At 37.2% G+C, this 144,179-nt stretch overlaps 1 protein-coding gene and 1 long non-coding RNA gene across 3 annotated transcripts in view; one reads left to right on the top strand and one right to left on the bottom strand.

Moving 5' to 3' along the window:
* LOC148130161 (uncharacterized) overlaps positions 1 to 1,439 on the top strand; it is a 20,556-nt gene extending 19,117 nt beyond the window's left edge. The window contains exon 2 of the long non-coding RNA XR_015750045.1: positions 1,112 to 1,439. This is a non-coding gene — a long non-coding RNA (uncharacterized LOC148130161). The remainder of the gene's footprint in view (positions 1 to 1,111) is intronic.
* A 59,838-nt stretch (positions 1,440 to 61,277) lies between these two features.
* Positions 61,278 to 143,456, bottom strand: ANO6 (anoctamin 6). 2 transcript variants are annotated; one of them, XM_087967922.1, is made up of 20 exons: positions 143,202 to 143,456; positions 126,062 to 126,159; positions 119,750 to 119,875; positions 114,986 to 115,051; positions 111,334 to 111,612; positions 108,456 to 108,569; positions 105,932 to 106,047; positions 98,294 to 98,428; positions 94,843 to 94,948; positions 91,186 to 91,246; positions 90,344 to 90,489; positions 88,504 to 88,581; positions 85,877 to 86,102; positions 84,115 to 84,284; positions 79,919 to 80,016; positions 71,770 to 71,900; positions 70,408 to 70,613; positions 66,287 to 66,489; positions 65,454 to 65,559; positions 61,278 to 64,225 (listed from the first exon to the last, which is right to left on the bottom strand). In XM_087967922.1, the coding sequence occupies exons 1-20, from the start codon at positions 143,230 to 143,232 to the stop codon at positions 64,019 to 64,021; spliced, it is 2,703 nt and encodes a 900-aa protein (XP_087824048.1). In that variant the 5' UTR covers positions 143,233 to 143,456; the 3' UTR covers positions 61,278 to 64,018. The 2 variants fall into 2 exon arrangements, 1 of the variants encoding a protein (XP_087824048.1); XR_015750044.1 differs by lacking the exon at positions 66,287 to 66,489 and having other exon boundaries at positions 64,125 to 64,225; positions 143,202 to 143,455.
* Between the last annotated feature and the right edge of the window lie 723 nt (positions 143,457 to 144,179).

Below are 144,179 nucleotides of genomic sequence, written 5' to 3'. Positions count from 1 at the left end.
GGAAGCTGCGCACAGCAAAGTTGTTGGGAGTAAATCGTGAATTATCTGGTATCGTCGAGGCTTATCTGGTTTCCTGGCTTCTTCCCAACTGTGTGTATTTTGCTGGCTTTTCAAGTATGAAATTCCTTCTCCTGCCCACCTATCTTTGTCTTCCAGTTTTAACTTTGTTTTACTGTAACAGTGCACTTGTATGTCAGACTTACTTATTCTGTAATGCAAATGTAAAAACTCAAGTGAGTAGCTTTAATTCCTCTTCTGCATTTGATTCTTCATTAGAGATAATACCAAATTCAATCTCAGGTATGTTTTGCATATGTGTAAGGTACATATGTGTTTCATTTCTGAGATGGAATGCAAAGCTTGTAAAATAACTGCAAAATGCTTCTAAATAGCTAGAAAAAGCAAGATAGAGTAAGTGCATCTGTGTATAAGTACAGTATTTTATGATGCTACATGACATGAGAAAAACAATGATTGCTTGGTACAGTCACATTATGAATAGTGTATAAAACAGCTGTTTATGATCTTACCCTCTAAAAATTTACATAATCCATATATAAAGTAAAAAAGTATATAGTAAAAAAATTGCATGTAAAACTATACTTTCCTCATGAGCAGAAATATATCACGTTTGAAATATATTCTTGAAGTCTTAACTGATTCCCTATTTTACAGATTTCAGTAGTTCCATGATCAGGGTGAAAAAACTGGCTACAAGCTAAAGCCTACAAAATGTATACTGTAAAATTCCATATTAAGATTTGCAATCACCTTTTTCATGGCTCCATAGCAAGTTCCTCCTCACAACATTTGCCACACCTAAAAAGTAACCTGTTCATTTGATGTGAAGCTAAAGCAATTGTTAAATTACTGGAAGTCCTGCATGTCAGACTTCTCTTTCCAAAGAATGAGAATGTAGAAACTTGAAACAATTAACAGGGATAAAGGATTAGAAGATAAATAAGCTGTCATGCAGACCACCCACTGGCTAGATTAAACATTAAATGAGCAGTAGTCGATGAAAGAAATGATTGATAAAACTGTATTTTGACTATACTGGCCATATATGTTGCCTGACTGTATAAATCTATCTTCTCTTCTTCTATTGCAGAGACCACCAATTTCATGGACATAATCAAAGGCATGGAGCAAAACAATGGGAAAAATCATTTCTAGCTTGCATATGCGAGATAACTAGAAAGAGAACTTACTAAAAATTGCTGTTAGGGCTGTATTGTCATTCTGTGCACCAGTAGCATTACTGTATATTAATTATTTTTTCTTTTATTATAATGTAAATCATATTATATTGTATTGTTTCAATGCAATGGAGATTCAATGCAGTAAAGTTTATATAATTAAAATTATTAACATATTTAAAAAGCTTAAAAGTATTGAAATATTAAAAATTTCTTATTATATGATTATGATGATTCAGTTGTGCCTGACTCTTGGTGATTTTATGAACCAGGTCTCTCCACATCTTCCAATCTTGTACTACTACTTTGAGTTTTTCCATGCTCTAGCTGATGTCAGCTTTGACAACATAATCTTCAGTGAATTCCCCCACAACACATGGCCAAAGTAACTGAGAAGTAATTTTGTGACTTTTCGTTCTAGTGACATGCCTGGAGTTATGTGCTCTAGTAGTTTGTGAGGGAGGCAGAGAGTGAGTACAAAGGAGGAAGGTGGTTTGAATTGCCTCCGTTGCATTTCAACTTCCCAGAGTTTGGTGGGAGGACTGCTGGCTGTTTGTGAGAGAGGCAGAGAGTGAGTACAAAGGAGAAAGGTAGTGGCCTGCGCGTCTAACAGCGCGCGAATCATATAACTATAAACCAAAAATAGCAATGACAATTCAGTGTTGGTGCACTTGAGAATGTGATTTCATTTTATTTCAAAATGACCAGCGTAGTTCAGTGTAATACTTGTTTCGCACTGTCTTTCGCAGCACTCTTTTCAAATTTGGATGCTGTCCTCTTTGTAAACAAATTACATGGACAGATTACCTATCTAGAATCTCTAATCTGTGCTCTCCAAGCAGAAATTAGAGCCCTAATCCAGCCATACCAGTCTATTGAGCTGCCAGCCCCAACTACCACAAAGACCCTAAAGGAAAAGAGCAGTATGGACAACCATAAGATCTGGCAGGGTGAGAGCTGTGGACCATAAACACAAAGCTTTTGCTGTGTCCCAGCATAACAGATACAGTGCTCTTGCACTGTCTAGGGACACTAAAGTGACAGGTCAAGGTAGTTGTGATAATGATAACTCAAGCCGGGGATCATGGTCCGAGAAGAAGAACTTACTCTTGAAAGGGGAAAGTGTGAATCAGGTATTACGCATCAGTTACGCAAGAAGAGCAAGGTATCCAAAAAGAGAAGCCACCTTCTGGTTGGGGACTCAATTGTAAGTGATGTAAATTTAGGAAAAGATACTGAGGTTTTGAGAGGTCAGGTGTCTGCCAGGTGCTACTGCCAGCAGAGACAAGAAGCGTAGTCTTAAGATAGTCAAGAATGCCAATAAGAACTGTGATATTGATGCTATTATACATCTTGGTACAAATGATCTGTCCCAGAAGGATGTACTTTCTGTGCAGAAAGACTTCCAGAGCTTGGGGTATGAACTTAGTAGTATGGGATGAAGGCTTATCTTTTCAGAGGATCTACCAGAATACAAGGAAGAAAAAGGGAAAGGCCAGCGTGTAGCGGAGTTTAATGTGTGGCTAAAGGAGTGGTGTAAAAGGGAAGGCTTTGGTTTTAATAGTCATGATGTCTGCAGCTGGTCCAATGAAAACTACAAAAGAGATGGTTTGCATCCATCAAATAAAGGGACTGAGTTACTTGGCATTAAATTCACAGATTTTCTGGATAAACATTTAAACTGAACAGCAGGGACAGAGAATTAATGGATACAGAACATTTCTGTCCCCAGCAATCTAAAATTAATAAGGATGCTAGTGCATGTAACATAGATGTTTGTGCAGGTAAGATTATCAATCTTGCTGTCAAGCAAAACCAAGCATTTAATAGTGAGGGCCATACCATGTGCATTAATCAAACAGGTGGCAAGAAAGTAGGGGCAGTCAGGTACAACAGAGGTTATGTAGACAGTAAACACAGCATCAGACATAAAGATCTCAAGTGCCTATATACAAATGCATGAAGTCTGGGGAACTGGGTGAACTCGAACTACAAATATATAAAGGTAGGTATGATATAGTTGAAATAACAGAAACTTGGTGGGATGAAACCCATGATTGGAACATTCTGGTAAAAGGATACAAACTGTTCAAAAAAATCAGATCCCATAAAAGAGGAGGTGGAGTTGCACTGTATGTAAAGGACCACTTGCTACAGAAATGCATGAAACCAAAGATGAAAACCACCTAGAATGCATATGGGTCAATATAAAAGAAAAAAAAAGAATGATATGGCCATAGGTGTATATTATAGGCCACCCAAAGAAGCAGAAACCTTTTTGCCAACCTACTAATAAACACATGCAGGAAACACACAACAATAGTGATGGACTTCAATTATCCTGATATCAATTGGAAAACTAATTCTGCACCAAGTGAGAAATCAAATAAGTTCCTAACCAACCTAGCTGACAACTTTGTTGTCCAAAAGGTAGAGGATGGAACTAGAGGGGCAACCATACTGGACTTAATTCTTATAAACAGAAGAAGTGATAGAGGGAGTTGAAACTGTAGGAACCTTGGGTGAGAGTGACCATGTCATACTAGAATTTAACATAACACAAACACAAGCAATAGAACATAATGACACCAGAGTCTTGGATTTTAAAAGAGCTGATTTTAATAAACTCAGAGAGAACTTGGGAAAGATTCCATGGATGAAAATCCTAAAGAGGAAAACAACTCAAGAATATTGGGGAACTCTGAAAAGTACAATCATAGAAGCCCAGACCAGCACAATAGCACTGAAAAGGAAAAACAAGAAATCCAAGAAGAAACCAGCATGGCTACACAAAGATCTCTGGCAAATTGCAAGAAAAAATGGACAAGTACAAAAATTGGAAAGAGCAGGGGTGAGATTAAACCGGTGTTACTACCGGTTCAGTGATTACGTATTGGATGCTAGTAAAGCAGTTATGAGGGGCTACTTTATGCAGTAAAATCACTTAGAGAATAAAAAAATCCCAGGAAAAGATGCAAAGGATATTGGATGAAATTAGACAAAGAAATTCAACTGCAAAAGACACTTATGGATCCTAAAATTTTACACTACGTTAAATTGTTATAGCAATAATGATCTATGTTAACTATACAGGAAATGGAAACAAAATTGAACTATGCAAAACAAAACATTTTGAATTTTTAAATAAACCAGGCAGATGGTTGGCTTATCAATTAAGAAAAGAAAGCGAAAAGACGATTGGAAAAAAAAAATTGAAGTTAATAATGTAATAACAGGCAATGAACTTATTAAAAAGTCCTTTCATAATTTCTACTCAAATTTGTATAAAAGACAGGAGATAGATATGTCAAAAAAGATGAATATCTTTTAAGACAGCAGTTATCTATCACAAACCCAGACACAACTTATGAATGATCCAATAACTGCCTTTGAGATATCAGAAGCCATTAAAAAAAATGAGGCCAGGCAAAGCTCCAGGTCCAGATAGTCTCACAAGCCAATATAAGTACTTCGAGGATGAACTTCTTCAACCAGTAAAGGACATAATAAATGATATACTACAGATGTGGAAAAAAGCCAATATTATGTTGCTCCCAAAGGAGGATCAAGATGTTAGAAAGAATGAGACCAATTTCATTATTAAACAAAGATTACAAAGTCTTGCTGCCATTCTGGCAGAAAGACTAAAGATTTTTCAGGTATATATACATGAAGACCAAGCAGTCTTTCTACCAAAAAGACAGCTAGGAGATCATTTGAGGACTGTCTTAAATATTATTGAATACTTACAATATCATAATGAGAAACAGGCTGCCTTAATATTTTTAGATGTAGAGAAGGCCTTTGACAACCTAAGTAGGACCTTTATGTTTAAGGTGTTGGAAGAAATGGACTTTTGAATGAATTTTATCCAAGGAATTAAAGTGATCTACAAGTCACAGAATGAAAAAATTGTTATAAATGGTGATCTAACTCGTGAAATTCAAAAGATTACAAGACACGGATGTCCTTTGTCCCCTCCTTTGTCCCCTGTTGTTTATTTTTGTATTGGAAGTTTTGAATAGAGGTATTAGACAAGATGATAAAAGAAGGGGTACATTATTATTACCTTTATTGTCAGAACACAACATGTGTACAATGAGATTGGCTGAGCCTCCCTTCATGCATCCCCACCCACCCAACACAATTCACAGTGAGGACAGAAATATAAATATTAAGAAAGAAGTGTATAAATTGAGGGCCTTCACTGATGATCTGGTATATTTTTACAGGTCCCAAGCATATATATATATAGAATATTTGATGAGGAAATTGAACAAGTTTGGGGCTTTGGCAGGTTTTAAAATAAATAAACAGAAAACAGCAATGCTGATCAAGAATATGCATTCTCGGGATAATGATATATTGAACAAAAAGTTGGTGAAATACTTAGGGGTTATGTTGACAAATACAAATATATAACTGTTTCAAAACAACTATGACCCTCTTTGGACGGATATTAAGCAGGATTTACAAAGATGGGATAAATTGCACTTATTACTATTGGGTTGAATCTCTATAATAAAGATGAATATTTTACCAAAGATGCTGTTTTTATTTCAGATGTTACCAATTGTCCTCTGGTGCTCCATTCAAAATCCAAGAAAGAAATACTTAGACTCCTTTAATCAGAGAAAAGATATCTTTTACTGGAAATCAAGTGGTAGCAACAAAAGAATTCTGAATCTGAGAAAATGGGTGCGTAAATCACCTATACAAAGTAATGGCAACGTTCCCACCCCCAATAGTTCAATTGGCTCATCCAATTAAAAGTTGTGTATATCATCATGTGGGCATCTCCAGGTGGTGATGAGGCTTCTGTCCGTTGACCTTGACATAGTTTGATAAAGGGTTGCAGCTGCGCATAGCATAGGATAGAAACCTAATCAAGAATGTACCCCCCCCAGTTTATACAGTTCTGGTTTGGAACACCTCCAGCTCACTTCCCATAACCATTCCCCTCCTCCCCCCGTTACTTATGACAGCCGAAAGATGCAAAGCAAAGGGAGAAAATCTTGAAGGCTGACATCAATACTTACAGCTGACAATTCATTTAAACAATGGCAGAAGGATATTTCTAAGTTTCTAGAGAGAAAAAACCAAGAATTAGATATAAGCTACTGCAAGATGCTATAGAAAGAGGGGCTTTGGGTCTATCAGATATGAAATTGTATTTTGATCCATGTTGTTTGACCTGGTAGGAAACAAAGTGTCCTTCCATTTTAGTGCATACAATAGTCTTGCTGCTGTCAACATATATAATAACAAAGTTCCAAATTTTTTCCAGTTCTTTTTCCATTAGGCCCCAAAGGAAAAGTTCTGGTTTCATTTTTATCTCTCTATTAAAGTATGAATCATATTCCAATTTTTTTTTTTTTTTTGCTTTATCACATATCTACCACAGATGGTAAAAGTCCTTTTTTTACTTTTACACTTCCAAGATTTATTTGACATACCTTTATACGAGGGCTAGCCACAAAATAGATTACGTTTTCATCTGTAGCAAGAAGGGGCGGAGCTAGCGCGGCCATCTTTGGTCTGTGCGTGCGCCGCTCAGTCTGCATCTAGTCGTGCTAGTGGGAGGTTTGTATCGTTGCCCGTTATTTCACAGCAAACGTTTGAAATGTGTGCTGCAATTGAAAATCCCGCGAGTTGTGAGGTGCGATCAGTGATAAGGTTTTTGTTGGCAAAAAACCATAAACCTATTGAAATTTCCATCCTCGTAAGAAAAGCAATTCAGAACAAGCGTAGAGGAAAGTTAAGCTCAAAAATTTTGTTTTTGCATGACAATGCCCGACCACGCACAGCAAATCGCGCTCGAGAAGTCCTGAATGCTTTCAGGTGGGAGATTTTTCCTCAGCTGCCCTACAGCCCCGATCTTGCACCAGGAGGCTGAATTTTATGATAATGGAATTACAAAGCTTGTTCACCGCTATGATAAGTGCTTCAATTTGTTCGGTGAATATGTTGAAAAGTAGTATTTAAGTGTCACTTTCAACTGTATATAATAAAAAAAAATTCCTACACTTTGTTATTTTTCTATCGCAAAATGTAATCTATTTGGTGGATAGCCCTCGTACATCTTAGATAGCTTATCTGGTGTTAAATACCAACAGTACATCGTCTTACATAACTTTTCTTTTAGATTTTAATTTAATTTATATGATGTCTATTACATTAAGAATGTAATAACATATAAAATGTTCTTTTTTAAAAAAAAATTATTGGTTTTTAAAACAAACATAAACAAACAAAACATAAAAACATCAGGCCATCTTCCATATATGTACATACAGTGTGCCGGTTGGTTTACAAATTGTTTTGTGCTTCCATTACATTGTACATGATCTCGTATTTTCAATCCAATATTAAATACATTGGTATCATTATTAATCAATCATTTGACTATACTTTTATTCATTCATGCTTTAGGAAATAATCATACTTTACATAATTTGTTTTGTGACAATTCATATTATCATCCCAAATCTATCCTAAAATCATTTTGTAGATATAATAAGGAAAGAATACATCTTTATATATTTAGTAATTTCTAAAAGTCTACATATTTTGTTACTATACTTTATTGTCTAACCATTGATAGAATAGATCCCAAACTTTATAAAATTGTTTATCATCCTGTTCTCTAATTTCAAATGTCAATCTGCTCATTTCAGCACATTCCAATATTTTCTTAATGATTTCCTCCTGTGATGGTGTTTTCTCATTTTTCCAGTTTTTAGCAAATACAATCCTAGCCGCTGTTAATACATTTACAGTCAGGTATTTCAAGTCTTTACTGTATATTTCAGGTAAAATTCCCAATAAAAATATCTCTAATTTCAAGTCTATGTGATTTTTTGTCATTTTTTCCAACCACGTGTGGATTTTAGTCCAGTATTTTTTAGCATCTGCACAAGTCCACCACATATGGTAATATGAGCCAGGTGTCTGATGACATTTACAACATTTTTCGGATTTATTCTTGAACATTCTTGCTATTCTTGTCGGAGGGAAATGCCACTTGTAAAACATATACAAATTTTCTTTTTATATGCTGTTGACATTGTCATTTTATAATTTTGAGACCACAATTTTGCCATTTCTCTAGATCAATCCCATATCCAAAATTCTTCCCCAAGCAATCATAGTTTCTTTAACTTGTTCTTCTTCTAGTTTAATTTCTAATAAATATCCATACAATTTTTAATCACCTTTTCATCAGTACCTGTCAAAATCTTATCTAAATCATTCAGTTTATCATAGAAACCTTCTGTTTTAGAATCTTTATCATACCTTGAATGTATTTGTGCATATGAAAACCAATTCATCTTTATACCTTGTTCCTCTAGTTTTTGTATAGATTTAAGTTCACCCTTTTCATTCAATATTTCACCATATCTAGCTGTTTGTTCCTTTTTGTATATTATAGGATATGCTTCAATAGTCGATAGCCAGACTGGAATTTTCAAATAATATTGTCTTTTAATTTTCTCCCAGTTTAACTACAGAGACTCCCGTATATGATGTCTTCTAAAGTACCCCTGTGTTTTAGTTCCTTTATACCATAAAAAAGCATGCCAACCCAACAACAGATCATGTCCTTCTAATGTCAACAATCTAGTATTTCTTAATGTTATCCATTCCTTAACCCACATCAAATTTGTAGCTTGGTAATACAACTCCGAATTAGGCAAACCAAATCCTCCTCTTATTCTAGCATCTTGCAAAAGTTTTAACTTTATTCTCACTTTCTTACCTTGCCATATATATTTCAACACAATTTTATTTAAATCTTCAAAATAGTCTTTTCCAAGCCTGATTGGAATTGTTTGAAACAAATATAAAATTCTGGGTAATATATTCATCTTGATTGTTGATATTCTCCCTATTAATGACAGTTGTAAATTTTCCCATTTTGCCAAATCTAGCTCTATCTGCTGTTTAAGTTTGATATAATTATTCTCTTTTAGTGTACTGCATCTTGCTGTCAAGTATATCCTCAAGTACTTGATCTTATTCGTGACCTGAATTTTCAATAGGTCTGCCAGTTCTTCCTTTTGTCTTGATAGCATATTCTTTGTCAAGATCTTTGTCTTATCTTTATTTATTTTCAAACCAGCCACCTTTCCATATGTCTCTATCTTTTCCATCAATTTTGATGCTGTTTCTAGTGGGTCTTCTAAGATAAAAAACAGATAATCTGCAAATGCTTGCAACTTAAATTCTTCCTTTTTAATTTTCATCCCTTTTATATTCTTTTCATCTCTAATATTTCTATTTAGCACTTCCAAAGTTAACACAAACAACAGAGGTGATAGTGGGCACCCTTGTCTGGTTCCTTTTTTTTATATCAGTAGAGTCTCCCTCTATCATTACCTTTGCCGTTTGCTTATGATATATAGCTTCTATTGCTTGAATAAATTTTCTAGCAAAGCCCATCTGTTCCAGCAGTAATAACATGAATCACCAATTCACATTATCAAATGCCTTCTGTGCATCTAGAAATATCAAAGCCATTTGTTTTTCAGGATGTGCCTCACAGTATTCCAAAGTGTCCAAGATTATTCTCATATTGTCTTTGATTTGTCTCTTTGGCAGAAATCCATTTTGATCAGGATGGATAAAATTATTTAAGTATTTTTTAAGTCTTTCTGCCAATATTGAAGCAAAATTTTTATAATCTGCATTTAGTAGGGAAATTGGTCTATAGTTCTTGATTTGTAATGGATCAGCCTCCTCTTTTGGAACAAGTGTAATATAAGCTTCTGACCATGATTTAGGTATCCTCTTCTTTAACATAACTTCATTCATAACTTCTAGCAATGGAAGATTCAACGATTCTTGTAATGTTTTGTAAAATTCTGCCGGAAGTCCATCTGGGCCTGGTGCCTTTCCATTATTTTGCTTCTTGAGTGCTTCAGTTAACTCCATCATCGTTATATTGTTTTCTAACATTGTTTCAATCTCTTTAGTTATCTGGGGTAACTTAGCATTCTGTAAGTACTGTTTGACTCTTTCCTCATCAATATTCTCTTGTGTGTATAGTTTCCCATAATAGTCTCGAATGATTTCCTTCTTCTCTTTACTACCATAGCAAACTTGGCCTTGATCATCTATTAATTGCAATATTTTCCTTAATTCTTTCTCCTTTCTCAATTTATATGCTAACCATCTACCTGGTTTATTTGCATCTTCAAAGTAGTTCTGTTTAGCACCTCTAATTTTCTGTGCTAATTCTTCTTTTTCTATTAGACCCATTTTATGTTTGGTTATATCCATTTTTAACTTAATGTCCTTTTTCTGTGGCATTTTCTGTAGTTCTTTTTCAAGTCCTTTATACTCATCCTCGAATGCCTTAGAGGCTAATCTTTTCATGGTATTTCTTTTCCTTGTATAGTCTATTCTCAAGCCTCTGGCATATGCCTTCATTGTATCCCATACATTCTGGATTGATGTATCTTCTTTTTTGTTTTCTCTAAAGAAAAAAGCCAGTTCTTTCTCCATCCACTGTGTGAAGTCTTTTTCCTTTAAAATAGTATTATTTAATGTCCATCTAGATCTTCTTCTTTGTCCTTTCCATTTAATTGTCATTGGATTGTGATCTTCCCAAGTACTTGTTTCAATATTTATTTCTTGAATATTAGTTAACAATTCTGTTGACATCCATATCATATCTATTCTGGACCATGATAAGTGTCTATTTGAGTAGAAGGTGTATTGTTTAGTTTTAGCATTTCTTTCTCTCCATGTATCTTTTAAGTTTATTTCATCTACCATTTAAAAAAAGGATTTGGGGAGAGTCTTTCTGTTTTGCTTTATTGTTTTCTGTGCTGTATAGTCCAGTTTGTTGTCTACAATTCCATTAAAATCTCCCATCATAACTATATTAGCATAGTCCAGTTCAATTATTTTCATATGTAATTTTTTATAAAATTCTTCTTGTTTGTCATTCGGGGCATAAATTGCAATCAGGAGTGTTTTCGTATTATTATCCATTATTTCCACCATTAGTATTCTTCCGTCGTCATCAGTATAAATAAATTTCGCTGGAATGGTCTCTTTAATATATAAAACCACTCCTCTTTTCTTGCATTGTGTCAAGGAGGTAAATATTTTCCCTAGTTTTGGCTGTATCAACAATTGTTCATATTGCTTTTTAATATGTACTTCTTGTAGGCAGATTATATCAAATTTTAATTTCTCTAATTTATGGAAGGTTTTCCTTCTTTTAACGGCTGAATTAAGTCCATTTATATTAATTGTAATCAATTTTTTTCTCTTCCATGGTTATATTTTATAATTAGGTTTGGCAGCTCTTGTGGATCTTGGTTCACGTTGTACTTTGGCTTCCTCCTTTCCACCTACTGCACCTTCCTTTTTTCAGTTGTCATTTGGCAGTCCTCTTGGAATTCAATTAGTGAAATTTCTTTTTCTGCCTCTTCCTCTTTCCTTCTGAAAAATTCTATATAAAATGATTCAGCTTTCTCAATTGAATCAATTCTGTATCTCTGTTCTTGCCATGTGAACATTAAACCTTCTGGAATCAGCCATCTATAATTCACCTCTTTTTTAAGTAGCAATTTGGTCAAGAATCGGTATTCTTTTCTCATCTCTCTCACTCTTCTGGGTACTTGTTTCAAAACCACAATCTCCTTATCTTTATATTTCAATGTTTTCTCTCTTGCCACTTGCAATATTTGCGTTTTAATGGCTTTCTTTGTAAATCTGATGTGAACTTCTCTTGATAGGCTATTTCTCATTGCGTATCTTGTGAAGACTCGATAGACCTCATCTATTCCATCAATCACATTCTCTTCAGTTATTTCCAAAGCTTCAGCCAATATTTCTATCATTATCTCTGCTAGATATTGTCCTTTTTCTTCCTCTATGTTTTGGAATGTAAGATAAAATTCTGATCTGTCCATCTCCCATCTCAGCATACCCCTTTTATCTTGTTCAACCACAGTTAATCTGTTATCAATGTCTCCAATCTTCTTATCTCTTTGTTTATCGTCTTCTTCAATTTTTAGTAGTCTCTCATCATACTTCATCATCATTCTTGACTTTTTCATTGGTTTTCCCTGTTCTTTGTTCAATGTTCTCTGTTCTTTGTTCGATGTTCTCTATTCTCTTTTCAATATTCTCTGATCTTGTTTGAACATTTTGAATTCCTTGCATAATCATCTGCAGGGTCACTTTTTCTTTTTCTTGTTCTTTCTCTTGCCTTAACATTGTCTGTATTGAACGTTGTCTTCCAGATGGTGGAGAGGAGGAAGTAGAAGTTGAAGAACCAGGAGCTGTTAATTTCCTACTCATTTCAAACAATTCAAAATCTTCAGGTTCTTCTAGACCTTAATCCAATTATGAAGTAACCAATTGCGATTCCAAATAAAAATAGTAGGGAAAACAAAGCCAAATAGTAATAATAATAAAAAAAGAAAAAGAATTTCTTCAGGTTCTTGTATACCTTAATCCAATCGATTAGTTAGATAACAATGAAAATTCAAAAATGAAGGAAAAAACCATAAACATACACAAAAGAGAAAAAGTTGTAAAATCCTAAAAAAGATGGAAAAGTGAGGAATAAAAAGCTAAAAAAAAAAAGGAGAAATTCTTCAGGTTCTTCAACACCTTAATCCAATTAAGAGGTCTCAAATATAAAAGGCTGCATAAGAGAAAAAGAAGAAAAAAGCCAGGAAGATAAAAAGAAAGAAAAAACCAGTATTGGAGATAGATGGAAAAACAAAAGTACCAGAAAGGCAGAAAGAAAAAAAAGAAAAAAAAAGGCTACTCCCTTAAAAAGAAAAAGAAGGGAATCATTAATATTAAAACTTTTCTTTTAAAATAAGAAGCAAGCGTAAAAATGTAACTTCCAAAGACAAGCAAAAAAAAAAAGCAAAGACAAGTTCCAAAGAACTAAAAATCCAAATAGCTATTTCAAAAAGTAAACTGTTGAGGAGGGGTAGCACAGCTTAGGAAAAATCAAGAGAACACACTGCACTTTGTTTAGTTGTCCAAGGCTCTTGTTATAACACTCTTCTCCAGAAACTTATCACCTTTTCTTTTCCTATAAACTTCAACACCAGACTCCAGCTGTTGATAGAAACCCAGAAGAGCACCTGCAATAATACTCTCCCATGCTCTTCCCTCTATCTTATCAAATAGCAATGTCCTTGAAAAGAAGTCTCAGTTCTTTCTTTCTCAGCTTTGCCTGGTCACAGGAGAAATAGAATATTTCCAAGCCTCTAGTTGGCAGTGTTACAAAGTTTCTTTGCTTTCACTTTCCCCCTCCTTTTCCAAGCAAAATATAATAAGAATTAATAAAAAGAAAAAGCTATTTAAAAAAAAAAAGAATTAACTAAAAGGGAGTCTCTAGCCTAAAATGTTACAAAATCAAAAAGGAGAAAAAAAATAGATGGAAAAGAAAAAACCAGTCCAGTTTCAAAATATAAGATCATGTATAGAAAATCCAGCAATGAGAAAAAAACATTAGTTTGACATTCCTGTTTAAAATCGCCGCTTAATCACTTCTGTCAAAACTTTTACAGATTCTTTTTTTTTCCTTAGGGTGTCCTTTCAGATCTTAGAATAAAGAAAAAGTTCTCACCAAACCGGCACACTGTCTTTCTGTTCTGTTTCGTTTCGGAGCTGTCCCAACTTCAGCAGCTTTAATGGCTGCCTCTTTGCCGCTGGCAAGAAGAGCTTCTCCTGGATCTACCAGGGACTTTGCGGTATCCCTGGGATCGACAGGATGCGCTCTTCACTTTCACTATCTCTTCGGGACGGTTTAGATCCGACAGGACCGTCGAGGAGCAGAGATATCAGCAGCGATCTCAGACCTCCAAGATCGCATGCCGTATCGTCGCGACGCCAGCTCCGCCCTTCCCAACATATAAAATGTTCTGATAACGGAATTTTGGATTCAACTCTCTTTCCCTGGTTATATGCAACATCCTTGTGTGATGCTTTTCTCCAGCTCTAATGGCATAAAAATGTGGGCTAAAAATCTATTTTCACTAAAACTCTTGTATCTATTTGATACTTTATAACCTTCAATTGGGTGAAACAATGTGTTAAAGAGCAATAATTTTCAGCTCAGTGTACCTCAAATGGGCCAACAAAATACATCCAAAATCCAGGATCCATGACTCCTGTGGGATTGAAATTTGGCAAAGTTATGGCTGCTTCAGTGCCACCATGCCTTCCGGTTATACTTCCTACAAAACTACATTATATGATCCAAGGGAAGATGGGAAAGGCGTATCTCTGCCCTCTTTACTGCTTCCCTCTGGCCCTTGCAACAAACTGATTTGTGGCAAGGCCCAATAGGCAAGCAATCATAGGCTGCTTTGGAATCAAGACTGGAATTTGAAATTTCTTAATGTCAGTAGCTGGTGAGGGAAGAATGAAGGAGCAACTTGGCTGCCTGCTGGCAAAGTAGAACTGGCTGGAGGGGTGACAGCTCTCCACGAGTGACCCCCTCTTTCTTCCTGGAGGGAAAGGATTGTTGGGGACATGCTGGAATGGTGCAGTTTTAATTTTGGTCTGCAGGTTCCTTTGCCCCCTCTCTCTCAGCAAGATAGTTCCGCAGGTGATTTGAAGAGAAGGAAAAGGATGAGTTTTCATTGGGCATTTTTGAGGGTTGTGTGGGAAGGGGAAATGGCATAAACATCCATTATATGTTGAAAGAATGACTGAACCGATCACAAGTTGTTTAGTAGTATATTAACAGTCCAAACAGATCCGTTTCTTGCTGGTAATATTCCACGCTTTGAAATTGTTTGCTGAGAACAGAAATAATATAGTACTAATATAAGCTATTATATTACACTATTCGGTAATATAAGCAAAAGAAATATATTACAAATCACCTGATAGGAAAAGTTTTTTTCTGAATGTAAGGGGAAAATGTGAACTAGGAAAAAAAATAGAAAATAATGTTTGAAATATTTCTGATGGATTTCAAATGCAACTACTTCTACCTATATAATTGTTTCAGAAATCCATAAAGAAAATGCAGTGACTCATATATTTATTGTTTAGATTTGTGTTATTTAGAACTGCCTTTAACGGTGGTTTGGTTTTTAGTGTTATCTGTGGAATGCTGAAAAATATGTTTATATCATAATGTTTTACTGTCACCACTGACCTCATTTCATTACTTTATCATGCTACTTAAAGAAATAATTAAAAGATATAATTTAATTTAAAATGTTGAAGAAATGTACAGAAATGCAGTTAGACCCAGTATGAAGTACAATCAATATATTTGTCAGAATAATTTTATATTTTTAGTGTGGACTTGCGGTTTGGTGTCACTTTGCCTTCAACTGAACTTTTGAGGTCTTACTGTCAAATGAAGGTTGGCAATTCTTGGCCAGGTATAATCTTTCACACAATATAAGTTCCAAAAATGCAAATACAGTGGATGCTACTATTGTAATATTGTCTGATGTAAACTACTATGTTAGCAAGCACCAAAATATTACTTCAGAGAGTCAGATTTTCAATTTCAAAATCTGTACTAGTCACCTAGCTCCTTATTTTTTTTCTTTTGATAACATGGATATGATCCATCTAAAAAGTTAGACTGTAAGTCCCAGAAAATTCAGCTGAGCAAGCATACATAAAATTGTTCTGGTAGGGCAAATATTTGTCAGCAGTGGATTTTATTTTTTTTTTAGAAAAAACACTTTTAGGGAGTTGGGGGAATAAAATTCCCAGCAGGAAGTATCTTCTTGATTTTAAAACCTCTTTTCCTTATGGATATTCTGTCTGTAGTGATTATAATCACTAATTTATGGAACTCACCAGGATTCTATTGATACAGATATTGTTTGAATGCTTGTTTTGCTTATTTTATGACATCAACATGAATTCTCAAAAATATTTATGATATGGGGAGCAAGGTAAGCAATGATAACAGTATTGATATTCTAAGGAAGGAATATGAACTATTAAATGGCACATAATTTTCCAGGGAATAAAGAGTTTATTATCCTAGGAGTAGCTTGTGACCATGCTCAATTAAAGGAGAATAATCTCAAGAAAAGTCATATAATTGAACTGATAAATTAGATCACTTCTTTATTTCAGGCAATAGTACCTACAATTATTTCATGCCCAAATTGTTTTGTACACAGAGTATTTGCAAAATGATTTTGTTGTTGAATTAAACGGATGAAGTGGAATTATTGATGCTTTTATATTGAGGATTTAGTTTATTTGGGAGTACTTTATAGAAGACTGCAAAATCAATAGTGGTTGATGCCAGAAATAAAGGTGGAGGAGGCTGATTGTGCCTTTTTTTCTTTTCCCATAGATCAGGATAAGAAAATTGCTTTTACCAAGGACCTAAAACTACTATTCTAAAAAGGATTTTAAAAATTAGGCCAAGGCTATGAGGGGCTTTTAAAATTAGGTCATCAGTTGCCTCCCCTGTTTTATAGGAAGGAATCTCCTACAGGGATATTAATCCTTAGATATTCAATGGGCTCCTTTTCTGATTTTCTTTAAGTTACAACTTCACTTTTTGAAAATGAGAAAAACAGGTTAAAATATCTTATTTCAGGTTACCGCTATAGGCTAGTTACTTTGCCAGTAAGTATCTGACTTAACTTTATAGTGACAAGGTAAAACCAAGTATCAGTGCTCCATCCTGTCAGTTTAAAAGATTAGGGCAAACTTGAGTGCACAATTAATGAGTTTGCAGCCAAACTCTCCTAACAGATACATTTGAGATGTGTTTACAGACATGCTTGTTATTCACATTCACATTTTAAAGCAACCCAAAGGATAGAGATGTTGCATTATGTCACAGTTCCAATTCCCCAAAACCAAGAAACAGAAATAAAAGGTTTGATTAATGGCTTTTAATTCTGGCAGGCCTGGAAACATCAGCACATAGCAACCAAAATAAAGGCAGCAATAACTGTTGCTGCTTTCCTGACTATTTAACCCCCACCCTCTGTGTGCACCTCTCCAACTGATTGTTGGCTGGCTGCTTCTTCATTGTCCACCTCCCACGGCATGAGTACTGTTTTTCGTAATCCCTGTAAGCCTTTCCCCCCAAATGGGAACCCCCCCAAAATGGTCTGCTGGAGGGTTGGTCTGCCGTTTTGAGGGTTGACTGATGACTCCCCTCTACCACAGAGATGGCATCTGGAAGATAAGCAAAGACCACAATAGCTGCCTGCTGAGCGGGGTCCCACACAATCACTCCCACCCGGTTTTTGAGGGTTGACACATTATTATATTTATTATTTATTTACTATAACATTTATTGGTCACCCATCTTACCTCAGGGTAACTCTGGACAGCTTATTATATTACATTACATTAATGAAAGTGTGGTGGAATCTAATCTTATTTAATAATTTCTTGCCTTTTGTTTCATATAAGTCTGAAAACAGTTTCAGAATGTTTTGACTTGGAAGTACACGGTTGGGTTAGTTCAGTAGTCTCCATATTAGACCAGTATTTTAAAATTCAGTATAGCCTAGGGCAGGGCTGTCAAACTTGCAGCCCACGGCCCAGATGCGTCACATGCTGGCCATGGCCCTGCCCGGTTTAGTGAAGGGGAGAAAAGTCCTGATACATCATGTGATGCCACCATGATGACACGAGTTTGATACCCCTGGCCTAGGGCAATTGTAATTCCTTACAGTAGCATTGTGATTCTGAGTGCACATTTACTACTGTGCCCACTCAACATCCTATGTACTATACTACTTTCCACGTCCTATTTAAATTTCATTCCGGTTGCCTGAAAAAGAGATTGGATAACCATTTGTATGAAATGTTATAGAGTTCCTGCTTGAGTAGAGGGTTGGACTAGAAGATCTCCAAGGTCCCTTCAAACACCATTATTCTGTTATCTTCTGCTACAGAAATTGTGTGTTAAGCTTTGTGGTTGTGCATTAAACTTTTCTGCTGCATTAATAAAATTTGTTTAAAAAAACAACACTTTTCTGCTAAAGTTTTTCTCTGAATGCCTTTTTCAGAGGTGATACTAACCAGTGAGAAGGCTGATTTATTTTCTCTTGCAGGGGAACTGTTTTCTTTGGCAGATATGAAATGTTGCATTTTGTGCCAATCTGTTATTTAGTCTTGCTATTTCATATGCATTTAAAAAACAGGCTAGGCTACTTATTTATCTATATACTATTTTTATCTGCTATTTCTAGCTTTATATTCTATGTTGGTATTATAGTTGCACTGTGAACTGTCCTGGGATTAATTTTTAATGAGGATATGCTATGAATATTTTAAATAGTTCAACACTGCTCTTTTATTATACAAATAACCAGGCTGAATGTCTTGAAGCAAAAATAAACAGGATAATGATACTGAACAATGGTCAAACTCTAAATTAGAAGAACTGTTAGTCTCAAAGCCAGTAATGTACATAGCTTAACATAGTTAATGCCAAGCATTGGAAAGTATTGCTAGGCCTTTCATTTACAAATGCCTCTTTAGGAGAGAAAGTATTTTAAATAGATCTTGCATGTTAGCAAAACAGCACAATAAAGAATTGATATCAAAGTCCTAAATGCTAGAAATCAGTTGTAGATATTTCTACTGTATCCCCTTTGTGTGGTACCAAAATAATCTGGACTCTTTTTCTTCCCTTTGGAACATGGGTGTCAAACTTGCTGCGTCACATTGCCGTCACATGATGTTTCACAATGTTTTCATGAGCTGGGGTGGGCGTGGCCTGCGTATGACACATCTGGCCCATGGGCCACCAGTTTGACACCTCTGCTTTGGAAGGTTAAAAGCTGGTACTTAAACTATCACTACAACCATGAAAATCTATAACTTCTCAAAGAAGAGCAAATTTTATCTTTTTAGAAGTTGGTTAAAGAACAAAATGAGTTTCTCTACAAAGAGTTTTCCTTTTAACATGTTTTTTTAAAAGGGTAAAAATATTTGGTTCTTTCCAATCTGGTAATACGCTATCACTGGTCATCCTCTCTATGACTCCTAGACAGAGCACCAAAGCAAAGTGTAGTTCTGAATTTTTAAAAAATGTTAATTCTTGGTGAATTTCTTATACTAAAGCAATACTTAAGTATTCTAGCAAGTAATGGATAGGCAGCAAAGGAGAGAGCACAATGAAGACATTATCTATATTGTATACTTCCATTATACTACATTCTGAAGCAATCTTTTGGGGAGAGGAGGAGCAAGTGTGCATAGTCAATGAAGTAAATGTACTTGCCAGAATAAGAGCTAAAACATTTATGATTACTCATAATGAACAGCTGTTATACAAATAATAACCATTACAAAGCTGCCCCCAGTATACACTCTTGTTCATCTAACATAGGAATAACACAAAAGGCATGTAAAGGAGGCATCTCAGAAGCAGAGGTGAGCCTGCTAGGTGGGATAAAAACATTGAAGCAAGTATTAAAATGTATAACGAGACAGGACAAAATTATCATAACAGTCCAGAACTTGATATTCAGTCACGTGACAGCAGTCTTTCATATTTGCCAAATAAACCTATTAAGTAACAGTTGTTGGCTTCCCTCACTCCCAACTTCTGCAAGACCAAATCTAGGAGGTCCTATGATGGTGAAAAAAGCCCACTGTGTTTGGTTTGGGCTAAAGTTAAGTATTTCCTAGTAGCATGAGCATTTTAACATTTTAAGTAGCATCACCTTTGCCATAACAATTTCTTATCTGTATTCTCCATTCTCTTCTCAGTCAGGAACCAAATTACTTCCTGTTCTCATGTGAAATGTTTTCCTACCTTTGGCACATTCTTCCTGCAGTCAGCTGCTATCTATAAATTTCATTCTATTTTGTTTCTACTGGCATTTTAAATACTTGCCTGGAACTTTTCTTTGATGTTGTTTTAGAATTTGGGTTAAAAATGCTTACTTTTTAATAGAAACAGTGTTTAATGATTTTCTTAAACATTACAGCTAAGAATAAAAAGAAATACAAGACTAGTAAGCACAATTCAAATAATTCAGAACAAATTTTGAGCTACAGTCTGGAAAAACATTTTCAGAATGAAAGCACCTTGGGTATTTTGGACCACTCTTTCAGCCCAACCGATGTTATAGGGTTTTTGTTATCGGAAAAATAGGTGGGAGTATTATGTACAACATCTGAGCTTACAATAAAGACAAGATGAAAATCTTATAAATTAAGTATAACACAAATAACTTATAAGCAAAACAAAATAGAAGCAAAATAGGGGAACATCTATTGTCCTACAATATAAAAATGGTATTTGCATTTTTATAAAAAGTATGACAATTCCTTTGTTTACAAATTAAACCTCAAACAGTTGGAATAATATTATCCCTTTTGTTCTTTTTTTTCCTTTTTTTCTTTCCACGGATATAAAGTTAGTTCAAAGGCTGCGATTTCAATTTTATCAAGCCAACATTCTCATCCTTCTAAGATAAAAAGATCCACCTTTACAAAAGGCAAATTAGGATATATACAAAACACTTAATAACTGGACAAATTCAATTTTGGGGAAACTAATAACAGCATCTTTACATTTTACCTTCTAAGACTCAGATATACCTTATTATGGACGAGTCCTTGGTGCTCTCTTAACTTGCTTGTTTTCTTGCAAATATTTCATTACACTGTAAGGTCCCAGAAGTTTCCCCGAGCCACTGAGATAGATGCCAAAGAGTGAGACTCAAGACAAAGTTTGCAAAAATAACAGCTTTTTTTATTCTTTGGCCAAAGCAAAAAGTCTGGGTGAATGTCCAAAACATACAGACAAAATGCATGTAAGGAATAGCCACACCCTGCAAGAGTGGCTCAGAATATTATATACATTTTATGCTGATAGAAACAAAGTTTATCCAATCAGAGACAAAGGTTCGTTATTAATGTGGGCAATGTCTTGTCCATGCTCTCCCCTTCCTTATCCATGGAGCGTTCTTTGTCCGTGCTCTGTCCATACTTTGTTGTTTTACACAGTATCTCTTGTCCTTGTGTGTTTGTGCTCCTAGGCAGACCCCACACCCCTATCTATGGAGCACTGGGAACTGTCTCCAAGGATGTGTCTAGCTCTGAATCAAATTGCAGAGGCGAAAAAACAGATAGAAAAGGATACAATTCTCTTACAGAATGAATTCCTAACAAATGATTCCCATCCTTAGCAAAATAGTATAAGCAACTTCTTTAACAGAAGCAAAGAGGAAAGGTTAGATTGATTCATGTCAATATGTCCTTACACAAACTAGGTAGCATCACCAGCTTTAATGATGTTACCTATTTTGGGTAATGAAATGTTTGCAAGAAAATAAGCAAGCTCAGAGAGCACCAAAGACCTCTCATTTTGGCCCTGAGCTACAAATATTCTTTATTGTCATCTTATCTTATAAAAGGGAATATCAGGCATGGCTGAGGAATAATGGACATGTACTGTACCTTCAAGACAAAAAGGATGGTAGCCATCATTTGGAGAGGCAAATGAAAAGCTGATGACTTTTCCTATTACACTTCTATTGATGCCCTAAAGTACACAGATCTAACCTACCATTCCAACTGTGGCAATCTTATAAAAAGAATACCAATATACGGAGGAGGCGGGGCTAGCTGTCAGCGCGAATGGCTGTGTGAGCAGAGAGCTCCGCAGAGCACAGCTGAGTTCCGACATCTGGAGGGCTTCCCGAAAGCTGAAGGTATCTTGGAGCGACTACCAAAGCTGCTCGGCGATACCAGTTGGATGGCGGTTCGAGGTGTGAGTTGAACAAACTCCTTCCTAACCCCAGGCGTGGAAGAGGACAATGTCTCATGGCCAAACCGGAGTGCTGACAGCTAGCCGGAACAAGCAGTGAGCTAGCAGTGGGAACGGTTGCGTTGGATTTGGAAAAATTGGGTTCCGATCTTGCAGAAGAGTGTGTTGTACCCCTATTCGGCTTAGGAGATTGAGGGGCTCAAGCAAGGGAAGGGAGTGGATATATTCCTTTCCCCGCCCCCCGATCAGCGGCGAGAGGAAAGAAATGAGCATCGCAAGTGGCCAGCAATAAAGATCTAACGAGAGCGGCTGTGGCAAACAAAATATATCTGAACTATATGGTGAGCGCTGATTGAACCTTATTTTGCTAAAGCCACAAGGAATTGGACTTTGGTGTTGCTAGGTGAAAAGAAACTTTAATTTTTTAAAAAAGGACTAAAAAGAAAAGGAGAAACGGGACAGTTAAAATGGCTCTCCCTGAGAGTGCATTTTGACAGGAGGCAAAAAGGAGACACCTGCTGGTCCAAGTGGGTATATACTGGCTAATTTGAATTAGATGAAAAGTACTTTTGGTTTCTATATTTCTGACTCTAAGTGTGCAGATCTTATCTTCTCCATCTAAATATAGGACTGAGTGAATATAAAGAAAATAATTACAGAAAGACCGTAAATAAGACCAAATAAAGACTGCTGTGACTAAATGGACTTTGGGATACCTATCTAAGGATTGCGGGATGTATAGATAGTTAGCAAATCAGCAAAGAAATTGAATTTTGACAGTGAGAAAGGAAAATAAGGAGAAATTGTATTTATTCTTTCCCTTTTTTTTTGGACTAAATTATAAAAGACAATTACAAGACCGATTCTACCTACCATCATCACAGCAAGTGACACTGGTATTGACTATTATTGATATTACTGTTATTATAAGAATTGTTATTGTTGTTATATTGGTTATTACTAAGATACTAAGACATTATTGTTAGTATTGTTGGAACACTATTAGTTGTGGGGGGCTACTGAAACTATAAGGATACCCAAACGTGGAGCTATTTCTACTTACTATAATTGTAGTATAAAGTTATATATATATATCACTCCTATACATATACATATTTATATTACTAATTACTAATATTACTATATAGTTTTTTTACATTAACTTCTGCTACCAAAATGAAGACACACACACACACACATATTTCAGGCTTTTTATGAGCAGCTATATAAAGAAAACCGAGACCATTCAGAGGAAAAAATCTGACAATATTTGGAAAAGGCTGAACTGCCAAAGCTACCAGAAGAAATAATATGCTTAATGAAGAAATAAGAATGCCAGAACTAATAGAAACCATCCAAAAACAAAAAATCAACAAAGCTCCAGGGCCTGATGGACCGTCATCGGAATTGTATAAAGATCTTCAGGATAGTCTTGGCTCAATGTTACTAGAGGTATATAATGTCATTCTGACAGAAGCAAAGATACCACCATCATGGTGCTGATTCCAAAGGAGGAGACAGATCAGACGTTAATCCAAAACTATAGACCAATTTCATTATTGAACACAGATTATAAAATAATTGCTGCTATAATAGCTGAATGTTTGAAAAGATTCCTTAATACGTTTATACATACCGATCAAAGCGGCTTCCCACCTAAAAGGCAGATAAAAAACAATATGAGAAAGATGCTTGACATATTGGAATTTTATGAGGCACATAATGAAAAACAAGTGGCACTGCTTTTCCTAGATGCCCAAAAGCCATTTGATAACATAAACTGGGAAATTTTTGATACAGCAATTAATGGATTTCAAGAACAGATTTATAAATCCAATTGGAGCAATATATACAAAACAAAAGGCCAAAGTAGTAATCAATGAAGAGGTGACATGAATCTTTACAATACAAAAAGGTACAAGACAAGATTGCCCACTATCCCAGTTGCTATTCATTCTAACATTAGAAGTGTTGACGAGAAACATTCGGAAAGAAGAACAAATTAAAGGATTGAAAATCAGACAAGAACAATATAAACTACAAGCCTTCACGGGTGATGGAGGAACTGGCAGAATATGGAAAAGTAGCAGATCTGAAAATAAATAGGGCGAAAATTAAAATGTTGGTCAAGAATATGACAAATAAGCAAAACAAATTAACAAAAGAAATGGATATTCAAGTAGTGAAGAAGTTGAAATATTTAGGGATATATTTAACAGCAAGATGCACAACCCTCAGAGAAGACAATTATACTAATCTAACAAATCAAATCAAAAAGGATTTAGAAAGATGGAAGAATTTGCAACTTTCCCTAATGGGCAGGATAGCCGTTCTAAAAATGAATATGTCAGGTTTCCAAGTGATGAAATCCATTTTAAAAAGAAAAGCACAAAGTCCATCTTCCAAGACAATTTCTTTTATTTAGGAAAGCATCAAATTGGCAAAGTCCATTGTAATTCCGGATCTGACACAACCTGGAATTACTCCACATATTAGAAGTTAGAAATAACTCCCCAAAAGCCACATTCTCCAACAGAAGTAATTCAACGTTGCTTGATGTCATAAATCCCCACCTCCAGTGCCTAGGTACAGACAGCTCAGGTTCCCACAGGAATAATGATCACCTAGCCTAAACTACTGTCTCTATCTCCACTCCTCCCCACTTAGGAATGTGGCAAGCCTGAAACCCTTCCTCCATAACTGCCAAAGAGAAAGTAAGAAAAAGAATATATATTAAGCCTAACTAAAATGGCTACACTTATGTCAATTATTCTTTGGGACGGACTTGACAAATATATTACCAAAAATACTCTTATTCCAAAATATTCCTATAAAATTAGAGAAAAACTTCTTTAAGAATTTGAACCAATTAATGTAAAAATTCATTTGGCAAGGAAAGAGGCCAAGAATCAAGCTGAAAGTAATGCAGGATACCAAAGAAAAAGGAGGTTTTGGGAGCTATACCAGGTGTGGGATTCTACCGGTTCTGTCCAGTTCTATAGAACCAGTTGTTATGATTCTGCGTGGTTCAGAGAACCGGTAAATCACACCATTGGCTGGCCCTGCCCCTCTCTGCCCACCCCTCCCCTCCCCTCCCCTCCCCTCCCAGTCAGTCCTTGTCACGCGTGCACGGCATCACCTGCAGCTTGCTTTTGCTCACCTGCCAGGCCAGCTATTGCTGGCTGCTTTCCACTGTGGCCCTGCCTGATCTCCCTAGGTGAGTGAGGGTCTGCAAGCTCTGGGGCCCAGTCACCTACCTACCACTGCCAGTCGCCTCCCCACACATACTTGCCTTTTGCTGCCACCGCCCTAACCTGGGCGACCACTTTGCCGTCCGGATGCCCCTTTGCCTGCCACCCCTTCCCTCTCCCACCTGCAGCCCCTTTGTTGGACCCACCTGCCCAATTGCACCCATGTTGGCAACAGGTGTCATCATTTCAAAGTTGAGGGAGAAGTTGGGGAAGGAGGTGGAGGGTCCTGCAGTGACCGGCACAGGAATGGCACTGAGAAGCAGGGAAGTGGCCTTCTAGTGGTCCGACCCAGCGTTTAGTCCGGCGGGCCATGGGAAGTCAGAGCACCGAGGGAAAGAGAGATTGCCAGGAGGAGCCACCCTCTCCGTGTTGAATTGGGACCATTTGGGATAGTCCTAGGAATTGGGTGAGCCCAGCTGCAGCTCCTTGCCTTCTTAGCTCAGGGAACCACGGTTTTCTACCTGAGCGACTCCTCCTGTGTCTTTGCTGGATTATTTGGACACTTACAAGCAAGCACAGCTAAAGGCACTGCTGTTGCACGTCAGCCCAGGTCTCACCCTGTGGCTCCATAAAGTCAATACCAAAGAAGTGGGCGTTCAGGTGAACCCGCAGTGCAATGCTCGCTTAGATCTCGGCTGCTCCAGTCTGTCTGACCTCAAAGTCCTTCAGGCCGCCTGACCCGGAAGCCACTGCTCCCAGGCTTCTACTTGCCATGCTTGGTTGCCGCCTCTTCACCTTGCCCGAAGTGGCTGGCCCTGCCCCTCCCCTCCCCTCCCTCACCTGGCCTGAGAAGGTAAGGATGATGGTGGGGAATAGCGAAGCAACTGGGTCCCTATCTTTCCCTCTCTCTCCCCATCTCCCCCCCCGTGTGTGTGTGTGTCTCAAAGCCGTGGATGGGCCAAGCCAGCAAGCTCTCCTTGGCGCTCTTCACTGCTCAAGCATGGGGAGATGCTCCTCAAGCAACTGCCAAAACACAGCAAAACAGGGCATGGAATGGATGGCTGCTCGCTTGGATCTCGGCCACTCCAGGCTGTCCAATCTCAAAGCTGAGCCAGGAGCCACTGCTCCCAGGCTTCTACTCACCCATGCTTCCCTTCCTTGCCTGGCCTGAGAAGGTAAAGACGACGGCAAGGAATAGTGAAGCAGCCGGGTCCCTATCTTCCCCTCTCTCCCCCCACACCCACAAAACCGGTTGTTAAGAAATTTGAATCCCACCCCTGAACTATACTACCATGCAGGAACACTTATGTGGCTAAAGGAGTGGATTAACTTTAACGCTGGAAGGTCATGATATCCAAGCGGGCTGGCATGCCTTTCTGTGGTATGAAAAAGGCACAGCACATAAATACTTCCAGAGATATTATTTAAGACAGGCATTATTAACAGTATGGAATAAAATTAAACACCAAAATTATATGAAAACCCCTACTTGGATCTCCACATTAGAAGCACCAGTACACCCAAATTTGATAAATATGGAGAAAATTGTCACCTATAGAGACATATTAAATGAACAAGGAGAATTGAAAACTAGATTAGAACTGAAAACACAAGGGGTAAATTTGGAATGGTGGTCCTATTTACAAATTCAGACAAGATATACACAGGATAAGAAAATAAGGGACATTAACAAAGATTTAACAACATTGGATAAACTGCTGATTGGGACTGATAACAAACTAAAATGCTATATAAATACCTATTAGAATACAAATTAGAAGAAGAACATGTCAAAGAAACAATGATGGTATGGTGAAGAAATTTTAGACACAATATTGAACTGGTTAAATGGGAGAATCTCTGGTCAAAGAATAGGAAGTTAACAATGGCCATGGCCTATAAGGAAAACCTTTACAAGATGTTTTACAAGTAGCACCTCCCCCAGCAAGGCTTGCCAAAATGGATTAAAAACTTATCTCCAGAATGCTGGAAATGTAAGAAACTATCAGGTATGTTCTACCACATGTGGTGGACGTGTAAATTTGCAAAAAAATACTGGAGATTGATACAAACTTGAGTGGAACAAATGGTGGGAGACCATATCCTGTTTAAACCAGAATTATTTCTCCTGGGACTAATGATAGAATAATATAGGAAAGATATAGCATATTTAATCATATATGTTTGAGAATGATAACGTGCAGTATTGGAAAAATGAAACCATACCACCAGAAAGAGAAATAATAAAGAAAATAATGGCTTGTGAAGAATCGGATAGGTTAATCTTAGAATTGAAGAATAAAGGGGAATCAGCTTACTATGAGACATGGAATAAGTTTTATCAGTGGCTACAAAAAAAAAGGGAAGGTTGGGGGAAAAAATAGACAGAATGAATAAAACCAAAAAGCAAATACTGTATCAATAATATGAAAGTTAATGGTTTAGCAATATCTTTGTATGTATGGTGTATGTAACACCAAAATGGCAGCACTATTGTATATTTATAGTTGTAAATAATAAAAAATATATTTAAAAAAGGAATACCAATATACAATTTAGCCAAAGAACTCACCCCAAAACTTGGGCATTACATAGCTGGGAGTATCAAAAACCTAACAATTGAAGATAAAATTATGGTTTCATTTGATGTTACAGTACTTTTCCATTTATATCCATAAATCCAGAATTAGCAGAATGCTTTGCAGCATAACTATAAAATATACTAGACAGAACATTCCAAATTGAAATAAATTTACCTCATCACTTTCAGTTCAATGCACAAATAAACAGACAAATCAGAAGACAAATCTTGGAATTCATGGATGAGATGCAAAGCCTATAAACAATAGCATTCATGCACATGAAACCAAATATGGATATGTAATGTAGATGACTATTATAATAAAAAACAGTTTATTTGTTTATTTAAATTTACTGGCCATCCAATTCCAGTGGATTTTAGGGAATGTACAAAATTAAACAGACATTAAAAATCGCTAAAGATATTACAGTTAGAGAATATACTTGAGACAATCATAAGACCTTTAAAAGAATAAACTTTACAAGAGAAGAAGAAAATAACCAGCTCCTCTTTCTGGAAAGGTTTTCTCAACAGAGGAAACAATAGCAGACTACAAACCCAAGTATATTGAATAACTAATCACATTGATCAAATACAGGTAGTCCTCGAGTTACAACTGTAATGGAGCCTGCTCATTCCATTCATAACCCGAGGATTCGTGGGTGTAAATCTTGTACCTTGAATGGGATCACTCCCTCCTTTTGCCCACGTATTTGCTAATCGAATGCAAGGCTTGTTAAGTGCACATGAGGTGTTTCGGGGTGGGGAAGGCCATGTGGGGGGCTAGTGATGAAACAGCCCATCTGCTTAAGACCACCCAAGGCTTCTCCAACACACTGAAATACCTCATGCTCTCCACAATTGCTTCTCCCAAACCTGCCACACTTGGTCATTTATCATGTGAAGATCTAGCAAGCAATCTCCTCTCCAGGCTCTCAGCTGCGTACGCCCCTCTGTAGTTCCATTTAGGCCTTTGCAGGCCTTGCCTGTCACTTTGTAGGTCGAAATGGAGCTTCTGAGGGACAGATCCACCTCTCAGAAGCTCCATTCAGGCCTCCAGAGGCCTCCAGAAGCACATTGCAGGCCGAAATGGAGCTTCTGAGCACTATTTGAGTCAGCAATGTTCACAATGAATGTTGCAGAGCCTCTGTTGTTCATAAGGGTGAACAACTGCGGTGGTGCTGCAAGATTCGTTGTTTCGGGACTTGTTGATAAATGCTAGGGGTTGCTTATCACATAACTTCAAACGTTCGCTAAGGGAATGCTCATAACCCAGTCACTGTCATAAAATCACTCTTGTCAAAGAAACAACCCTAATGACCAGCAATGTGTAAGAACATTATTTAGATGAGCAAAACTAGACTGTAACAACCCAGAATCCAAAAACATTTTCCTATATAATAGATACTACACAATTTCCTTAAAATATCTATCTATGTAAGGTATCATAACACAGCTATTACAACAACAAAAAATAACATTCCCATACATCAAAAGCATATTTCAGACAACTGGCAGACAATTAATAGCCTCTTCCCTTTGGCACACAAGCTGATAAAGTCCCTCCAAAACATCTTCACCAAAGGCCCAGTAACAAAAAAGCAAAAACAGGAATAATCTTCAACATAAAATGTTAGCACTATATAGGACAAACAAATAGACAATAGACAGAATGTAGCCATAAATACCAGAAGTCAGAAGATATGATGAATATTCCCTAATTTCTCAATACAATCATAATTTCATTGGGGAAACTGTCTACATTTTAGATCAAGTCAAATTCAAAGGGAATATGAAATTCCTGGAAGCTTTGCTTTCTGATATATTAGACATCAAAACAAAGTCATGTAGAAATAAATCCCATCTATACACAAGTTAAATGACATATGCAAAAACCAGGAAATAAACAGTCCAGAGTACATCCTCTGTAGTAACAAAAACCCAGATAAACAGGAAACAGCACCGGTTAAACAAGAAGGAAGAAATAATACCTTAATCCAGGATCCATCAATGATGTAACCATACCTCAACCAAGACTGGAAAGGCAAGTTATTGTATATAAACAATCAACAAACTCCACTCTCCCATGTGTTGATGATGTTACCTAGCCTGTTAATGAAAAGTATGTAGGAAAATAAACAACCACAAAGAACACAAAAAACCAACAGTTCTCCATCATCCTCTACATGTGCTTAGGTACCTTCACTCAACAATCTCCTGGCTTCTCTTGATGGCATCAAGATTCTATACCCTCAAAACTTCAACCAATAATTCACAAGTCAAAGATCCACCAAATCCTGCAATACCTTCTCTTTAATCAGAGTTGGCAGAAGGACCCTAACCCTAACCCACTGTCCACATCCATCCCTTTCCCAGAACCCACTCTCAGCAAATTTGCTAGAAGTATGTTTACCTGTTGGGGTTTCTTTTATAAAACACTGATTTGTTAAGAGTGATTTTATGGCATTAAATTATGATATCCAAGCCAACATTTTAAAATTATATATACAAATAAACATTATAGAATTATTGACTTCATTGTATAAATGTATAAAATAAATAGAGTTACTAAATTAAAATTTTTTTAAAAGAGAGAACATTCATTCAGATAAGGCTAGAGAAGGCTTTTCATGTCAAGAATGAAGGGCAGTTAACTAACGATAAATTGAATACAAGTCATTTCTATTAAGAAGTACAATTTTCACACTGAATCTTACAAGAAAACAGCAAGGGAAGGAAACCAGAATCAGCTAAGAGAAGCAGGCTTCTGAGAGTAGTCTCCAAGGCAAATGGGCTATTTGGTCCCCTGGGACATTATGGCTCATCGATGCAATTTTTATAATGTTATCTCAATGATGTGTACATCAGGAAAATGATTCAAAAAGGTATTGAAATATGAGCTGTCATTGACACATAATTATTGTGAGCATATATTCCATATAACAGGTTTCCTCCTCCCTCATGTATATCTCCTTTAGCCTCTTGTAATTGTTGTACAGCATTCAGTTAACCTAAACTAGGTTTGTTCAATTAAAAAATAATTTTGCAAAATGAATATTAAATATTTTTATAAAGGAAAATAAAGGAATAGTTCTTTTTATGTACTTGTGATTTGCCACAAATTATATTCAAAGGGACTTCTTTTCTAGAGTCCTTGTTTATCACAGAACATGTGTGAATCACTACCTCCTCCTTTTCTTAATGTAATAAGTGATAATTGTCCCCCTTGGGTTCATCCTGCCTGCTGTGCCTAAAGCCTACAAGTTGTTGTCTAAATAAATTGATTAGAAAATAAGGACATGTGTTATTTTAAAATCAGACAGAATTAATACAGTTTGTGTTACAAGTCCCAAACTTCTGCAAGCTAGTGAGTAGATAAAATACACCTATTATTTGTGCTCCTTTGCAAGATTCTCAGAAACGGTTTGTACTTGCCTTGTTCCAGGATCCAAGAAAAAGTTACTGACCCAAAGTCACCAGCTGCCTTTGCACTTAAGGCAGCACTAGAACTCACCATCTCTTCACTTTTAGTCTGTGCCTTAACCACTATAACTTACTTACCTTTTTCCTTTGCAAAATGACTGAAAAAATTGTGTTCTGCCCACAATTTGAATAGAAGATGGAGTATTAGGATCTATCCCAATCAGAAACCCTGGATGACCAAGGAAGTCCAGCGCCTCTTGCGTGACAGGACCAAGTCCTTTAGGACCGGTGATGTGGCAAGATACAGTGTTGCCAGAGCTAATCTGAAGAAAGGTATTCGGACGACCAAGACTGATTATAAGAGGAAGATTGAGGATAATTTTTATAGCAATAACATGAGGCAGGTGTGGCGAGGGATTCAACAAATTACAAACCATCAACCAACCAATGTCATCCCTGCTGAGGGGGATACTTCATTGGCAGAGGAACTGAATCATTTATTTGCTCGCTTTGAAATGGAGACATCAGAGTCAGATAAAATACAACCCCCAACCAATTGCAGCCCCCACCTCATTGTGGAGGAACAGGAGGTGAGGAGCATTCTGAGGGCTGTGGACACTAGAAAGGCTGCCGGTCCTGATGGCATCTCTGGCTGAGTGCTTAAAGACTGTGCTGATCAGTTGGCTGGAGTCTTTACCAGGATCTTCAATCGGTTTTTATCCCAGTCCACTATTCCATCTTGTTTGAAGGCTTCCACTATTGTTCCGCTGCCAAAGAAGTTTCCTATCAATAATTACAGACTCAATGATTCTGTATGATTACAGACCAGTGGCACTCATTCTAATCATCATGAAGTGCTTTGAGAAATTGGTCTGCCGGCACATCATTTCTGGTCTTCCGCATACATTTGATAACAACCAGTTTGCAGTACAGAAAAAAGAGATCTACAGAGGACACTATAGCCATCACTCTTCACACTGCTCTGACTCATCTAGAACAGGGTGGGGGGGCTATGTGAGGATGCTTTTTGTGGATTTTAGTTCTGCATTTAACACAATTCTTCCACATAGACTAGTGTCTAAACTTCTGGACCTTGGACTTTCTAATTCAATTTGCCTTTGGATTATGGATTTCCTGTCTGGTCATTCACAGAGGGTCAGATTAGGTAATCATACCTCCTCAGCCCTTATTCTTAACACTGGACACCACAGGGTTGTGTGTTGAGTCCCTTACTCTATACTCTTTACGTGCATGACTGCATTACCACTCACACTAGTAATACCATTGCTAAATTTGCAGATGATATAACAGTGATGGGAGTTGTCTCCGGGGGGGGATGAGTCTGCCTACCGAGATGAGGTGGACTGGTTACTTTTGTGGTGTGGAGACAATAACAAGGAGCTTATAGTGGATTATAGAAGGAACAGTTCAGACATCCAGCCCTTGCTTATCAAGGGAGACCGAGTGGAGCAAGTGGCCAGTTTTAAGTTTCTGGGTATTACCCTAAAAGAGGACCTGACCTGGGATGCCCACATTGCAGCCCTGGTCAAAAGGCCCCAGCAGAGATTATACTACCTGAGATTTCTCAGAAAACAACAACTGAATGAAAAATTGCTGGTGACCTTCTACCTTCTACCATAGAGAGCATTTTAACATACTGCACCTCTATATGGTTTGCCAATTGCACAGTGGCAGATAGGACAGCACTCCAGAGGGTTAATGTCATTGCCCAGAGAATCATGGGTTGCCCTCTCCCCTCTTTGGAAGAGCTTTATAGCTCCCACTGCCTTAAGAAAGTTCAAAACATTCTCAAAGATCCATCTCATCCTGGGAACCCTTTTTTTGAACTATTACCATCTGGCAGATGGTACAGAATAATTAAAACAAGGACAAATAGGCTGAAAAACAGCTTCTATCCTGGGGCAGTAGCTCTTTTGAATTCTGCTGTATAGTGCAGTGTTGGTGTGGTGTCAGGAATTTCCAGTTCAATGTGTGAAGGGTGAAGGATGTGTGTTTGTATTTATTTTCATGGTCATGGTCATGATGTGCACTGAAGATGGTGTTTGATTTCGTTGTACGAGGTGCAATGACAATAAAGTTAAGTAAGTAAGTAAGTAAGTAAGTAAGTAAGTAAGTATACAGGAAGCAAACCAGTGGATGTTGCTAGTTAGACCAGAAACTGTCAATCACCAAAAGACAGCTTTTCACCCATGCAGAAATTGCACTAGAACAAAGCATACTTCATTGAATCCTGTAAATGTACATTACACCACTTTTGCTTTGGATTCTTTACTATATGTTATTTATAGTGAGTCAAGTTTAAATCCTAAACCTATATGCTTGGAGTAGGACTCTTACTTCTAAGTGAGCTGCTATGGGATGGCAATATGAGGCGTTCAGCAGTGGTGGGATTCAAATATTTTTACCACTGGTTAGGTGGGCATGGCTTGGTGGGCGCACTTTGCATGCGTGCAAACACTTTGCATGCGTGTGTGCACCAAACATGCACTTTGCATAGGCGCAGAGGTGTTTGCGCAGGCGCAGAGGCGTTCTAACTCAGGGGTTGCCAACCTTTTGGACCTCAGGGACCACCAAAGTCATAATTTTAAATCCTGTGGACCACTAATTTGAATTTTGACTGAAACTTTGACAGGAAACTTTGGCCGGGCTCTCAAGAGATGAGAGTGACTCCAGCTGCTTCTCTCTGCTAACAGGCAAAATTGCCTCTCTCAGCTCTCTCAGTGAGGTGTCACATAAAATGGTTCATTCTGTATTGTTGAATTTCTACTGTATTATTGAATTTCTACCGCCTCAGGTATTAAATACTGTCACCTTGATTAGGAGGGGGAAACATTTACTTTTTTGCATTTCTTATCAGAAGCCACTCTCCAACCAGTATAATAAAATCGAACTGTTTTGCTATTATATTACAATTTCTCTTTCTCTCAACAATCTCTCTACTCCAACTATTATATTTATCAGCCTGCAATGGGCCAGTAACAAAAAATACAAGAAGCCTTGCCAAAAGACTCCGATTTTGTGACAGGGATCCACACCACAAATATGTGAAACTCTTGATTCCTCCACCATCCACGAGAGGAAAAAAAGCATAGCAATACAAGGAATCTCCCCTTCAGACAAAGGAGTGGCCGGCTGGATGCGGTTTTACACCCAGTGCCATGAAGGACTCCAGAAGCCAAGCTTGGGTGCTCCTGATAGACACGTAACGGGGGGCCTAACTGCAGCTCTGGAATATGGGACTGACTTTTCCACCAATGTCAGCAAGCCACCCCGGGGTGGATTTCCCTTCCCCACTGTTGGTCTTACCTTACCTTCCAGTTCCAGCTCACGTGGCTCTACTCAAGGTAAGGTTTGCACTTGGCCAGCAGGTGGGCGGGCCATGTGGGCGGTGCAGACTTGTGTTCCCGTGCAGCCTGGATTAATTGATTTGGGGGGGTGCTTTGGGGGGGGGACATTCCACTGTGACTAACAAATTTTTCTTGTGGCCCACCAGTGGGCCGTGATCCACCAGTAAGCCACAGCCCACCAATTGGCGACTGCTGTTCTAATTTACCTCCTGCAAGCCTGCACAATCCTGGTCGCTTCAGCAGCTGCAGTGCGGCACTCTATATAGTGTGGCTATATCTTATTCAACGCTTCCGTATAAGCAAACCATGAATTGTATGTTGTATGAACCCAGGAATTGTGCTAGTGGGAAGAAGATATGATTTGAACATACCCATAATTTAAGTCCAAGTTTGGAATAAAAAAGTGTAAAAAGTATTTTGTGAAAAGTATAATTGCTTTACATTTCTATGGACTCTGAAAAAAGTGTAAACTTCATGATTAGATCCTGCTATTTATCAGATCATCTGTATAAACTATTCATTCTTGGAAGCAAAATATAAACCACTTGAAAGAGTTCCTTGTATAACCCTAATGCATATTCAAAAAAGTTGGGTATAATTCTTTTTTACTTACAGCTGCATTATGTCACTTAAAGTATATCAGTAGGAGCTGTGCTCCTGTTTTGCTGTGGTGGACCTGTGGTTTCAACCCCTACTTCTGCAAGGTATTGTTTATTTAACACATAGTAAACAGTATCCCAACAAGGAGCAATGTTCACGGTGAACTCTGTTTTGGCTAGGTATGTGAATTGATTATATACATACATACATTTTACACACACACACACACACACACACACACACACACACACACAACACACACACACACCCTATACCTGTGCTTCACTATGAAACTATGTGATCAGGCTTAGTTTTGGGGAGGAAAACAAGGGGGAAAATTCTGCCTCTGCCTACCAGCATCCATCAGTATTCATCTGACCAGCATCCTGTCAGTGTGTGAGAGAGTTGAGGGTTGTTCGGAAACTGGAAACGGTATTTGCTGTGTGAGCAAGAAGGAGACAGCAAGGAGCCTGGGCATGGCTTAGCTCAACTGTTCTGTACTAAAGCTGCTTGCTGCTGTGAAACTAAAACTTAAATTCCTCTCCTCTGCTTGGGTTTTGCATTTGGAACAGATTTTTTTCAGGTGGGGAGGGGGAGTAGAACTCCTTAGCATCAGAGCATGTTAATAATAATATTCGAAATACTAATGCTCTGATGGTCATTTTGAAAAAATCCTTTCTTAGTGAGCACCTAGAAGCCAAGAGGAACATACACGCCAAATTTCAAGTTTGTAGGCTTTAGAGTTCTGGAGATTTTGTGATGATGCATGAGTAGTATTTTGCTTTTATGTATATAGAATAAATATATAAAGAAGCATTTGGAAATTGGTAATTGACAGACTTGACATATATATACGCTAAGTCTGTTAATTACCACAAATTCAAATGCTTCTTTAAAAATAGACAAGTCAAGTTTAGGAAATTAACAATCTCCAGACATTGCAAGGAGTATCTTACTAGGGATTCACATTTATTCATCTTTGCCTGAATTGCTAGAACATACCAGACTAAAAATAGCTGACTTTAGTGTGTTGTGCAAACCTAGCTATTGTGATTGCTTTATGGTTCAGTGGTTTGTGCAGATCTGAGCAGTGGTTATTCTGAATGGACCATGGTTCAGTTGACCATGAATTAATGTGCCGTGCAGATAGCTACCAGTTCTGAGATGCTAATCACTAGTTGAGAACAAAGAGTCAAGTTGTGGAGATGTGGGAGACGTAGCCCAGTTATAACTGTAATTAGATAATGAAATTTGCATAGATTTAGTAATTTTATTTTGTCGGTTTAAAAATAATTTTTCTATCCCACGGCTGGGGTTGGGGACCCTGGTCTAGCCAATTTAAGGTCATGATTATCTATGAAGATAGTCTTACGGAAATTATTCAAATATCTTTACAAAAGCAAAACGTGCAGGGAGGAAAAAGTATGCTGACTCGAAATCACATAGAGAGGAGTGTAAAGCATTATGAAGCAGTATATAAGTCTAAGTCCTCTTGCTACTGCTAAATAACAGTGTTCTTGATGTACATTACAGTTTTAATAAAGAAATGTGAAGGTAGAGCTTGTTTCCTGAATACGTGACTTTTGTGGAAAACTCAACTTACGATGGAGCCACCTTCCTAGTGACCTTTGACAGTGTGATAAACATATTGATTCACTTTTATCAGTAATGCATTGTATAAACATATTTATACAGGAGAAACTTTCTGCCATATAAGTTCAGACCTGACAGCATGAGGTTTGTGAGTCCTGGGATTTGTCCAAATAACTGCATTCAGGGGCTACAGACGCATTATGCAGAAAAAAATAAAACAGATAGCTGTCTTTTAAAGTAAAGGTTCATAGGTCAATTGGTAAGAGTCACATTTATGGTAGCGAGTTTTTGTTAACTGTACTGGGAACTATTCAACAAATCTGAGTTATTTAAGCATCTTACATTTCACTAAATATCAAAATATATTTTGGTTTAAATAAATAATTTCCTTCATATGAACATTTTATAAGATAATTTTAGTTTTGCTGTCATCAGCAATGCATGCCCTTGAACAATCTACCTACAAAAGCATTAATAATTTTATGGTTGTTTGGTTTTGTTCTGATTATCCATTAATGACATTGCAACTTTATACATTATATTTTTTCTTTCTTTTCCTGCTGTCTCACAGAGCTTTTTGTTGGTTTTTGAGCAAGTTTTATTACCCTCTCAATGTTTTTATATAATTCCAGTAACTTGAGACTTTTTAACTAGATTCTCCTGCCCCCTCAATATAGTCTGGGTTTATTTAATAATTCTACATATCACATATCTCTAACTGTGCAATGCCACTCTGTATGTGTTTTCCCAGATTTAAATCCATTGTATTAGCTTTCCAAGCTTAAGTAAGTGTAGTATAGATTGCAGCCTTAATCAGTGAACTGTTTTCTCCCACACATTAAATGATGTTATTTGCTTGTAACATTATCACCTTTATTTATGTGGTTTAGCAGTATAATTTATCTAGATGATAAATTTTCCAGTTCCTGAGTTAATCCATTATCTGGATTTTCACAATACATTGCACCATTACCTAACCAAACACATGAAGCCTGAAAAACTAATAAAGACAACGATAATCAACCTCAGAACAATGTAGCCTTCCATTTACGAACACAATTGGGCCCAAAATTTTGGTTGCTAAGTGTTAAGCGAATTTTGCCCCATTTTGCGATTTTTTTGTCAGTTACTAAGTGAATCACTGCAGTAATATAGTTGTTAATCTGGATTTCCCATTGACTCCGCTCATGAGAAGGTCACAAAGGGTTATCACATGACCCTGGGACACTGCAACTGTCATAAATATGAGTCAGTCACCAAGCATCTGAATTTTGATCACATGACCATGGGGATGCTGCAGCGGTCATAAGTGTGAAAAATGGTCATAAGTCACTTTTTTCAGTGCCACTGTAACTTTGAATGGTCACTAAATGAACTGCTGTAAGTTGAGAATTACCTGTACTGCAAATGGATCCTGTGTTTGTCATCAGCATTTTATGTATGTTTTGGTGCTAACTTCAAAGACTATATACTTTCAACAGAATAAGCCACAGAATGGTTCAGTGCAAATGTTGGTACAATTATATGTAACTCAAATAGCAAATAGTTATTTTTTTTACTGATTACAAGATTGTCCCTAAATTCATAGCATCTGCAACTGTGCTTCCAAAATTAAGTGGCATTTTGCTGAATATTAGTGGTAAAAATTCCTATTTATTTCTGATAGGAACATAAACAAGATACACTAATAATCTTAGCACATGTTCAATGACTTAGCAGAAGTCTTCCCTGGGGCCTCTGGGATGGTGAAAACAGCCTCCCCTAGGGTCCAGAGATCCTCCAGAAGCTGGAAACAAACCCGTTTCTGGACTTCCGGATCTTCCGGGAGGGCCATTTTTCTCCTTCCCCAGAGTCTGGAGGCTTCCCTCTGGCATCTGGGAGGGCGAAAATGGCCTCCCCTGGGGTCCGGAGGCCCTCTAGTAGCCGGAAACAAGCCTGTTTCCAGACTTCTGGAAGGCCCATTTTTCGCCCTCCCAGAGCGTCTGCACGGACCCTGCACTTACCTTCATCCAAAATGGACAACGTGGAGACACCTGGGAGGGGAAGGTTGGGCTTGTCCAGCCAGTCGGTTCAACTACCGGTTCGGCAAACCAGATGTAAATGTAACATCTGGTTCACTCAAACCAATCCGAACCGGCTGAATCCCACTCCTGCATGTCCCCCTAGTCCTTCTTTTCTCTAGAATAGCCAAACCCAAATCCTTCATATGTTTTTAGTCTCCAGGCCTTTCATCATCTTAGTTCTTCTTCTTTTTGCTTTTTCTAGTCTCAACATCTTTTTTTGTAACACGATGACCAAAACTGGATGCAATATTCCAGGTGTGTCCTTACCAAGGCTTTATAAAGTGGTACTTCATGTGATTTTGATTCTATGCTTCTGTTTATACAGCCAAGGATTGTATTAGCTTTTTAAGCTGCTGCCGCACACTGCTGGCTCATGTTAAGTGATCATCTACTAGGACTCCAAGGTCCTTCTAATAGTTACTGTTTTTGAGCCACGTTTTACCTAATCTGTACTTCTACCTTTGGTTTTCCCACCCATGTGTAAAACCTTGCGTTACTCCACATTAAATTTCATGTTGTAGGATAGGGCCCATTGTTCAAGTCTGTCAAGATCTTGGCCTTCCAGTTTGAGCTCCTTTGGCGATGGACTGAAATCCACGATCGTGCGTGGTTTCGATCCGTGCTCACCACCGGAGCGCCCCGAGCTGGCTGGTTTTGGGGCTAAGCCACCCCATAGAGGTGGCGTAGCCAGCAGGGTTGAGGAGAACCGCATCTCTCCTCCCCAGCTGGCCATTACTCCCTTTCCCGAAGGTGGTTGCAGTGGTGGTCAGAAATGGCCACCTCAAAGAAGAACTCAACCGGAAAAGAAAGTGCAGGAGGAAGATAAGAAGAGAAAGTTTTGGTTGACTGGGTTAAATCGAAAAAGCAACAACTTAAGGTACCCTGGAATTTAAATTATAAAAATAACATTGTTGCCAAAGAAGATTTGGAAGCGGCGAAGGAGAGAGGAAAGGGAAAGGATTTGGTTTTTTTCCCCTTCCTTCCTTATACTGACAGCTAAGAGATTTAAATAAGAAACTGACAAAAATCCACTTTGACATTAATAGGCATTTAAGCTGAAAATAAAATGTCAAAGGGATAATAAAGGTTTTTGGATATTTTAAAAACTTTTAAAAGCAGGAAAGGAGAGAAAAGAATAAAAGGGCAGGATCTGGAAAAATGGAGGAGACTGCCTGGAACTAAAAGAAACTACACAGTGAAACTTTAACAAAATTCCTAAAAGATACATTCCAACTGAAACTTTGTAACAAAATAATAGAGCCCCAGGAAGAGAAAGTGAAAAAAGGAAGCAAGAAGAAATAGTTTTGGATTATCTGGATTACTTGGTGATTTTTGGATTTTTGGCTATTGCATTTAAAAGACTAAAATCAAGCGGGTGGTTGTTTAAAAGTATTTAAAATGGCATCACTTCTAGAAGAACTGAAAATGGAACTTAAGGTACCCTGGAATTTAAACTATAAAAATAACATTGTTGCCAAAGAAGATTTGGAAGTGGCGAAGGAGAGAGTCCTGTGGACTTCAACTCCCAGAATTCTTCAGCCAGCAGAGCTGGAGTAAAATAAGTGTGGGATTGTTACTTGAAGCCTTCCACCAGATGATTTTGCTCCAGTCCAGGAGAAAATCAGAATAAACACACAGGGAAGACTTCACTAGAAAGGGTTTTATTTTGCTCCTGGAGAAAATCAGCATAAAGAACTGGAAAAGCCTTCACAGGAAGAGGCTTTTTTGTTCTGCTCTGGAAGAAAATTAGAAGACACAGAGAAATCTTCACTGGAAGAGACTCTCTGCTTTTGCTCCAGAGGAAACCCCCAATCAAAGACCCGGGAAAGCAGGAAGAGGGTAAATGACCACCACCTGTGCTTTTCAGTGGTTCAGCACAGTGAATCCTCTTCCAGATTAGACCTGTGATTTTCTTCTAAGAGTGTGGGAAGAAAGGGGTGGGGGGTGGGGGGGAGAAGAGACAATTTTTACTCACCCTTCCAGCAAAATAAACCAAAGATCCAGCACGTTGAGGAAGTGCTGACAAAATCATTCAAAAGAGAGAAGGAGAGGGAGAGGCAGAGGCCTCTGATAGATACTGATAGATACAAGATACTTGGTCAGCACTCAGCAGTCTTGGTGCAAACGAGAGAGAGATTCCCTTGGAGACCCAGCACTTAAGGTGACATTCCCCCCCCTCCCCACACACACACACCTTGTTTCCCTCCAACAAGGCTTTGGGAAAGCACTTGGTTGCAAGTTGGGCTGCTGCGTGTTTGTCTTGCAAACTTGGAGAGGTGCAGGAAAGGAACACAAGCCCAGTTGCAATGCTGGGAGAAGGAGAGGAAGAAAGTGGGGAAGAAGAAGGAAGAAGAGGTAGCAGGAGAAACAGGAAGCAGGAAGAGGAGGAGGAGAAGGCAGAAGCAAGCAGAACAAAAGGAGCAGGAGGGGGAAGGACCTGGAACTCAATTGTTTCAAGCCAATTGCAAGCCCAGCTGCCAGAGAACCTTTACTGTTTGAGGGCAGGAACAAACTGAATGAAGCCCTTACATGCCGGCCGGTGGGAGAGAGAGCAGGCAGCCCTTGGGTGAGAGAGGCAAACTAATCACCTAATTGAGCAGCCCATTCTCTGCCCTAATCACCGGCTGGGTAGGCGTGGCCAGGGGCACTCCTCCTGCACCCCCCAAAGCAAAAAAAGCACCGTTTTTAGCACCCCTGGCACGACCACCCCACACTCTCCCCCCGCATGCCATTTTGGCTCTCCTGAGGCTCCAGGGAGGCTTGCTATGCTAAAAACGGCCTGTTCAATTAGGTGATTAGTTTGCCTCCCTGGAGCCTCAGAAGACCCAAAACAGCGCGCTGGGGAAGGGTGGGGGGGGCAGGGGGAATGGGCAGGGGGCACCCCCACCCACCCCACATCCACCTCCTTCCCCGCCCTGTTTTTGGCTTTGCAAGCCTCCACTTACCTGGGAGCCAGAACTAGGCACATGGCAACTTCTGGAAGGGGTATGGCAGGGTGGGTGGAGCCAGCTGGTCTTCGGAACTACCGGTTCACCGAACTGGATGTACAATTAACATCCGGTTCTCCCGAACCGGCCTGAACCGGTAGAATCACACCCCTGGTTGTAAGTCTTTGTTCGTTCTGAGCCTTTGCAGATTTGGGTTATCTGCTGATATTCTGCCTTAATTATATGTCTCTCTTTCCATTTTTTGTACTTATCCTTTTTATCTTTCAGTTTATCAGAGACATCATTGTACAACTATACTGGTTTCTTGGATTTCTTGTTTTTCTTTTCCAATGGTATTGTGTTGGATGTGGGCTTTTATGACCATATTTTTCAGTGTTTCCCACATTTCTTGAATTGTTTTCTCCTTTAGGATTTCTATCCCTGAAACTTTGCTTAGCTTCTCTCTGAGTTTGTTAAAATCAGCTCTTTTAAAGTTTAAGACACTAGCTGGATTATATTCTATTGCTTGTTTTTGCATTATATTGAATTCCAGTATGACACGATCACTTTCACCCAAGGTTTCAGCAACTTCAACTCCCTCTATCACTTCTTCTCTATTAGTAAGAATTAGGTCCAGTATAGCTTTTCCTCTATTTCCCTCCTCAAATTTTTGGATGAAAAAGTTGTCAGCTAAGTTGGTTAGAAGTGATTCATAAATATGTCTAAACATATTTGAGAGCACCTAAATCACCGTAATACACAATCGACCTGCTTGACAAACTTAAGATAAAATATCATTTTTATCTTTATTTTCTAAATTTATCATCTATCTATAATCTCTGTTCTTCTACAGTGTGTTGAGAAAGTTCACAAGTTAGGCTACCTTATTCAAATATAGGCATAAAAAATAAAATCAGGTTTAAATTGATCCTTTTCAGATTGGAACAATTCTTCTGAATCAGCATGGGAAGTATTGGCACTTAATCATTTCATTATAATGTTGTTAAAGTCAGTATTTCAATAACTCCTTTCAACTGAGTTTCTTGATACAAGTCTGTGAGTTCCTCTTTTTTCAATCTTTTATTTTGCATGCTAATCTTGCCCAGATCCTACAACCATTCTTCATACCTCTTGGCTTCCAGATGCCCTATCTATGTGTGTTCTACATGTCTATGCCAGTTTGCTTTTACTGAGTTATGTCCATCAGTGGAACCAATACAGTATGACCATGGCAGAGTACAGTGGGATTATTACAGTGTTAATGAAGCGTAAAATTATAGGCAGTTGCATCACACAGGTTGTTCACATACAGCTAGTGATCCATTAGGATGTCTACATCCTTTTTATATGCTTTCCCCAAATCAGTTGTCTCCATGCCTATATCTCTGCATTTGATGCTGTAGTTTTATCTGTCATCATTGGACATTTTCTTGTTTAAATCTGTTTAAATCTGTTGAGATAATTCTGAATTTAAAAGTATCAGCCAATACAGCTAGCTTTTATTGCTTGTAAATTCAATAAGCACCCTTTTCATTCCATCTTCAGGGCCATTTATAGACATGTTGAATAGCACAGGTTCAAAGATGAAGCCCAAAGTTCAATGACATCACTAAATTCTATCCTCTAGGTTGATGCCAAAGCATTGAACAACACATTTTGGTTGTGGTTGTCGCAAAACATTCCTAACCCACATTTATCATCTCAAGGTTATAAAGAGAGACTTTGTCAAATACTTAATATAAATGTAAGGGATAAAGGAGAATAATAGAAAGTAAAACATATAATAAACAGAACAGGTTCCTGTAATCCTGAGAATAAATGCAATAAAATGTTTATTGATTAAAAAATAAACAAGATAAGTTAGAGAAACAAGCTAAATGTGAATAAAGTGGCAAAGAAACCCAAGACATTGTTTCCAGACTGCAGCATGATTACAAGAACTGCTTCTATCATGAGGGGATATATATATATATCTGAACAGAAAGTGAATATTCTTATATAATTTTACTTTTCTGTTCTGTTTGCTTTTTTTGGATGTGCTTCTCAAGTTACAGCCTTGAACAAAATTATTATTATTTTATTATAATGGTTTAATGTAGTTAAACATACAAGCAAATATTCTTACTGTTTTAGATTTATAGTGTGTGCATGTAATTCTAAACAAATGTGCTAGCAGTGTTGCCTTTTTTTTAGCTTAGTTGATCCCTTGGCAGTACTTGTACCACTTTCATTGTCATCATCAGGGTCATCATCATAATCATCATCATCATCATCTACCACTTGTTGTGTGCATGCTGCATCATATTAGCATTCACAATGGTGGGAATTTTTATGCACTGTGATATAGCTACTGGTCTATCACTTTGCTGTTACCATTTTCCCTGAAAATAAGACCCAGTCTTATATTGTTTGAGGCTCCAAAATAAGCACTAGGACTTATTTTGGGGGAAATATGATTTCAGGGTGATTAGCCCGGCACAAGCAAAATAGGTGGTGAGGGCAAGTGGCGACATCCAGCAGCAGCTGCAGCTGTCTGGCCCTCTGGTCGGTGCACTCTGGGGCTTTGCAGGCCATGCATTGCAGCTGAATTGATCACCTGTCCAAGTAGCAGATGGTGCCAGAGGCATGGGGGGGGAGGCATGCAATCTGGATGTGCCACATGGATGACAGGAAAACTGAGTCAGTGGGATGGAGTGGCTGGCCAACCCATCAACTCTAGGGTTTCCTGCAGCCGATTCAGCATGTCTGGATTGCGTGCCTCGTCCCCGCCTCTGCCTGCTGCTTGGACAGGTAATCAACTCACTTCTGCTGCACAGGCTGGACACCATCAGTCCCACATCCTCACCACCTCCGGTGCTGGCCATGCCCCCCTAGCTGATGACAACTATAACCAGGGCTTATTTTTGGGGTAGGGCTTATATTAGGAACATGCTAAAATCAGGGTATGTCTTATTTTTGGGGTAGGTCTTATTTTTGAGGAAACATGGTATTGTAAATGTAAAATATGAACTGTGCAACTTACTTTAGAACTGAATTGTATTGTGAAGTTTTGATTTTTGTTAATGTTCATGCAGGATTCTCTGGGACCTGAAAATTATATCAAAGGTTCCTTTAGAGTAAAAAGATTGAGACAAGCTGAAATAAATCTTTCGTCTAGCATTTTCTTGCTTCCATTTCATTGTCAGGATTCCGGCAGTTACTCCAATTACAAAATGTTTTATATATACACATTTTATAGTTGACATTCATTTAAATTCATTTGATACAGTTTATTTTTTATTCCATCTACTCTTTTCTTTAGCCTTCTTTACCCACTATCAATAATTTTACTTCTATCAATAGGCATTGGCATTTGCTCTGCCTTTTAAAATTTTGGTTTTTTAAAAAATGCATCTCAACATTATTTATTTATTTAGCAAAATTAATTGGTCACCCATCTCATGTAATGTGACACTGGGTGGTGTAAAATTAATTAAAATAACGTAGCCAATCTTAAAACATTGAACATGAATTCATGAACATGAATTCATGAACATGAATTTGGTTATTTCATGAATAAAAACATGAAATAGCTAAATTTTGGGATTATGTCATATTATTCCCTAATTTTTTGCAGCAGATGTTCTGTTTTATGCATTTTTCTTTATCTGCAGCTTCTTTCCCTTTATTTCACCAACCTTCTTTTTTATACTTTCCATTAGTATATTTTAAAGATTTTTGTGGTACTTTGTATACAGGTTTTTTCCCCAGTATGTTCCAAGTGGCTTCCACACTGTCTTTTCTTATGCTCAGTTACCATTAATTCTGTTGGGAGATGAATCTGCTTCAAATACTTCTTCATATTGGGGTATGTTTTATTTCATGCAATTGTACTTATATTCCCATTTATTTCACTTATTTCCTTTTCTGTCATATCTATTTCTTCCCCACAACATCACCAAGAAGTAGTTTGTTCCACATTCCAAAGCTATAACCATTCAAGTATCCTTCATTAATGCTCTCCGTATGCATATTGAAAGACAACATACTATTAAATTTCCTTTTACATGTATATGCATTAAAAGCTTGTGGTAAAATTATGTACTATATATGAAATAAACAATACCTTTTTGAAAAAAGAAATATAGACAATCTCTGCTGTCATTTGTTGTTGAATTCCTATTTTGTAACTGCTTGCTTCACTATAACTCATCCATTCATGTCACCTATTAATTTCCATTCAGGTTACTTTTTTATTTACCTGTATGCCACCTTTATTATGTCTACAAATAATTCAAGGGAACAAATGTATCCCACATACATTCCTCTTTCTATTTTCCCATAACAACAACCCTGTGAGGTGGGTTGGGCTGAGAGAGACTAGCCCAAAGTCACCTAGTTGGCTTTGATGCCTGAGATGGGACATGAACTCATATTCTCCCGCTTTCTAGTCTGGCACCTTAACCACTAGATCTAATTGACTCACCATCAAAGTGTTCTTACTTTCATATGGACCTAAATTACATAAATGTATGCTTTCAGACAAATTTCAGTTATTTCATTCATAATTAAAAAGACATTTTCACTCCTATGCATATGTTCATGATTCCATACTACAAGAACAAGTAATTTCATTTACAGATTACAGATTAATAGAGTTGGAAGGGACTTTGTAGGACATCTAGTCCAACCTCCCACCCAAGCAGGAGACCCTACACCATTTCTGACAAATGGCAGTCCAATCTCTTCTTGAAAACTTAGAGTGATGAAGCTCCCACAACTTCTGAAGGCAAGATGTTCCATTGGTTGATTGTTCTCACTGTCAGAAAATTTCTCCTTATTTCTAGTTGAATCTCTCCTTGTTCATTTCCACCCATCATTCTTTGTCTGGCCTTCAGGTGCTTTGGAAAACAGGTTGACTCCTTCCTCCCTGTAGCAGCCTGTCAGGTCCGTGTATCTGCCATTCTTCGATGGAAGAAAAGGGGTGGTGGTGGTTTTGATTCAGTTAATTATTTTCCAACTCGATGAAACCAAAATATCTTGTCTTGCATTGAATCTGTATAACCTTTTACAGGATTTATAACAGTTGCCTGGCACCCCAGATGCCTGAAAAATTCTCACCTTTTTGGAGAGATTGAAAGAGGAGAAGGGGCCATGTAGATTCCAACACCAGAAGAAAACTCTTGGAAACCTCTCTCCCAGAGACAAGGGGAAAATAATATCTTTGGATCTGCGGATTGGTAGAATCCACATCGGACTAGGGGGACGGATTCTAATTCCCTTTATCTGAATTGCACTTGTTTTTTTTCCCTCTTCAATAAAATATTCCTTTTGAAATATAAGTTTTTCAAGAGTTCATACTTAATTTTGAAGAGGGGGAGAGTCTGGTCCTTACACAGCCCCTCAAATATTGGAACACTGCTATTATGTCCCCCCTGGACCTTCTCTAACTGTTCTTCATATTTTTTATTTAGATTTTTTTTAGATTTACAGTTATACAAAATATCCATTTTTATTTTCATTTCATTTGTTAATGCATGTTCTTAACTTTTAACTTTTCAGTCACAATTTTCTTTATGCTAAAGCACCGTTTTATCTTTTTAACCATATGTCTTTTTTCTTTTCATTTTCATTCATCTCTGAGGCATCCTTGGAGTTCTGGAAATTATCATCTTAGTAGCTAATGAAACTTTATGTTGAAATATCCAGTGTCCTGAAATGAGAATATGTTTCCTCTTTGAAATCGCCTCTAGCTATGAATAGCCACAGAAAGCCCAGCTTTCCAAACAATTAGCATTCTGTTTAGATATATCTTGATTCCATTCTTGATTAGCCAAAGTATTCAGTTTTGGTTCTATATGCTCAGAAAAATGATGAAATATTAATTTGTAAGATTGTTAGATGGAAAGACATGAACAGAATTCTGTTCAATGCAAGAATTCTGCATTGGTTAAAACATACTGTAGAAAGTGCTCCATTCTTAGCATGCTTACTGCATTTTTAATAAAATCTACTTTTCTTGCCTTCAGCAAATCAAGCAATACTGTCTGAACATCAACATAAATATGTTGTTTTTACATCTTTTTTGTCACATAAATTTTGAAGCCATGAATCTAAAACAGCCTCCATATACTACTATTCATGCAACAGAATGAGACTGAAGAAATCCAGAAGAACCAAGTAAAGCATTCAAACTGAAGCAGAAACCCATTTTTGATTGTACTCTTTTGGGAGAACTTAACTTATGAAGAAAAGTAGCAGAGACAGAAGAAGGTAAAGACAGAATCTCTCTTCCTGATCTGCCAGTCTGCCTGCCTGCATCAAGAATAATCTCCCTCCCTCCCTGCATTCTAAAGTGGTAGGCTGTGTTAAGAGGACATGCTTATCCATGCTTAACCTACTTTTCTGGATGAATCATAAAGTAAGCACTTGGACTGGGTTTATGTGACAAACTGGGCTAAAATGGTTGGGCAATTTGTAGTTCAGTGTGTCATGCAGAGTCAGCAGAGTGAGATGCAGAACTGAGGATGTCCATGACAAAATGACTACAGGGGAAGGTGCTCCTTCATCTGTCACATCTAACTAGCATCAGTGTTGGATATCTGAAATGTTTCTTTATGTTTTCCACAGTGTTCTACATAGCATCATATGAGTTATTTTGGGAAACTACAATGGCACCTGTTGTGTGCTATTGCCACTCTGAATATTAGACTTTGTTCTATCCATTTATTGAACTGCATAAGTAATACGGGCCTTACGCTCAAATGTTTCACTCTGCAGAAATATTTGTGCCTCAGTAACCCCCCACCCCTCAGTTCCCTTATTTTCTGCTTACATTTGTGCTTTTCTAAATGGAAAACTTATTTCTTCTGCAGAACACTTCATGAACAACAGGCAAAGTTGCTACTTTTTAGTTTGTTCATTTATTTTTTTTACAAAAAATATTATTTTTCATTTAAGTTTTGCATTTTTCATTAGCTTAACTTATTGCTTATTCCAATAATATTCCTCAATTGCTATATAATTAATGGAATGACAGTTGAAATTGTAATATTTCTCCATTAATGACTGAAAATAACAGTGCCCATTTCAATGTAGTACAATACAATTTCTTTTTTACATCCCTCCCCGCTTGCATTATTTCACATTTTCACTAGTGTAATATATACCATATTCAGTGTCAGTCCTGGATCCATCTTGGGACAGATTTCCAGGGCTGCCACAGCGGGGGATGGGCGAGCTGTGGGAATGGCAGAATAGCAAAGGGAGTATATCCATAACAACATTCTTTCACATGAGGTCAAGGACGAGCTACGGACACCTGGAAGGGAGCGACCAAAATTTGGTGGCATCTGAGGCAGGAGATGGATTGGGTCATGTGATGTGAATGTCACTGAATGGGGCAGGGTGTGAGTTTTAGAGTGGGTGGGGGAAAATGTGGGATTTCAGATTTGGTTTTCCCTAGATGTGCCAACATGGCTTCTCTAATAATTTTTTACTTTGATGGACTTTGTCTCTTCTAATTAAAGATTTATTGAACCCCGACTACGTTTTTCGATGTATCCCTTTGATCCAGAAAAGCCTTATCGTTGCTGCTGAAAGGTTGGGAGAAGAATAAGAAAGAAAGTGTGTTGGCTCTGGATGAGATTTTAAAATCTTTTCTTTTTACAAGAGAGCACCCTAAGGGGGAAGAGAAATAATATTGAAGACAGAAGAAGGAACAGCGGCGAAAGTGAACCTTTTGTCTAATTAATTTGGGTTTTTTTTTTGTTTATTGTATTATATTTTTTAAAAAGAGGATTTTTTAAAACTGGACTGGACTTTCCAATTAATAACTATTAATAACTATTGAAGGACAACCTATTTTAAAGGGAGAAATCAATTTTTTCTTTTGTTAGTTTTTTAAAATTTCTCTCTAAAGGGGATTTTTTATGTATTGGAAACTTTTTAGATTTTTTTTTTTTTTGCCTTCATTACATTGTAAAGAAGTGAGTTAAACAAAACAAAATAACACTGCCATCTAGAGGCTTTAAATAATTTTTATGGAATGAATCGTGAGAAGAAAAAAACTTTTTCAGCCAGCTTGTTTACATTTAAAGAAGATAGAGAGCTGAGCACTGAATAAATGTTTATGCAGGTGTTGCTCCTGTAAAACAATCTTAATGGCTGGAGACTGAAATTGAAAGAGAAGAGTTTATGGTGACCTTGGAGTATATTTTATTGATGCCTTGGACGTTGTTTGGTGGCAGTGATTTACTTTGTCATGAAATATTCAAACTGCAATGCTTTCTTGGCTGGTAGTTTTGTCTAGCTTGGTCTTTCTGGATTTGATTTTAAATTTTTAATTAGGCCTTGGCTTTATTGTTGGAATACACATTTTTTATTTTTCTTATTTTATTTTCTTATTTTATTTTTTTATTCCCTTTTAATACTTCTGGTGGATTTTTTTCTTGTTTTTTGTGTGCTCCTATAGAGTTGGGGTTTTTTTAATTTTTATTTTTATTCCTATTTTTAATTTTACTTTTTTCCCCTTTTTCTCCCTTTTCCCCTCTTTTTAATTGGATTGAGGTAAAGAAGAACCTGAATATTGTTTATTGGCATTGTATGCTGAGTTCCACTGACTAGACTTGCAACCAATTTGAAATGAGGAAGACAACTGCTACAGGTTTATCGATTTCTACATCCTTTTCTCCACTTAGTGGTCAATGGTCAATATACACAATGCTGCAGCAGGAGAAGGAAAGAGAGAAGGAGAAGGAGAAAAAGAAGGAGGTCACACTACAAATGATAATGCAAGCAATTAAAAGAATAGAAGATAGAACAGAGAAAATAGGTGAGAAAATAGAGAATATACAACAAATGATGATGAAAAAAGATAGAAGAAAAAGGTGACCAGAGAGACAAAAAATTGGCAAAATAGATAGCAGATTAACAGTTGTTGTACAAGAAAAAGAAGTGGAATGTTGGCCTGGGAGATAGACAGGGCAGATTTTTATCTCAGATTTCAAAATATTGAAGAAGAAGAGGGAGAAAACTTGACTGAAATAATGATAGAAATACTGGCCTTGAAGATATCCAAAGAGAAAATGATGGATGGAATAGATGGAGTGTACCGAGTTTTTACAAGATATGCAATGAGAAATAAGCTACCAAGAGAAGTCCATGTAATATTCACCAAGAAGGCAATTAAAACACAGATATTACAAAGTGCAAGAGATGATCCACTGAAGTATAAAGGCAAGGAGAGTATGGTCTTAAAACAAGTACCAAAAAGAGTGAGGGAATCAAATAGAGAATATCAATTTTTGACAAAAATTCTTATCAAGAAGGGAGTCAATTGCAGATGGTTGATTCCAGAAGGTCTCATATTCACCTGGCAAGAACAAAGACATAGATTGGATTCAATAGAGAAAGCAGAATTATTTTACGGAGAATATTTTAGAGGAAAAGAAGAGGAAAAAATACGAGAGGAGAAAATAGTAAAACTTCAAGAGGAGGTGGCTGAGAAAAGAAATAAATAAATGCAAAGATGAAAAGAAAGAAGCAGTAGGTGGAAGGGTGGAACCTAAAGAGGCAAGAGAGCAAAGCTCTATGAGAGCAATAAACCCTACATATAAAATATAAACAATAGAAGAAAAGAAATTGATTTCAATTAACATAAATGGATTGAACTCAGCCACCAAAATGAATAACATTTTTCATAAATTAGAAAAATTAAAATTAGATATAATTTGCTTACAAGAAGTTCACATAAAAAACAGCATGCCCAGGTATTGAAATATCCTAAAATTGGGAATTTATATACTGCATTGGCACAACAACAACAACAAAAGAGGAGTTGTTTTATATATTAAGAATACAATTGGAGCCAAATCAATTTTTACAGATGAAGTAGGAAGAATATTAATGGTAGAAATAATTGATCATAATGTAAAGACACTTTTAGTAGCAATCTGTGCTCCCAATGAAAAACAAGAATAATTTTATAGAAAATTGCACAAGACAATTATAGAATTGGAGTATATGTATTATGGGAGACTTCAACGTGATAATGGATATAAAATTGGACTATACAACACAGAAACTTAATTTAAAAAATAGAAAGACACTTCTGAAATCTTTTTTTTAAAATGGTGGAGGAATTAAGCATTAAAGATGTTTGTAGAGAAAGGAATACTAAGAATAGACAATATACATTTTATTCTAATAGACATTTATCATGGTTGAGAATAGATATGATCTGGATGTCAACAGAATTAATTTCCAACATACAAGAGGTTAATATTGAAACAAGTACTTGGGCAGACCATAATCCAATATGGATGAAATGGCAGGGACAAAGAAAAAGATCAATATGGACTTTGAACAATACAATATTGAAAGAAAAAGAATTTATACAAAAGATGGGAAAAGAACTGGACTTTTTAAAAAAGAAAATAATAGGGAGGACATTCCACTACAAAACTTATGGGATACAATGAAGGTCTATGTCAGAGGTTCGATTATAGATTATACAAGAAGAAGAAATATTTTAAAAAGGCGAGCACAACAGATATTAGACAAGGACTACAGAAGACTTGAGAAAGAACTTCAAAGATATCCACAAAAAAGAACATTAAAAATCAATGGACATTGTTAAACACAAAATGGGGTTGATGGAAAAGAAGGAACAAGCCTAGAAAATCAGGAGTGCTAAACGAACTTCTTCGAAAATGCAAACAAACCTGGCAGAGGGTTGGAATATAAATTGAAAAAAGAAAGAGAGAAAAAAAAGATAATACAACTAATAGATGATCAAGGAATGGTTTTAATGGAAATGAGGGGAAAAAGAAGATAGTGAAAAATATTATGAGAAACTATATAATCAAGAAAATGTTGAAGAAGAAAAAAATTAAACAATACTTGCAAAGAGCGGAATTACCCCAAATACCTGAAGATATTAAGGTAATGTTAGAAGGGAAAATAACAATGATGGAATTGACAGAGGCATTAAACAGACAGAACACTGGAAAGGCCCTGGGCCCAGATGGGCTACCAGCAGAATTCTACAAGGCTTTATAAGAATTCTTAAGCATTTCAATGCTTGAAGTGATGAATGAGGTTTTGTCAAAAACTAAAATACCTAATTTATGGACAGAGGCTTATATCGCTCTTATACCAAAAGAGGATACTGACCTACAACAAATTAAAAACTATAGACCGACTTCCTTGCTAAATGCAGACTATAACATTTTGCCTCAATAATGGCAGAAAGACTTAAGAGATATTTGAACAATTTTATACGTGCTGATCAAAATGGATTTCTGCCCAAGAGACAAATCAAAGATAATATGAGAATAATTTTGAATACTTTAGAATACTATGAAGCACATTCAGAGAAGCAAATGGCCTTGGTATTTTTAGATGCACAAAAGCATCTTTGATAATGTAAATTGGCAGTTTATGATATTACAAATGAAACAGATGATAAATGGAGATTTGACAGATAACATTAATATTTTAAAAAAGGAACTAGACAAGGATGTCCGCTGTCACCTCTGTTGTTCATATTGACCCTGGAAGTGTTAAACAGAAATATTAGAGATAATAGTGAAATAAAGGGAATGAACATAAAAAAGGAGGAATATAAACTACAAGTGCTTGCAGATGATCTGGTGTTTATATTGGAGGAACTACTGAAAACAGCACCCAAGTTAATAGAAAAGTTTGAACAATATGGGCAGGTGGCAGGATTGAAAATAAATAAAGATAAAACTAAGATATTAGTTAAAAACATGATGGAAAAACAAAAGAAAGAACTGACAGAGAGTTTGAACATCCAGATCACAAATAAAGTTAAATACTTAGGAATACAATTAACAGCAAGATGTGGAACACTGAAGAAAGACAATTACTATAAATTAAAACAACAGATTGTGACAGACCTGAAGAAATGGGAAAACCTACAATTATCTCTGATATGGAGAATATCAACAATTAAAATGAATATATTACCAAGGATATTATATTTGTTTCAGACAATTCCAATCAAATTAGGGAAAGAATGTTTTGATGATTTAATTAAAATAATATTGAAATATATATGGCAGGGAAAGAAGGCAAGGATAAAACTTAAATTGTTACAGGATGCTAGAATAAGAGGAAGTTTTGGATTACCCAATTGGGAATTATATTACCAGGCGATAACATTGATCTGAGTGAAAGAATGGATTGTTTTGAGGAATACTAGATTGTTAACATTGGAAGATCATGATTTGTTATTGGGATGGCATGCATTTTTATGGTATAAGGAAAGTAAAACACATGGGTATTTTAGAAGACATTATATTCGAGATGCATTATTGACGATGTGGGAGAAAATAAGAAAACAACATTATATGAAAATACCAGTCTGGTTATCAACTATAGAGGCATTTGCTTATCCAATTGTTTTTAAAATAGAACATACAGTTAGATATGGTGAATTATTAAATGAACAGGGGGAACTCAGAACAAAGCAAGAACTAGAGGAGCAAGAAATAAAGATGAATTGGTACTCATATGTACAAATACATTCTAAATACAATAAAAATAGTAGAACAGAAGGGTTTTATAATGAACTTATTGAATTAGATGAAATTTTAACAGGTACTGATGAGAGGATGATCAAAAAGTTATATGGTTATTTACTTGGAGTGAAGTTAGAAGAAGAACAAGTCAAAGAAACAATGATTGCTTGGGGGGAAATTTTGGATATGGGATAGATTTAGAAAAATGGCAGAAATTATGGACTTGAAACTATAAATTAACAATGTCAACAGCATATAAAGAGAATTTGTATAAGATGTTTTACAGGTGGCATTTACCCCCAGCAAGAATAGCAAGGATGTTCAAGGACAAATCAGCGAAATGTTGTAAATGTCATCAGATACCTGGATCGTATTATCACATGTGGTGGACGTGTGTGAAGCCAAAAGATACTGGACTAAAATTCATACATGGCTGGAAAAAATGACAAAACAGCATATAGACTTGAAACCAGAGATATTTTTATTGGGTATCTTACCTGAAGGATACAGCAGAGAATTGATATAGTTGATTATTAATGTTTTAACAGCAGCTAAAATTGTATTTGCTCAAAATTGGATAAATGAAAAAATTCCGATAAAAGAGGAGGTGATTAAGAAAATAATGGAATGTGCAGAAATGAGTAAATTGACATTGGCAATTAGAGAGCAAGATAAAGAATATTATAAAATATGGCATTTATTTTATCAATGGCTAGATAAGAAAATAGAGAAGTAAAATACATTATAATATAAGTATAACATAATCGTAAAGATAATACAATATAAGGATATGTTATAATTGATTACAGTAAAATGAATGATATTATGAACTAGGTCTTGTAAAAGTTGAGATTTGCTCAAAAAGGATGACAGGAATTTGTAATAAAAGTCTAATAATGATGAATAATAATATAATATGATATGGATAGTTGATTTATACAGTATGAATTTAAATTTAAATTTAGAAGGGTAAGACTATTGATATTGTGCACAAAAGATATGTACCAACCAACACACTGTACAATGGAAAGATGGTTTTACTTGATGTTTAATGTTTGTGTTTGTCAACATTTGTTGTTAAAATAAAAAAAATTAAAAACAATTATGGTAATTTTTTTTTCAATGAAAAATTCCCTTTCTCTTAAAGTTGCAATATTAGTTATAAAGTTGGGTCTAGCTGGTGGTTAATTTCTCTTTGAGGAAGGGGATAACTGACTGTTAACTGACTGTTAAGGAGGTGGTGGTGTATCCCTCCTCAAGGTGCCATAGCTCAACCCACCTAATCTGGTGGGGGTGTTTGTTTCTTCTTGGCAGTTGCTTGATTAGGCCGAGGTTTGCTGCTTGATTGTTTGTCTGAGTTGGTTGTTTCTTCTTTCTTTTTTTTTAGCAATAATTTTTTAATTTTTTTGTTACAACAAAGGTATCATTGTGTGAACAGTGTGGTTCTGTAGTGTCTTACACTTTGATACAAATATGACAATATTCCTCTTGTTTAATATAGTTGACAATCTTTTAAAATTGGATATTAATACATATATTTTGTTAAATTTTCAATCTTGATTATTCAATATTACAATGTTATTTTTGTGTCAATCTGTAAATTCTTGATCACACCCCTTTTATTTCCAATTATATATTAATAGTTCTAATAACAATTCATAAATTTATATTAAATTAAAATTTTCCATTGTTTATCCCCTTTTTAATTTCTAAATATGCCACTATTATATTTTTTTTTAAAATCCCCTTTCTAGTCACATTTTGATACAAATACAATAGTATTCATCATATTTACATTTAACAGGTTATGCAATTCTAATAATACAGTTGTATTATTACTAAATATTATTACAATTATTTTACATTCAATTTATAGCATACTTTCATATATTTACATAGTTATTTACATAATTATACATAGTTATACTTAGTCATACAATATTGTTTCATCTCACCTAATCTTTCTTTCATTTCTCTATTTTGTGTCTACCTTGTAACCAATTATACCATAGATTCCAGGTTTCATGGTACTGTTTCTTCTCTCTCCTTCATTTCCATTGAAAGCCTGTCCATTTCTGCACACTCTAAAATCTTTTTTATTATCGTAGTGTCAGAGGGAATACTGTCACATTTCCAATTCTGTGCAAAGGCTATTCTTGCTGCAGTTATTATATGTAATATAATATATTAGAACTTCTTACTAATTTTATCTTTTAATATACCCAATAGGAATGTCTCTGATCTCAGTTCAATTTTCTGTTTTGTAATTTCCTCCAACCAATTCCTAATTTTGAGCCAATAATTTTTAGCTTGGGGGCAAGTCTATCACATATGGAAATAGGTTCCCTGTTCATAATTACATTTCCAACAATTTGCCAATCTATTAGAGAACATCTTGGCCAATCTTGCTGGGGGTAAGTGCCAGTGGTAGAACATTTTATATAGGTTCTCTTTGTAAGCTGCTGATAAGGTCAGTTTATAGTTTACTTCCCATAGTTTTTCCCAATCTTCCAAATTGATGCTATTTCCCGATAGGCGGTTACTTGGCTAATTTGCTTGTCTAGGCTTCTTCTGAAAAAAGAACCAGCATCCGCTCAGGAAAAAGGGGTAACTTCCCACTGATTCTCCTGAATTCACAGATGTGTTCCTTGATGGGTCGCCCTCCCTGCTTTAGGTTGCTGCGTTCATCTTCCACGTATAGGTCCTCCTCTGCCTCCTCAAATCTGACCTCTAGCAGTTGTAGGAAGTCATCTCTAAGGGAGGGGTAGAGGTATCCTGCAGTTTGGGGCCCTCTCTTGTGGAGGGTTGCTAGCCATCCTCTTGCTTCTTGCTCCAACCCCTCAGAAATGGCGTTCAGCATGGCTCTAAGGGAGGGGTAGAGGTATCCATAGCATTCTAGGTGGATCTCAGCTGAGTCAAGGAATAGAGCTAGCTGGTCTGGGTCCCCATCAAATTTCCCCCTGAACTGGGGTGGTTCATTGAGCACTGCTCCTTCCTCCTCCTGTCACCCTCAATAAGCCTGTGCTTGAGGTGGCTGGCCTTCTCCCCCAGCTCTATTTGGCACAGGGGGAAGGGGGTTGCCTGCTGCATGAAGGAGGCACTGGTTGCAGCTTCAGACTCCTTTATCTTCTGGTGGGTGGAGAAGGAGGGCTGTGGTCTCATCTGCTTCTCCTCAGTTCAAAGGGCTCTGTAAAAACTCCTCTCTGTTTTGGGCAGCATGATTGGCCATCATCCTGAATGGTGACCCGGTCAGTTTCCCCCCTCAGTTGCTCCATGGATCTCCCCAGGGATTCCGTCAGGGCTTTTGGGGCCCTGTCCTGTGCCCAGTCCCACATCCAATCCACTCTTCCCAGTTCACTCAAGGGCCTTCTCCCTTTTTGGCCCTGGGGATGGGGAAACTCAGCCTCAGAGGCCTTAGGAATTTTCTTTTCCCACCAGTACTCGTCTGGTTTTCTTTCCTCCACTGGAGCAGGTTTCTCTGCTTCGGAATTCAGTGGGGGCTTACCTCCAGCTTTAATTATGCTATCCGCTTCTGTTTGCTTTTGGCTGGAGGCCAAGTCTGTTTCTCCTCCTGATAGCCCAACCTCTGCCATGGCTGCCTGAGTTTCTCTCCACGCACCCCAGATGTTGTGGACTGATCAAAGAGGCTGGAACCCAGGACCCCGGTAATATTGATTTATTATGAGAGTTGGCTTGTTGTCAGGATTCCAGTAATTGCTCTAATTAAATCATGATTCTCAAGCCAAACTTCAAAAAACTTCAAAGGGTTTATTAGAGATGACATACTGGCACTGCCCTGTATGAAGCCAACTGTGGCATACATAATTTACAGTCACCTGTGACCCTGTTTCCCCCCTCCATCCTGGGTGTCTCATAAACCAGATTCTCCAATTGAGCACATTCATGGGCTGGGTGTCATCGTCATTCACATTCTCCAATTAAATACACTGCTCAAAAAAATAAAGGGAACACAAAAATAAGACATCCTAGATCTGAATGAATGAAATATTCTTATTAAATACTTTGTTCATTACATAGTTGAATGTGCTGACAACAAAATCACACAAAAATTTTCAATGGAAATCAAATTTAGCAACCCATGGTGGTCTGGATTTGGAGTTACACTCAAAATTAAAGTAGAAAAAAACACGACAGGCTGATCCAACTTTGATGTAATGTCCTTAAAACAAGTCAAAGTGAGGCTCAGTAGTGTGTGTGGCCTCCACGTGCCTGTATGACCTCCCTACAATGCCTGGGCATGCTCCTGATGAGGTGGTGGATGGTCTCCTGAGGGATCTCCTCCCACACCTGGACTAAAGCATCCACCAACTTCTGGACAGTCTGTGGTGCAACATGGCGTTGGTGGATGGAGAGAGACATGATGTCCCAGATGTGCTCAATTGGATTCAGGTCTGGGGAACAGGTGGGCCAGTTCATAGCATCAATGCCTTTGTCTTGCAGGAACTGCTGACACACTCCAGCCACATGAGGTCTAGCATTGTCGTGCATTAGGAGGAACCCAGGACCAAACGCACCAGCATATGGTCTCACAAGGGGTCTGAGGCTCTCATCTCAGTACCTAATGGCAGTCAGGCTACCTCTGGCGAGCACATGGAGGGCTGTGCGGCCCCCTAAAGAAATGCCACCCAACACTATTACTGACCCACTGCCAAACTGGTCATGCTGGAGGATGTTGCAGGCAGCAGAACGTTCTCCATGGCATCTCCAGACCCTGTCACATCTGTCACATGTGCTTAGTGTGAACCTGCTTTCATCTGTGAAGAGCACAGGGCGCCAGTGGTGAATTTGCCAATCTTGGTGTTCTCTGGCAAATTCCAAACGTCCTGCACGGTATTGGGCTGTAAGCACAATCTCTACCTGTAGATCCTCATACCACCCTCATGGAGTCTGTTTTTGACCGTTTGAGCAGCCACATGCACATTTGTGGCCCGCTGGAGGTCATTTTGCAGGGATCTGGCAGTGCTCCTCCTGTCCCTCCTTGCACAAAGGTGGAGGTAGCAGTCCTGATGCTGGGTTGTTGCCCTCCTACGGCCTCTTCCACGTCTCCTGATGTACTGGCCTGTCTCCTGGTAGTGCCTCCATGCTCTAGACACTACGCTGACAGACACAGCAAACCTTCTTGCCACAGCTCGCATTGATGTGCCATCCTGGATGAGCTGCACTACCTGAGCCACTTGTGTGGGTTGTAGACGCCGTCTCATGCTACCACTAGAGTGAAAGCACCGCCAGCATTCAAAAGTGACCAAACCATCAGCCAGAAAGCATAGGAACTGAGAAGTGGTCTGTGGTCATCACCTGCAGAACCACTCCTTTATTGGGGAAGTCTTGCTAACTGCCTGTGCTTTCCACCTGTTGTCTATTCCATTTGCACAACAGCATGTGAAATTGATTGTCAATCAGTGTTGCTACCTAAGTGGACAGTTTGATTTGCTGTGTGTGTATTATTCAAACACTTCTCTCAAATACGTCTCCCTGTATGCGCTCATTCTCCTAATGGGGAATTACCTCAACAAGAAGTGTGATTGACTTGGAGTTACATTGTGTTGTTTAAGTGTTCCCTTTATTTTTTTGAGCAGTGTATATTCATGGGCAAAAGCTCGGTTATTTTGTTTACAATCTTTTAAAGATAAGAGTTGGAATGTACTTTTGCTTTCAAACTGCTGCACTACTCTTCCAGATTTCCTTCCTCCCTTCCCTTTTTTTAATGGCAACTACTAAAACAGGCATAGGAATGTTTTATGAGTTGATAACAGTCCCATCTAGCTGGCAAAACGCTATGGGCACCCTCAGCCGTTTGAGTCTCAGTCCCAGCTTTGTGATGACTTCATGGCTAACTACGCACCTAGTGCAACCCAAGTCCAATAAAGCCAGCATCCTCCCTTGGGTCCCTGAAGAGGGAACCACTAGTTTCTACAGGGAGAGTTACAGGGGTCACCTGCTGACTTACTAGGGGGTCATTGTCATTATCACTTTCAGTCTCACCCAAGTTGGAGTTCCCAATCCCTCAGAGGGGTGAACTCTAGACCTCCAGACCTTTCAGTGCTGTCTCTCAGGTTTGAGGAACTGGTTTCATTGCCCCCTCCCTCGGGGTTGTCGTGGTGCTGAATTTGAGATTTCTGGGTTGGCATGCTGCAGTTCGGTGTCCTTCCTTCCCACATCTGAAGCATGTTGTGATCCTGGGGTGTTTTTTACATGTGGGAAGGATAGACTCACCCCATCCACTGGCCCTCCAGTATCGGTCCCGGACATGGTCGATCTCCACTTCCCCTGCCAACACACATACCAGCGTTGTAGGGTTTGTGGGCCCTGTGTGAGACACAGGTATGGTAGACATCATCGTTGAGGCCATCTTTGAAGCAGTTGATAAGAATGTCTTTGGGCCACATGGCTAACCAGTCTGCCAGCTCTTGGAACTTTTAAGAGTATGTGATCATGACTATTGTCCTTGGGTCTTTATCCAGTTCCAAGCCTTGCGCTTGGCCAGTTAATCCTTGAAATGCTGGCAAAAGGCTTCCATAAAGTCGTCATAGTTCCACAGTTGGGGGCATTGTTATTGTGGAGGAAGACCATTCACTCAGTCGCTGCACCCTCCAGAGCCATGTTTACCCATCTTATTCAGGCTTCTCCCATCTCCATATTCCTGCAAGTAGTTCCAGACTTGCACCAGGAGGAATCCCAGTTGCTCAGGGTCCCTCCCATACGTAACCCCCCAAGTCTGGGACCTTTGGGGCCTGGTGTCTTTGAGGAGCAGTCCACATAGGCAGAATGGCTTGTGCAACTTGGTCAGGGACATTGAGTAGCTGTCTGTGCAAGAGGCTCTTGGGCACTTTGACTCCCCCATACCTATTATATCAGCATGGCTTTCTCTAGGCTTCTTCTGGGGGGGGGATCTTCCCTTTGCCCCAGGCCAGGGGTGGGATTCTACCAGTTCTGACCAGTTCTATAGAATCAGTAGTTATGATTCTGCACAGTTTGGAGAACCGGTAAATTGCACCCCTGGCTGGCCCTGCCCTGCCCTTCCCTGCCCGCCCCTCCCCTCCCCCCACCACCCACCCTATCAGTCACTCCTCATCTCGCTTGCCATTATTAACCTGCCTTTGCCTGCCATTGCTGCCTGCCTTTTGCCAAGGCCCTGATCTCCCTGGGTAAGTGAGCCTGCAAGAAAGCCCCAGTTGAGTCGACTCCCCAGCTGGCCTAGGCCACTGCGCTGTCCCGCTACCATCCCTGGGCTTGCCTGGCTTGCTTCACTGCTGGGGCAATCTCCTTTTCCCCCTGGCCTGGGCTGAACTGGCCGGGAGAACAAATTCCCCAAGGATTTCTTTGCCTAGCTGATGTGCAACTCCTTCACGTTTCTTGCCATTGTATGCAGGGAAAGAAAAGTTTGTGTGGGGCTAAAAAAAAAGTTAAATCAGTCAATTCCAATTTCTAGCAAAAGAAAACGATCGCGATTAACTTTTTTTTAGCCCCACACAAACTTTTCTTTCCCTCCACATGATGGCAAGGAGTTGCAAATCAGCTAGGCAAAGAAATCCTTGGGAGAAGCGAGGGCATCTGGGAGATGGTGGGTGGGGAAAGCTTCATGGTGCCATGCTGCAATGGTGAAACAGGCAACGGAGTGGCCAGCATGAGGTAAGGAGGAGGCTGCCTGCTGCCCTTCTCTTCTCCTTGTTCCTCCTGCTCCCCTCATGATGGCTGCTCCATTTCCCATTTCTACATTGTAGCGCAGCACCCAGGAATCCACTTTGGTAGCATGGGGGGGGGGGGATAATTTGCCTGGCCAAACTAACCCCGTACAGTCTCTGCTACATACATTGGGCTCAGCAGAAGCTTCGATCAGGTCGCTCAATTGGCAGTGAACAAAACAGCCCCATTGCGTTTTGAAACATCCCTGAGGGTGGGATGGGGTTTCTAAAGTGCACATGCTCACCAACCGCATTCTCCGACTTCTCAGCAAGCCACAGGACCTCTCCGGGCTCAGCAGAGCCAATTTGGCTAGTGTCTTTTTAGCTGGGCTGGCGTGTGTATGTGCTTTCTAGGAGTCTTCTCTTTTAAGGGGGCGCTAGCTTTGGGATTTACAAGATTTGCGGGTTGATCTGTTCCCTACCTCCTCCTCCCCACCCCCGTTCCTTTGGCTTTATAGGTAGATGGTCCTCCCTGAGATTTGCATCTGGTTCACTGCCTACAAGTCTGTTATTTTTGGAGGGTCCTTTTTGGGCAGGGTGAGCTGTGGTTTTGCATTGATGTTCGGATGGATGGGTGTGTGGGTGTTTAATTTCATTAATGAAGTTCACTTTATCTTAAGTGCTGCCTTTGAAACTATAGTTTTTCATTTGTGCATTTTAGAAAGCTTTGGTGTAAGAGTAAGAACTTAGAGTGTATTCATATTGTAGCTCTGGTTTTAAGATTGTGATCATATAAAGTTGAAAGGGAATAATGATAATAAATAAAAAGTAGAATATCATAGCATTGTAGAAAGTTACTCTTTTGACATTTGCTCTCTTGTAAAATATATGTTATCCTGCTGTAAACATATTTCCTTATGCATTTACTCATTGTTAAACATATGCCTGAAATCAATTGCATCCTCCTGTATCAAGTATATGATCCTGTTATCTAAATCCTTCATAAATAATCCTTCATGAATCCTTCCATAAATACCATCCCTATTTCCTCCAGAAATTGGTACGTAACTATATATCCAACTGTCAAAGCAATTCACACACACATCTTTGACCTATGGTGTTAACAAAAGGCTGAAGTGGTCAGTTAGGCAGACAACAGAGAAAATATAAAAAGATCTTCTATTTTCCTAGCTATCGATAAAATTTAAATATCTAAAATGTCAAGGATATTTTGATTTGTTAATCATGGGGATCTGAATATTTGCTCATACCATGTCATAATGTTGTCTTTTTTTATCTTTTCAACATTTTACTGAGCACACCTATTTGTGTTCTTACAATTCTATATAACTATATACAGCAACCACAAAAGGAAGCCATTACATGAAAATAAAAAATCAACATCGTAAAATAAAATATGTAATAAATTGTGCATATCCATACTCTTATAAAGTTGTTATATGTCAGAGATTAGCTTAGACCTTCTAATTTAGACCTGCAGGTGTTTTCTTTCACACTGCCTTACATCTAATGCAGAAATACGGTAAACATAATAAAATATTGTTAGGTTGAATTCATAGCACTTACATGAAGTTTTCTACACTCTAAAATAGTAATTGAGTCAAACTTGCTGTAGCTCATTTTTACAATGTTCTATTGTAAACATTTGGAAGATATATGTCTCTTTCTAGTTTAAGTCACGTGCCAGTTTATATTAATGCATCTTTATCTATTGTGCTCTATTTCATACTGCTCCAGGAGATTTTTACATGATTTCATATGATAGCATACATCCCACTATAGCAGAAAATTGACTTGAAATTCAACTACTCTATTTCTCCTCTCTGACAGACCTTGAAATACAAAATAAAATTTTATATAAAGATGGAAATAATAACAGATAATTTATTTTTTCCAACTAAAGAAGGAATTCATGAACTAAGAGGATGTTTGGTTGGGTGGATTAATAATATATATCAAGACTGTTAAGAGGAAATTTCCAAGCAGAAAACAACTGAGGAGAATTTATGAGTGAGAATATATGGTACATATGTCAATTCTGTTAAAAGTGTTTACGAATATTTACTTCTTCTCTTCTGATGTTGACCTATTAAGTTTTTAATCCAACTCATGTTGAGTTCTTAGAATATTTCACTCATTACATGTTGTAACTAGCATTTATTCACATTTAGGTTGTAAAGTAGTATCTGCTTCTTTTAATAATTTGTCAGCTATGTTCCCCATATTTTTTTTAATAATTTTTAGAGGATTTTCATGAAGAAGTATTTGTGTTAGGTATTTCTCCCGTTTAATTTTGCTCTTAGTTTTCCTTGACACATCTGGAATGGTATATGAAATGACAAACTTCACACAGTAGACGACATGCTGGAAAAAAAGTTAATAGAAAGACAATCAGTTTCTTACAATGAACAAGTATTATTGGAGGGAGAAAAAACAGCATAATTGTTGATGTGCCCGTTTGTAATTCTCTGATTAATGTGAAAGGTATATAATGCTGTTTCTTATCATTCATTGTGATAGAGGGATCTGATCTCCAGACAAAAAATCAAATTGTACCCCACAGAGCAATTGTCTTAGCTCAACTAAAAAGAGAAATATTTCTTTATGCAATGCTGCAGGATGGTTAAAAAAAAGAGGTTATTTAGTTGGCAATATCTGTTCCATTAATTCAGCATTTGATTACAAGTAAACTACTGGCATTGAGGCCATTATTGTGTATATAAGGTGTGGAAGCATAGCATTCTAATGCCATCTCCTTAACATTAACATTAGGTTTGCTTTTTCCTATCTCAGTCATTACAAAAGTAATGAAAAGGCAGCATCCATATATGCATTCTCTTTGGAAATTATTTTTATCCTCCATCTTAAAAAATTAAACAGAAGAACTGTTGCCATTTTGTTAGGATAATACAACACAGGAAAGATTTTTTAAAAATACAAATTTCATCCTCATTGAACATTTTTTTCACAAAGTGCATCTTTAAGAACAGTGAAGGTAAAATTAAATTGATTTAGAGTCTTTTCATTTAAATAAAAAATATTTGCAAATTTTTGGTATCCATTTTTAACTAAAGAAAGAACATAAAATTGATAGTGAGAATCAGAAATAAAGTATGGATGGAGTGATCTGGTTAAAAAATGACAGTAAAACCAGATGAAGAGTTAATGACATCAGAGACAATGCTTAAAGTATAGAACTGAATTTAGCGCTGGTCAAAGTACAAGAGAATATTTCCATACATACATTCATATCTGTTATAAATTGATATGAAATCAATCCTACTTGCCAGCTTTTATAGTTATATAAAGTAGAATCTGCACATCAGTAAGTGTGGGTAACAAACTATTTGAAGAGACTTAATAGCAAGATCATGTAGTGTTCCCTTAAATAATATGCTCTTATTAATAATTTTCACTGATTGTATATGATAATCTACGATGGCTGGCAGAAGGAATAGTCTGTGATAGGTTCATATAAGGATAGACAAAGGGAAACTGGATAGTTGTAAGAAATATACAACAGATACTGACAGGGCTTTAATGCTAAAAATTGGGGAAAAAACAGTTAAGATTTAGAAATAAATATACTGACCTCCATCACAAGGATGAATGCTAATTTGGCTGCAATAACATGCCAGTAATAAATATTATGTTCATATTGATGTTTGTGTCCAGGAGGGTTTCGGAAATCTCGATATCTAACATAGTTAAAAAAAGTCATCCCAACAATTATTTCAAATGTCTGCAATAATGTACATAGACCAGAAGGGGGAGCAAAAGATACCTGTTGCTCTGATTTTAACTCAACATACTGTATAAGAAAATGTAATTAGAATAAATTACAATCAAATATGCAACCAGGGGTGGGATCTGACAGGGTTAACTACCGGTTCGGTGATTAACGAGGTTCAGTGATTTACGATGTGCTTCCCTGCATGCTGCGCATGCGCCTGTAAATCGTCATCAGCTTAGTGCCTGGACAGCTGAGCAGCGCTGCATGCAGAGAAGCAGCCTTTGAAAAAGCACTTTTTTCCTGCTTTTTAAACTGCAGTTGTGCCTCGCACAGCAGCTGAAGTTGAAAAAGCAGGAAATAAAGGTCAGGTAAGAGCCCGGGCGGGCGGGTAGGCAAAAACATCAGCAGACATAGAACCGGTTCTATGTCTGCTGCTCTTCAGAGCTACCGGTTCCACAGAGGTGGACAGAAGCGGTAGAAAGCCACCCCTGTATACAACCATATCAGAATTGCAGAATTACATCATACTACTTTTATATTTTTATGTAAGATAATAAAAATAGTTGCGCAGAATTAAAATACCTTGATTTTCCTTTTAGCAATTTTAATTTCCATTATTTTACACAGCCTAACAAGCAAAGGCATACTGATTTTGTTCCTATCTAATTACTTTAATCAGGATATAGACTTGCCTGCATATTGTTAAATTGGCAAATATGGGAATAACATGTGGCTTGCTTTCATTTCGGAAATCGGATACAGCAAAAATAGAAAGAGTATTGTTTATATATCCCTTCATGGTATAGCTACTGTGATCTCCATAGGGTGGGACTGAAAATGACCAGAAATAAACCAGGCGTGGAATCATATCTGATGTAAAAGCAATTATCATTGCCTATATTGAAAACAGGAATAAGAGAACATTCACTTGCTGAGATGGTTGGTTATGGAAATCAAATAAATCAAATAAAAACAGATGGTTTAAATCTTCCTAAACAGAGATATACATAGATAAATATTATACAGATTATTTGCATTCTTGGTAGAGTACAAATACAGTATAGAACTCCTATTTATTATTTCTACTAAATTTATTATTTCTACTAAATTCTTCTAAATACACAGCAGTTGCTTTCAGGAAAATCTGTTGTAACATATCCCTTCTTTCTTTATGATTGTACCTCCTTCTTTATGTCTCACTACTTTAAATTAGTACAATGTATTCTATGAACCAACAGCATTTTCTAATTATTATTACTAATAATCTAACTAATTACTAATAATTTAATAATCTAAGAATAAATTTATCTAATTTATTCTTTCTATAAAGCTTGCAGTAACAATAGCTATAAGTTTATTTAATAATTTATTTTCATTTTACCTAATATTCCTCACTGATGTCAGAATATGCAAAGTCCCAAGCATTGTCCAAAGGTCTTCAGGTCTGACAGAATAGTGGGGAATGGAAGGATTTATATTATAAACATGATCATATTATATTATTATATAATATAATATAAATCCTTCCATTCCCCACTATCCTGTCAGACCTGAAGAAGCTTCTTGGATGAGAAGTGAAAGTTCTTCAAAGAAAAAACAAGAAGTCCAGTTGCCTCCAGAATGAATTGCTTCCCCTCCTTTGGGAAAACCATGACCAGGATGACTGAGAATCTACAAAGCATTATCTTTGCCTGGTGCAGTTTGTTTCAAAGCTGATTCCTTCACAAATTAAATATTTTAAATTACATGTCAGCTTATGACAATTAGCTAGAGATCTACCATTTATATTAGTTTATATAATTTACAGATAGCAATATAAGAAACTAAATTTGAGTTAAATATTGCAAGATCTGAATTTTCTCTACTTGTGTTTATCCCAAACATTTTTGAAAAATGATGTTTGAATCTTGGTAAATCATTTAAAGAAGAAACATGTTTAAAAGACTATTATCTCTCTTAAAAATGTAGATTATTTATATAGTTCCTTTTATGACATAAATTTTCAATGTCTTAATATCTATTCAAATCTGTGTAATAAACCTGAGAATGTAGGTAGAAACTTTTATGTCACTGATCTACCATGATTCGATTTTTTTTGCAACAAGAATTAGTAGCTTCTCTGACTGAATTAAAAAAAGATGATTTAACTATTTATTTAATTTTAAGATGTATAAGTCTGCCCAACTCAGTCAGTGTGTATCTGAGGGTACAGGGTACAAGATAAACACAATAAATCAAGAAGAAACTAACAAATATAACAATGAGCAGACAGTATAGCAATACAAACACTAAAATGGTGGCAAAATGCACAACAAACTACCATAGAGGGTTGGGGGGACACATACCACCCAGCTGGCCTTTAATGGCTGGGGGAACTCCCAGGCTTTAACGGCTTTCCTAAAAGTAGGAAGATTTGAGGCTTGTTTTACATTAAAGGGATAGAGAGAGAGAGATCATATTTTATGTTCCTATTATTGCTTATCTGTCAACCCTGAAGCGAACTTGGCTGAGGCCATCTTTGAAGCTTCAGGGTTGCCACAAGGAAGAAAAAGAGATGGGGGGAGGGGAAATAGATAGTTGGGGTTTGTAGTCAAAACAAAAAAAATTCCTGTGGGAGCCAAGGTCCAACAGGTGCTGGGGAGAGGAGGAGTGGAGTAACCAAGAAACCGGCCAGCATCTCTTTTGGACAATGTGACTGATGATGTGGTAGGAAGGGGGAACTTTCACTTTTTAATTAAATGAAAACCGCAGGAACTTTCAGAGTCGGTTTTCCCCAATTGTGCCAGTATGATAAATTGTTCTTGGAGGAATATACCTGCCTCAGAGTTCTGCTTTCAGTGGGTACATTACTTGCAATGTTGACACTATCTCTGTATAAATATTTTAGGAAAACAGCAGGATATTCATTAAACTGATCTAAGTCATGACAGATGTATTTATTTATTTAATAAAATTATATGCCACCCATCTCACCTGGAAGTGACTTTAGGAGGCTTACAAATAGATAAAAAGTATTTCACAAATGTATTAACCAATTATCAATTTTGTGTTTGTAATGGATACACTAAGTATGTTGGTGTTGTTATCCTGTGTGATATTTCAGGCAATCATTTTAAATATGAATAAAAGATATAAGGAGCTATCCTTGGATTTCAGTAGTTCTAAAATCTTGGTATTTTACACAATTTATGTGGACTTTTTTCTTCTTCTTTTTCTTCTGTTCAGTCATGTCCAATTCTCAGAGACCCCCTCCAGTTTTCTTGACAAGATTTTTCAGAAGTATTTTGCCTTTGCCTCTTTCCTAGGGCAGGGAGTAAGTGGCTAACCTAAGGTGTCTCTGTGTACTAAGGCAGGAGTAGAATTCACAGACTTCCAGTTTCTAGACTGATGTCATAACCACTACACCAAATTAGCTCTCATTTCTGTGGAATGCCTATATGTATATCTGCAAACTATTTAAAAATATAGTACAATGCTTATTAATTTTCTGAAAGAATCTTTAGTTCACTATTAAAGTAGGGAGATTTGGTTTTGAACTCTTGAATCTATAGCTTATATCCTGTGACAATATATTAAACACTCTCATCTGTTTAACTGTCCTCAGAAAGGACTCGATAGGGGGACAAAAATGCCAAAACTGGTCTAAATATCTGGCTGACTCTGCTACCAACTATTATAATCTGCCAATACATATAGGAAGACTTGCTTGGAGCAGTTATTTAACAGGACAAATAGGCCTCCAAATTCCTGGTCTGAAACCAGAGTAGAATCAATCTTGATAATTTGCTTTCTTTCAGCCAATACCCTTCCAAGTACCTTGCACTCGAGTGGCATATCTCATATATCTCTGTGCCCAGGAAATTATTTAGGAAAGCTACTAGTATGTCTCTTTCAAGGCACCCAGATGGTCTCTCGACATAATAGGTATCCAATCACTTTTCTCTGCTAGCTGCAATTTTTTCTGACCACAGTATTTCATGCTCTGGTAGCTTCCTGTCTAGATAAATTCAATATGCTGCATATGGAGTTGCATTTGAACAGGACAAAAGGCTACAGACAATTGTCAGGAATAGTTATTAAATTACCATTTCTAACAAATTCATGCAGTGAAGAGAACTGAACATGAATTTAACAGAGGAGATTGATGGTTCTTAATAATGGGATTATTTTTCACTCTCTTATAATAATAATAATATTAATAATTATTATTAATAATAATTATAATAATGGAATAGATAGAGGTAGTTTGAGGTTTTGGTTTTAAATGTTTGGCTAAATAAGTACCCTCAGATTCTAGTGCAGAGTTAGTGATTGGGCTGTCTACTGAACCTGTTTGTAGCACGCTCAGCTTTTACATTTGTGAAAAGTCAGATATTACAAAGGCCCTTAAGTCTCTCATGGTTCTTAATCAAAAGAACAACACATGAAAGCAGACTACTAACATTTGGGGGAGGATGACTGAAAATTCTGTTCTTTGCATATGATGTCTTTTGAATGAGGTTCTATTAACTGTGGTTGTCCTGAATTATTTGTTAGATTTAAATCCCATATTTTTTTCTAAAATCTCCTTCATTTAATTACCACAAAAATATATCTGTGAAATGGATTGGAGAGAGAGAGAGAGAGACAGAAAGACTGACTGAGGTTCAGGTGAGTTTTGGTGGCTGAGGGTGAACCTGAATCTGAGTCTCTCTAGTCCAACTACTGTTTAATCATGGTTGGTTTTTATAATATCTAACAAGTGAATTATTAAAAAGTACAAATTCTTGTAATGTTTATAAGCAGGAAATGTTTGTTGTAAATATGTACTTACATTGGTTATCACAGCCAGAATGGCTATTCCTTGCATGATAGGTTGCCATGCCCCTATATGTTGGGCTTTTTGGGAAACCATGCGTCTATACTGTGTGGTAATCTTCCAAGCATCTACGTGAATTTCCAATAAATTGTTAATAAGGGCCAGAAGTGGTGCCAATGGGAATGATGTTACAAATAATGTTACAAATCCAAACTGTATAACTGGAAATAATGAATACATTATTACATTGTTAATGGAACAGTAGTGCTTTATCTGTTTTCAAATATTGTATCAGCCAAAATTGTAGCTACTCAAGATCAGCCAAAACCCATCAATTCCTAATATATGTGAACTAATTGAACACAACAATCTGGTATGCTTATTTAGATACATTTATTGGCAATTTGCAGCTATCAAGAATCAAGGCAACAATTAAAAGGTTCTTTATTGTTAATTTTAAAAAAAATTAAAAAGCTTTTGAGTTGAGCTCAATTTTCAGTAATGAAAGTTCATGTAATACATGCCCTTCCTGGCTTGCTTTAGGGATGGAGTTGCCAAGTCTTTTCATTATGTTCTGACATCTTTCCAATCCAGCCCAAAGCCCTAAAAGTCCTAGATTGCTTTTATTAAACAGAACTGACTGTGGTTACCTTTTTATATCAGCAGAAATCATCTAAATGCCACCAGCTGTTGAATTATATTGTTAATTAGGATGCTTTTTTTTAAAAAAAAAAATACAGCTGAAGTATTTTATTGCTATATACTTCTCTCTTGCTAGAATAGACCAAAACATACAGGAGATATTCACAACATGATGCATATCGTTCAAAGTTTATTCAATCATTTGCAGTATCTTACTCAATAAATTTCCAACATCTTATTCAATATTTCAACAAAAGAATATTTACATTATTAATACAATATCCTTTTGGGCTAATATGGACTTCTGCCCTAACCAAGGCTTTAAAAAATGTAGGTGGTACCCGGGATGTTCTTCCCACTTTTACAGTATATTAAAACCCTTTAAGAAAAATTGGTATACTAAAGTTGAATTAAAAAGTTTGAGCATCTTTTCAGAGAGAGGTAAGCATGAATGGACTTTGTATTCAAGACACATACCGAAGCATTTTTAATACTGAAGTCTATGACTCAACCAAAATTCCAGCATAAATTTACACATTCATTTTACATATAATTTAAGCATAGTTCTTTGCATTAGGCCTGCATATGTGTGTAGGATTGCACACATGTACATGAGATACACACACATTCTCTTCCTTTTCTTTTCCTCTATTCTGTATTTAACAGAATCTGTGAAGCAAACTTTGATCCAATATATAACATGACAACAAGAAATAAAATGGTTGGTTGACTTACCCATTTCAAGGTATTCATAAAACAATCCAAGCTTGCCATTGGGCTGCAAATGGTAGTCCTGCTCCCAGCGAGGAACAATAGTTTCTGATCGTGTAACTGAGTGGCATCTCCCAATCAAATTTTTAAGCCACCTGTACATTTGGAGAATCAGCAAGATTTATTCTGTCTGCTAGAGTAGAGGTTTAAATCTGAACTCTATCAGCATTTCTTTGTAGCTCCCAAAGTTCCTCAAAATAGTAGAGCTAAACATTTCAATTTTTCCTCACATTGGGAGGATTTGATCAATCTATTTCAAATTGAAAAAATAAAACACAATCAATTTATAATTTCTATGTTCAAAATAATCCCAAATCAATAAAGAAGGAGGAGCCAGCTGGTGTCATTGCAAACGGGTGTGTGAGTGGGAGCTCCACAGAGCCAGTTTCTGTCCATCTGTAGGGGCAACAGGAGAGGAAGGGCTCTCTGCAGATCACAAATGGATGGCAGTTCATTTTGCTGGTCAGGAGAAATCCTTCCTGAAAGAAGGTGGAGAAGAATACGGCCATTAATGGCCAAACTGAAGCAACGACAGCTGGTCAGAGTAAGCAGTGAAAAAGTGGAAGGAAGCAATGGACTGGACCTTTTCCCAACTCCTACCAAAGTGAGTGAAATTCCAATGCTGATTGAAGAAGAAAGGGGGGCTCTGGACAGAAGGAAGGAAGGGAATATCTTCTCTCTCCCTCCACTTTAGAAGTGGTGAGAAAAATAAAACACGGAGCAGTCACAGATCTATAAGCAAACTGTGAAGGGAGAATTGTTGTTATAAAAAAATCAGAGAAATTGGACTGGACTGGACCTGTTAAAGAAGATCCAGATAGAGCTAACTTGGGATAGAGATAATTTGTAATTATATTGAGTCACTTTTCTGAACTTTGGGCTAAAACAGAGAAAGCAAAATGTCTAACCCCCTTACATTGACATATAAAGTATGGTAAGAAGAGAAGAAAGGAGCAAGGAGGACATCTACTGGCCAAAGTGGGTATAAAATGTGGATTAAAGCTGTCTTCATCTTTTTGGAATACTGATCTACTGGAGGTTGGTGACTTAACAGGACTTGTGAACTGGTGGATTATAAACATTCGCTATGGACCTACAATACTACTGGCCAATGTGGGTATAAAATGGAAGCATCGTGGAAGTGATGAATATTTCCTTTTTTCTCTTCTCACTTCTTGGACACTTTATAACTCTGGCTGACATTGTGGTGGATTACAAACAATGTGGATTAAAGCTGTCTTCACTTTTTTGGAATACTGTTCTACTGGAGGTTGGTGACTTAACAGGACTTGTGGATTACAAACATTCTCTATGGACCTACAATACTACTAATGGACAAATAAAGCAGAACATTAAGGACAAGTATAACAATCCCTTTTGGATTACCAATTCCCTCCTCTTATCCTGGTCTCATCACTGTCATAATCATCATAGTCACCATTACTATTATTATCATCTCCTAATTACATATAGGGCATTGTGGAGTACAAAAGAATGGACTAAAAGAAGAATGGAAGTGGATTTTTCTTTTTTATAGCTATTGGTTAAGCGAGATTTGGGTTGCTGGAGGGTTATATACGTGTCAAAAATGATTGGAGGTGTTGGTTACTGAAAAAGCTGACAAAATTGCTGACCATGACAAGCACTTCAAACTTAACTAAGATAGAGTTAGGGAAGAAACCTGCCTCCACACCATCATCAGCTACCTCAAGCCTATCCAATCAGAGGTCAATAGAAGACATGTTACAAATGGAGAGATCAAACCCATTTAGGGAATTACAGACCATGCTCCAATCGATGCAGGAGACTATGACAAAAAACCACGACAAAATGAAGAGGGAAATAGGACAAGTGGGAAGTGATATAGGAGAATTAAAAAACAAGATACAAAAGATGGATGAAAAGTTTGATAATTTCCAGCAACTGATTACAAAAAATGAACAAAAAATACAGGAAATAGAAGAGAGGATGGAGAAAGAAGAAGAAAGAGTAATTGAAATAAACGATAGATTGATCCAGGCAAACAAAGAGTAATAGTAATATTCCTAGAGACAGGAAAAGCAGCACATTATTTGAGATTCCAGAATATGGAAGAGGAGAAAGAGCTACCAGATGTTAGGGCAGAGTTACTTGCAAAGGCATTAGGGACAGAGAAAAAAGAGATGCTGATAGAAATTGACGAAACATATAGAATTCACATGAATTATGCAAGGAGATACAAATTACCAAAGGAGGTGCATGTAAGATTCGTGAAGAAATCAATGAGGGATGAAGTGCTTAACAGGGTAAGAGATGAGCCAATACACTATAAAGAGAAACAACTGGTAGTTTTGAAACAGGTTCCGAAAAGAGTTAAAGAGCTGCGGAAGCAGTGCCAATTTTTAACCATGTTATTGATCAGGTGTAATGTTAAGTTTAGATGGCTGACCCCAGAAGGAATACTGGTCATACGGCATGAAAAGAGATATAGACTAGACTCACTGGACAAAACGATGGAGTTTCATAACCAGTATTTTGGTACTGAAGAGGAACTGCAGGAGAGGGAAGCGTTAGAAGATAGAGATCAAGGAATGCCTGCCATAGAAGAAAAGGAACTGCAGCAAAAGAGAAAAAGGACCGAATAGAGAACAATGGAACAAGACCCAAATAACCGAGAGAAATAAGAGCAACCAGGAATATAAGACCTAGATATAGATAGAACAATGCAAAAGAACTTAAGATACTATCACTAAATATCAATGGACTGAACTCACCCATGAAAAGGAAGAAAACCACCAACAAATTACAAAGATTGAGTCTATCACTACAAGAAGTCCACATAAAAGAAAAGCACAAACAACTACTGGAGTACCCCAAATTGGGGAAACTATTTGTGTCATTTTCACAACAAAAGAGAGGAGTGGTGTTATACATCAAAGAAACAATTCAGGCTAACCAAATATATTAAGATGAAGAGGGAAGGATTTTAATTGTGGAAACAGTATTAAATCAAAAACAGGTACTCCTAGTTGCAATCTGTACACCAAATAGTGGACAAGAATAATTCTATAAAAATCTACACAATACTATACAGGATATGAAGTGTGATAATATCTCTTTTAGGGGATTTCAATGCAATAACAGACAAAAAATTGGACTATAAAAACAATAAAATAAGGAAAGGAGTAAGAAGGATTCTACCTAGAACCTTCTTCAAAGTGGCAGAAGAGTTAAATATATAAGATGTATGGAGAGAGAGGAACCTGGGGGGAAAACCAATACATATTTTATTCTAACAGACACAGATCCTGGTCTGAATAGACATGATATGGATGTTGATGGAATTAAATACAAATGTATATGAGGCAGTAACAAATACAAATTTATGGCCAGATCACAATCCAATGAGAATTAGCTGGAAAGAACTAAAGAAACGTATAAGATGGACTCTGAACTGATCGATACTAAAAGATATAGAATTTAAAGAGATGTTGGAAAAACAAATGGGATTCTTCTTTAAAGAAAAGGAAAGAAGACACTTTGTTACAAAACCTATGGGATACAGAGAAAGCATATATGAGAGGAGTTGCCATAACATTTACAGCGAAGAAAAATAAAAGGAAGAAGCAATAACAAAGAACCTTAGAAGAAGAATATAAAAGACTTGAAGCAGAGTTACAAAAGGAAACACACACACACACAAACTAAAGCAGCAAATGGACCTAACTAAACATAAATTGAATATCCTTGAAAAAGAAGAATAAAACAAAACTTTTTTGAGAATGCAAATAAATCAGGAAGATGGCTAGCTTATAAACTGAAAAAGGAGAAACAGAAAAAAATGGATAAGTAAATTGCAAGATAAAGATGTAATTCTACGTTATCAAATTGAGGAAAAAAAGATTATTATCCAGGACTTTTATAGGGAACTATATGATAATGAGAAATATCCAGAGGAGAAAATACTACACTATCTAGTGTCAGAAAGTGCCAGAAACAATGAACTCTATGCTGAATGACAGAACTACAACCGAACTAGCAGAGGCAATTAAAAACAACAAAACAACAAAACAACAAAACAACAAAACACCAGGCCCAGATGGGCTACCGGCAGAAATATACAAAGAGCTACAAGATATTTTGGGCCAATCATTATTAGAGGTATACAATGCAGTTTTATCTGAAGTGGCACAAATATCTTTGTAAGGGGGTTCTTGTCTACTTGGTCAACATTCTCATCTACACTGAGCTGTTGGACGACCACATACCCCTAGTCTGCCAAGTACTGGAAAAACATCTAGCAGCAAACCTGTATGTCAAGATGTCAAAATGCGAATTTCACCCCGCACAGTTGGACCACCTGGGCTACCGAGTCTCAAATCAGGGCATAGAGAAGGACCCAGCCAAAGTACAAGTTGTTTTGGGCTGGCAGCCCCCTTGTACCTGCAGACAGCTACAAAGCTTCTTTGGGTTTGCAAAATTCTACCGATAATTCATCCCCTCCTTCATGAGGATTGCCAAACCCATGACAGACCTCCTAAAGACAGGGAGTCCAGGAATGAAACCCCACCTGGAACAACCCCTATAGTGGCCTAACCTGCCAAAAAGCATTTGAAACATTGAAAGAACTGTTTGCAGAAGAACCAGTATAGAAGCATCCTGACCCCAAACAACCCTTCGTCATTTAAGCAGACACCACTGACGTGGCAGTGGGAGCAGTGTTACTCCAAAGAAACAACTAAGGAAGCCTACAGCCCTGTGCCTACACCTCCCGCAAGCTCACGGACACAGAGAGACGATGGGCTGCATGGGAAAAAGAGGCTTTTGCAGTGAGATGGGCACTGCAATCCTGGCGACACTTGCTGGAAAGGGGGCAGAGACCATTCAAAGTCTGGACCAACCATAAAAACATGGAAGCCCTTAGGACCCCTTCAACTGATTCGACTTCGTGCTAAAACACATCCCGGGTGGGGGAGGAACTTTCTGGCTGACACCCTCTCCCCCAGTACAAATGCAAAAGTGAGGAGGTCGTAAATGGCATCATCCCCCCTGCCCAAATAGCTGTCCAAGTAACCACCAGATGGCAACGCTGTGATCGGCAAGACCAACCTGCAGACGACCTAACTACGAAACTCAAAACCAAACTGCTAGCAGACCCCTGGTTCCGGAACAATCAACACACCTTGACAAAAAGAGATAACCTGGCATGGAAGGGGACAAAACTCTACGATCTGGAATCCCTATGCACCCTAGTTCTTCAGAGAAGCCACGACGCCAAACCTGCAGGCCACTTTGGGTTCTTAAAGACTTTACACTTGGCCCAGAGGCAGTTCTGGTAGCCTGGCATAAAGAAAGATGTAGACAGTTATGTGAAAAGTTGCATCATCTGCGCCACAATGAAAAAACGACCAGGAAAACCCCCTGGACTGCTACAAACAGTAGCAAGACAGACACAGACTTCAATGGATAATTAGGACTGCAGAAAAAACAATTGCTACCAACCTGCCTTCCATTGAGGACCTGTATACAGCTTGAGTCAAAAAGAGGGCTGTGAAAATATCTATAGACCTCTCACATCCTGGACATAAATTGTTTCAACTTCTACCCTCAAAACGATGGTATAGGGCACTGCACACCAGAACAACTAGACACAAGGACTGTTTTTCCCCAAACACCATCACTCTGCTAAACAACTAACTCCCACAACACTGTCAAACTACTTAATAAGACTGTATTACTATTATTCCTCTCATCCTTCCTATTACCTATCTCTTCCCTCTTATGACTATGTGTTGCTTGTATCTTTAAAATTTATATTGTTTTATTTGTTTTCCTAGTATGTTTGTTTACTTATTAGTAACCTATGACTATCACTAATTGTTGTATCTTATGATTCTTGATGAATGTATTTTATTTTTTCTTATGTACACTGCGAGCATATGCACCAAAGACAAATTCCTTGTGTGTCCAATCATACTTGGCCAATAAAGAATTCTATTCTATTCTATTCTATTCTATTCTATTCTATTCTATTCTATTCTATTCTATTCTATTCTATTCTATTCTATTCTATTCTATTCTATTCTATTCTAAATGGAAGAAGAACAAGTTAAAGAGATGATGATAGCATGGGCCAAAATTTTTGGACATAGTATAGATTTGGATAAATGGCAAAAGTTTTGGGAGAAAAATTGGAAACTGACAATGGCCACATCTTATAAGGAAAATCTCTATAAAATGTTCTATAGGTGGCATCTTCCCCCGGCGAGATTAGCTAAAACGTTTAAAAATATGTCCCCAACCTGTTGGAAATGTAAACAATCAAACATATTTATTTATTTTATTTATTTATTTTGTTAAACAATTATTACATAACAGGTATAAGTATAAACATGGTTATAAATACATGAAATGGATATGAATAAGAAGAAAAAGAAATAATAGGAAAGGGACGGTAGGCACGTTTTGGTGCGCTGATGCATGCCCCCTACAGACCTCTTAGGAAAGGGGTGAGGTCAATAGTAGACAGTCTAATGTGAAGAATATTACATTATATGGTGGACCTGTTTAAAGGTAAGGAAATTTTGGACTCAAATACATATATGGCTAGAAGAAATGACCAAACAACATATAGATTTTAAACCAGAATTGTTTTTACTAGGTATCACATCAGAGGGTTATGACAAAGGGACAATATGTTTAATATTACATGTTTTGACCGCAGCAAGAATTATATGTGTGCATCAGCGGAAGAACGAAAACACCCCATCAGAGGATGAGATGATAAGGAAGATATTAGATTGTGAGGAAATGAACAGACTAATGCTAAAAATAAAAGATAAAGGAGATTCAGAATACTGTTTAACATGGAATAGGTTTCATCAATGGTTAGAAATACAAGGTAGAAGTTGGAAGGTGAAAGAATCAGGTGAGGACACTTGGAAAGAGACACTGTTTGTATTATTGATAGAGGAATGTAAATATTAGTGTTAGGAATAACATTGGTTACCTAACTTAGTTTGGGTAAAATAATATATATAAACTATGTTAGTGAGTTTAAGTGTGTGTATCAATTTAACTGTAAAACATGTATTTTGGGTGCGGTTGTAAAATCACCATAAGAGGGAGCAAGAGAGCTCACTGTTTGCTGGCTTTTACTGGATTGCTGACAATGATGGATTGATGGTGATAACTGTGTTTTTTCCCTGCTATTGCTGAGAGAAGAAAAGAGGTTTGATTTTCTTCATATCTCTAACTGCAAAAGAGATATATTACTGGACTGATTATTTGTAAGTTTACTGACCTCTTTTTCGACACTGGACTTTGCAACTGATTAATACCCGGATGGACTGAACTAGTGTATGATATATGGACTGTTTGACTATGCTATAACTCTGACTGGAATAAAAACTATTTAACTGGCACAGTGTATCTGTTTTACTGAGTGTAAGCTACAACGTTTATCTCACATATCTGCCTGCCTGACTAACTGCCGTTGCATGTTCTGCTAGGGTGTATATCCCTAACAATTAGAACGATAGATGAGTTGACATGTGATGTGATGGTCAGAAACTATTGTACAACACTAGCACTGTTTAAAATAGTATATATGTTATTCTGTTTTTATTTCTGCTTTAAGGCAATTGGAATGCCATGGCCAATTACACTGTATTCAGTATATCTATATATAAACAATAAAAATATATTTAAAAAAAATATCCCAAATCACTCCATATTAGTTATCAACTCTGGGCTGCAAAACTTCAGATAACCACAAAATGATAACAAGAGCTTATGGTTTTCTGTATCTCTTTGTTATCATCTAGATTACCTGGATTTTGGGGGCCCAATGGGAGTGCCCTAATTTAGCTCAAACTGAGTAATAGATTTAGTTGACTTCAAGGTAAGTACAAGATATAGTACTACTAATTTTAAAAAAATCATTTAATTCTCTTTTTTATTTATTTTCTGAGTATTTCCTAGATCTTCACTGTTTTTCTGAGCATTTGACAATTAAATCTATTTTCTTGATTAAGCTCTGTTTCTTAATTCAGGGATTGCTTTTTGGTCAGATACAGTGCAAACCGGTTCTTCAAATTTCTTCCAACTCCTGCTATCAATACTATTTACTTACGGAAAAAGCACTTCTTGAATGTTATTCCAGATGGCTTTGCCTCCCATTATTATTGCCAGCTGTGTTGTCAGCTCAAGAAGACATCCACCTGGATCACACTAAGCGTGAAAGAAGACCAGGGAAGGTGGGGGGGGGGATAAAGTACGTTATAACTTGCTCCCACAAAAAATGAAGTTCATAATAGTTTCTTAATTAAATTATGCTAAATTCTATGAAAATATTTTATACTAAAATCTGCTTAACTGGAAGTACATATATATTTGTATTTAGTCAATTTTAACCAACTATTCAGACAATAACTTTCTGTTCAACCTAGCATATTAAACTGAGCACTGAAGAATACTGGAAATCTATTTTTTCAGTTTTAATGTTCAGTAATGAAATTAGCTGGCCTAAAATTACATACCCCAAATCAGAATATAAAAAGAGACAGATTAAAAGATCTCTAACCCACCATCTTGTTTTCAGAAGCCCTAGAAGCTTCTTGGATGAGAAGTGAAACATCTTCAAGGAAAAACAAAGACATTGTTTTTTTTAAAAAAGCAACTTTGGGATAAGGGTGAGCCATGGTAGAACAGTGGTTAGAATGCAGTACTGCAGGATGCCTCTGCTTCTGCTGTCTGCTGTCTGCCTGCAGTTTGGCAGTTCAAACCTCACCAGGCTCAAGGTTGACTCAGCCTTCCATCCTTCTAAGGTCAGTAAAATGAAGACCCAGATTGTTGGGGGCAATATTCTGACTTTGTTAACCGCTTAGAGAGGACTGTAAAGCACTGTGAAGCAGTATATAAGTCTAAGTGCTATTGCTATTGTATAACCATGACCTGGAAGGCTGAGAATCTCCATAGACATATTGTGTTTGTTGCCCCAAAGTTGATAATTCAATAATATATTGCTTGCTTGCCCTATCTAGTTCTAACTAATGACAGATATTTTTATTTAATCCCTTTTCTAAAAGATATAATAACAAAGCTTATTACTTGTCCTTCAGAATTAATTCAAATTAATGATGATTAAGCAAAGTAATGAGCTTAATTCCTTGTCATCAGTATAGTGCCCAGTAAAGAGCTAGATTTTTATCCAGGTGTTGAAGTAAAGCCACAGTGCCTATGGCTGGTGGTGAGCATTTCAGGAAGAGGACTAAAGCATTTTTAGTGTTTTGTGTTATAGCTTCATAGTGCGTGTGTGTGTCTGTGTGTTTGTGTGTCTATATCTGTCTATCTATTTATCCATCCATCCATCCATCAAACATACACACACACACACACACACACATTCTACTAACCAAGAATTCTGAGTTTAGCTGTGGCTTCAGTTTCGCATCCCAAAATAGAGCGCACATATGACAAAGAATAGAAAAGAGATTCCATACCATACAAGGTATATACAAAAAGAGAAGAAGGTCATAAAACACAAGACAGACTCAGAAGAAGCTGGATAAGAAAATACAAAAACGACAACCCTGAAAGCATTTGCTTTCAAGGGGAGCCTGGAACCCTCCCCAGAGTGCATGTCAACCCTGAAGCTGACCTGACTGAAGCATTTTTCACAGTTTCAGTGTTGCCACACTGGAGCTGCAGAATGGGGGAGATTTGAGAATGAAGGGATTCTGTAGCCAAAACATTCTCATATCTGGTAGGAGAAAGGCATAGTGATGCTATGCAGTTGTCAGACCACACCGTGATTGGACCATGTGACTGATTGTTTTGAGAAAGACAAAAAAAAAGGTTTACTTTTAATTAGGTGAAAACCACAGGAGTCTTTAGAGTCAGTTTTCACCAGATCTGTGCCAATATGATATTTCCAATAAAGCTATTATTTGAGGAATTCACCTGCCTTGGAGTTTTGCTTGCTATGGGATTATTATTTGGAACCCTGACAGCGCATCCCCAGGTGGAGGATTGGGGACCCCTACCCAGTGTGCCTTTATGCTGTAATGGCAGGTTGGAGGGAATCAAATACCTCCCATGGACTAACAGGCCTGGTGAGTAACAGCTGGCTCATCAGTATTAACTGAAGGTGGAGGCCATATTGGTGAGAACGGCTTCTGAAGAACAGCACATGGTGTGGTGGCAGCCACTTGAACAGCACATGCACAGTGGTGTAGAAAGCAAAGGGAAGACTACTACATTATATATTTCCCAGGAAAATCATGATAATGGACTTCCGGTTGTTCTTCTGTTGTGTCGGAGCGGAATCTGAAATCATGCACAGTTTCTCTCTGTGCTCGCTTGTTGGAGGGTCCTGATTGGGATTGGAATGACCCTGGAGGGGTGGTGAAGAAAGGGGGGAGGGTTGAGGGGAGCCATATCTCCCCTCCCTGACAAGATAAACCCCCTCTAAAGATGTTGCAGTGGTGGTCTAAAATAGCCACCATGAAGATGAGAGGCAGTCCGGGAAACTAAGATTGTGCTGGAGCGGTGAAGTTGTGAATGATGTGTGAACCAGGCAATATACATCAACATTAAGGTACCCCGGAATTAAGAAATAAAGAACTGTTTTTGATGAAAGTGTGTAAAAGTGGCGACCAGAGTGAAAAGAAAATTTGAATTTATGAAATTGGCTTTGAACATTGAAATGAATTAATTTGGAGGTGGAAAATTTAGAGGAAAATATCTGATTACAAAAGGCTTGGAAATTAAACTGGATGATTATTGGACTTTTGGCATTAAATAGACTTTTAGTGTATGTCTAGTTTAATGAAAAGAGGTGACATGATAGCAGTATTCCAATATCTAATGGGCTGCCACAAAGAGGAGGTGGTCAGCCTATTCCTCAAAGAACCTGAAGGCAGAATAAGAAGCAATGGATGGAAACTAATGAAGGAGAAAGCCAACCTAGAACTAGGGAGAAATTTCCTGACAGTTAGATCAATTACTCAGTGGAATGACTTGCCTCTAGAGCAGTGGTGGCTAACCTTTTTGGGCTCCTGTGCCAAAAATTGTGCACATGCTCGTGTGTGCATGCTCATGTGCCAGCACCCAGAAGGCAATGTGTGCAATCCCCCTGCCACCGCCCCCTTACCTGCACTGCGCCTCACAGTTGATTTTTAGCTGGTTTGAGGCAGGGATGGGATCCGACCAGTATAACTACTGGTTCTGTTGCTCTGCATCGCGTGTGCATGCGTGAGTCAAACGAGTGCAATTTACGACCTTCTGAGCTGCCCGGACAGCTGAGCAGCACTGTGTGAGGGTGTGCAGCGGTTGGAAAAGCCCTTTTTTCCTGCTTTTTCAACTGCAGCTGTGCCGCACAAAGCAGCTGATGTTGAAAAAGCAGGAAATAAAGGACAGGTAAGAGCCTGGGCGGGCAGGTGGGCCAAAACAGCAGCAGACACAGAACCGGCCCTATGTCTGCTGCTGTTCAGAGCAACTGGTTCTACAGAGGTGGACAGAACCGGTAGAATCCTATCCCTGGTTTGAGGCCATTTTTGGCCTCCCAGAGGCTTGAAAAAAGCCTCTGCAAGCTTTGCAAGCTGAATAATAGGCCCCTTTCGTCACTTCTGGTATTATAGTAAGTGACTAAATGGGCCTATTATTCGACCTGCAAAGCCCTCAGAGGCTTTTTTCAAGCCTCTGGGAGGCCAAAAAGGCCTCAAACCAGCCAAAAAATCAGCTGTGAAGCTTGTGCATGAGTGGTGAGGTAAGTTTGCCTGAGGCTCGCATTCTGGTACAAATGGCTCTGCGTGCCATCTGTGGCACACGTGCCATAGGTTTGCCATCACGGCTCTAGAGCAAAGGTCTTCAAACTTGGCAAGTTTAAGACTTGTGGACTTCAACTCCCAGAATTCCTGAGCTAACATGACTGGAGGAGGAATTCTGGGAGTTGAAGTCCACAAGTCCCAAAGCTGTCGAGTTTGAAGACCCTGCTCTAGAAGTTGTGGGAGCTCTAAAAGTGGAGGATTTTAAGAAGAAATTGTACAACCACTTGTCTGAAATGGTATAGGGTTTCATGCTTGAGCAAGGGATTGAACTAGAAGACTTCCAAAGTGCCTTCCAACTCTGTTATTCTGTTATTCTGTTAAATTCTGTAATTCTGCCTAGCTCTCCCACCTTAGTCATCTACAGTTGCCAAGTCCACCTGAACTCAGAGAAGTCACAGTTTTTGCCACAGTTCCAAAAAGGTGAAGAGGAAAAAAGTGCAACCAGCTTAATAGTTACCAGTTGAAATATACCTTTAAAGCAAGATTTATTCATTCATACCTCCTCATTTCTGTATTTTCCCAACCAATAAACTGGTTCACCAGGGAAACCTATAAATTTACCCTTAAAGAAAGCAACGTAGAAACATGAAGAATAATAGTTGACAAATTTAAATAAAAACATTTTCGTAGTTAGGCTATTTTCATAATCAGTCTGTGTCCTTGGTAATTCTGCAGTTTAAAAGCAAAGGAGAGAGATATTGTTAATCCAAGAGCAATTTTGGGGCAAAAATATTGTGTTATATATAGCTTAAATAACATTATTTGGGCTATTCAAACATATAACTGTTATTATTAACTATATTTTTACTATGTTACTACCTGTTCTTCTTTTATCATGTGATCAACTGATGTTATACATGTGTATTTGTCAACTTGCGAAGCATCCCTGACCTGCTCTTGAATTGCTGTAGGCAAGGCGGATGGGGAATCAAACCTCTCAGCTGCATCAAAGAACTTGACCTCACCCCTTTCCTAAGAGGTCTGTAGGGGGCGTGCATAAGCGCACCAACGTGCCTACCGTCCCTGTCCTATTGTTTTTCTTATTCTTTTATTTTTCTTATATGTACCCATTTCATGTATTCACAACTATGTATGCACTTATACTTATTATCTTGTAAACAATTGGCAAATCAAATAAATAAATAAATAAATAAATAAACTTGCATTTCAGTCAAAACAAAGCACATTCCAGCTGGCAACATCAAGGTCATCTGCATGGAAACCCACAGTGACCGGAGGGAGTGACTTTTACAACCCACGAAATTGCTTCATTGGGGAAGGTGACTGATGACACATCTTGGGGGGAAATGTGCGAATTAAGTGGGGTCAGAGTTGGCTTGACTTGATCCATGCCAACATGAAGCTCCTAATAAATAACTGGATTTCTTTTGAAGCTTGGCCTGAGGCTCATGAGGTTCGGTCAGAACCCTGATGGCGTTCTGGCTAGCATCGTTTAGCATAGGCATTCTACTAAGAGCCATGGTGGCACATGCGGAACTGCATGCTAACTCCACCCACAACCAGAAGTTTGATCCTGACTGGCTGAGAGTGACTCAACCTTCCATCCTCTTGAGATTGGTAAAATGAGGACTCAGACTGTTGGGAGTAATATGGGGGTAATATGCTGACTCTGTAAACCACTTAGAGCAGGGCTGTCAAACTCGATTGTTTGACCTCGGGTGGGTGTGGGCGTGCCAGGGTCGGCGTGGCCATCTCAACATCACTCGTGTCGGTGGTATCTGTGGTGGCCTGAGTGCTCTGCCAGCAAAACTATGCAACCCTCCTGAGCTCCGTTTGCTGGCAGAGGGTTGTAGGAGGCCATTGCAGCTGAAAATGGATTTCTCTGGCAGAGGCACTGCAGGCCTGTCCTTTGCTGTTCCCAGGGCGGCCCCATAGGCCAGATCTGAGCACCCTGTGGGCCTCATCCAGCCTGTAGGCCTTGAATTTGACACCCCTGACTTAGAGAGTGCTATAAAGCCCTATGAAGTGGTATATAAGTCTAAGTGCTATTGCTATTGATAACTGTGCACACTTCAAAGATTCCAAAGAAGACTTTTAAATCGGGCACAAAGATGAAGACAGCACACTCAGATATTCACAAAAGCAACTCAACCTTTTTTAGATTTCTTCATTTGCCTGGAAAATATTGCTGCTGCTTTAAGGAATTTACTTTTCAATGTTGGAAGCTATTTTTGACAGGTTACTGGTATTGCTTAATACATTTACTCTTGATATTGTATTAAATGTTATTATAACCTTACCAAAGTCAGTAATCATGATTGCTACTTTCTCATAGATAATGTTCAGAATCATAATAATGATGAAGTTGAGCACTGAAGCAGATACTGAAGTTGCTAATTGTGGAGTCAGGTACTTTTGTATTGTGTTTGCTCCATTGATGTGTCTTGGCAATGTTGCAGAAAATACTAGGAAAACTGAAAGTCTGTAAACAATTATACCAACAACAGATGCAAGAATGAGCAGAATCTAAAAGGAAAAGACATAAGATACATTCTTACTTTCTTACATACTTTCCTAAACATAACAACTACCTCAATAAGCATGCCCATTTTTAAAAATTTCATTAAGAGACTCCCAATTAAATTCTAGAAGAAATTATATTTCTCTCTAGAATTCACTTCCTAAACTGCAAGAAAAAAAATCATTTTAGTACCCTGAACCTATTGTTTTTAGCTTAGTGAGGACTACATTATAGAAACACAAAATTATTTCCCATCCATTGAACACTATGAATCATTGGGTGTAGGTGGCATCATGTCACCACAGACTTATCCTAATCTATTAAACAACAGCCAAAAGTTACCCCAGGAAATGACAACCTGAAAAATAACCATTGTATATGCTCTATTCTCTGTGCTCCAAAATTTGTCTTCCTACAGAGGTTGGGGATGCTCCAACAATGAAGGTTGTTAAGAAGAGATTAAGAAGAGATTAGATACCTATTTGTCTGAAATGATATAGGGTTTCTGCTTGAGCAGGGGATTGGATTGGAAGATTTCTAATCCGAGGTTCCTTACAACTCTCTTATTCTATTATTGTGTTATGCTGTTACCCTTTTTTCTATTTTTTTTCTTTTTGAAAGTCATTTTTCAACTAAGACTCCCCCTCCCCCATTTGAAGCTGTTTTCTTGGGCATTCCACAATATTTTTCATGCTCAGCTTACATTATCTTACTTTTTAATTGAAGCAGAAATATGGAAGATTAAAAACTATTTAACTGAAATGAACAGGCAGAAAAGAGGTATTAATCCGTAACAAGATACTCTGTGTGCCTTCAAGTCAATGATTCCTGCCATCTGCCTGGAAAGGTCTTTGAAGTTTTTTCTTGGCAAGATTTTTGAAAGTGGCTTAAAACAGTTTAGCATTTTTTGATACTGAACCATACAAATTGAGCAACAAATAAATGAGAGAAGGAAATGGAGAAAAAAAGGAATATGATTTAGCTTTAAAATCATTCACTTTGCATTCACTGCATGCAATAATGAGCTTAATAATTTTTTAAAAAAAATATTGAAGAAAACACTAAAGTTTAAAACAGAGACTTCTAAGTACAATATATTTTTCCTGAGAACACATTGGAAGAGCAAATAACTTTTTTTGCAAAAGCATAACATCTGTTTATTCACTTACAAACACAAACACAACTAAATCAGCTAATCCAAAGATTGCTGTACTGTATTTCTAAAGTATCAACTGTCAGTTGGAATTGACTTTCCTTTTTCTGTTATTATGAGGTGAAAACTGAGTATTTTGCACCAAAGACGTAGCATTATGTTTAAATCCAGGTGATTGCATTATGTAAATAGCAGAACATGCTCTTTATTGTACATATGTGATATGTTTAACTTCATAAAATCTTTTCCCGTCATGTGTCTTATGGCCCATCTTATGCATAAAATTAAGCTAAAAACTCTGATGTACAACTGTAGTGTATATTAGAGATGGAGACCCTTTGAGAACTCTATGCAACAAAGTGACAATAAAGTTATTGTAAGCCTAAGTGTATCAAGAGGAAGAAAGAAATAAGAAATAAGAACAAAATGAAAAGAAAATAATAAGAAAAACAAAAACAAAAGGAAACAGAGGTCCAACAAAAAGGTACCAGACTGCCAGTAAGGGAAAAAGAGACAAACTGTGCAGGTATATGTATGGGCATTTAAGTATGCTTATATGTACATATATGAATATGTATATGTATGTGTGTTAGGCGTATGCCTTTTGGTATATTCAGGTAGTCCTTGACTTACAACAGTTCATTTAATGACCATTTGAAGTTACAATGGCACTGAAAAAACCCACTTATGATCACTGCAGCATCACATGAATAAAATTTGGATGCTTGACAACTGACTCATATTCATGACAGTTGCAGTGTCTGAGAGTCATGTGATATCCTTTTGTGACCTTCTGACAAGCAAAGTCAATGGGGAGATCAGATTCACTTAACAACCATGTTACTAATTTAACAACTGTGGCAAGAAAAGTTGTAAAATGGGGCAAAACTCACTTAACAAATTTCTCATTTAACAACATAAATTTTGGGCTCAATTGTCATAAGTTGAGGAATGTGTGTGTGTGTGTGTGTGTGTGTACACATGTAATCCTCAACTTATAACAATTGATACACTTAGATACACACACACACATATACGATACTAGATTGTTTATACTACAGTAGATTGTTTATGTTGGCCTTCTACATGGAGTGCTGTGTTCCAAAGCAAATCTACTCCAATCTGTAAAAAGAAGCAATTATACCATTGCAGTAATTACCATTTAAATACAGATCACATATTTTTTGCCCTTTCAAGGAACTGTCATAGCAGAAATTAATGCTTTCTAAATAGTATGAACCAAATAATTTTACCCAGAATAAGACAGCACTTGTACAGAAGATGATCCGTACATACTTTCCACAGGTTGTATAAGGAACATGCTCTTCTTGCTGTATAAACAAAGTCAATTGAAACAGGATTATTAGGATATGTATGTAAGAACATGTAATTGTTCTTTCATTCTAGTTTATTTCTAAACTAAAAATTTCAACCCTTCTAGTTGTTTCTTCTTTGTATCTCATTAATTGATGGAAACAGTTTTTATTAACAGCAATTTTTTATTTCCAAACATTTATTTCATTTATACCTTAATTTATTAATTTTTTTATTAAAATATAATAGCAAATATAATTTTTGAAGAATTATTTTTCATATACAACTCCAGCAATTAAACAATAAGAAAAATGCAATGTGCTAATACCCTTTATTTTGGCATACACCATCATTAGCAAATGAAATTGAATCGGGTGGGATCCTATCGGTTCAGTCTGGTTCTATAGAACCAGTAGCTCTGAAGAGTAGCTGACACTGAACTGGTTCGCTGGGATGAGGTTTTGGTCTGTTGTTTGGCCCTCCTGCCCGCCTGGGCTCTAGGCTATCCTTTAGTGGCTGCGTTTTCCTCCTCAGCTGCTTTGCGCAACACAGCTGTGTGCCGCTTGTCAGTTGGAGAAGGTAAATGCTTCCCGGAACCGGTAGCATGCACATGCGTGCAGCGCATGTTTGACGCGCATGTGTGTGCTCCCTGAACCCTGTTATGCTGGTCAGATCCTACCCATGAATTGAAAACAATAATAATTTGCATATGACAGATACCCAAAATGATATTTGTGTTCAGGATATTTTTGCTATAATTAAGAAATCAAGAAAAACAAAAAGTTTTTATAGCTTTAACAGAGAAAGAGAGAAAGAGAAGAAAAAGGAGAAATTGAGTTGATACATTTTACCTAAGTTTTTAAAGCTGGAGATTGAAATACAGGTAGTCCTTAATTAGCAACTGCCCCATTGAGCAACCATTTGCAATTACCATCAACCAATTGATGGTAATAAACAATAGTAAAAATAATTTATAGCCAATACGTGCACTTATGCCCAAGTTTCTGCACCTGAAAACCAAATCAGAATGAGAGTAAACTGGCGTTGCTGCAAGGGAGATATTAATCTAAATGAAAGAGCAGCAATTAGAGATCTCCATGGTCTCTCTGCCTCTTTCCCTCCTATGTGATTTACTTAGTAAAAGTCAGAAGAGCCCATTTTTATTTCAAATATCATCACCCCTACTGTGTATTCTGTAGTCAAAGCAGGATACCATACCCATAGTAGCAGTGTTACCATGGGAACTTTGCCACCAAAAGCCTATGGCCAAGGAAAACCCCAAACTTGGCATCTGAAAGAAGTTTATTGCTATGCAGCCTTGCGTAGCCATGTGCCACTTTAACTCATATAGATAAAAAAATGTAAACGGCACACAGTTCATACAAGAAGCAAGTGGCCTTCGGTTCCATTGCCCATGTAATTTTAAAGATCATTTTAGACAAGTCAATCTAAAGACCACACACCTGCTGCCCCTTTAATTGACACCTTTACATTGCAGATCAATTGACAAAGAGATGCTATTTCTATCACCACCATTTACCTGTTTACATAGGTAAAAGAGAAACAATGTCATCATCCACTAGACTAGACTGTGGTAGGAGTCAAGAGAAGAAGTTTTCTAAGCTGCCTTTTGCTCAGCATTATTGAAACTTAATAATCCCTCTGTTGCAATGTTTGTATATTGTATGACTATACACTTGCAGCCATGGTAATTAGAAAAGAAGAACTGAGTGAACTATCTTTTTTAATTAAAATGTTTAAAACTGTAAATACAATTACCTGTGTAATTTCATTCACTATTACATGGTGGCATTTTGCCTCATACTCTGGACGTATTTGTTCCTCTTGCTCTAAAAACTCAACCGTGTCCCATTTATATTCTAATTCAGCCTGGCGTCGTTTCCAAAACTCCAAAAACAAGCTAACTAATCAAAGAATAAGTCAAGAAAAACAATCAGTACATATTGTATGAGTGAAAGTCAAATTGTTGCCACTTGGAACAGTTCCATGCCATTTTATGTACTTCTTCCCACTCTTTTTTTAAAAAAAGATTTTTTAAAAACATGTTCAGTTACATCTTCCCTAGCTTGTGAACTCAATTTCTTGTAGCTTATTTTTTGAAGAGAGAAAGATGAACTAGCAATTTGATTGCAACAAGGCTTTTTCTATCAAGGATATATTGCATCTGGATTGAGGCAATTCCAGAATGGAATAGCTGGGGAATTTTCAGAGTTGAAGTCTTAACAAGGTTGGACATCTTGTTCTAGGCATATTCCCTTTTTCATAGGAAGAGTTGTAAGTTCAGGGAAAAGATTGTTACAGGATTCAGATCTGTTTTCTTCCCTCTCTTTTCAGGAGTGCCAAGGAGAGCTAACCAGGGAAATTGAGAAGCTTTTAGGCTGATTAATTTCTATGTACACAGCTGTGCAGGAGAATGCTCCTAGTTTTCCTTTTGCATGCCAAGTCCTTAGGCTGATTTGCTGACATTTGTCCATTGTACAAATTCAAATATTATACCAATTCTGCAATAATGATTGAGGTGTCTCATAAACATAAATGACACCTTGTCCCATTTTATTGAATTAATCACCTCAGTATGCAAAACAAAAAAGTTAGCTTACCCCAAATCCCCATAAACACTGCAAACACTAATGTGCCAAAGCTGTCAAATATACAGAGTTTCTGAAAAACATGAAGGGAAAATGGCTTAATATATAATACAGGATTCTTTAACACTAGCTCTTCTGCTGTCATTGAAGATTTTATCATTTGGTTGTCATGTGCATATATTTTTATTACATGTTATTACATTATGCATTCAATCATTGCTTCACTGCACTATATACACAGTGATTGACAATGGTCTTAATTACGGAAATGGTTGAATCTCCTCCTGGGGCCCCAGCTGATAGCTGACAGCCCTGCCCATTTGTTTGCTTGAGGAAAATATGTATGCCAGGTAGCCTAAAAGGGTGTGCTGTGCTGTTTGTTGATGTATATGCAATTGTATCAAAAGATAACATGAATCAATAAAAATAATGCCACAGATCAGCCTTTCTAACTGTTGCATTCTTCTCATGCAAACAGCTCAGGGGTGGGATCTGACTGGTGTAACTACCAGTTCGGTGATTTACGTTTTGCACGTGCATGTGCAACATTATCAGCTTGCTGCCTGGATAGCTGAGCAGCGCTGTGCGCAGGTGCGCAACGTTTGAAAAAGCACTTTTTTCTGCTTTTTCAACTGCAGCTGTGCTGCACAAAGCAGCTGAGATTGAAAAAGCAAGAAATAAAGGTCAGGTAAGAGCCGGGGCGGGTGGGTGGACCAAAACAGCAGCAACAACAGCTGCTCTTCAGAGATACCGGCTCTGCAGAGCTGGACAGAACTGATAGAATCCCACCCCTGAAACAGATGGTCTCCTAGTAGAATATAAATTATATAATAAGCTTATCATATGGAAAGATGGTTTTTGTGGATTTCACTATTTTAATCTGCCAATTTCTGGTGTAACTTTTTTGTATGATAAAATCATAATGTTGTAATATGACCCTTTAAAGTTTAAAAGAAGAAAAGGATTATTATGTTCCTTGAGAACAGACCCACAATATTTGTCAACTGTATTGTGAGTAGGAATGTCAATGTAAACTTTTCAAACTGGAAAACCCAACTTTCCTTAGATACCAGTATCCATTCAACCCTGGAATTATTAGTTGATTGACACCAATCATTCTCTCACATCAAATAACTTTGCAGGATTGGTGTGAGGATAAAATGGGGAGATCCCCATCTTAGTGTCTTGGAGGTAAAATGAAACCCAAATAATCTTTTTATAACTCCAATCATAAAAATCAGACTTATATATTTGAGCAAATGACAAAAAAAAAGAAAATGTGCTAAAGAAAAATGATTTGCAAAAATATGTATGTTATGAAGATGCACTAAAATACTTCTATTCAGGAAAAATACATATAAAATATTAGAATTTAATACTATTTCCTACTCTTTTTAAAATTGCAAACTTATATTCAATGCCTACAGCAAATTTAGGATTGGGAAATGAGAAATTGAATGAAATTAAGTTGACATTTCCCTTACAAGAGGAGTGTTTGCTTTATTAAGATGATTTCATGAAGCCCAGTCTGTTCAGCTATACACAGATAACATAATCAGAGTTGGAAGGGACCTTGTAGGTCATCTAGTCTAGGAGTCTCCAACCTTGGCCACTTTAAGACTTGTGGACTTCAACACCCAGAGTTCTGGAAGTTGAAGTCCACAAATCTTAAAGTGGCCAAGGTTGGAGATCCCTGATCTAGTCCAACCCCCCCACCCAAACGGGAGACCCTACACCATTTCTAACAAATGGCAGTTCAATCTCTCATTCCAATTCTCAAGTAATGACCCTCCACAACTTCCAAGGGCAAGCTGTTCCATTGGTTGATTGTTCTCACTGTCAGAAAGTTTCTCCTTATTTCCAGGTTAAATCTGTTCTTATTCAGTTTCCATCCATTATTCCTTGTCTGGACTACAGGTGCATTACAGCTTGACCCCTTCCTCTCTGTGGCAGCCCCTCAAATATTGGAACACTGCTATCATGTCTTCCCCGGTCCTTCTCTTCACTAGAGTAGCCATGCCCAGTTCCTGTAACCGTTCTTCATATGTTTTAGTCTCCAGTCCCCTAATCATCCTTGTTGCTTTTCTCTGTACTTTTACTAGAGTCTCAACATCTTTTTTATAATGTCGTGTCCAAAACTGGATGCAGTACTCTAGGCGTGGTCTTACTAAGTCTTTATAGAGTGGTATTAGTACCTCACTTGATCTCAGTTGCATCCCTCTGTTAATGCAACTTAGGATTGCCTCAGCTTTTTTGGCTGCTGCTGCATACTGCTGGCTCATATTTAGCTGTTTGTCCACTAAGACTCCAAGATTCCTCTCACAATTACTACTATTGAGCCTGGTTTCATCCAGTCTATATGTGTACTTTTGGTTTTTCTTGCCTAAGTATAAGACTTTACTTTTCTCTACACTGATTTTCATTTTGTTAGATACGGCCCAGTGTTCTAGTCTGTCAAGATCCATCTTAATCTTGAGCGTATCTTCTTGGGTGTTAGCTATTCCTGCCAGCTTAGTATCATCTGCAAATTTGGTAAGTTCCCTTTCTATTCTCTCATCTAAGTCGTTAATGAAGATATTGAGATATTCAATATCTTCATTAACGACTTAGATGAGGGTGTACTGGGCCTAAAACAGAACCTTGTGGCACCCCACTGTTTACTTCCTTCCATGTAGACTTAGACCCATTCAGGACTACTCATTGAGTACGGTTTGTGAGCCAGTTGCGAGTCCATCTAGTGGTGGTGCTATCTATTCCACTTTTTGCTAGCTTACCAAGAAGTAGGTTGTGGTCTATTTTATCGAATGCTTTGTTGGAATCTGAATATATTATGTCCACAGAATTTTGCTGGTCTACTAATTTAGTCATTATGTTGAAGAATGAAATAAGATTGGTTTGGCACAATCTCTTTTTAACAAACCTCTGCTGACTGCTATTATTTTACTTGTTTCTAGATGTTGGCAGATCTCTATTAAATGCTTGGTTTTGTTCGACAGCAAGATTGATATTCTTACCTCCACAAACATCTATGTTACATGCACTGGTATCCTTATTAATTTTAGATTGCTGGGGACAGAAATGTTCTGTATCCATTAATTCTCTGTCCCCACTGTTCAGTTTAAATGTTTATCCAGAAAATATGTGAATTTAATGCCAAGTAACCCAGTCCCTTTCTTTGATGGATGCAAACCATCTCTTTTGTATAGTTTTTCATTGGACCAGCTGCAGACATCATGACTAATAAAACCAAAGCCTTCCCTTTTACACCACTCCTTTAGCCACACATTAAACTCTGCTATATGTTGGCCTTTCCGTTTTTCTTCCTTGTATACTGGTAGAACCTCTGAAAAGATAAGCCTACAGACCATACTACTAAGTTCATACCCCAAGCTCTGGAAGTCTTTCTGCACAGAAAGTACATCTTTTTGGGACAGATCATTGTGTATAGAAGCTTACTTCACTTGTACATTTACAGAATCTCTCAGGTGGTTATGACTTCTATTTGGATTAATTTTTTTAAAAAACTATGTACTAAGGGTTGTGCTGATTAGTTACACTTCTTATGTTTATTACTTATCTCATATTCTTCCTTCTCCACATACTTATGGTTTATTTCAAAACAGCATTTTATGTCACAGTAATATTTTTTTAATGCTGAAGGAAAAATACCTTGGAAGAGTCACATGTGATGTTGAGATTCCAGTATGTGCATTCTTCATCACATTGTGGACACATAATAATCTTACCTCCTATGTTTGGATCACATACTTCTTGACTGAAAGAATGAATAAATCCATCTTACACATTATGAAACTCAATGGATGGACTGCTAAATTCATAGTTTTCATTGATCACTACTGTTCTGATCATCTTCCACTTAATAAGTACTGTGGTCCTACCATTGTAGTTACAGTCCCCTTTTTCGATATGCAAAATACAAGCAAAATATGTGATAAGTGAGTAGCATTGATGATGAGGTCTTTCCCCACCCATAATTTTCTTTTTGTGAATCATCTGTTCAAGAAGTCTCTTCCAATTCAGTTCAATGATGGTTCGCCTTGAACTGTGCACTAGAAAAACATAATTTCGATAGCTTTTACACAGCTGTCCTAGGACCTCTTGCCAAAAATAATTCCATTTATTTTGATGTTCCTGATATTCCTTTATTCTGTTTTGTTATCTTCCTGATATTATTTAATTTTATTTATTTTTAATCACATGGTTTATTCATTCACAGCAGAATGCTTTCTAATTTTAATTAGGAATTGATATTTCTGTATATTCTTCTGGCAAACACAAGATAAAATGCTTAATATCTCAAAATGATATTGATAAATATAATGACACAAAATGTTCTGAGGAATAGAGAAGTTTAGTACATTTGTCATAGATGGTATTTCCCCCCCAGAATGTATATTATCATTCAGTGCAGATTCCTCATTCTCAGCATATTTTAGTAGTTTTTCACTGAATAAATAGTAAAAAGATACCATATACCTTTAAATTTTTAAAAGAACACCTAAAACTGAAATAATAAATTGACTTAGATTAAGATAGCATAAATATTGAGTGATACAATCTTATGCATGGCTACTCAGGCACAACCAATAAAAATCTGGTTGTCCAGGTTCCAGTTTGATGTCTCAGCAAGATCGGACATGAGGAGTGGGGCTCCATGAACTCATGCCAAATTCTCCTCATTGGAGGGCCCCCCAAGGGGCTAAAGTCACTCTGTAGGGGTGATGAAGAAAGAAGGGGGAACCCTCAGGTTGTGCAGAGTGGCAGCTCTCCAGCTAGACCCAGGGATTACCTCCCATCCAACGACAAAGAGGAGAGGCAGCCATTATTACTGCCATGAAGCTGGGGCAGCTGAAGAAACAAAGAATGTGCTGAAGTAGTGTAGATGAACAGTGATTGGAAATAGGTGAGGTTATTCTTTTTTTACCTAGAGCCTAACCCCCCCAAAAATACACCCTAGGAAAGAGACTTTGAAATGCTTGTCAAAGTGGTGAATAATTACAGAGAGAAAAATTACAGACCTGAAAGAAAAGGAAATAAAGGAAAAATGCAAAATCTTTAAAATATAGAGAATTGGATTTTTAAACTTTATTGGCAATATTTTGGTAAGGCATTTTAAAATGCTGGAATCGTTTGTCTCTATATTTGCAAAAATCTGAAATAAATATTTGTCAGATTTTGTGCAACATTGAAATTTAAGCTGAAGGCACCACCTACTGGTGAATGGAATATATATCAAATTCCTACAACCTTACGAAAGTACTGATAAGATAAAGGGGAAATAAATAACACCTGGTAGCTGTGCTACCTACTGTTCTATATTTGCTTACTCCATGGCTATTGGAGTTTTAACTGTGAGATTATGGAAGACATCTAAAGAAAGTGACTTTTAAATGCCAGGATCTATGAACTTACAGAGTGAACTTAAGGAGATATTTGGAAATCTTCCTGGATTATCTAAATGGAACTACTTGAGTAACTGTGGGACACAAAGAACTATAACTATTGCATTCCCCTGAGGAGCAATGCCGGGATTGAGCAAACAGTTCCTAAGATGGCTTTCTGAGGTCATAGACAATTGAGACTTTGGGGCAGTGACAGACTACTGACAGTCTATTGAGCAATATTTGGACCTACCAAAATAAGACAAGATGTTTCATCAGGGGGAGATGAGTGGATTTCAAAAGAAATGGTGTTAATGCTAAAAAGTACCTATGATATGTTGATAAAGAACCACAGGGAGATAAAAGACTTAATGCATGACATTATGGGGAAATCAGAAAATGTCCAACAGGGGATAACGAATAAAGATAATAAAACACAGGAAATAGAGAAGATAATAGAAAGTCCAGAAAAAAAGATAGAACAGATAAATCAACACATAAAAGAAGAGAAGAAAGAGAAGGCAATAAAGACTTATGAAGCAAATCAGGCACAATATATATTAAGAGATCAAAAAATGGAATTGGATAAAAAGAAATATATTTTTGAAGAGAAGATGGGAGCTTAGGCAGATCCTCTGTAGGTATGGCAGCAAAAGATAGTAGAGATAGAAGAAATATTTGGGTTAAATAGGAAATATGTAGACAAAGACCCAAGGGAGGAGTTTGGGAGGCAAGTCAAAAAACGAATAAGAATTGAAATACTAAAGTGAACAAGAGATGATAGTTAGAATAATATAAGATTGTTTAATATAAGATTGGCTTTATTGAGAGCTAGAATAGAGGTAGAAACAAAATCAAGGGGGAATATTATTATACTTATTTTTATATAATATATTAAAAGTAATACAGTAACTAGTTGAAAAGATTAGATGTTGAAAGATGGTATCACTATGTACATTTAAATAATATTGTGATTGTTATTGAAATGGCACACAAAACACTGAACAACTAAACAATAAAGGAACACACTCCAATACAAATATGTATAACACCATAATTACATAAATATGATTAATGTAACATATATTAATATTATTATTTGTATTTAAATTAAAGATACCCTGATGCCTCACTGTTCATATAATGATATTGATGCATATTCAAAAATAAAAAAACATTACAAAAAAAACCCAACAAATCTGCTTGTCCAGATCACCTAGCTAAAAGTGATTAGAGTAGGATTAAAAATCTGTAGATATGAGGGAGGGGATAGTTTTGTTGAAAGTCTGTAGTGATGTCCCTGATACGTTGGCCAAAATTCTACAAGTCTCTTCCCTGTCTCTGCTGAGGTTACCTCTTCAAATGGGGAATTCCAGTGGCAAAGAAAGGGCAGTATCTCTCTTCTTCCGAAATCCTATTTTCCCCATTAAGCCCTAATTTAAAATTCCCTGTAGATACTTTACACAATTTCATTCCTATGGAAATCAATTCCAAGATCCATCAAAGAAGAAAAGAGAAGATGCTTCTGCTATATCCTTACTGTTTTGACCATGAAATTCAGTATGTATTTATTATTCTCTGAGATGTATATGTAGAATTTGCAGCCTATATGAACTAAAAAGAATAAATTATTATATGAGAATGGTCAGGTCTAATTAGGAGCTAAGATCTTTATGCATGATTATAAATAACACAAGAAACATGAACCATAAGGTTACCTCCAAGTGCAGTTATCCTTTGTGAAATATCCATATAAAAAACATCCAACACCAACTATTGCTGCCAGAAGTAACATCCGGGTATAGAATCCCAGCCAGGCAAAATAGATCCCAATTTTCTCACCGTAATATTTCCTATGGACACAACAACATCCTTTGAATATATAGATGTGTATTTCCTTTATTAATAAAACCAGTTTCTTATATATTTAAGAAGAAAGCATTATAATGCACTCCTGTGCTACACTGATTTCTGTGTTTAAGAATGAGTCCAGGATCACTCAAAAGTAATTAAGGTTATTTTTTTTTAAATAGCAAGGCCTTAATTATTCTAAGTTACAATAACTAAATATGACATTAACAAATATTAAAAGACAATCTCTGTATGGACAAATTGAAAGAAATGATAATTTCCAGAAGGTTATAGAGAGATTTAATGAATGGTGCTGTTGAAAACTAAAGTTTATATTTCCTTTCCTTTCCCTTACGCCTTAACTTCTTTTGCTTACTACATTTTTCTTTTTCTATGTTGTGCATAACATATAGTTCCCCCTAATGGGAATAGCATAATGGGTTGTATGCATGTATGCATTCTCATTAAACAGATGTTAAAATAATGGAAGCTTGCTCAAAAGGAATAGTATCCTAGATGACCAGCTGTTTTCTATCTTGCAATTCTTCTGAATATAATTAAGCTATTTCAAAACTGATTGTGTGACTTTTGTCTTATTTACAGTGGGAGACAAACGTGCCAGGGGTCCCCAACCTCAAGATGAGGCCCACCTCTGGACCTTGAGCCATTCAAAACCAGGCCATGGAAGTGGCAGGTGAATGCATGAATGTGCATGCGCATCCCCACTTGCATAAACGGAGCTATGTGCATGTGCTTTCCTGCTGCTCATGTGGAACCATCCCCCTTTCCCCTCCCCGTCACTGGTCTGCAAAACCAAAAAGGTTGAAGAACTCTGCTCTATGCCATGAGAGAAAGAAAAAAAAATCCTGATAGGGAATCTAAGAGGAAAGAAAGACAAATCAGTCTTTACTACTACATCTTGTTCAATGTTGAATTCATGAGCAACATCAGCATCAGATGATTTTCTTTGTTGTCTGGTTACCTCCAACAAACTTCCAAACTGTTTTATGAATATTTGGGGTCTTTTTGAGTAAAAGTATTTGGCTATAGTAATGGCACTTAGGTTTATATACTAGTTCAGTGATTTACAGCACTCTTTGACTGGTTTATAATGTCAGCATATTGCCCCTAACAGTCTGGGTCCTCATTTTATTGACCTTGGGAAGATGGAAGGCTGAGTCAATCTTGAGCCAGTGAGGATCGAATTCCTGGCTGTGGGTAGCATTATCCTACAATACTGCCTTCTAACCACTGTGCCATTGTGCTCTAGGCTCTACTTTAACTTACAGTATCTCACAGAAGTTAGTTCACCCTCTCACATTTTGTAAATATTTAAGTATATCTTTTCACAACACTTCAGTCACAACACTGAAGAAATGACGCTTGACTACAATGTAAAGTAGTAAGTATACAGCTTGTATAACTGTATATGTGCTGTCCCCTCAAAATAACACAACATGCTGCCATTAATGTCTAAACTGCTGGCAACAAAAGTGAATACACCCCTAAGTGATAATATCCAAATGGTGCCCAAAGTGCTCAATATTTTGTGTGGTCACCATTATTTTCCAGCACTGCCTTAACCCTCTTGGGCACAGAGATCACCAGATCTTAACAGGTTGCCACTGGAGTCCTCTTCCACTCCTCCATGACGATGTCACGGAGCTGGTAGATGTTAGAGACCTTGCACATCTTCACCTTCTGTTTCAGGATGCCTCACAGATGCTATGGAGTTTAGGTGTAAAGACATGCTTGGCCTGTCTATGACCTTTACCCTCAGCTTCTTTAGCAAGGCAGTAGTCATTTTGGAGGTGTGTTTGGGGTCATTATCATGTTGGAATGCTTCCCTGCAACCCAGTCTCCAAAGGGAGGGGATCATGCTCTGCTTCAGTATGTCACAATACCTGTTGGCATTCATGGTTCTCTCAATGAACTGTAGCTCCTCAGTGCTGGCAGCACTCATGCATCCCCAGAACATGACATTCCTACCACCATGCTTGACTGTAGGCAAGACACACTTGTCTTTGTACTCCTCATCTGGTTGCCGCCACACATACTTGACACCATTTGAATCAAATAAGTTTATTTTGGTTTCAGCAGACCACAGAACATGATTCCAGAAAGCCATGTCCTTAGCCTGCTTGTCTGCAGCAAGCTGTTTGTGGGCTTTCTTGTGCATCATCTTTAGAAGAGCTTCCTTCTGGGATGACAACCCTGCAGACCAATTTGATGCAGTGTGTGGCATATGGTATGAACACTGACAGGCTGACTCCCCACCCCTTCAACCTCTGCAGCAATGCTGGAAGCACTCATACATCTATTTCCCAAAGCCAATCTCTGGATATGATGCTGTGCCCAGGCACTCAACTTCCTTGGTCGACCATGTCAAGGCCTATTCTGAATGGAACCTGTCCTGTTAAACTGGTGTATGGTCTTGGCCACTGTGCTACAGCTCAGTTTCAGGGTCTTGGCAATCTTCTTATAGCCTAGGCTATCTTTATGTAGAGCAACAATTGTTTTTTTCAGATCATCAGAGAGTTTATTGCCATGAGGTGCCATGTTGAACTTCCAGTGACTAGTATGAGAGAGTGAGAGCGATGACACCAAATTTAACACACCTGTTCCCATTTCACTCCTGAGACCTTTTAACACTAATGAGTCCCATTACACCAGGGAAGGAAAATGGCTACTTGGGCCCCATTTGGACATTATCACTTAGGGGTGTACTCACTTTTGTTGTCAGTGGTTTAGACATTAATGGTTGTATGTTGCGTTATTTTGAAGGGATAGCACATTTATACTGTTATACAAGCTGTATACTCACTACATTGTAGCCAAGTGTCATTTCTTCAGTGTTGTCACATGAAAATATATACTTAAATATATAAGTGTGTGTGGTTTTCATTTCTTTCCATTCAGTCCCTTGGAAAAGCAATTCTCTATTTAATAAACTGTGATATACGGGAATTACTTGAAATAATAACTCTCACATTTATTTTATCACTGGGATAATCTTTTCACATCACACATTGTGAATTTCAGTCTGGAAGTGCTGTAAGACTCTCATAATTGCAGTTCCAATTGTGAATAATCAGGTACTGTATCCACCACCATGAACTTTATTTTTCCAAGAACTCTTCAAGAACCCAACATTCTTTATTTATGAAGATATAATATGATTCATATGATTTTTTTTCCTGTAACTTATGTTCTATAGTCATAGGCAGTCCTTGCTTAACAACTATCCTGGTTAGTGACCATTTGATGTTATAAATGCTAAAAATATAACTTTAGGACTGCTTCTTCTATTTAGAACTTATACAGCATCCTATAGTCATGCTATTTGCATGTTTCACAAACAGAGTAAATGGAGAATTTGGCATACAATCACATATTGTGATCAAATGATGTCTCTCTTAATCACAGGTCACTTAAGCAAGGGAATTTTGTGATCAAATAGTAGGGGAGGAAGAAGAGAACAGCAGCAAGGAAGAACTGGAATTCAGGAGCCAGGAAGATCAGCCACAAGAGATAAGAGAGATAGAGAAAGAAGGAGAAAGTAAGAAAGGACAGGAACAAAAAGGAGCAGAGGGAAGAGAATGAAGGACACAACCACAAGGGAATACTAGAATAAATAGAAGACAGAAGCCAAACTACTAAGTCAATGGATAAAGAAATTCGGCTAATATTAATAAATATTAATGGGCTAAACTCTCCAGCTAAAAGGAAACAAACACTTAAAAGATTGGTTAAAGAAAAAACAGACATTATCTGCTTACAGGAGGCGCACATAAAAGACCAGCATAGGGATTGTTTAGAATACTCCAGATTAGGGAAGCTATATACTACTCTAGCAAAACATAAACAAAGAAGGCTAGCAGTTTATATAAATGCAAGATTAGAAGTGAAGCTAAAATATGCAGATGAAAATGGAAGGATCCTGTTAATTGAACTACAGACAAAAATTAATGATATTGGTAATAATCTACGCCCCAAATGAGAACCAAAAAGAATTGTATAAAACACTTCATGAAAAAAATGTAGAATTAGAATATGAAAATATATGTGTTGTAGGTGATTATAACGCAGTGGTAGATCCAAAGAAAGACTATGTAGGCAATTTGTCAAAAAAGAAAAGGAAAATATTACCAGCCACATTTTTTGAAATAACACAAGAATTGAATTTGGTTGATCAATGGAGGAGGATAAATCCTAAAGGACGGAAATATACTTTTTATTCAAACCCACATAAATCATGGTCCTGCAAGGATATGGTCTGGATGAATGGAGAATTAGGAAATGAGGTGGACAAGATAGAAATTATGATGAACCCATGGGCCGATCACAATCCATTAACAATAATTTGGAAAGGATATTAAAAAAAATGAGACGATGGACATTAAATCCCCAAATTCTAAAAAAAAAGAATATACTTTAAGGATAAAAAAGGAAATGGAAATGTTATTTAAGGAAAATCAAAATCAACAAACCTCACTTCAGATAGTATGGGACATAGCAAAAGCATATTTCAGGGGTATACAGCAAAAAGAAACAGGGAAAGGAGGCAACAGCTGGAAAAATTAATGACAGAGATTAGAGAATTAGAATATAAGTTACAAAGAGAACCTCAAAATGAAAGAGTGAAAATGATATTTCCCTCATTCCAAATATATAAAAAATTATAGACTGATCTCGCTGCTGAATATATAATGACTGACTATAAAATCTTTACCACAATAATGGCAGAAAGATTGAAGATAGTGCTAAATGAAATAATACATCCAGACCAGAATGTTTTTTTTGCCAGTGAGGCAAATTACAATACAACAATACAATACAAGAATGGTCTTAGACATTTTAGAATATTATGAGGCACATCCTGGGAAACAGGTGGCACTAATCTTCCTGGATGTCCAGAAGGCATTTGACAACCTTAATTGGCAGTTCTTGATTCAACAAACTAAAAGTATGAGATTTGGAATAAAATTTGAAAACATGATTAGTATAATATATGCTATGCAAAAAGCTAGAGTGATAGTAAATGGAGACTGCACTGAAATATTTGGAATTAAAAAAGGAGTATGACAAGGTTGTCCTACATCACTTCTACTTTTTATATTAACGATAGAAGTGCTTCTAACTCAAATAAGGCAAAATGAGGAAATAAAAGGACTAAACATTAAAAATCAGGAATACAAAATGCAAGCATTTGTGGACGATTTAGTATTCTTCATTGAGGAACCTATGGGGACAGGGATAAATTTGATAAGAGAAATAAAAAGATATGGACTAGTGGCAGGACTAAAAATTAATAAAGAAAAAACAAAAATGTTAGTAAAGGATTTAACAGAAAAACTAAAGAAGGGATTAGAAAGAGAACTGGGATTAGAAGTGGAAAAAAAGATTAGATGTTTGGGGACTTGGCTTACAGGATGATGTTCGACCATAAAGGAAGATAATTATAAGAAATTGATGTTACAAATCAAATAAGATTTAGAGAGTTGGAAAAAGTTGCAACTATCGTTGATGGGCAGAATTGCCACAATAAAAATGAATATACTACTAAAATTGTTATATTTATTTCAGACAATCCCCATAAAATTAGATTGAAAATTTTTCGAAGAATTGAATAGAATGGTGCTCAAATTCATATGGATGGGAAAGAAAGCATGAATCAATGCAAAAATATTACAAAATAGTAGAAGCAGAGGTGGCCTAGGACTTCCAAAATGGGAGCTATATTACCAGGTGGTAGTCTTACTCTGGATCAAAGAATGGATAAACTTAGATAATATGACAGTATTAACAGTTGAAGGGCATGACCTTCACACAGGATGGCACACCTTCTTCACACACCTTCTTGTGGGGTAAACGAGTAAGGATACATTCATATTTTTATCACCATCAAGTTAGGGACTCATTAATAACAACATGGAAAAAGTTAAGGAGGAAATACTACATGAAACTACTGGACTGGGTGTCACCGATGGAAGCAGTGATTTACCCAAATACAATGGAGAAGAAAAAGAGGATTAGATATAAGGAATTATTAGATAATCAGGGAAATTTAAAAACAAATGAAGAACTAAAAGAACAGGGTATAATTGTAGACTGGTGGCCGTATTTGCAGATAAGAATGAGGCATAAAAAAGATATAGAGAAATTTGGAATAGAAAGGGAATCCCAACAACTACATCAAATTTTGACTGGTAAAGAAGAAAAATTCTTCTTGAACTATTTGCTCAAAGTAGAAATGGAAGAAGTAGTAGTTAAGGGCCCAATGATTGCATGGGCACAAAATATAGGACATAGTATACAGTTAGAAGATTGGGAAAGAATTTGGATCAGGAACTCCAAATTAACATTGTCAACGGTGTACAAAGAAAACCTACTTAAGATGTTTTATAGATGGCATTTGACACTGGCAAGATTGGCCAAAAATACAGTATATCCGAACATGAAACCAGAATGTTGGAAATGTAAGCGTACAGACGGAACATGTATAACATCACATGTGTTGGCAATGCCCCAAAGCTAAAAAATACTGGGAAAAATTGAGGAAATGGATACAAGAAATTACAGGATATGGCACTGAATTTAAACCAGAAACATTTTTATTGGGGATGATTGAAGGAAATTTAAAGAAACATATCCAATACATCGTACAGCACATAATAACAGCAGCAAGGATTGTTTATGCCCAGAGCTGGAAAGCAGAAGATGTACCTTCTGAGAATATGGTAATAAATAAAATACTTGATTGTGCCGAAATGGATAGGCTTACGGGGAAATTGAAAGGTAAAGAGGAGTCGGAGTTTTATGAGGTATGGGAAATGTTGTATTTATGGTTATAGAAGAGAAATAAGGTTTAATATGGAAAAAAATTGTAAATATATGTAAATGCTTGACACAGTACTATTAAAATGTAAATAGATATGCACTTTGAAAATAAATAAAATAATAATAATAAAGAAAGAACCTCAGGAGAAGTGAGGTCATAAGTCCTTCACAGATGTGCTATCTTACTTAACAATCATCTCTTAGCAATGGGGTTGCTGGGCCTCTTGTAGTCATTAAGCAAGGACTACTTATATATGGATTATCATCACTGAACTTTTAAAAATATTATTTTAAGAATAGTGTATTTTTAAAAGTAATAATACAAATATAAAGTAATGCAAAATATACTTAGACACTAGAGGCCTGAATGGTTCATGCTCTGATGACATTCAGGAAACAATTAAAAAGCTGATAGTTGTCCCAGGCTTTGGAACTAAGTAGAGTTTGAGCTGAGTTTTTGATTTATGTTTTAATTGCAAGTTGGCCAGACTCATTGGCAGTTCAATGGCCTACATACTGAATAAACTATGTAAAGAAACACATCTTTGCTTTTTCTCACATTTGCCTAATGCAATATTATAAATGCTTATTTTCTGTTAAATGATTATTATTCATAGAAAAATAAAATACTCATAAGAAATGGTATAACATTCCTTAATACTTACCTGACAAGGTCTAAGGGTTGCAGTTTGAAAATATTTCGAGGATAGGCCCATTCTCTGTATAGCAATTGTCGTTCATTTGGACAATTAGGATCCTGTGATTGGTAATTGAATCTTGACTATAAACAAAATATTTTCTCATTAATTGATGATCCAAGGCCACAAATTTGTGTTTATTTTAATCAGCTCACATTTAGTCCTACATTCAAGCATGAATTATTATTCTGAAAGTCTGAAATTGCTACCACCTATATGCCACATCAATATATATTTTATCATTATTATGAAGGAAACTAGAATCTCCTTTATTATTTTTAAAATGCTGCTCAAGGGGCAATGGTGGTCGTAATTGCTTTATTTTGTTTCAGTAGCAGATTGAGCTAAGACTTGTTCACACAAGTGAACAAGTCTTAGAGTCACCTATTGGAAAGGCAGTTAAACTAGTTATGTAAAATTGTTGTCAAAATCCAGTCCCCAACGAATCATTTATGTCCTGAACAACTCTGGAGTATTTTTTTTGATTAACTCAGTCATTATTCATCTCATTGTAATTTCTTTTTCATGTATTTTCTCCTGGGAACAAATTTTGGTACATTCTATTTTGTCCAGTGTTAATAAGGACCAAATTTTATTTGCCTGTTGTGTTTTATTATAGTTTTAAAAACTATCAGGATCGCCAACAATTATACCACTGAAGACATGCTTCTGCGAATCTATAGGCAATTGTTATTTGCCACATGAAAGGACAAAATACAGCTCTACAAGACTAGCACTAATGAAGTTGCCTAGTTTGAGGAATGAAATATCTGCAATGAAACAACCAAGCTCAGAGAGCACCAAGGACCCTCATTTCAATCCTGAGCTATAAATGTTCTTCTTTATTGGGACAGATTCCAGAATTAAATGATCAATGCATAAAACTGAAAAATAGATTAAAATATAGTTCAAGAGTTCAATTTCCAAACCACATAAATTTTATAAAATGTAGAAAATAGTCTAAATGCCTTTGTTTGAAACTAGTTGTATTAATATATTATTTTGGAAGATGAAAAGTATTGTTTTTTTCTGAAGTATATTCAGAAGTTTCCTGATTAATTTTCAATTGATGCAATCACTTTTCTCTTCTATACATGCTTCCACATTATTGATTTATGCCTCTGTAGGATACAGCAATTCACAAAAGGGATGTGGGATTCTGCAGACAAACATCCTTCCCAGACTTCTTATCCCAATCCCTTTAAGACACACTGTAATGGGGGTGGGGTGGGGGGTGGGGGGAGAGATCACACTATTATTTAACATTATCCTGAATTTCAGAATTTCTCAATCAAGTCCTGTTTTAAAATTTAAAACTATTTGGATTATAGACTACACTAGTTAAAACTTCCCATATTATGAAACCTTAATTAAACATAGCTTTTAAAACAGTGTTGGCAAACCTTTTGGGCACCAAGTGCCCAAAAGGGAGCATGTGCACAGGGAGCACCGAAAACCGGAAGAGCAGCTCCCAGCGCACGTGGGACCACTGGAAACAGGAAGTACATGTGCGCACTGGGAAGCTGAGCTTCCGTTTTCCAGCACGCACATGCATGCAGCCAGCTGGTCTTCACACACATGCCACCAGAAACCGGAAGACTAGCTGTCCTTCCGGTTTCTGGTGCATGTGTGTGCTGAAGACCATCCTTCCCAGACTTCTTATCCCAATCCCTTTAAGACACTGTAATGGGGGTGGGGTGGGGGGTGGGGGAGAGATCACACTATTATTTAACATTATCCTGAATTTCAGAATTTCTCAATCAAGTCCTGTTTTAAAATTTAAAACTATTTGGATTATAGACTACACTAGTTAAAACTTCCCATATTATGAAACCTTAATTAAACATAGCTTTTAAAAACAGTGTTGGCAGAACCTTTGGGCACCAAGTGCCCAAAAGGGGAGCATGTGCACAGGGGAGCACCGAAAACCGGAAGAGCAGCTCCCAGCGCACGTGGAAACAGGAAGTACATGTGCGCACTGGGAAGCTGAGCTTCCGTTTTCCAGCACGCACATGCATGCAGCCAGCTGGTTTCAACACACAGAAGAAACCGGAAGACTAGGTCCTTCCGATTCTGGTATGTGCTGGCCAGCGCATGCTTCCCAGTGCGCGGATGTAAGCCAGGAGCTGCCCTTCTGGTTTCCAGTGCTCCACTGTCTAAGACCAGCTGGCTGGCATGCATATGCATCACCAGAACCCAGAAGAGCAACAGGCGATGGGTGGCATGCCCGGAGAGATGGCTCTGCATGCTACTTCTGGCACGCGTGTTTTCAAAAGCTAAAAGCTACTCTGCATGACAGAGAGAAGCTACATAATCATTTCAATACAATTTAGTGTCTAAAATTTATACATTCCTTTGTTGTTGTCCATTGTGAAGGTTTTTAGTTGAGCTTGTATAACAGAGTGAATTTGGTATATCTTAAAAAAAGATCACAAGGTTAACATTTTACATGAATATAAGAAAAAGGTAATTCTTTATCAATTAGACTCACATCATGGAGTGGAAAAGCAGCCTTGTAGATTCCAGAGTCCAGAAGTTTATTGATACCAAACATTTTCACATTATTTCTCATAGCATACTCTCCTCGACAAAGAATAAAGTGAACCTGAAATCCCCGCCCCCCAATTTTTTCATTAGCAGGGAATGAATTCAAAACGTGGCAAATATTTATGAGACAATACTTATGAGTACATGTAGTTACTAGGCAAAACGTCTTCCTGCTGTAATTTTCTCTTGGAATTTACCAGTGTTCTTTTTAAATACTTTTCCCCAGTTGCAATTAATTATGGCATAAACAAACCCTGGCAACAACTTTTGTTTGCTATGTCTTCATAATGTTGCCTTCATCTTCTCTTCAGCCTATGAATGAAATAGGCATAAGTCATCAGTTGTTAAAATAGTATTTTCCCATGTATTATGACACTGTTCAAAGATGGCCTCAAGCAGTGCAAAAACTATTAGATTTTCATGGGTGAAAATCAGGTGATAGAAGTGGTATGTAACAGTGGCAAACAGCATTCGCTTTTCTTTAATCTCTATTATGGTAAATCATAGAGCTCAGCAGTAAGGAAAGGTCTTAGTCAGGGGTTAGTAGCTGAACACATGTTTTTTGTACCTTGAATCCTTCCACAGCCCATGTGAACAAATGCTTGACTTTTCAAAAATAGTTTTTAAAGTATATGGTCCTAGTTTCATATGGGCTGCAACATCTATAACTCTTATGGCATGTCTTGCAGACCAAAAGAGTTTGTGAATGTATGATTTTCTGTTTTTTAACACAAACAGCTTTGAAAATGAACTTTTGCATAATAAAATCTGTTGAAAAACCATGACCATACCAAAAACAAAAAAACCATTTGCCGATGTTCATATGTTTAACTTAAGAAAGCTATCCACTGCCATAGCCAAACCTCTAAGCATAATCTTTGAAAAATCTTTCAGGACCAGCTCCTTGCCTAACCTATGGTCACAAGCCACAGTCATCCCCATCTTCAAAAAGGGAGACCCAAGCCTAGTTGAAAATTACAGGCCAATCTCCTTATGCTGCGTCACCTGTAAAGTCATGGAATCAATTATTAACCAATCCATCATCCTCCACTTAGAGACAAACAACCTACTCTCCAATAAACAATTTGGTTTCAGAAAAAAACTATCCTGTAATCTGCAACTCTTACACTGCAAAAACATATGGACGACACAACTCGACCAAGGCAAAGCAATAGACGCAATCTACATAGACTTCTGTAAAGCCTTTGATTCAGTGGTACACGACAAACTACTCCTAAAAATAAAATCCTATGGTATCTCTGGACAACTGAATAACTGGATAGAAGCATTCCTGTCAAACAGACAACAAATGGTCAAAATCGGGAGCGTCCTATCAAATCCAGTACCTGTCAATAGTGGTGTCCCCCAGGGCAGTGTTCTAGGACCAACTCTCTTCATACTCTACATAAACGACCTCTGTGATCATATTAAGAGCAATTGCGTTCTCTTCGCTGATGATGTAAAGCTGTTTAATACCACAGACAATACTGCTACCCTACAAAAAGATCTTGACTATGTATCTGAATGGTCAAACTAATGGCAACTTCAAATCTCAACAAATAAATGCTCTGTCCTACATATTGGCAAAAAAAATCAGAAAATAAAATACAAGCTGAATAGCCAAGATCTTGTTGATGACCCAAGCTCTGTAAAGGACCTTGGAATACTCACCTCTAATGATCTAAGTGCTAGAGCCCACTGCAACTACATAGCCAAAAAGTCATTAAGAGTTGTTAACCTAATCCTACGTAGCTTTTTCTCTGGTAATATCACACTACTAACCAGAGCATACAAAACATTTGCTAGACCAATACTCGAATACAGTTCATCAGTCTGGAACCCTCATTACGTATCTGATATTAACACAATTGAGAAAGTCCAGAAATATTTCACAAGAAGAGTTCTCCACTCTTCTACTCGTTGTAGAATACCTTATGCCACCAGACTTGAAATTCTAGAACTAGAAAACCTTGAATTACGCCGTCTTCGGTCTGACTTAAGCATGATATATAAAATCATACATTGCAATGTCCTACCTGTCAATGAATACTTCAGCTTCAACCATAACAACACAAGAGCACACAATAGATACAAACTCAAAGTAAACCGCACCAAACTTGATTGCAGGAAATACGACTTCAGCAATAGAGTGGTCAATGTCTGGAATACTCTACCCGACTCTGTAGTCTCTTCCCCAAACCCCAAAAACTTTAACCTTAGACTGTCTACTATTGACCTCACCCCTTTCCTAAGAGGTCTGTAGGGGGCGTGCATAAGCGCACCAACGTGCCTACCGTCCCTGTCCTATTGTTTCTCTTATTCTTTTATTTTTCTTATATGTACCCATTTCATGTATTCACAACTATGTATACACTTATACTTATTATCTTGTAAACAATTGGCAAATCAAATAAATAAATAAATAATTTGGCAAAACAAATTATGGTAATAAAAATTGGTAGTACTGACAACATCATATAGAAACCAGCCTTATGCAAATGCTCTTGGTACATATATTTCAATATTATCTATATTTGCTGATATCAATTTGTTCACCAGTTTCAAAGAAGAGTCTTGCTCAGCTCCATCTGGAGATGTTTTGGACTGAAATGGGAACCAATTTGATTCAAATTATTCTTTCTACTAGTTAGTTGTCTAACTAGTCTGCCACTTAATTTTCTGCCACTTAATTTTCCAACATTTGATTATATGCTGCAATGCATTTTTTACATATTGCTTTGATATTCAGAAGAACAAAATAAACATTAGTCTAATATTGCACTTAAAAAATACATCCTTTAATACTAAATTCTACAACTTACTATTCGGCTCCTAGTTGCTGAATTGAAGAACAAGTCCTTGTCCTGAATATAAAAGTCTGAAATACGCTCATTTTCAAATGCAGCAGTAAAAAACTCCTCTTTAGGTTTGATTATATTTTCATCCACATTAAAGAATCTGCTAATCGATGTAAGTGCTGAGTCATGGCTTTTCGTATCATCGGGTTGCAAAGGCAATTTGATGTGCATAATTTCAGCATAACTACACAGCACTTCCCAAGGAGCATGCACCTTTACAAAGGTCAGCTTTTCATCCATGACCTGCAGTAAAAGGATATTGATTATAATATATGGATATTTTAAAAATATCACATCTCAAGAATAATTTTAACATTTCTTGGGAACCACTGAAAGAGCTGATCTTATGACACATAAAATACTTAACTGCCATTTCATAAGCTACACTAATAGGAATTGAGGAGTGAGTTCTGGTGAAATGGATGAATATATATATATATATATATATATAATATATATATATATATATATATATGTATATATGTTTTCTTAAGTTTTCGGTACTCACATGTATGGTGTTCGGCTTGGTTCGGTATTTTCCCACGCATTGTAGTTCTTTTAAAGTTGTAGCAACGTTTCAGCAGAATCTCATCTGCCATCATCAGGCTTCTGTATTGTGTCCGTCTGTGGGTCAGACTTTACAGTGGTTTCAGATTTAAATTTGGGGCAGCCTATTGCTGTGCCAGAATGGTTTTTTCTTCATCCTGATTGGTTGGGAGTCTTGGTCTGTGTTTATTGGTCTCGGAGTTTGCTGTGTTCTGCTTGATGGGTGTCTCTGATATCTTCTGTCTGTTTTTGGCTCTTTTGTATCTTGATTGGCTGGCATTGTGTTACTTTAATGGAGGCCTTTAGTAGCTTGGCCGGGTAAATGGACGCTATCATTAGTTAGGAAGCTGGGTTTCATCTGGGTGCCTGGTTGGGGTGTGTTTGAGCTGGAGGTATCAGGGGGATCAAACAGATATATATATATATATATATATATATATATATATATATATATATATATATATATATATATATATATATATATATATATATATATATATATATATATGGATCTTTGTTATTGGGTTTCTCCCGCGTAAGATTGGAAGTATCTTACGCGGGAGAAAACCCAAATATGCTGAGAAAAGACATGCAGATCCTATAAAAAATTCAAATTTCTAAAATTTAGTGATGGATGATTCTACTTCTTAGTGATTGATATGAAAGTCAAGTTGTGGAAATTCAGTTTAAAATCATAAGAGCTTTCTGATTCAACATCTCATTCGTATAATAGCTAATCAGATGTCTGTAAGAAGTCCTTAAACATAACATGAGTTCAATAATAATTTTTCAATCAGGCCTCTTAATCAGGCTTCCTAATAAGTGATAGTGAGAAGCTTTCAGTCTTTCCTACATGCAGTCTTTTTTTCCTATTAAAAGAACATATTTTTATAAGCTTTCCAGACAGACTCATTTTAATTGGTTACCCCTTTTCAAGCATACAATTTCCTTTATCAGGTATGGTGATCAAAACTATATTTTAATTTTGATGATAAAGCACATATATTTTGGAGTAAGATTTATATTTTAATATAGAAAATTCTTAAAATGAAGATAAAGATGAAACCAGAAACTTTTCTTTTGGGTCTAATGGAAAAAGACTTGGAGAAAAGAATTGGAATCTATCTTATAGATAGATTCTTATACATATTGACAGCAGCAAGACTACTGTATGCACAAAAATGGAAGGACATTTCAATTCCCACCATAGACAAATGGTTGCAAAATTGATGGAGTTAGCAGAGAGTGCTAAATCGACTGCTTTGATAAAGGAAAAAAAAAGTACTTTTGTTGCCACATGGAGACCACTTCTGAACTTTGTGCTTGAGGTAGAAAGAAATGAAACTTTGATTTTGGGCTTTAATTGATTAGATTGATTTGTTTTTATAGAAATGGCTAGTTTATATTATTCTGGAAAAGTAAAAAGTTGTGGTTTGATGTTAATGCTTTATTTTATTGCAAAAAGGGAGTTGGAAGTCCATTTTTCCTTCCCCCGCCCCCCTAATTTCTCTTTCCTTTTTTCCTCCCCACTGTGACTTCCTTTTTAAAATAATTTTATTAATGAACAACAAATAGAAAAAACATTAAAAACAATGAATGTGGTGCATACATAACAAAACATACAAATTTACATATGTACATAAATATTAATCATCTTTGCTAGAGTTACTCCTTTCTTTTTTAAACCAGTGATAAAACTTCTCCCAAATTCTGTAATAATCAGATTCAGTCTTATCTTTTAATTCTTGAGTTAATCTATCCATTTCAACGCACAACCAAATTTTTCTAATTATTTCCATCTCTTCTGGCATATCATTTCCTTTCCATCTCTGGGAAAGAGCTAGTCTCGCGGCAGTGGTGACATAGATTATTAAATATATTATCTCTTTATTATATTTCCCCTCATTGATTCCCAATAACAAAATTTCAGGTCTGAACTCTATTTTAATTTTACACATCTCTTCTAACCAGTTTCTGATTTTCAGCCAATATATTTGGGCTTTTTCACATTTCCACCATACATGGTAATACATTCCAATTTCTTTATTGCATTTCCAGCATTTAGGAGATAAGTTGGGATACCTTTTTGCTAGTTTTGATGGCAGGATGTGCGATCGATAAAACATTTTTAGTAAATTTTCTTTATATGATGCCGCCAGGGTAATTTTCCTATTCTTGTCTCATAAAATTTGCCAATCTTCCAGAATCTGTATCCAAAATCTTTCATCCAGGCCAGCATCGTTTCTTTCACCTTTTCTTCTTCCAATTTACATTCCAATAGTACTTTATAAGTTTTTTTAATCAATTTCTCATCCACTCCTAATAATATTTTATCTAATTCTGTTTTCCGTTTACTAATACTCCATTCTTTCATATTTTTATGATACCTTGATTGTAATTGTAAGTAGGCCCACCATCTATCTCAAATCCCAAATATTTCAGCTCCTGTCTTGTTTTTAAGTTTCCCTTCTCATCTAATATTGTTTGGGTATTTTCCCACATCATTATAGTTGTGCTTTTAAAGTTGTAGCGATGTTTCAGCAGAGTCTCATCTGCCATCATCAGGCTTGTGTATTGTGTGTGTGTGTGTGTGTATGTATATATATATATATATATATATATATATATATATATATATATATATATATATATATGTATATGTATATGTATATGTATATGTATATGTATATGTATATGTATATGTATATGTATATGTATATATGTGTGTGTGTTTTCTTAAGTTTCCGTGGGTATTTATATATAAATACTTATAAATAATTATATATAAATATATATATGAAACACTGAGGAAGAAAGACATCTTAAGATAGTAGATTTGTTCTTCCCTTATTTATTTGTTTATTTAATTACATTCATTTATCTCCTCAAATTATTAAAAAATAAATTCATAAATCATGAAAGTACAAAGTATATAAAAATACACAATATGTAAATATTTATTTATATAATTTATATGTATATAATGCATATATCATACTTCTGTATAAATTCATTTCTTTTTAATGTGACAATAGATATATTTATAAAAAGTACAATGGACTGCACTCACCGACTTTGTGGCTTCAAGCTGCAAACCACGGCTTATCAAGTTTGACTCATAGACTTGTCTCTTCCTCTGTTAAAATTGGTTAAAAATTGTGAAACTTTTTTATGATTCGTATCTTTCAAAAGAAATGAAAACATTTTAACAAAAAAAAAAACTGTTTCGACTAATTTTATTTATCAATGAAACAAAATTTTGAATTTAGCCTTCAGTAATTAATGCAGAGGTACACAACCAAGAATTTCTGTTTTCAAAGAAATTAAATAAAATATGAATTTATTTAGTAAAACTAGTCAATAAAAATTGATTTAATTGTAAATTAGATTTTTCTTTTAAACTGGAATTTTTGCTATAGCTATTGAACACAGTTTTGAATTTGATCATGATCATGATTTTCACTATGAAAGTACTTTTTTTTTCTTTACTTGCAACTTTCTTTCATTAACTGTTATAGAGTTTGTAGCAAACCACCATTGGCAGTTGTGATAAAGACAATATTTATTTTAATTACCTTCCAAACCAGAATTCTAATAAACTTTCTTTAAATTTTAACTTGCAGAATGAACCATGTTTCTCATTTCAAAAATACAGTAGAAGAAGAATCGAGAAGACTAGCAGCAGTAAAAGGAGGAGGAGGAGGGGGAGGAAATAAAGAGAGAAGAATGGAATGAAAAAGAACTATATGAGTAAGCCTTATATATAAGCCAACTTTTTGTTTTTTCTTCCCAAGCTGATTGTGAGGATTACAATACATCTTAAAACTCTATCAATGTAACTCTTACTTTCCTATTGGTATTTCATTTGGTCACACCTTAGAGGTGATTCTGATAATCTTAAATGGGATTTAATATTGAAAATAAGCATAGCTCAGGGATTTAAATTGCAGTTTCTGACCCCAGAATAAAAACATTTGAAAAGGTGTTTAATTCAGATACTGCAAGGTCCTGCCTCTCCTTCCCATTCAAGAAAACATGGACTATCAAAACTTTAGTATTTCAAAAGGAAACTTCTATTGAAAGGAAGATAATGCAGGACAATGCAAAGCAAAGTATGAGTTTCCCCCAGGCAATTCTGTTAGGAAAAAGTGGTTAGAAACCCCTCCCCTCAGTCTGATGTTGAATGAGCCAATCCACAGGTACGAAGCTGTTGTGGAAATGGTTGTCCTGAGAAAGAGATAAGGAGTCATTCCCATGTGCTTCTTCTGTGAGGCTTCCAAACTGAGAGAAAACAGATGGCCCTCCCCCCTTGTACATTCCCCAAGGTAAATCAAAGCACAGGGCAGAATTGGTGACAGGGTAAAAGTTATAAACTAGGGAAATTACAGGATACAAAGGAAACAGGATTAGAGCAATAAATGAGTAAAAGAATCCAGGGTTCCCTGGCCACATGAATGGCACTATCACGATAGGGATCTAACAGTCACCTTGCAAAGAGGTTTTGGAGAGCCATCCCTATTTCCATGCTATTAACAGTATTCCATATAGCTTAGGAACAAAATGTCAAAGGACAAATAAGGGCTAACATAGGAATGAACAACAATGCCACTTACAGTCATCTCAAAACACTCAAGTGCCTCTCCTGGTGTTCCACCTGATTTGAGAAGCTGATAGCTCCAGCAGCTGCTGCTGCATTAAAATGTTGGCTGTGCGCCTGTCTAATCTTTATATGGCTTGGTGCAGTTATGAAGAAGTTATGAAAAGCAGAACTGTAAGTTTCAGAATCTACTTTAGTTAAACATCTTAACAGCTTTTCTGTTCTTCATTTTCCATATCGAATTAAAGACTGGGTAAAAGCAGCAATCTCTTCTCAAGTATACTATATCACAGTGTGGCAGCCATAGCTATTCTCCTCAACCTGCATCAACATTTAAAGCATAGGACAGCCATCACAAGTGCAAATGTCAGTCTATAGTAGAATTTAGTGGTGGGATTAAACTGAGGCTAATTCTTTGCTAGTTGTTTCACTTCCTTCAAATGTTCCTCTTGCCCTATCACTGAAAATACGTGTACTCAGTTGTCTTCATCCTCCTGCAATTATATTTTCCTGATTTGGATACAAAAATGTATTACGTGTTGTTTTAAAGATGTTGTTACAGTTCGCCAGCAGCAGGTGCAGATGGCTGAAGTCTCTGAGAGCGAGGACTCGGATGAGGGTATGAGGGTATGATGCAGGGATGGGGCCAGGACTATCGGAGAGTGGGGTGCTGCCTTCAGAGCTTGTGGAGTCTGGCAGCAGTGATGCAGAGGCCCCGAGGAGCCTGTGCCCAGTGTGCAGGGCTGCTCGGAGGAAAGAGCAGCTGCAGCAGCACAGGCGACTTGGGAGTAAGGCTGCAAGGTGATGGCCCCTCCCATAAGAGATAAAAGCCAGCCTTCAGGGGTTGGGTTCTTTGCAGGAAACAAAGAAGTTCTTTCAATTCCAAGTTCTTGTGGTTTGTTTTTGGAGACTTTTGGTTTTGGATATTTCCCTGCAATTAATCTTGTGTTCTTGGCAGCCTTTCACCACCTTGAAAGGGCTTGCTCTTATCTGGGACAATTAGTTTTAATGACTCTTTGCTGTGAATGAACAGAATTCACAGAGATGCATTAAAAAGGTTTGCTTTTATATATACTTTGTGTTTATTTGATTTGAATGAGGCTTGGGTCAGAACAGACGTATGAAACCAAATTACTGATTTGTTGTTTCAAAAATCTGGTTAATAAAGAGACAAGGTTTGTGTAGATAGTTCCTATGCTAAAATAATTAATGGTAATTCTGCAAAATAATATTATAGTGAAATTTTTTTACCATGTTTATTTTCATTGTGCTTTTTGTTTGTCCAGTAATATGTGTCCTAATTCACTGTGAATTTCCTTACTCGAAGGATTGCTTCATCCTTATTTATACTTGCAACCATATGACAGTGACTATGTTTCTATATGATTGTGCTCATTTTAAAATATGAAATTAGAAACAAAACAGATGCAACATTTTTACCTTAAGATGTTTTAATATGGCTTAATACTATTCCATTTAAAACAGAAAAATTGTCTATCTAGAATCTAGATTGGTTCATCTTTTGTGGGCCTTTCAAAACATTGATAAGACTACTATTTCAGAAATACTTTGATGAATGATGGCCACTTATTTATGATCATTGTAAGACTGCTATTTCAGGTAATTGAAGTGATCTATTAACATGAAATATTGTATCATGGATGTTATATTGTTTATTGTTTCTATGAATGTTCATTATAACTTTACCATGGATGTTTTACTGCTATCTTTACTATGGACATTTTAGTTGTTAATACCTTAGGTGTTGTTAATCATTAGAATTTTTAAATAATTATTTTGATTATGGTAATTTTGGATCTAATGTAAACTACCATTTTAATCATAGAATTAAGCCAATAAATCAATGAATATACCTACAAATATAACATTTTAGCCACAAACAAGCCAAATTAATAAAAATGAAAAGGCTGCATGTATAAAATTACTTAAATTTCACAATGTGATAATGCAATATTTACATTGTTCCCATTTCTGAACAACTAAAAAAAACTGAGGAACAGTATGATAGCTGCATATAGTTATCAAACAGTGGAACTTTCCAAAAATTGAATAACTGTCTTTCCAATCATAAAAAAAATCCATTGATTAAAGTCTAATCAGATTCCAAGGTACATAAAACATGCAATATTTAGATGCCATAAAACTACTAGATCAGCTCCTTTCCTAATTATCCTTGTGCTTTTAACGGCATAATGGCAGAAAAAATTGATTAGGATTTTTTCCCCCATAGTAGACCTGGTCTGAAACTTACTATAATAAATCCTAAATAAAAACCAAATGTTAGTTTTTATCATTAATCCATTTTGACTTCAAGATTCTTGAAAAAGTGCTGTGGTGGCACAATGGTTAGAATGCAGTACTGCAAACTAACTTGCTGCTCACTCCAGGAGTTCAATTCTGAACAGCTCAAGATTGACTCAGCCTTCCATTCTTCCAAGGTCGGTAAAATGAGGATCCAGATTATTGGGGGCAATATGCTGACTGTAAACTGCCTAGAGAGGGCTGTAAAGCACTGTGAAGCGGTATATAAGTATAAGTGCTATTGCAATTCTAATGCAAAATAGGGTGCTGATCAGAATATACATGCTGATACAGCTGACTCTTACAAGACAGTGATATTTGAGCCTTTTTATTTACCTATTTTAATAATGACTGACTTGCATAGAATCATATAGAATTTTAATTATTCTGAATTTGAATGGAAAAACATGCGGTTGAATGGTTCTTTTCATGTAAAGAATTCCTGGGCATGGAAAGGGAGAAATGTGGTTTCTTTAAGGGCAAACTTTAACTTGTTGTTTGAGAAATCTTTATGTATTACTGTAATACGTATGTGCATTTTGCTTCACTGACTTGTTATTATTTTTGTTCCTTATTGTCCATTCTTGTTTTAAATATACATACATATTGTTTGTAAAAAAACAATTTTGTTCTCCTTTTTAAATATTATTGACATTTAAATATGCATTCTGACATGGTTCAGTTCCAAGAAAGTTATGGAACATTGAATTGTGATAGAGCAAATCCTCCTCCTGTCTGAAATTATATAAGTTATTAAATCTTACTCATCTTGGTGGAATTGAGACAGACAAAGAGGAACCTTTTAGAAATGATCAGAATCTTAAAAGGAATCTATCTAAATTAATGAATTAAGGGAAGGTATTGTAAATATTAAAGCTTTATCAATAGCAGTATCAAATCGAAAGCAATTCATACCTTTTGCTTTTTATGAAAAGTTTTTTGACTTTCCCTTGTGCTTTCATCTTCATATACTAAGACAAAGTCAATTTTCCTTTGGCCATCATTAAAGTACAGAGAGTCAGGATTCAGGTCAAACTCTACCTGGAATAAACATTAACATAATACCCATATAAATATTAATATAGCTAATGGAATTTGAGAATAAAAATATATGTGGTTGATTAGCTGAAGAGAGCAAAAGTGGGTTAGCAGAGTCCTAGAGAGAGATATCTGAAAAACATGTCACACTCCCAAATATTGTAATCCATATTGAGCATGTTAATATTTCAGCCAAATAAATGTTGAATCAGTCTTCACGGGGGAATAAATAGAAGAAAATTAAATACCTGAAGTTTTCCATCTAGTATTTGATTAGTTTATTCAAATACGTATATAATATGGATTTGCAAATAAGCATGAAAAAATATGTTCTCAATAACTTTTTATTGTGAGTATTGTGAACTGAGGAAAAATCATCTATGTTCTGAGACTTCTAGTCAAACATTACATCTAAATTCTAGTTTCTTACTAGATTCAGACAAAACATAATTTGTGTGGCTGTCAGCCTTCAAGATTTCCTTCCTTTGCTTTGCATCTTTTGGCTGTCATAAGTAAAGGAGGGGAGGAGGAGGGACATAGTTATGGGAAGCGAGCTGGAGGTTTTACAAAAAAGAACTGTATAAGTTGGAGGGGGAAGGTTCTTGCTTATGTTTCTTTCCTATGCTATGCGCAAGTACTGTTCTTTATCAAAATATATCAAGGTCAATGGACAGAGGCCTCATCACCACCTGGAGATGCCCACATGTTATATACAACTTTTTATTGGATGGACAGTTTGAATTATTGTGGGTGGGAACGTTGCCATCACCTTGTATATGTGATTTATGCACTCATTTTCTCAGATTCAGAATTCTTTTGATGCTACCACTTGATTTCCAGTAAAAGATACCTTTTCTTTAATTAATGGAGTCTAAGTATTTCTTCCTTGGATTTTGAATGGAGCACCAGCTGACATTATTCCGAATCTCAGTTTACCAGCCTACCCGGAGAATTAATACATTTCTTCTGAGGGCATCTGAACACAATGTCTAATCCAGCCAGCAACCAATAAGACCTGGGAGTGACTGGAGGACCAGCTTCCCTGCTGTTAGAGGCGGCAGGGGAAGCTGAGTTGTTAGCAGAACTACATCTTGATGAAAAACCAGCTGTAAAGCCCAAATGGTCTCTGGGAGTCGGCTGGAAGAATCTGGAGGAAGAGCCCACTCCAGGAGTGACCATGACCCAATGGCGTAGAAGAGAAGAGCCATGGCAAGAGGATAAAAGAAATTATTGTTTATTAGCTCAAGCCCTGCATCTTCCAAATGAAGCTGTCGGAGGAACTCAGATTGATCAAAGGTATGAGATGGAAGAGGGGGAGGCAGCCTCAGCTAGGAGAGCCCAAGCAGCTAACCCCATAAATCAACTTGGGCTGGTGCAACAGGCGGCAGCATCCCAGGGGCCCCCGGCAGGGGGAGCGATTGCCAGAAGGCATAGAACTCCAAAGGTGCCTCTGTTGGGAGTAAAATATGGAGGGGTTCCCAAGGAGTTAGGTTTCTTCCTGGCACAAGTCTAGAGCCACATGAAAGAATACGGGGAGAATTTTTCCTCGGAAGCAGCCAAAGTCAGATGTGTTACCAGGGCTCTGGAAGAGACAACTGCAAAATGGACGGTGACTTTGCATAATGATAATGCCCCACCCCCCAGCTGATGAATTATGATCTGTTCATGACAGCGTTGCATGCCAGATTTGAAGACCCACTAGCTGAACGTAAGACTAGAATTAGGATGAAAACCATAAATCAACGGCGGAGATCAGTGGCCGATCACACCCAGGAATTTAGAGAGCCGGCATGCCGTATTCGAGGCTGGTCCCAGGGAGCCCTGATAGAAGCTTTTAAAGATGGGCTGAATGAAGATGTTTATCAGAGCTGCATCGCCAGAAGAGACCTCAGTGAGCTGCAGCTGTGGTACGTGCTGGCAGCAGAAGTGGAAATTGATCTGACCCAAAACAGACGCAGGGGTGGCCTTGGTTGGAGCAAGTCATCCACCACCAGCCCTCAAGAAGCTGCAAAACCTCAAAAGGGAGGACCGGCGGCAAAGCCCAAGACTACTGCATGCTTCCGATGTGGGAAGGAAGGTCACCAGGCTGCAGACTGTCATACCAAGCTGGAGAAAAAGGGGGCGCCAGAAGGAGGAAGAAAACCTGAAAAAACTCCAGTCAAGCCTCGCGAAATGGCTCTTAAAGCTAAAGAGGTTGTAGAGATTGCCCCTCTGAAAGGAGAGGATCTGGGAACTCCAACCTCTTCTGAAGAGAGTGAATTTGAATCAGAAGATGACTCACTGGTAAATCCAAACAAGAGCCCTATGACAATCCCAGTGAGATTAAGGGAACCCATGTCGGGAGCCCAAGGGGAAATGTTGGCCTTGTTAGACTCGGGGTGCACAAGGTGTGTAATCAGCTCAGAAGTTGTAGAGAAAATGGGTTTAAGGCTAAAGACTTTAAAAACGCCCATAGCATTTTGCCAACTGGATGGATCGGTAGCTGGGGGTGGCCCTGCACATTTCATAATGGAACCAGTAGAAATGATGATGGGGAAGCATAGAGAGACTTTGTGTTTTATTGTTGCCCCTGGGATGGAGCGCCCCCTACTACTGGGTTTGTTCTGGCTCCGGAAATGGAACCCCCAAGTTGACTGGAGGAGGGGATCACTGCGCATACGTACTGACCAGCCCCCAGAAGGGGAGGGGCAATTTCAACAGAAACCCCAGAATCAATCTATCTATCTATCTATCTATCTATCTATCTATCTATCTATCTATCTATCTATCATCTATCTATTTATTTTGTTAAGCAATTATAAGATAACAGGTATAAGTATAAACATAGTTATGGATACATGAAATGGATACATATAAGAAAAAAAAAGAAATAAAAAAAAAGAAACAATAGGGACGGTAGGCACATTGGTGCGCTTATGCACGCCCTCTACAGACCTCTTAGGAAAGGGGTGAGGTCAATAGTAGACAGTCTAAGGTTAAAGTTTGGGGGGTTTGGGGAAGAAACTACAGAGTCAGGTAGAGTATTCCAGACATTTACCACTCTGTTACTGAAGTTGTATTTCCTGCAATCAAGTTTGGTGGGGTTTACCTTGAATTTGTATCTATTGTGTGCTTTTGTATTGTTAGGGTTGAAGATGAAGTATTCATTGACAGTTGGACATTGCAATGTATAATTTTATATACAATACTTAGATCGGACCGAAGGCGGCGTAGTTCTAGGTTTTCTAGGTCTAGAATTTCAAGTCTGAATACTCATAAGGTATTCTGCAATGAGTAGAGGAGTGGAGAACTCTTCTTGTGAAATATTTCTGGATTTTCTCAATTGTATTAATATCAGATACGTAATGTGGGTTCCAGACTGATGAGCTGTATTCAAGTATTGGTCTAGCAAATGTTTTGTATGTTCTCGTTAGTAGTGTGATATTACCAGAGAAAAAGCTATGTAGGATTAGGTTAACAACTCTTAATGCCTTTTTGGCTATGTAGTTACAGTGGGCTCTAGCACTTAGATCATTAGAGATGAGAACTCCAAGGTCCTTGACAGAGTTTGGATCATCAGAAAGGTCTTGACTATTCAGCTTGTATTTTATTTTCTGATTTTTGTTGCCAATATGTAAGACAGAGCATTTATTTGTTGAGATTTGAAGCTGCTATTTGTTTGACCATTCTGACACATAGTTGAGGTTTTTTTGAAGGGTAGCAGTATTGTCGATGGTGTTGAATAGCTTTACATCATCAGTGAAGAAAACGTAGTTGCTCTTAATATGATCACAGTGGTCATTTATGTAGTGTATGAAGAGAGTTGGTCCTAGAACACTGCCTTGGGGGACACCATTGTTGACAGGTACAGAATTTGATAGGACGCACCCAATTTTGACCATTTGTTGTCTATTTGACAGGAATGCTTCTATCCAGTTATGCAGGTGTCCAGAGATACCATAAGATTTTAGTTTTAGGAGTAGTTTGTCGTGTACCACTGAATCAAAGGCTTTACAGAAGTCTATGTAGATTGCGTCTATTGCTTTGCCCTGATCGAGTTGTGTAGTCCATATGTTTTTGCAGTGTAAGAGCTGCAGATCACAGGATAGTTTTTTTCTGAAACCAAATTGTTTATTAGAGAGTAGGTTGTTTGTCTCTAAATGGAGGATAATGGATTGGTTAATAATTGATTCCATGACTTTACAGATGACACAGCATAAAGAGATTGGTCCGTAATTTTCAACGAGGCTGGGGTCTCCCTTTTTGAAGATGGGAATGACTGTGGCTAGTGACCATAGGTTTGGCAAGGAGGTGGTCCTGAAAGATTTTTCGAAGATTATGCTTAGAGGTTCAGCTATGGAAGTGGATAGCCTTTTTAAGGCACACATTCCTTCTGGTCCAATAGATAAAGATGGTTTTAGATTGCGTAGTGTTTTTTCAACGTTGTCTTCTGTAAAATCAATATGTATTCGATCATTGTAGTCATCTGTGGTTCGACTAGGAAATACTGGGCATGATCCATTGCTGTTAACAGATACTGAGCCAAAGACCGTGTTAAAGAGGTTGGCTTTAATGGTGTTGTTGTTGCAGTCTTTACCATTTGGTCCTTTCAGGGGTGGGGTGGACCTTGATTCTTTTAGTTTGTTGTTTACAAAATTGTAGAAAGCACGGGTGGAATTGGTGCATAGAAGATTTTCCTCTTGTTTAATGTGATAATTGATGCATTCAGTCTTTATCTGGTGGCATAAATTTTTGTATTGGTTTTTGAAGTTGGCAACGTGACCAGATTTGTTTTTCTGCCAAAGTGATCTCTTTTAGGAGTGAAGTTTCCTTATTGTTATGAGTAATCTGTTTTTTTTTTTGCTTTGGGAGTTGTTATTGGTACATATAGTTTGATGACTCTTTTGACTTCAAGTAAAAATATGTTGTAATGGTCTTCAACAGTATTGATCCAGTGAATAGAAATTGCCAATCAAGGGATGAGAGATCATTGTTTATAAGATCATAGTTGCCTTTTTTGAAGTTATAATTGGGGATTCCATCGTTGTGATGATTTTTGTGTGGACATATGTTGAGACAAAAGTCAATCATGTTGTGGTCACTGTTGGAAAAGGGTTCTTTAATTTGTATTCCATAAATTGAATTCAAACTATTGCAGAAGATGAGATCGAGGCAGTTGTTAAGTCTAGTGTTGTTAGTTACTAGTTGTTCTAGTCCCAGATTTGTTACAGCATTGTATAAGTTTGCATGTGTGGGTTCAGTTGTACATTCATTAAGGGTCCAGTTAATATGAGGTAGATTGAAGTCACCAAGAAAGATAAAAGTGTGTGGGCAGGATGCTGCCCATGTTAGTAGTGTAGCTTGTTTGCATGTTCGATGTCATAATCAGGGCTCTGTAACAGTAAGAACAGAAATGTGATATTTAAGGACAGTTCACAGACGATGGTCTCAGGAATAGTTCCTGGGTAACTTGGATGTTTTTTAGATGTAAGGACTTTTTATAGAAGATAGCAACACCTCCTCCTCTACAGATTTCACAATCTGATAGGTAAACATGATAGTCTCTTACTGTGGTAATGGAGTCAGGGAGAGATGCATTGAGCCATGTTTCACAGACAAATATGATGTCAAATTTAGCCATATTTAGTAAGAGGAGAAATTCAGGTATTTTATTCACAAGGCTTCTTGCATGAGTAGCTTCCATTTAAGTCCAGCTGTAGTTGGAATTGAGATAGTTGGGGGCATGCGTGCCTAGTCTTGGGTGATGGTGGATTGGCTTCCACTGGCACTGAGAAACTGAGGGGGGAGAAGAAAACTCCTGAAGAATATTGGGATTTAAAGGAGGTATTCAGTGAGAAGGCCTCAGACGAGCTTCCCCCCCATCGTTCAACAGATTGTAGTATTGAAATTTTGCCAGGAGTGAAACTCCCAAAACTGAAACTGTACTCGATGTCACTGCAGGAGCTAGAAGAGCAAAAATAACAATGTACAAATTCAAATCCAAAATATAAAATTATCACTATTTCATATTGTTCCAATAGTACATTATTTAGAACTTTTAATGCTGAAGGCCACATTTAAAAAAGCCCTTTAAACAGTTTTCATTCTACAACCCAAATCTAAAATATCCTATGAGAAATTCAAATTTGTTTGCATATCTTTATGTGAACTATATGATAAATTTTATAAGAATAATAAGTTAGTACCTACCAATTCAGGCATATGAAGAGCTTGCTGGCCAGGTTCTGTTTCATAATTGGGAATAACAATTTGTTCCAAGTCTTCAAAGACTAAAAGAAATGTAGGCTCTATTTGGGAATAAGTCAAATTTCATGGGTTACCCATTGATATCTATCATTCAGACTATCACTTAGGCAATTACACAATTGAATCTTAATTTTCCCAGCCCTGGATGCAGCTTTAATATATGGAGGAAAATGAAATGGATCAACAAGGCTGATTCAAACAGACTTCACGTTGTCAGGATACAATTTCATATTGCATAAAACCATGTATCTCACTAAATATGTATAGAGGAGAAATAAAGTAGGAATAATGATGAATATATAATATTTATTATTATTATTTATAATAATATACTATATAATGCTCAAGTCAAAAAGAGGCTGTGAAAATATTTGCAGACTCCTCACATCCCGGACATAAACTGTTTCAATGCCTACCCTCAAAACCAGTGATGGGATTCAAATATTTTTACTACCGGTTCTGTGGCGTGGCTTAATTTGTGGGTGTGGCTTGGTGGTTATGTTACTGGGTGGTGTGGCTTGGTTATGTGACCAGATGGGCGTGGCTTTGTGGCCATGTGACTGGGTGGGCATGGCCATGTGGCCATGTGACTGGCAAACCAAATACAAGTGGTCCTCACTTAATGGCCGGTTGCTTAGCAAGTGTTCTAATTTGTGGCTGATCTTCCCAGAGCTACTTGACCTGTTTTTGGAGTTTTGACAGTCACACACACACACACACACACACACTTCTAACCCTGCTATTCTATGATTCTGTAAGGATCTCCTGCTGGAAGAGGGGGTTTGACTAGATGACCTCTGAGATCCCTTGCAGGCCAGCCCTAGATTGCTATGCTGCTTCAAAGAGTCTTCTGAAGCCAGGGTTTGTGCCCTTCCTTCTTCTCCTTTTTCTCTCTCTCTCCCTCCCTTCTTCCATGTATTTATCTATCTATTCATATATCTCATTCACTTTCTCCTCTCTCCCTCTCTTTCTTTCTCTTTCTTTCTCTTTCTCTCTCTCTTTCTTTCTCTCCTTTCCTCTTTCTTTCTTTCTTTCTCTCTCTCTTTTTTCCCTTCCTCTTTTTTCTCGCTTTTTCCCTCTCTCTCTCTTTCTCTCCCTCTTTTTCTCTCTCCCCTCTCTCTTTCTCTCTCCCTCCCTCCCTCCCTCTCTTTCTCTCTCTCTTTCTGTCCCTTCCTTTCCTCCTTCCCTCTCTCCTTCCAAAGCTAGGAACCCACCTGAAACACACACACACACACACACACACACACACACACCCTTCTAACCCTGCTATTCTATGATTCTGTAAGGATCTCCTTCTGGAGCAGGGGGTTGGAGTAGAAGATGACCTCCGAGATCCCTTCCAGTCCTAGATTGCTGTGCTGTTTCAGAATCTTCTGAAGGGTTTAGAAGAACCTGAAGATTTTGAACTCCTCAAAATGAGTAGGAAATTAACAGCTCCTGGTTCTTCAACTTCCACTTCTTCCTCTCCACCATCTGGAGGACAACGTTCAATACAGACAATATTAAGGCAAGAAAAAGAACAAGAAAAAGTGACTGCAGATGATTATGCAAGGAATTCAAAATATTCAAACAAGATCAGAGAATATTGAAAAGAGAATAGGGAACATTGAACAAAGAACAGAGAACATTGAACAAAGAACAGGGAAAACCGATGAAAAAGTGGAGAACATCCAACAAATGATGATGAAGTATGATGAGAGACTCCAAAAAATTGAAGAAGATAAACAAAGAGACAAGAAGATTGGAGACATTGATAACAGATTAACTGTGGTTGAACAAGATAAAAGTGGTATGCTGAGATGGGAGATGGACAGATCAGAATTTTATCTTACATTCCAAAACATAGAGGAAGAAAAAGGACAAAATCTAGCTGAGATAATGATAGAAATATTAGCTGAAGCTTTGGAAATAACTGAAGAGAAGATGATGGATGGAATAGATGAGGTTTATCGAATCTTCACAAGATATGCGATGAGAAATAGCTTACCAAGAGAAGTTCACATCAGATTTACAAAGAAAGCCATTAAAACGCAAATATTGTGAGTGGCAAGAGAGAAAACATTGAAATACAAAGATAAGGAGATTGTGGTCTTGAAACAAGTACCCAGAAGAGTGAGAGAGATGAGAAGGGAATACTGATTCTTTACCAAATTATTATTTAAAAAAGAGGTGAATTATAGATGGCTGATTCCAGAAGGTTTAATGTTTACATGGCAAGAACAGAGATATAGAATTGACTCAATTGAGAAAGCTGAATCATTTTACACAGAATTTTTCAGTGGGGAGGAAGAGGCAGAAAAAGAAATTTCACTAATTGAATTCCAAGAGGACTCCCAAATGATGACTGAAAAAAAGGAAGGTGCAGTAGGTGGAAAGGAGGAAGCCAAAGAACAACGTGAACTAAGATCCATGAGAGCTGTCAAACCTAATTATAAAATATAACCATGGAAGAGAAAAAAATTGATTACAATTAATATAAATGGACTTAACTCAGCCATTAAAAGAAGGAAAATCTTTCATAAATTAGAGAAATTAAAATTTGATATAATCTGCCCACAAGAAGTACATATTAAAAAACAATATGAACAACTGTTGATACAGCCAAAATTAGGGAAAATATTCACTCCCTTGACACACTGTAAGAAAAGAGGAGTGGTTTTATATATTAAAGAGACCATCTCAGCAAAATTGATTTATACTGATGACGACGGAAGAATATTAATGGTGGAAATAATGGACAATAATACGAAAACACTCCTGATTGCAATTTATGCCCCGAATGACAAACAAGAAGGATTCTATAAAAAATTACATATGAAAATAGTTGAACTGGACTATGTTAATATAGTTATGATGGGAGATTTTAATGGAATTGTAGACAATAAACTGGACTACACAGCACAGAAAACAATAAAGCAAAATAGAAAGACTCTCCCTAAATATTTTTTTAAAATGGTAGATGAAATAAACTTAAAAGATACATGGAGAGAAAGAAATGCTAAAACTAAACAATAAACCTTCTACTCAAATAGACACTTATCATGGTCCAGAATAGATATGATATGGATGTCAACAGAATTGTTTTTTTTATATAGTTTATTAATTTTTACAATTAAAACCAGTCACAATACATACACAAATAAGCAAAAGAAAGAAAAAGAAAGAAGAGAGAAGAGGAAGAGAGGGAAAGAATTTTGAGAAAAGAAAGAAAAAGAAAGGGGGAAGAAAGAAAGAGGTTACAAGATAAAAAGTATTCTTATTTTAACAGTTTGCAAGATCTTCTTTTGTTTTCATAACCTTAACTTGTGTCATATAACCACACCTGTTTTTAACTTATATCGCTACCTCGTTATTATGGGTTGATACTTTTCTTTTATGCCTTATGATATATAATTTATCTTTGGTCAATCCAATTATACCAACAATTCCAGCTATCGTAGTATAGTGAAGTATCTTTGTTTTTTAGCGCCAAAGTCAATTTATCCATTTCTGCGCATTTTGAGATTTTTTAAATAATCATTTCTTCTGATGGAATTTGATGTTGTTTCCAGTGTTGAGCGAAGGCTAATCTGGTCGCTGTTAAAATGTGTATTGTTATGTATTTGGCTTTTTTGGAAATTTGCTTATCAAAAATCCCTAGTAGGAAGGACTCTGGTTTGTATTCGATCTGCTCTTTGGTGATTTCTTCCAACCAAGTTTTGATTTTCTTCCAATACTTTTGGGTTTCTGCACAAGACCACCACATATGGAAAAAGGTTCCTTCTTTTTTCCTACACTTCCAGCAATGCGGACTCATGTTGGGGTGCATCTTCGCTAATCTCGAAGGGGGGAGATGCCATCTATAAAACATTTTATAAAGATTTTCCTTGTATGCTGCCGATTTGGTAATCTTATTGTTTCTGCCCCAAACTTTCTCCCATTCCGCTAATGTGATGCTGCGCCCTACGTTCTTACGCCAAGCAATCATATTTCCTTTTACAATTTCTTCTTCTAGTTCTGTTTCTAATAAGTAGTTATAAAATTTTGTTATGTTTTTTTTATTTGATCCTAATAAAATTTTATCTAACTGTTACAGTTTGTTATTAATTCCGAATTCTTTTTTGTCTTGTTTATATCTGCTTTGAATCTGAAGGTAAACCCATTGATCAATTTTATGTCCTTGCTCCTGAAGATCCAGCCTCGGTTTCAAATTTCCTTGTGGGTCTAATAAGTCTTTGTATTTAATCATTTTGGTAAGCTCCAAATTGTTTGGGTGAATCATTGCCTCCATTGTTGATTTTAAGTCCAGCTACTGCTCCAAATTTCTCTAATTCACTCATCAATTTTGGTCCCCTGTCTTTTGGTTCTTCAATGACGAAAATCATGTCGTACGCAAATGCTTGCAATTTATATTCCTCTTTCTTAACTGTTAATCCCTTTATATCTGAATTCCGCCTAATTCGTGTTAATAATGTCTCTAATGCTAATATGAAGAGCAGGGGAGAGAGTGGGCAACCCTGTCTCACTCCTTTTTCTATCTTTATTGGGCGGGTGCATTCCCCATTCACTATTATATTAGCTTGTTGTGTATCATATATAGTTGTTATAATATTTTCAAATTTGGTGCCCAAATTAAAATTATAAATTTTTTGAATTAAAAATTGCCAATTTAGATTGTCGAAAGCTTTCTCTGCATCTAGGAACATAACTGCTACTTGTTTCTCGGGGTGAGCTTCGTAAAATTCTAGTACGTCTAATACTATTCTTAAATTGTTCTTTATTTGCCTAGTTGGGAGAAATCCGTTTTGGTCTACATGTATATACAAATTTAAGATCCTTTTTAATCTGTTTGCTATAATAAGTGTGAATATTTTGTAATCAGTATTTAAAAGTGAAATCGGCCTGTAATTATTTATATATCTGGGATCTGTATCCTCCTTCGGGATCAGCGAGATCAACGGCCCCCTCCATGAGTCCGGCATCCTGGCTGCCAGTAAAACGTCATTAAAGACTTCCACCATAAGTGGTCCGATTTGATCTGCTATTGCCTTGTACAGCTCCGCTGGGATCCCGTCTGGGCCCGGGGTTTTATTATTTTTCTGGCTCTCTATTGCTGATTTCAATTCCGATTCAGTAATGTCTTTATTTAATAGTTCAGCCATTTCTTCCCCAATTGCCTTATCCTTTACTTCATCTAGATAATTCCTTATTCTATCTTCACTGACATCCTCTCTTTTGTATAAATCTTCAAAGTATTTATGAATGATTTCTTTTTTCTGTTCTATTTCCTGGTATGTATCTCCTTTGCTATCTATTAACTGGTATATCAATCTCTTCTCTTTCTTTTTTTTTCAATTTATAAGATAGCCATCTTCCTGGCTTGTTGGCATGTTCAAAATAGATTTGTCTGGTTAAGTTCAAATTCATAGTCATTTTCTCTTGATCAATTAAATTCAGTTTGTGTTTGGCTATACTTATCTGATTTTGCAGTTTGGGTTCTTTTGGGTTATTTTGTAGAAGGGTTTCTAGCTCCTTAATTCTTTGTTGTAATTTGTTTTGTTGGGAATATTTTTCCTTGTTTCTCTTGGCGTTATAAGAGATTGTTGTGCCTCTTATAACCGCCTTCATCGTATCCCAGACATTTTGTTTCGTGGTTTCTCCATTATCATTTTCTTTAATAAAAAAATTTAATTCCTCCTTTAATTTATTAATGTATTCTTTCTCTCTTATTAATTGAGTGTTTAAGGTCCATCTTTTCTTTGGTTTTACCCTGCCCTTCCATATTACCTGTATTGGATTATGGTCTGCCCATTCATTAGGCAAAATTTCCACTTCTTTTGTCTCGTTTGCTATTTCCCCACTCATCCATGCCATATCGATCCGTGTCCATGTTTGGTGGGGATTTGAATAAAATGTAAATTGTCTTTTTTCAGGATGTAATCTTCTCCATATATCTGTCAGATTTAGCTCTTTCATCATTTCCTACAAATCTTGGGGAGCTCTCTCTTCCCCTTTTTATTCTTCCCGGCATTACTGTGATCATTTTGGAAATCAGCAATGGAGTTGAAGTCCCCTACTATGCAAATATTTCTTTTTTGCAATTCAACCAATTTTCCATATAGGTGTTTAAAAAACTCTTTTTGGTCTCCATTTGGGGCATATATTACTACTAAAAGAATTGGAATATCATTAATCCAGATCTGCAAACCCAGAGTCCTTCCTTCTAAGTCTGACCATATTAGCTCAGATTTCAAATCCTCTTTCACATATACTGCGATTCCCTTCTTTTTCTCCTCATCTGCTGGTGTGGTAAATAACTTTCCTAATTTCGGGCATTCAAAATATTTTTCATCCTTCTTCTTTATATGGGTTTCTTGCAGGCACATTATATCTGCATTATGTTTAATTAATTTAGATAATATCCTTTTTCTCTTAATTGTTGAATTTAAACCATTTATGTTTATTGATAGTAATTTTTTTTCTTCTCCCATCTATTTAGTTTTGTTTTGCTCTTTGTCGTGTAACAATTCCTCTCTCTTCTTGCGCTTGTGTTGATGTAGTTCCTTCTGTCTTTTGTTGTGGATAGGTATTTTCTTGGTTTCCTACCGTTCCAGTTCTATTTTTATGTCCACTGTATTCTTCTTGAAACTTTGTGTCCAATTCCTCCCTACTACTTTGCTCCTGTGGGCCCACCATCCGTTCGTAAAAATCCTGGGCTTTTTCCATAGTATCTATTTTGATTTTCCTCTCTTTCCACGACACTAACATTCCTTCTGGAATAAGCCATTTAAATGTGATTCTTTTTGATTTAAATATGCTGCCAGAAATTTATAGTCACGCCTTTGTTCCCTTATTCTCCTCGGTATCTGTTTAAGAATCACAATTTCTTTCTCTTTGTAGGTTATTGTTTTATCTCTTGAGGTTCTATATATCATGTCTCGAACACATCTTCTAGTGAATCGTATGTGTACTTCCCTGGAACATTTGTGGCGTCTTGCATAGTTTGTATTGACCGGTAGACTTCATCAAACTCTTTTTGAATTTCATCTTTATCCATCTTCAATAAACCGGCCAGTATTTCTGCCATCAAGTATTCCAGGTCTTCTTCTTTTGATTCTGCCACATTTTGGAATCTTAGGTAAGTTGCTGCCTTGTCCATTTCTAGGAGGACAAGGGAGTCCTCCATTTCTTTGCTCATGCTTTTGAGATCTTCATCCACCCTTTCTAATTCCCTTTCCGTTCGTTCGGTTCTTTTCTCTACTTCTTTTATTATAACTTCATTTTTCTCCAAGGCCTGCTGCAACACCCCCACTTTATCCTCTACTTTGGAAATGTCCGCTTTGATTTCTGTCTTTAGTTTCCCCATTTCTTCCTTCAATTCATTGATATCTGTCCTTGTTTCACTGTGGTTTTTAATCATTGTTTCTTGCAATCTTGTCAATGAGTCCTGTAAAGTTAGGAACATTGCTTGGATATTCACATTCGAGATGCTAGTTGACTTCTCTGTTGGTAGTGTTTCCTCTATTGTTTTTTGTGCCATGGGTGAAGTTGTTTCCAAAGTGGTCGTTATTGTGGGATTAACCTTCCTACCAGATTTCAGAGCAGTGGTAGTTGTAGTAGTCATTTCCTTTAAAATTTGTTTTTGTTGTTGTACAATACTAAATATATTATTCCAAATTGGCATTCAGTATTCTTAGTTCTGTAACTAAAATTGACCAAGATCTATCAATCTATTAAGTAGCTATATTCTTAACTAATTAGTAAAGTGTATATATTTTTCTCTAGTTTAACTTCAATATAAAGTAACCTTAACTACAAAATATATTACATTCACAGATAAACCCACACAATGAAATATAATATTGGTCTAGAGAGCTCTAAGATTGTTAAATAACTAATGCTTAATATTCTTACTGTCTCCCCTATATTCCCATTCAAATTATAACAATCTCTATTAATAATAACTTAACTAAATTAATTAATCCAATATTTTAACACTCTAATATTTCTTTACTAAATGTACATATTTATCAAGAGGAAATCAGAGGGGAAAAAAGCAAGCATATTTCAACATAGCATACCATCAACAAGTAAGAAAGAAGAGAGGCTATTTTAGTAAGTATGTACACACAGAAAAGGGTAGAGGAAAAGAAAAAAGAAAATTCCAAAGACAAGAGTTTTTGTTTCCGCTTTTCACTTTGGAAGCTTCCACTTCGAGCACACCGGAAATGGCAAATGAAGATTTGCTGAGTAACAGCTGCCAGTAAGCAATGTTCCCACTCGTTTAAAGACTTCCTCTTTTACTTATATTTTAGTGTTCTTTAAATCAATTGTTCTGATCTCCTTCAAATAGAAAAGGAACTGTCTCCTCTGCTAGGACCGGTTCTCAATTTTCCCAGAGTTTATAGATTAGATTGTGTCCCTTCAGACAGTTAGATCTGTTACTTTGTTGTAGCCACTTCAGCGTTCTGGATACCGCCTATGGCGCTGCTCTGTCTTTCCCCCCGATTGGCTTCATTCTGCTTCTGGCTCCGATTTAATAGCTTCAATCCAAATGTTAGTGATAATAGAGTCTTTTTAATCCCCCCCCCCCCGTGCTGGTCTTCAGACTTCCAAAATTCTCTTTACTTCTTTTTTATTTCCGACTCTCTTCTGCCTGCCAAGCTCTTTCACTTTCACTAGACCAATTCTTTTGTAGCCGCTTTCTCTTAGAGCTCACAGCAGGCATTCGCACAGTATTTAACAGCCTGAAATCAGTCTATTGTCAGTCAAATATCTTCTCTGCCACTGTCTTTAACCACGACTCTCTTTCCCCACGAGCTTGCAAACTTTCACTCACTCTTTTCTTCCCATCAGTGGCAGTCCGGACTTCGGAGCCTCCATTGTTAGGAGGCTGTTCTTGATCGTTGGGCTCTGGAGGGCTTCCTCTTCGTTGCAGGGGGTTTGCTTTCCCCACACTGCAGCCCGAGGTTCCCCCACACCGGCACGGGTCTCTCCAAGACTCGAGCACCCCGAAAGGGTGGCAAGGCAAGGACGGTCAGAGGGGCAGAAATCCGCTCATGATTCTAGCCTCCCTTTTCTTGAGTTTGGTGAGAATTGTTAACTAATATTCAAGAACTAAATATTGAAACAAGTACTTGGGCAGATCACAATCCAATGACAATTAAATGGAAAGGACAAAGAAGAAGATCTAGATGGAGGTTAAATAATATTATTTTAAAGGGAAAAGACTTCACACAGTGGATGGAGAAAGAATTGGCCTTTTTCTTTGGAGAAAACAAAAAAGAAGATACATCAATCCAGAATGTATGGGATACAATGAAGGCATATGCCAGAGGCTTGATAATAGACTATACAAGGAAAAGAAATACCATGAAAAGATTAGCCTCTAAGGCATTAGAAGATGAGTAGAAAGAACTCGAAAAAGAGCTACAGAAAATGCCACAGCGAAAAGACATTAAGTTAAAAATGGATATAACCAAACATAAAATGGGTCTAATAGAAAAAGAAGAATTAGCACAAAAAATTAGAGGTGCCAAACAGAACTATTTTGAAGATGCAAATAAACCAGGAAGATGATTAGCATATAAATTGAGAAAGGAGAAAGAATCAAGGAAAATATCGCAATTAATAGATGACCAAGGCCAAGTTTGCTATGGTAGTAAAGAGAAGAAGGAAATTATTCGAGATTATTATGGGAATCTATATACACAAGAGAATATTGATGAGGAAAGAGTTAAACAGTATTTACAGAATGCTAATTTACCCCAGATACCTAAAGAGATTGAAACAATGTTAGAAAGCAATATAACGATGATGGAGCTAACTGAAGTACTTAAGAAACAAAATAATGGAAAGGCACTAGGCCCAGATGGATTTCTGGCAGAATTTTATAAAACATTACAATAATCATTGAATTTTCCATTGCTAGAAGTTATGAATGAAGTTATGTTAAAGAAGAGGTTACCTAAATCATGGTCAGAAGCTTATATCACACTTGTTCCAAAAGAGGAGACCGATCCATTACAAATCAAGAACTATAGACCTATCTCCCTACTAAACGCAGATTACACCCCTTTAAGGTGTGGACGAATCATAAAAATTTAGAGGCTCTAAAAAGGCCTTGAAAATTGTCACCTAAGCAAGTTCGCTGGGCGCAATACTTCAAACAGTTTAATTTTTAATTGAAGTACATTCCAGGGTGGAAGAACTTCATGGCAGATGCACTGTCTAGGTTGCCTCAATATAATAGTGCCCAGAAATGATCCACCCTATTGTCCCAACTAGACAGTTGGTGGCTCCAATGTTTACTAGAGCCCAGAATAAAGGGGAAGTTGATTTATCAAATGATTTAACTCCACAGTTAAAAGAAGCTCTGAAATTTAACGATTGGTTCCTGGCTCACTCAAATAACTGTACAGTTAAAGATGGATTGGCATGGATGGGGGCTAAATTATATGTGCCAGCAAAGTTGAGAAACTAAATATTACAATAAGCTCATGATTCCAAAGCTGCTGGACATTTTGGGTTTGTAAAAACCCTACACTTGGTTAAAAGGCAATTTTGGTGGCCTACCTTGAAAAAGGACATTGAAATGTATGTGGCTAGTTGTCCTATCTGTGCCTCAGCCAAACGGCTGCCTGGTAAACCAGCTGGCTTACTACAAAATGTAGCCAGGCCAACTGCTCCATGGAAAGAAATTTCTATGGATTTTATAGCGAAATTACCTGAAAGTGGGGGAAATACAGTTATTTGGGTGGTAATTTGTTTTGGATTTGTTTTCCAAACAGGTACATTTCATACCTTGTGCAAATATCCCACACAAGAACTGGAGGTCGTCCATGACTTTGTGTACCTTGGATCAATTATCTCTGACATTCTCTCTTTAAACACTGAGCTGAATAAATGATTGGTAAAGCGGCCACCACATTTTCCAGACTAACAAAGAGAGTATGGCTTAATAAGAAGCTGATGGAACATACAAAGATTCAGGTCTATAGAGCCTGTGTCTTGGGCACACTCTTGTACTGCAGCAAGTCTTGGACCCTTTACGCATGGCAGGAGAAAGTTGAACACCTTTCATATGCGCTGCCTCTGACATATTCTTGGCATCACCTGTGCAGTCTTGGAACGTGCTGGAATTTCTAGCACGTATATACTATTGAAACAGCAATGTCTATGCTGGCCTGGGCGTGTTGTAAGGATGGCTGATGGGTGGATTCCAAAAGACCTCCTGTATGGAGAATTAGTGCAGGGAAAGCATCCCAGAGGGAGACCACAGCTGCTATATAAGGATATCTGCAAGAGGGATCTAAAGGCCTTGGGAATGGACATCTAGGAAACCTTGATCTCTGATCGTTCAGCTTGGAGGCTGAAGATGCAGCATGGCCTTCTTCAATTTGAAGAGATACTCGTTCGACAGGCTGAGGCAAAGAGGCAGTCCTGGAACCAGAGAAATCCAGGGGCAGGACAGGAGACAGACTGTATCTGTCCTCAGTGTGAAAGGATTGCCACTCTTGAATTGGCCTTTTTAGCCACACTAGATGCTGTTTTGGGACTTCTTTTCAGAGCATGATACCATAGTCTCTTGAGACTGAAGGATGCCAATTCACCTAGTTATCCTATAACATGGCAGCAGTTATGTTTCCATATTGGACCTGAGAGTAAGTATTCCCAGGTACAGATATCATTGACACTGATTGAAGCTACAGCTGAAGCTGAAATCTGTATTAGATCCACCTTGAGTGATGGGATATCGTTAGGTAAACACCCAAGGTGTAATCATATGTATGATGTAGGTATAAACCATAGGGATGTATCAGGTAGAATGGAGTCTTTGTATAATTAATGTGCTGAACTTTATGGAAGTTATTCACCATTTTATAAAAATGTAGAATCCTGAAAGAAGAGCTACTTTTACCATATACTGGATTGAAGAATACCCGTCAAATCTTATGTTTTGCTTAACATTACTACACACTTAACACATACTGATGATTCGACCTTTAAGAGATTGTGGAATCTCATGGCTACCAAATTTTACCTGGCTAAAGGACCTATTTGTATGCATAATTGCTATTATTGTTATAGGATTTATATCATGTTTTTGTATCCAATGTTCGCCTGTATGTAGTAATTGCTGTAAATACTGTTATCAAGTAACTAAGCCAAAGACACCAGGGATAAAAGGAAAACGATTAAGCCAACGAGAGGTTAGAATTATGTTGCAGGAATTACATGGAGGTTTACAGGAATAAAGGATAAAATAGAAAAGGGGGGATTGTGAGAAGTTAAAACTATTCCTGTAAAGAAAAAAGCAAAATATCGACATATTTCTCCTGACAAAGAAGAAATAGTGTAGGTTTAGATATAGCTATAGGACATTCTGATTAAATGCAAGAATGCAGTTTAGATAAAGGAGGTGAATAGAAAGACCAGAAAAATATATGTTGACAAAGAGCATAGGTGGGCATGGAATGTTGCAATTATGCCAGATAACTGAAGAAAAAAAGAAGCATTGAAAGAATATTTGAAAGACAGTGAAGAAGGTGCATTGAAGCAAGTACACTTACAGAGTGTCAAAGAAATCAAGAAGGCCAATAAAAAAAAATGAAGAAAAGAGACATGGCAAGGGAAAGGATGTTGTTAGTTGAGAAGTTGTGTCTGACCCACCGCAACCCCATGGACAACATTCCTCCAGGCCTTCCTGTCCTCTACCATCCTCTGGGGTCGCTCACGCCTACTGCTTCAGTGACTCCATCTGGCCCCCTCATTCTCTGTTGTCCCCTTCTTCTTCTTTTTTTTTAAAACAAGTTTTATTAATTTTTAAAACACACAAATTATCATTATTCATTACATGTTTAAACCTTTTTTCATTGTAAATTTAACAAGTCAGATAAATTATGATTCTATATTAAACCATTTCCATATAACATACCAAAACCTCTTATTCAATTTCTCTTTACTTCTCTTTACTCTTATTCAATATCATTATTATTATTTCATCTATCTCTTTCTGACTTAGTTACCATTATTCTCATTCTATATTTCTACAAGTTTTTACTAATTCTCCCCCAAAAATCATATACACACAACACACAAAACATAAAAAAATCTTTTTGGAAAGTAACTTGGACCCAGGTGTCTCTCTCTTCATGGACTTCAATTATATTCATGCTCATCTTACATATCATTACTTATTTTATTTACCATTCTAAGCCTTCTATATTAACTTCTCCACATATTTCACCCTTCTTAATTCTATCTTAATTAATCATCTTAGTTTGAATCATTATATTTGTATCTTTTGTCCATTTTTTATCATCCCTTTGTCTCATTCCTTATAAAAAGAAGAAAATAAGTTTCTCCTGAAATCATTAATCAGAGTATGATGCCTTTCTATCTCCCCTAAGTTAATCAAATTAATCTTTAAAATAATATCCAATACCCAATCCGATTTTGCTTGGTACATTCTATCTAACTAATACATCCAAAATAATTAAGTACATAATTAGACAATAAATCCAAATATTAACAAAAGATACTATAATAAAATTTTTATAATAACATCAATACCATAATCTTATTAAACTCTTTAATTAAAACAGTATTCTAAACCTCCCTATTATTAAATTTTAAAGCCAATCATTTTTAAACATTGTAACATTTTAATCGCTTATCAACTCTTAAACCATTACAATACTACCATCTCATCTTATGTACCTTGCAAAATCTTTTTTAAAAAATTATACTTTATCCATTATCCATAAAAATTCCTTTTTTCCATTTAATTTCAAAACATTGTAGCTTTTCTCCACCTTTTCCTTTCTTTCTTCTCCCAACAAACCTTTCTACCCCCTTCTTCTAGCCTCTGCCTTACCGGCTTCCCTTCTCTGTCGTATTCCTTTTCCCTTTTGTTTACTATCATCATGTTGGTTTTGCACCTTATTTTTCCCTTTCTTAAATGTTTTTTTAGATCTTAAGTCCTTTAGTTTTCTTCTTTTCTCTCTTCCTTCTTTCTTGATCAAATTCTGAAATTCATTAAAAATGGCTCCTTCCTTTCTTTCTTGTTCCTCTGCTGTCTTCATCTGTTGTAATGTTTGTTGATAGTTAGTGCGCCATTTCTAAAAAAAGGAAAGCTTCTTCCACACCATCTTTACCATTTTTTTTGTTTGTTCATATTCTTTTCTTAGTTCCTCAACAGAAAGAGCCATTATAAATCTTTTCTTTTCTTTTCCCCTTCTTTCTTCTTACAACAACCAGAATATTCAAAAGAAAATAAAAAAATAAAACAGTCCCAAAGTTATCAGTCAGTCCAAACCAAGGCAGAGTTCTCACTTTCTCCTTCTGGGGTAATATCAATCAAAAAGAAAGAAAGTCCAAATCTGTTTAAAATCTTATTGCAATATCTTCTAGTCTTCAAATCCTTAAGGCATCTGCTCCAACAAAGTCTTAGCATATAAATATTTTCTTTTAATCCTCTCTCTTCCCACTCATCACTTAAAACCAATTTTCACCTAAAAGAAATAGGTTTCTTAATATCCAGTTATTTATTCCGTAGGAAAAGAGGGAAAGCTATCCTTTCAGCACCATCAAACAGCTGCTTTTTTCCTCTTCTGGCAGGTATTATTCAGAAAGTCATACTTTTCAGGAATTTTATTAAATATGTCTTAGAGTCCTAGGAGCCAAGAAAAACTTTCTCCTCTCAAGCACTTTCTCCACTTGTTGTCCCCTTCTTCTTTTGCTCTCATTTTTCCCAGCATTAGACTGTTGAGTCTTTCCTTCTCATTAGATGGCCAAAGTACTTGAGTTTCATCTTCAGAATCTGGCCTTCGAAAGAGCAGCCAGGGTTGATCTCCTCTAGGACTGACCGGTTTGATCACCTGGCAGTCCAAGCAAGGGTGGGCTGCTGGGGGCTCGCAGGGGCTCGGGAGAGCCCCTAGATAAGACTCTGCAGGGCTCAGAGAGCCCCCAGTAACCTCAGAAAGACAAGCAGCAATGGAAAGCTCTTAATAGGCTTAACTGAACTTCTGGGTGTTCAGCCAAGAGCATTTCACACCTCCTAAAAGTGTTACAAGCTAGATAAACAATCCACTAAGTGCTTGTGAGGGAGAGTCATTGAGAAAATCAGATAACATAGCCACTAGCTAGCCTCTGAGGGAATTAATTCCCAAATAATAAGAATCATGTAACTCACCTGAAACTCCACTAAGACTCCATGATCCCTCTCACAGTCATTGCTATTAAGCCTGGTTCACCCAGTCTTTTATTTAAGTATTAAATGCATGAAATAACAAAGAACTTTTTGGTGTATGTATGTATGTATGTATGTATGTATGTATGTATGTATGTATGTATGTAATTAGAGTAAAGAAGGGACATTGAGTTGGCCACACCTACCCAGCCACATGACCACCCAGCCACGCCCACCCACCCAGTCATTTGGGCAGAGAGCCCCTTGCTAAAAAATTTGAAGCCCACCTGAGTCCAAGGGACTCGCAGGAGCTTTCTCCAGCACCATAGTTCAAAGGCCTCAATTCTTTGGCACTCAGCCTTCCTTATGGTTCAACTTTCACAGCTATACATTGCAACTGGAAAAACCAGGCAAAGGATAGCTAGTATATTTTTTAAAACTTGCAGGTAAAGCAGATAATAAAATAACTGATGATGGATAAGAACAAGAATGTTGAAGAAAGAGAGAAAGAAGCTAATTCTGTCTGCCCAAGACCAAACCACAAGAACAAATATATTTAAAGCAGTGAGAAGACATCAACAAACATCAAATGTCTTCTCTGCAATGTGGAAGAAAGAAACAGTGGACCACCTAGTTAGCTCCTATAAGAAGATCACACAGACTCATTTCAAATAACAGCATGGCAAAGTAATAACAATGGTGCATTGGAACATTTTCAAGAAATACCATTTGCCAGAAAGCAGGAACTGGTGGGATCACAATGCAGACAAAGTAATAGAAAATGAAGAATCTAAAATGTTTTCAGACTTTAGAATTCAAATAGACCAACCATCTGTCATACAACATTCCAAGCTTAACAATTGTTGATAAGAAATATTTAAAAAGTCTGGATAGTGGACATTGCAATATCAACAGTAAGAGACACCTTGGGTGCAATTCCAAAATATCTGGAGCTTTACTTGAACACCATAAATTTTGAAAAAAAAAATCACCATCAGTTAATTGCAGAGGTAACTGTAGAACAGCTTACATCCTACGAAGATTCTTTAACATTCTTACACAACTTCTGTCTATTCCTGGTCTGTAGGGAAGTGGATAAAATGCCAAACAGATGGATAGATGCATAAAATGCCAAATCCAGTCTAAACACCTGGCTGACTATGTGACCAATCATCATCATAACAATAATAGATGCTCCTGGATTCGTTCTAATGTTACCTTAGGAAGCTGGCCACAATGCAGCATTACCAAGCTTTCAAATGCCTGACTTCCTGAGTTCTGCACCACAATCAGTCATCCACTTTCCTCTTTTCTGTTGGATGGGTCTTTTTTTCATGTGGAGAAAAGAACAGCACTGCTGGTAATCTTGACTGTTTGATAAAAAGATTCCTTTTTACAGTGTCCCTTCATCTCCAGTTGACCACTATTCTTTGACTCATCACTGTTTGGTGAAGTATTCACTGTTCTTTAAATCCAAAGGTCAAGGGAAATCCCAAAACCATGCCAGCTGCTTTCCAAAGCCCCTTGAAATAGTTTGTTTTGCAGATATTCCAGTTCAGTGTGAGAAGTGTGTTTGTGTGTGGGGGGACGGGGGACGGGGGGGACGACTAGCACTGAAATCCCTCCGGGAAGGAGCTGGAATCCTTTTTCCATAATTATACCATCAGTCAATCATGTCTTGGAGGGGGGGAATGAGCCCGCAAGCTTTCAGAAGCAAAACTTTCCTCAACAGATAAGCTGCCTGTCCAAACTGTTTGCAATCTTTCCCAAAATATCCAGCTATCATTTGCGGAGGAGAAAAACTTCTAGGTCCAATCTACATTGAAGGAACCTCTTCCATCCCTCCCTTGCTCAAATTTGCTATGCTCTCCTTGTCCTCTTGTTTGCCTCTCTCCCAATCTCCTTACTCACCAATCTCTGCATCCTCTTCCTTTCCTTCCATTTCTTCTTCGCCTCCTTCTCCCTCCTGATGCTGCTCTGAGAACCTTTCCCGATTCTCCACATTCACCACGCCGGAGCTCTCTTCTAGCTCATTCTTTTCTTTTTCCCCTGGCGAGAGAAGCAAAGCGCGCAATTAGCGGAGCTCAGTCGCCGAGGGTTACGCCTAAGAAGCTCCCAAAAGCCACAAAAGCTCAACTTTCGCAGCTTTTGGAGACCCAATACGTTTGGGGACGAGATCGGGAGGGGAGGGGCGAGATGAAGAGGCTTTGGACGTATCACGGAGTTTGGCAAAGAGCTTCGCTGGCAGTCAGCGGCTGCCGCCGTTGGAAGATATGAGAACCTGAGGGGAGTTTCCTCTGGTTGCCATGGGACCCTCTGAAGTTTACCTGGAAGCAGTGATGTTTTGCTTTGTGTTTTCCCTTCAGGGCACGCAGTGGCCAACAATTTTTCCTGAGTTTCAGCCCGGGTGTCAACCAAAACAAAGCTCTGCCTTCCGCGCAAGGGGTCCGGCTTTGTGGTTAGCAAAGTCTTTTGAGAGAGAAATTCATCCTTATCCTGCAGTATATCTCACCGATTAATATCCAAGGATCTTCAAACTTGGCAAACTTAAGACTTGTGGACTTCAACTCCCAGAATTCCTGAGCTAACATGGATTGGAGGAGGAATTCTGGGAGTTGAAGTCCACAAGTCTTAAAGCTGTCAAGTTTGAAGACCCCTAAATAGTGCTGATTAAAGAATCTTCGATAATAGAATGACCTCTTTGACTAGAAAAGTGTTAAGAAATGTTTAAAGCAAAGGATGAATAATTGTATATAAGAAATGCTGTAAAATTTTCTTCAAGTGGAAGTTTAGATCTTTGAGATCTACAGTGCTACTTATAATAAAAATATTAGAATTACTGTTATGATTGTTATATACATTTCACAAAATTTGGTATTATATCATATA

The sequence above is a fragment of the Notechis scutatus genome, chromosome 6, assembly GCF_049901735.1.
Source record: "Notechis scutatus isolate UNSWTSFEM ecotype Mainland chromosome 6, rNotScu1.2, whole genome shotgun sequence".
Classification (NCBI taxonomy): Eukaryota; Metazoa; Chordata; class Lepidosauria; order Squamata; family Elapidae; genus Notechis; species Notechis scutatus.
The sequence above is the reverse complement of the archived record's forward strand: the minus strand, read 5'-3'. Positions and strand labels throughout refer to the sequence as shown.

Coding starts and splice junctions, on each gene's coding strand:
- ANO6 (XM_087967922.1), bottom strand. CDS start 143,232: ATGGAAGGAAAGGAAGAGGATGCAGAGATTG. Junction 115,052..119,749: donor CTTTTCATAAAAAGCAAAAG/GTATGAATTGCT, acceptor CAATTTTAACAG/AGGAAGAGACAAGTCTATGA. Junction 71,901..79,918: donor ATTCAAGAAGTGCTTTTTCC/GTAAGTAAATAG, acceptor CCAAATGTACAG/GTGGCTTAAAAATTTGATTG.